General features: G+C 35.5%; 2 protein-coding genes across 2 annotated transcripts; both read right to left on the bottom strand.

Annotated features, from left to right (window-relative positions):
• Positions 1-45,524: 45,524 nt before the first annotated feature.
• LOC145693474 (uncharacterized) lies at positions 45,525-122,181 on the bottom strand. Its single transcript, XM_081769510.1, has 2 exons — positions 122,068-122,181; positions 45,525-47,310 (listed from the first exon to the last, which is right to left on the bottom strand). Exons 1-2 carry the CDS (start codon positions 122,086-122,088, stop codon positions 46,105-46,107), a joined length of 1,227 nt encoding a protein of 408 aa, XP_081625636.1. The 5' UTR covers positions 122,089-122,181; the 3' UTR covers positions 45,525-46,104.
• On the bottom strand, positions 65,223-84,506 carry LOC145693466 (uncharacterized). Its single transcript, XM_081769502.1, has 2 exons — positions 84,102-84,506; positions 65,223-69,675 (listed from the first exon to the last, which is right to left on the bottom strand). The coding sequence occupies exon 2, from the start codon at positions 69,156-69,158 to the stop codon at positions 65,376-65,378; it is 3,783 nt and encodes a 1,260-aa protein (XP_081625628.1). The 5' UTR covers positions 69,159-69,675; positions 84,102-84,506; the 3' UTR covers positions 65,223-65,375.
• Positions 122,182-144,179: the final 21,998 nt, after the last annotated feature.

Raw genomic sequence — 144,179 nt, 5'->3', positions numbered from 1 at the left:
CCGCACATTGCCAAACTTTCACTCACCCCCTCTCACCCTCAACGAGAAAGCAGACGATTCTCCACCTGCGCGAGAAGCACATGGCAACACCGCACTTCTCAGTCGTCCTCGCGAGCTGAGCTGTCAGAAATCATCGTTCGCCGGCCAGGGTATAGTAGATTCACAGAAAGTGATGGCCAATTGTTTCAATGAGTATTGGAAACTAGGTTCTCGTGATAATCGTGCTAAATACGTGAGTTCTTTAAACACTATCAAAGAGAAGAAAACAGAAAAAATGTCCGGTAGGTATAAAGAAGACACGTGAGTGTCACTGTACGTATAGTTTCATTGTGAAAAATGACAGACATCCAATTTGTAAGACATGCCTTCTAAAAACTCTTGTAGAAACTAAATCATTTTTGAGTGCGTTCTTCAAAGGAAAAAGCAGTCACACGCTGGAGTGGTTCCTGAAGACTAGAGAGGAAAAAGAAAACATCAAAAACAGTACCAGAAGAGAAAGTCCAAGATGCGAGGAATTACATATTGTCTTTTCCAAGCTACGAAAGTCACTATTGTCGCAAAAGAACACCCGAAAAGTTCTTAAGATGTACCGATTGCATACAGAAGGAAGAAACAACCCTATTTCACTCTCTCTATATTCTAAGCACTTTCATGTGTTGAAATTTGCATTCAAAAAACCAAAAAAGAAAAAATATTTGCCACAAATGTGATTTATTGGAAGCTAAAATTAGAGCTTCCGAAGAAGGTAACTTGGAAGAGGTTATTAGTGAACGTACCGAACATCACACACTCGCCGAAGAAGCGTACAGCGCTAAGCGAAGGGACAAGGAAATCTCTAAAGAAGATAACACAAAGATGACTTTTGCTTTTGACCTCCAGCAATGCCTCCCTATTCCTTATTTAACATCATCTGTGTCATTTTACAAACGGATACTGTGGACCTTTAATCTAACAATTCACAATCTCGCTTCAGATGAAGCTACGTGTTACATGTGGGATGAATCTGTGTCTGGAAGAGGAGGTAATCAAATAACATCATGTCTTTACCAACAAATACTGAATCATCTCATGTTCAAGAAGTGACTTTCTATTCTGATACTTGTGGAGGGCAAAATAAGAACATTCATGTAGCATTAATGTTTATGTATGCCCTTCACAAGAAAACAGAGTTGCAAGTAATAAACCACAAGTTTCTAGTAAGTGGCCATACCCATATGGAATGCGATACCGATCACTCAATAATAGAAAGAGAAAAGAAACGATCTGGCATGAAGATCCATCACCCTCATGACTGGATGCAGCTTGCACGCACAAGTAACAGGAAGTTACCTTTCAATGTGATTTCCATGAGAAAGAACTTTTTTTTTTATTTTAGCAATTTGTGTAAAGGTGACGGTCCCTTCGTATTGCGAAAGCTAAATGAAAACAGGGAAAATTTTCTCTGGCACCCTGTGCAGTGGCTTCAGTATGAGAAGCATTCCTTCCAGTTTAAATAGAAGCACTCATCAAAAGACGAAGATCCGTTCACGATGCTGAATTTGAGACGACGGCGAAAGGATTCAGAAATGCCATCATTGTCCTTGATCCATGAAGATCCCGTACCCATCAGTAAGGAAAAGAAGGGCCTTCTGGATTTGCTTCCATTGATAGATCCTGTATTCCATGACTTTTAAAGAAATTTACGAACATCTGATGAGATTTCCGAAATCAATCCAGACTTAGAAGAATTTGATCCGGATCCTTGAACTTATTGTATTCATTACAAGCACGTGTGTTCTTTTTGAATTCCAACAGTGTTTAACCATTACATTGTATTTTTTTTTAAATGAAAGTGGGAAGTTAAAAAAAAGTTTAAGTATTGTGTCTGAACAGTTCATGATTCAAAGGAATTATTATTCAGATAACTTCCACTGTTTTAAACTTAGTGAGCAGTATTGAAAGAACTGTCAATTTTAGGAGTAACTATTCAGTACGAAATATGTAATAAAACTGTTTTGGTAACATTTACTATTCGCATTTTTAATATTTTACAGGTTTTTACTATATAGCATACACGTGCATAACCAGGTAAGTAGGTCAATTTCGCAGTGCATAAGCAGGCAACTAAATAAAACAGTGTAAAATCACACTTCATTGTTGCATATTCTGGATGAGATTTTGCAACATAACACATCCTAATGACATAACTATATCGTCAAAAAATTGAGTTGATTTGGCTATATTCATACTCACAGGAACCAGTAGAACTTTCAAACTTCTCTCCTGTAAAATTAACAATTCCCGACTTGACCGGTTATTCACTAAGATTTCATTCGTGATACAACATTGTTTATATAATCCTGCATGTACAGATTATAAAAAGAAAACCGTAAACAAACATACCTTTGAAAAATGTTAGAATCTTCTTCACACATATAATAATATCTCCTGACTCGACTTCAATGGCCTCCTTACTGAAAGTTTACGTAGATGATTGGGGACGAGAGTAACCCCTGACAGTATTACCAATTCGCTGTCCTCATTTATTCCGGAGAAAAACAGGGGGTCCACTTTACCTTCCCGGGTCCACTATACCCGCACTCCCTCTCTCTCTCTCTATATATATATATATATATTGCGTGGTAATTCGCGAAACCAATTTAAATTTGTATCGAAATATTAGTATTAGCATTTCCAAACCCAATAAAAATGAAATTTATTTATTTATTTTACTGTTTCACGGTTGCATGAAATAATAAATATAAATCAACAATTTTTGTACATAACAAACACGTACGATAATGAAAACAAAAACAGCAAACGTAAACACATTTATTTATTTATTTTGTACTTACTTTCTCATTCTACAGATTGCCAGAAATGGTAGCTGGTTTTGAATGTCTACAGTATATCAAGCTTTTTGTTAAGTGCTGAATCTGTAAAGAAATTGGGAATTGGCAGCCTATATTTCTATCCAAAAACACACACATTTTATATCACATTCCGATCACTTTCAATCATTTCACACCTAGTGTCAACATTACTGACAAGAACAGTCGTGGATGGACGACTTTCAAGAAATTCATCATTTGGAATTGTGCTACCACTCTTTAATACGAAAAACCAATTGTGTATAATCCTATTGGATGGTGCTTCATCCCCAAAAACCGAATATAATGACTCGATGTATTGTTTGTGTGTTAAATTACATTTATAATAATAAAAAGTCATTGCCTGATAATTGTCAAGGGAAATTTTCAATTCTGACTCAAAACTATTTCTTCAAATTGCTGGAAAAAATAAACGAATGGGCTTAAGCAAACAATCCAAAATAGTTTAAATATAGAAAGCTCTATTCTTCCGAATTTTATACGCGTAACAGCGGTATACTAGCACCACTTTAATAGATTTTTGCAGAAAATTTCCCAGTAGCCCTCGTATCATATTCAGCGTCAGAAAGAACATAGAACTTTCTGTTCATGTTTCTTTGGGTTGTATTCTATATATCTATCCTTAAAAAAATGTGACTGAAAAGTGGACAAATCCCTTCATCAATAACATTTACCTAAAATACTATTTTAAAAATCGATATATTTTGTGGATAGGAACAAAATTTGTTCTTTCACAGAATCACTGACATATAGATATTTTCAAGCACTAGGGGATCAATCTATACAGGGCAAGTCAAAATAATGGACCCTATTTCAGAAATTTATTCTGTGAAATCTAATAAAACATATGTTATTGTGGGACATGTGTTGAGAAAGGTAAACTGTCAAAGCTTGCTTCAAACATATCACAAGTACTCTATGTGAGCATCTCACGTAATACAGCATACATTAACCCGATAGTATATCTCCTGACAAACCTTTTGTAGAAGTTGCCGTCAATATAAGGAATTCATTTTATGCTCGTTGCTGACTCCACTCGACAACAAATTTTAACTTGTTTCATGCTTCGGAAAAGAAAAGTATATTTTCCTGTGCAAACGAGTATGCTGAATACCAAAATGAAAGACAAAAATACTAAATTGGTTCGAGTTTTTTAAGTGTAATCTAAATATGTGTTATGTAGTGTTGACATTTTTATATTCTTAAATTTTCTATGTAGCCCTTCACTTAAGTAGCTATTGCTTCAATTTTGTACATCCGAGTATTGTGGTTCATATGTTATTCGCTTCAAAATAAACCAAAGCTTGCAAATGGTACTATGCGCAAGTGTACATGATGTATAAGAGGAGGAAGCTTTAAGGTAAAATTGGAAATTTCCCGTCCAAAAAATAGTTTTTTTTAAGGTAGTGCCCCCTGGTATGGCCTTGGCTACAGGTACCAAAATACAATATACCTTGAAACTATTGTAGCTTATACGCAATGCGTGTGCCAAGCTTCATTGTAATATCTACAATAATTATGAATTTTGAGAGAAAAATATTTCTCAATCATGCTTGACAATACCAAATTTTATATAGGGGAAAGTGAGATATAAAATAAAAATATATAAAGTGATGTTCGTACGTAAAAAGAGGAAAATACGTTTTGTTATTATAACGTTAGACCTCTACATATGAGACAAAAAAAAACACTTCACATATGGATTATAGGGTATGGTAATTGATTATGTGTGTGCTTGGCACAGCGTTCGTTCCAAAGAATATTACAGCGTCAATAAGACATTAAAACTATATAAAATGAAAGTGATAAAACATACCTTACATGGCTATTACAAATGGATTATCTTTGCCTGTCTCCTGTATTGTGGTTTTGGAACATCTCTAGCAATTGTCCAACAACAATCGGCAAGGGCACACTTGCCCCAGTGGCCCTGATATCGTTTCTCCATAATAGATATAACTTGGTAGAAATGTTTCGCATGTTCAACAATGACTGCTTTGCAATTTTCTGGGAAGAAATCTATGTGGGAGTGCAACATAAGCATTTTTAGTGAAATATTATGCCCCATTGCTCGGTAGAAGATATTAGGAGTTCCAGTACTTCTTTATAGTTCTAAGACCCCTCGTTTCCCAAAACATTTGCCACTACTTTTCGGAAAGAATCCCATGAAATCCTCTCCTTATCTTGATCTCCTTCTTGACTAAGCGGTTTGCGTACGTACCTTTGGCGTGGGAGACCCAGTTCGATTCCCGGCGGGAGCTCATATGGTTCGGATTCCACGTTAATAAGTAGGTTCCGTCTCATATAGCCTTGATGCTGCTGAAAGGGACGTTAAACTCAAAATCAACTCAACCTCTCCTTATCTTCTAACACAGCATTAAATTCAGGATCATTGAAGAGGTAGCGAATTTGAAGGCCAATACCCTTCCCTACCTGATTTTAGTTTCAGCAATTTGTGAAAATTTACGCAGAATATATTTGAGGAATAATTTTGATGCGTGTATGAATAGCCGGCATTCATCGGGGTTATCTTCTATGTTAAGTTTACTCATAAGACCAGTTACATTGTTACAACATGCTATGTCACTTTCCACTGAAAATACTGTTCCAGAGGATTCTGATGTGTCCAAAACACGGACACTTTTAGATCTTCAGAATAAGCTCCCCACTGTTTGAGTCTGGATGTCAGTAGTTCTGTGTCACTTTTTGACAATCCCACGTAATTTAATTCAGGTTAAGTATCATATGACGAATAGATAATATTGGTTTTGCGAAGTCAGTATCGGTGGAAGACGATGAATCTGCAGCAGAATTTGAGTCTGGATCGACTTTGTCTGCGTTTTGCTCTTCATCAAATGAAACACTGGAATAAGGTGCGGAAAGTTGTGGAACCTTTAGTTCTTCAGAATGTGGCACAGTGACGAACATCTCAAGGAATATTTGGATAAGTAGCAGTCTTTTTTGGGGGGGATAGACCTTTAATTGGAGAGACTATGCAAAAATAGCAGTTTGAAGTATGATCTGTCGGCTCTCTCCATATCATTGGAACTGCAAATGACATGCATGGTCTTTTTCCGTGTCGATAGTCCCAACGGCGCCGATTTCTGTGTAACTTTGGGAGGGGGGACATTCATAAAAAAAACACATATAACAAGAAAAAATACATATAAAGTACATATTTATGAAAATACAGGGGTACCCACATGAGCTTTGGTGGGGCTGGGTCCCCCGGCTCCCCTGGATCGGCGCCCTTGGCCAGTGACGCAAGTTTGTAAGCAAGTATTACAAGAAATATTTATTTTATTTATTTATTTTATTTATAATAGGTTTCGGATACAGCACTAGGCCATTTTGCACTGAAACATTTTAACAATTTGTAACATAACAATAGAATAACAATTTGAAATCAATATAGTACAGTACAATGGCAATATTACAAAGATAGTTTATTTATAGATGATCTGAAGGTATGCTCATTTGAAAAAATGTCTACAGTTTCTGGTAACTTATTTGCCAATATGTGATGCCCATTACAAGAAATATGTGATGAGGAACAAGGGAGGCAATACTGAGTCTACGGTTGATCATGGAACAGCACATCAGAATAAACAAACCAATTGTGATAGCATTTGTAGATATAGAGAAAGCTTTGGACAACGTAGATTGGAATATCATGTTCAGAGCGTTGAAGAGACTGAAAGTAGATTACAGGGACAGAAGAATAATATACTAACTTTATAGGAACCAGACAGTTGTTATAGGAAGAGATCAGAAGGAAGCAAGAATAAGTAAAGGAGTGAGGCAAGGAGTGGACTTTCAACTCTCCTATTCAACGTCTATATAGAAGAGGCTACGAAAGAATACTTTGATGAAAATGAGAAATGCGTAAAAGTAAATGGTCAGGTTTTCAGCACAATAGGGTTTGCTGATGACATAGCATTGATAGCGGAGAACGATGAGTACATGCAAGAAGCACTTTCAAACTTGAACGACCAACTGAAAAAAAAAAACGAAAGAAAGAATTATGCAAGATGAAGATAAATAAGAAGAAAACGAAAGTGATAAAGTGCACAAGACCAGGACAGGAAGGGACGAACGTATGGCTAGTTGGAGAGAAAATAGAAAACGTTAAGACGCTCCCCTATTTAGAAAGTCTAATACCCTCGGACGGAAGAAGTGAAATAGACGTTAAGTTTCAGAATAACAGGTTAAACAAGCATTCAATAGGAAAAGAGGACTACTAACATCAAGAAATGTTTCGCTGGTTGTTCGTAAATGATTTATTAAGACATTGGTATGGACCGTGGCGCTGTACGGATCAGAGACGTGGACATTGAGAAAAACTGAAATATCCAAGCTGGAAGCATTTGATGTGGTGTTGGCCCAGAATGCTGCGCATATCATGGACCGAAAGGAAACGGAATGAAGACGTACTAAAGGAAGCTAATGAAGGACGACAGATCATGAAGATAATAGGAAAAAGAAGAAACAGCATGCTTGGCCATCTTATTCGACACTCCGATTGGATCACTGTGCTTTTAGAGGGAAAGGCAGAAGGAAAACCAGGATGAGGAAGACCAAGTATAGAATATCTAGATACAGTTACGAGCAAGAGGCCTTATCAAAGTATAAAACAGCTCTCCCAAGCGAGAGAAAAGTTTTAAAATTTCCATGTTGCCCACCAATCTATGTTTGAGGTGAACAAGAAGAAGATCTTTTTAGATTATGTGGAACTTTCTGTGTGTTAGTTTAACTTTAAAATGTAGTTTGTCCTATATTCACGGAGGCAGAAATTGTCCTTTCAAGATTTTAAAGTTGAACTACTTATCTGATTTGACTTTAAAGGCACACTACTTGAACATTTTCCGCTACGTGGGACGAAGATTCACGCAGTTGAATTTTTCTCCACCAGGTTGCTCTTCTCTACTTGGTATTAACTACCATCTAGTGGCCATCTTTAGTACTAAGCTCTCGCAGGGAAAGTTTTTCCTTTTTCTGTGGATAGGGTTGGGGAAGTAATCTTCTAAATGCCATTTCATTCATTCTCAGCAGGGGAGTAAAATAATAGTAGAAAGCTATAAGATCATTTCCTGTAATATACAACACATGTAACTCAGTACAGAGTGTTTGTGAAGTTCTCCAACTGTATCAATTTCTGTACCGTAATTTCCCAATTTCTTCTTTCACTACAGACACACAGCCTCAATTTCCAGTTTTCTTTATACAGTTTTGGTTGGTTGAATTTAACGTCCTTTATAGCATCGAGATTATATAAGAAAAAGACCTACAGTTTAACAATCGAACCCGGGTCTCCAGCGCGAAACGGTTCCCTGTTGGCTTTATGATTAGCGTATGCGTCCTCTTCGCGGGAGACTCAGGTTCGATTCACGGTGGTAGCTCATGTGGTTCGGATACCACGTTAAGATGTAGGTTCACGTATCATATAGAGTATCGTAGGATTAAACTTCAATATAGTCAATCCAGCGCCAAAGGTGCGTACGGATTTTGAAATAGGAAAAAATTGAATTGCCCGCCCTACCTTTGCACCATCGGCTTAGTAACTCAACGTTGTCATAAAGAAATTGTGTTTTACTTGTTACGAAATATCAAGTTAATGAAAAACGAAAACTTAATCTGATTTGTTTTTCATTTAGACTTCCAAACTATGCTATGCATAAGTGTGAGAAATCTTTAAAAAACGGCTTGTCCGTCCATCTGTCGACAAGTATCAGAAGAAATACAGTAAGAAGTATTGAGATGTGGTTTTTTGCAATCAATTAAACGTCCGAAGAATAGATTCCATCTCCTCTGGCAATATTCTATTGTAACCGAAAGTGGTTGAAATTAGCCACTTCCTGTTTCAACGTTAAATGTCATAAAATAAAATGGTAACTGATAGTGAGAAGCATTTTTTGCAAACGATTCAGCACCTCAAGGCAACTTTCCATGACTATCCCGAACACCCTATCAAAACCGGAAGTTGTTCAAATTTAATACTATTTCGAGTTCCAAAACTGATTTCCACAGCAAAAACGGTAAGAGATATCGACAGGCGATTGTTTGCAATCGATTCGTCGGCTCAAGGTGAGTTCCATCTCCTCTGGTAACTTTCTATTCTAACCGGAAATGGTTTAAACAGTAAACTTTATTTTGTACAGATTAATCAATTTATCATTGCTCTACCGCATACTTTTAAATTCGTCATTTTTATCTACATATTAATAAATTATAATTTCTTCATTTGCATACATTTTTCCTTATGCAAATTGTGTTGGCCTTTAGCCGCCCTCTCATCTTTCTCCTCCCCCCTCCGTATTACATGCCGGTACCAGAAAATATATAATTTTCTTTACAAATATCGATAATTCATACTAACAAGGAAAGTACTTGGGTTTGAACGGGTGAATATACACAAAAAGGAAAGCATGTATAGTGTTACCAACCCGGAAGCAAACAGTGATATCCGTTTTTTCTGCAAGATGCTGTAAACGTCCGCAAGAGCAGGGCAAAGTAGAGCACGTGCCACAACTAAACGACATATATAGTGTGACCACCGGCCATTTTTGCAGAAAAGGGTTGGGCGGATGGAAAAATCGGAGAACACATATCCCATTCTTTTTAGAGGCATACATTTTGAATGAAAAAGATGTGTTCAAGGGTTCCATGGATGGTCCCAGACAGGGTCCAACCAAAATTTTCAAATGGTAAGGGGGGGTCAGGTTCTATATTGTTGGAAAAGTATTGTGAAAAGAAATGAGATGAAGCAAGTCTCGAGTCTCTACGGTCACCCTGTACAAAATGGTAGGCAGTCAAAATGTCAACACAGTTATCATGAAAGAGTCTGTGACCACCATTTTGCATAGGGTTCGCATTCAGACTTGGGACTTGTTGCAGCTTGTTTCCTTTCACAATACCTTTCAAATGATATACTACTTGATTCCCGTTTCCATTTGAAAATTGTGAGGTGGACCATGTGTGGGAGCCTCAGGGGGGTCCTGGGACAACTTTTTCATTCAAAACATGTGCCCCGATTTCCTTTTATCCACCCAACCCTTTTTCGCAAAAATGGATCCTGGTCAGACTTTATAGACGTCCTGTAGTTATGGCACGTGCTCTACTTTGGCCTGCTCTTGCGGAAGTTTACACCACCTTGCAGAAAAACGGACATCACTGTTTGCTACCGAAGTGCTAACATTACACATGCTTTCCTTGTTGTTTTCCTTTTTGTTCATATTCACTCGTTCGAGCCCAAGTACTGATACCGGTACCATCATTCTAATATCAATATTTGTAGACTGCACGCATTTATGTGTAGGAAGTGAAATATATATATAAATACCGAAGGGAAAACATTCCACAGAAACATTATATTTGTTTTTCTATGTTGTGCAAAGTATTCTCACATATGAGGTAATTAGCACCAAAGTTTATATCAATAACTATGGCCATACTGAATGTTCACTAATGCATTTGCATGAATATTTTCCTTATACGAGGGTGGGTTGATAAGTTTTGTCTCACCAAGAAAACAAATAGATAGAATGAGAAGCTTGGTGTTTTTATTCAACATATTCCCCTTGTAGTGCAATGCACTTTTCACATCGCTGCTGCAGTGCTTGCAGGCCAGATAAATAGAAGTCGGATGAATGCTCTGCAAACCAGGCTTCTTTTTGAGAAATGACGTCATCGGCGCCATTGAAATGCGTTCCCTTTAAAAACATTTTAATTTAGGAAAGAGATAAACTCTGATGGAGCCAAATCAGGCGAATAAAGAGGATGTTCCTGTATTTGCAACCGTAGGTTTTCCAATTTTTGCAATGTCAGACGTGCCTTGTGTGAGGGTGCATTGTTCTGGAGGAAGGTTACCCCCTTTGACAGCTTTCCACGTCTCTTCTCCTTCAGTGCTGCTTTCAGTTTGTCCAGAAGAGATGTATAATAAGTTGCATTGCTGGTTTCACCGATTTCAGATAATCCAGCAATAGAATTCCTTCACAATCCCAGAAGACCGAAGCAAGGACCTTAGCAGAGGAGCGTTGTGTCCTAGCCTTCTTCGGACGTGGAGAACCGCTGTGGCGCCATTCCGCCGATTGCTGTTTCGTCGTGGGATCGTAGAAATATAACCAGGTTTCGTCCACTGTTACCAGTCGTTGCAAAAAAAATGGTCTCATCTGCTTGAAATTGGGACAGTACGGCCTTACTTGCCTCCACCCGTTCACGCTTCTGATCTGCTTTCAAAAGTTTCGGAATCCATTTTGCTGCGACCTACCTCATACCCAAGTCTTCATGGATAACTTTCCACACACATTCATGACTGATGCCCAATGTGTCCTCTATCTGTTTGAGCGGGATTCCGCGATTGTCGAGAATCATCCGGTGAATAGCGTTAATCATCTCGGGAGAGGTCACTGAAATTGGTCTGCCACACTTTGGATCATCGTTCAGACCAAACTGCCCACATTTGAATTTCGCTGACCATTTCTTCACAGTGGCATACGATGGTGCCTTGTCCCCCAATGTCGTGACAAGGTCGTTGTGGATCTCCTTCGGCGAGAGTCTCTTTAGGAAGAGGTACTTGATGAATGCACGGTGTTCAAATTTACTAATTTTTGGACTTGGGCTGACATTCTCACTTCGGACCTCAAAAGAAATTAAAATTGATTTAGCCAAACCAGTTGCACAGTAGCTTCACAAATTATAAGTCTCATAAGCGTATATAGCTTTTATATCTAGCTTTGTTTGAACCTGGGTAGGCTGAGATCTTATCAACCTACCCTCGTATATCTAACTATTACACAGAGTGTCCCAAAAGTAGGTATACAGTACCGCACTGATCAGCTCATTGCATTTTATATCATTTTTTATTGTTATCCGTAAAGTAAATTTAGTTTCTTTATTATTTGTTCTTAATGTGTTTTACTTATATCTTAAGCTCGGAAGAGCCGAAGCAAATAAATCCGAATTGTGTTCATCTTTTTAACTCGTATGTTATACTTGATCAATACAGTGGTGTATACCTACTTTTGGGCCACCCTGTATGTTTAAAATATGGTGTTCTAAATCATTACGTTTGAAAGATTCATGGGATTTTCTTTAAAATTCCTTAAGTCTGGTGCAAAGTAGCTTCGTCTCACCGTACTCATTTAATAGCAATCAATATTAATTAATTAAAGGGCTAAGTGTTTTGTGTCACGTTCTTCTAAGTTTTTTGGTTGGTACTACAGAAATTAGCATGTATTGTATTATCATAATTGGAAGTAATAACATAGGACATCTATTCTACCTTTCCTAGCAGCACACTTGGCAGATTCTACTTGAGCTAATGGTTGTCATGTTTTGGAATTTGTGAGTCCAAAATAAAGTTGAAAAATAAGTTGGTTGAACGTTCTTATAATGTGCGTGTACGTTGGCCTGCTATCAATTTAAAATGATTTATCCAACTGTTTCAACCTCACACTCCCAATCTCAATTTTATTTCTTTCATAGCAGTGATGAAAAGGATCATGGGTCTCCAGGCCACTTGGGTCACTCGGATCTCGTTTCTTAGATCCGGTCTGACACGATAAACCAGACAGCCCCAGTGATTCAAACAGACCCGGAGACCCAGTAGATCCAGTGATCTGAACAGACTCGGAAGCAGCCAAAATAGATATCATCTCTACAATATTACTACGGAATCTTATAATTATGTGGAAATATAATATTAACAATTATTATTATTATTATTATTATTATTAGTAGTAGTAGTAGTAGTAGTAGTAGTAGTAGTAGTAGTAGTAGTAGTAGTAGTAGTAGTAGTAGTAGTAGTAGTAGTAGTAGTAGCGTTATATCCGTACAAGGTGAGATTTTTAAAATCTCTTTCTAGGGAATACCTATATAGAAGTTAAGGATGAAAATCCTCTCAAATCCCTAACAAAACAGTTGTTAGGCCCCACGTAGTTATATGGTCCGGATGATTGAGATTGAGAATTGGTAATTGTAAAAATAAAGTTGAAAAATACCCTTGCCTATGTTAAAGAGTATGTTGGGCAATCGATAGTTTGCTGTCATTTATCCAACAGTTTCGACTTTGACCTCGATCTCCCATGCAATTTTTCTTCTATCGTAGGGTCTATGTTGATAATTTGAATTGAATGTCAATTACCCAATTGCAACGTTGGCAGTTGGGTAGCCTACCATTTCCCACTGTTGAGTTCGCTGTCTGTCTTTTAGGTTTCGATGGGATTTAAATATCCGTCTCTCACGTGTGTCGCTTTCAAAAAGCTAAAAAGTAAAAACGGAAATTAAATATTTCAGTTTCACGTCCCACGTTATGCCCTATAGACTAAATGAAACGGTAATGAAAATTATTAAAAATTGTGGAATGAAAACAGTGAGACGAAATGGGAAAACCTGTATAAAACCCTCTTATATGGTGTTTGTCCACCACAAAGCCCACTTGTCGCTACCTGGGTTCAGGTAGAGACACTTAGTCGAGAAGTTGTAAAAGCTTTTCCAGGCAAGCCATCTTAGTAAGGTTTTCATGCATTTTTCTCATTCACACCAGGCAAGTGTCGGGATGGTACCTAACATAATGGCCCTAGGCTGCTTCCTTCCTTTCCCATTCCTTTCTTCTTCCACAATTCAACGGATAGTGTGATTGCCGAGGAACGTGATTCCTCATACATGACGGGTTTAATATGGACTTAGATGCCGAAAGCCTAAGAATGTAATTCCCAATCCTCGCTTAGATAGAGTCAGGACCCCATGCACCAGAGATAAGCGCTCTAACACTGAGCGCAGAACACCTCATTCACAAAAAGTGAATACCACAATACATGGTTTGTCAAAGTACCCACATATACTTACCGTCGCTTAACTAACGATTGGATTTCATGAGGAAAGAATTCTGGAGTATAAGATGCGAAGATCTCGACTGCACGTTGTCAGTAGTCAGTAGGTAACCTCTTCCTTGCCAAGAGGTGGTTGACATATCAGAAACGCCAGAACATTACGGTGGGTAAGGAAGAGCATCTTATTGCAACTCTTGAAAAATCTGCAGCCGTTCTTCAAGCAACATGTGGGTACGTATTATCATCCAACATCAGGACTCCATGTCTATTGACTATTGCAAAATGCTTGTAGATGAATTTGAGGAGTATTTCGTAGCTTAGTGATGGTCTTACCTAAACGGAGAAAGTCATGATAGATAGAGCATGATACCAGCAACAACTTCGCTACGGATATTTTGGGAATCGTCCTGAACGTTGATCACAATTTCATGGCAGTTTCCGATTCTCGTAGCCGAATCCACTTTTTATCAGAAGTGAAAATCCAAGTAAGTAAATTATTCCGCACACCATGAGTTTAACTTGTTCACCTTACTGACTGTGTAGAGAAACCGAACGACTTGGTAGGGTGTATGCCTAACTCGTCTGCAATTGTACGAACAGTTTTCCTAGGGTTCATTTCCACGTTGTTCCTGAAAAGTACATCAAGACAAGTTAGTCAGTGGAAAGAGAGATGATATTTCAGTGATTCATCACAAACATGAAATTTCATCAACCAATGGCTGGATTCAACGAAACGTCATAGTTAATACTGTTAACGTTACATGCTGCGCAGTAATTCGGTTGTATCTTTATCATGGGGCAGAGGGTTGCAATCAAATATTGTGTAAAGTTGGGAAAATTTGGCACATAAGGATGGTTTGTCACACAGTGATTATTTGCATTAGAAGAAGCACATTTCATTGACACAAATACTTTCGTGAAAGAAAGGAGTCTTCGGAGAATGACGAGAGGACAGGACGTCCATGCACATGAAGAGATAACTGTGGACTCCAAGATGAACCTTTTTGCTCACGATACTCATCGGGGCCTTCGAAAACTCAGCAGTGTCTTCGGCATCAGTAAGGAGACTATTAGGTATATGATCCATGAAGATTTGGGAGAAAGGAAAATATGGTTCCGTTTTGTATCATACACTACAAATGTCGAACAGAAGAGGCAGCGAGTGTCAAGCTGCAAATACAAGTAATCAGTGTAATCAAATACCGTCTGGATCAGTGGCGGATTCAGAAGGTGGTGTCCCTTCAAGCGAAGATATAGCTCTTTTTGTGTTATTTCAACGAGACTAGACAACATTTTAATATATAAAACCAATTATCTGCTCTCAATCTATTGTTAGTAAAAACTAGTTTATATTCCCAGGCGTTACAGGGGATAATATTTTGCAGCTCCTTCGAACCTTTCATCCTTTTGAGCATAACTGATGAAATATTAAATCTGTGACTCAGCAATGGACCCAGAAGGCATTGTGCTTCTTCTCCCTCTCAAGAGAAAATTTAATTCTTTTGTGTTATTTCAACAACATGATACAAAACAAGTATTTTTTTCTTACAATGTTCTACACCAATGATTTGTTCTCGGTCTATTGTTAGTACAAACTAACTAATATATCCAAGTATTGCAGTAGGTAATATTTTGCACTCCCCTCGAAAACTACCATGCTTTCGTGCAAGAATAATTAAATATAGATCTTCTGACGCCAAAGGTCTAACTTACTGGGGAAAATGCAATAATTAGGGCCTAATCAAGACGGATTTTGTGATGATCCGCCGTGTCATCCCTGGCACCAAAATGAACATAATTTTTCCAGACTGGCCAGAGATACATATCTAAATAATAAAAGATAGCAACTTCAAATTGAATTCTTCAGAGGCTTTTAGCAAGATGTACACGGAAGTAATACATAAGTCAGTACGATATGAATTAAATATTCAATACAATTTGCCTCCTTTCAAAATTTCTGGCGCATCTCTTGTTTCAGCAGGAACATACAACTAAAAACACTGCCTACAAGCAACTGAACGGACTTTCTTCCAGAAAATATTGTCAGGGGACAACAGGACTGCACTGGGACACTAGTATCCTGCAAAAGAATGACATGTATCTCACAGCTTAGTACATGTATGAAATATTTTGGTGTACATGCCTTCATTTTCTTAGTTATTGGGTTTCGAATCTGGGGTTCGATTTAGTGAAAGATTATTTTATGTGGTATACTATCGACGATACTAATCTGATCTTGACGAAATTTAGTATGATTGTAGATTTTACGCAACTCAGTACATACATGAAATATTCTTATATAAAAGTCATTGGTTCTCGAGTCATTGACCATCAAAATTGGGATTGGACTTAGTGAAATGGAAAATCTCTATTCTCTTAACTGTGGCTCCCTCAGGAAATTTCTACATACACTTCTGCGCCAGATTTCCTCATTGCCGTTGTTACCGGAGATGAAACGTGAAATTTCATGCACAATACTATATTACCAAACGAAGTCATCGACGTGTGTCATTCCACGGAAGTCAAGAACCAATCAAGGTTCGTATATAGAGTCCACGAGTCAAGTTTTCGCTGATTATCTCTTTTCTTACCAATGGTCTCATTTAATATGAATTTGTTCAAGAACACCAAACTGTCAATGGTAGCTTCCCTTTAGAGACCATGAAGAGACTCTACGAATGTCAAGTGTCAAGCCACAATTAATCAGCTCCTATAGTTTAAGTCTTCTCTGTAACAGATCCTCCTCACATAACAATAATATTTTCAGGCAGTTGTGGGCCAAAGAAATAGGTCGGTGTTACCAATCATCCATTGTACTCGCAATATTTGACTCCAGAGGGCTATTTGTTCTCAAAGTCGAAACTTTACTTCAAGGCCAATATGTTTGAAAATGTAGAGTCAAACAAGAAAGCTATGACATAAGAATTGAAGGATACCCAAGAAGATGACTTCTAAAACAGTTGTCATGGGTACCAACAAGCAAAGTTGAGCATCACGAGGACAGGTGACCATGTAGATAGTTACCTATAAATATCAGGATTATGCAAAAATGCTTAACGCAATGTTTATCTAAGATAAAATATTAACCGAGGAGAGCAAAGTTGTTTTGTTTCGTATCTTTCAGCCCACTCGTAGATGATATCCAGAGGTTGATTCAGTTATATTGAGACAAATTTGAATGGGCCTCTTACCTAGTAAATGCCATGTTACCGCCACCGGTTGTGTTCGATCTGCAGGCCATCTGTACTCACTATTTCTAGCCATCGAAGTTTCCATTGCAGCAGACTACCTTAAAGGTGTACTATGGATATTGCACTCCGCTCCTCTTTACGGGCCTTCGATAGGCCGGTGATGTGATGGTGTGTACTCGACGATGGAGCAGGTATCGATTGAGGAGTCCGAAAAATACAATAAATAGTCCATTGGGCTGGCATTCGGACTCTTAACAGGGAGGTCAGAGAAGCGAATTGTCTAAATTCCAATTTCCTGTTTCATACGACTATAAAATTTCAGAGATATTTTTGCCTTGTGACTGGATGCTCTGACTTGGTGTAGTTCAACCTGATTCACGTCTTGTCCATACAATACCGGGGTTTCATGCTGATACATTTCAGTCAGGATATGAGTCTGGCAGTACACAGTATTCATTTTGACGTTTTGCTCCACCTTTCGGAGACACAGTTTGTCCCTGTGCGAGACACGGCCACAATCATGAACTCTTTCGGAAACTCTCTCTGTATGTAATCGCACGAACTTTACATAGTCTGTAGGTAAATAAACACCTTATTAAGGGTAACAACAAACTTCTATCGATCACCAGCGAGATGACATTCATACAACCTCCTGCAGTTCTTTTTTCGCTCAGCCATATGACACGGTTTCAGGGCGTGCACGCTGCTCTTGCGAACAACCGTGAGGAGAAAATCCCTGTCAATGGCACGGTTCATTGTGTCCTGCGATGTGCGGCATTTCCTGGCAATCGCAGGGTATGTGTTTGTAGGGTCACCATACGCAGAAACTTGCATAATAGGAGCGGGATCCATTTCACGGGAGGCCGGTTTGTAGCTACTTGCGGCGGCGGTGTAGTGAATCCAGGCCTCTTCGTCTCATATTTCCGTATAATAGGATTCACAATGGCACTACCCACACTACATACTTGATACATTTGTACAATGTGCATCATCGTGAACTTAGCGTCGGAAAGGGACACAATGAATCCCTCCTAGAATCTGTTCAGTTTCGGCAGCATCAGACTACGCTCGACTACGCTGCTCTAACAAACGAGACACTGTTTGTTTCATAGTAATCTCACAGCAAAGTGTTGCGCATGCGCGGTACAGTTGCACATCGAATTCGCCTCAATATAACTAAATCTTCCGCTGTATTAGATTTGAACTAAGTTTCAAGTTATATAATCTCTCTGAAACAAGTGTAAATCATTCCACTTTTGAAAGTTTCCTGCATTTAAAAAGCCAGCTTTTTAAGGGTTAAAAGGAAATAATCTTCCTGCAGGTAGTATTTTTATCTTTCCGAAATAAGTCCGTGAAATTTATTTGCTGCACTGTATATGTACTAATGAATGAAGCAGTGAGAACGTCGCCGTTCGTTACCGATGCAAGCAAAATCTTTACAGCTGCGTTGCATGGTGTCGCTACTATCCATAGCGAACTTAAATGATCCAGAGTTACCGTTACCTTTTATTTCAACAGATATATTTTGAATTTGCTAACAATAATGGATAGTTGTGTATGAAGTATAGTAATTTAAACATATGAGCACGAATGAAATTCGTACTTTACTCAAAAGTTAAAATTAAGTACATATTTAAACTGCAGGATTTTAGCATTCCGTTCGTTGAAGGATTGGATTGGTGTAAGAGAAAACGAGCTTTATTGGTAATAGCCGTAATTTGAGTAAAAGAAGTCAAACAACAGATGGTTTCTCCTTCGGGATGACCAGAGAGGACTTTATTGTTCTCATTCCTATTGTAGTGGAAAATTAAATTGTTAATATATCCATGGCGTTATTGTACCCTTTAAGTCTATCAAAGCTTCTGTTAAAATAAGAGTGGAGAGTTGTGAGAATATATCCGACCACTAGGTAGCAAAGTCATTTACTCATCTTTAATACATGTTTCTACCATAAAGCATTTTGATTTGAGATCTTTTGTGTTTAGATAGAAATTTTAATATTGTGTTTTTAAGTATGTAAAGCAATTCGGCTTGTCTCTAGTTCCTTTTCATAACAATTCAAGTGTGAAGAATATACCAATTTCATACAGGCAATGTCTAATTTATGTTAGTGCCATCTAGATTGCAGTTTGTACTGTAACTATTGACACTTTTTCTGTAATTTAATACAACTGACTTTGATATAATTTAGAAACATTCGCTGTCGACACGGATTTATATCCGTGACATAAATACTTCTTTTGTAGGTCTTTATTCCTGTAAAATAGAGAATAGAAAGCTCATGTTTTTGTTTTCAAACTGATACTTGTCGATCAACTACACGTTTAACTCTTTTAGATTGTTATCGAAAGAGAACATCAAAGTATTTCATACATATCTCTTCCCAATCCGGCGTTGTTTCATCAGGTATTTCAGGCAGAGCCGGATTAAGGTTTGATGAGGCCCTAAGCTATTAAAGGTGATGGGGCCCTTTACGTGTCCATATGAACATGGGTACCCTATATACAGAAATGAAGAAACTAGTGATATTTTAGCAAGCGAACTGCATGTGGGGCCCCTTTACTTACAACATAAAACACTGCACAACACGAAGCAATTTTGCTATACATAGATTTTATTTGTTTTTTTTTTCTTACTTTGATAATTAACGTCCAGTTTTTTTCCTTTAGTTTTTTGGGGCCCCCAGGACAGTGGGGCCCTAAGATATAGATTATTTAGCTTATACGTAAATCCGGCATTGATTTCAGGTTGGGATTTTATGAATCAGAAACTAGTGAATTTCAAATGCCGTGTTCATTTCTGAATTAGATAGCCCTAGTCTGCTTTAAGTTTTATGAGGATTCTTACATGAATTAAAGTAATTACATGTGAATTTATGCTTCTTAATCTTTATTTTACTTTCCCCGTGAATGCTCTTTTGACGGACCATAGACAAACGTAACAATTGATATTAATGGTCCCGCAAATCTCAAACCATTGCGTACTCACGTTATTTAATAAAACACACACTCACACGTTGTGTTTCTGCAATAGTGTAGGTAGATTTTTCTTACAGATTCGTATTTTCTTATCACTGGTGCAAATCCCGGGGGGATGAGAGGGACATGTCCCCTTCAATCTTGGAACTGGGGGAACTGTCTCTCCCAATAATCCGATTTGAAATGTGTTTTTAGGGAGAAATGTGTTGATTTTTGTCCGATTGCCACAAAGAAGCGTGAGATGAAGTTGATGTCCCCCCAGAATAAGCCTCAAATCTAACCGCCTCCTAACGTTAAAAACAATTCTGCTCCCCTGATCCTTCACAACATTGTTTCTCAACTTCATAAATATTTTGGACATTGTTTAAAAAAAAAAAAAAAGGTTATAGGAACGGTCGTACCCGTTCCCCCCGCCAAACACACACACACAATGTTGAAGTCAGATTTATACGGATAGTTCTTTCTTATGGTATTGATTGTCTCGTTATTTCTTATATTTATTTATGTATGTATTTATTTATTTATTTTAGGTTCGAAACTTTCTCGACTGTAGTAATATAAAACTGCTAACTTTAATATGGTTTACTATGAATAATTTTAATATAACTTAGTAATACGAGTGTCACATTAATGATGTTAAATTCTTTTGTGTATTGCTCTTGTAATATTGCTATAAATATCGGCATTTGAGTCCTTCAAACATTGTAACATGCTGGTTAAATGGACATAGTTATATATTTGCTCTAATGACACGCAGAATAAATAGAAATTCTACCAGTAATGCGAATCCATTCTCTAATCAAAAATGGAATCGTCAATGAAGAAAGTTGAAACAGACGATTACACAATCAAGTTGTCCGAAACAATTCCCAGATACTCTCAGGGCTCTAGTTTTTGGTGCTCTACCAAATCATAGAATTTGCAGGAGGAATTGCTAAAACAATGTTTCGAAATTATCACATGACTTTTGGAAATCCAAACTCGAAATTTTTATGTTCATCAAATTCCACCAAAAAGAACCTTCTCCACCCAATGAAGAAATTCTTGTCAAATTTTAAGTCTTGATTCGTTATTCGCACATATTGTACGATGTGGTTTCATTTTTTTCTCATTCCTTACGAATATTAAAAGTGGATTTATTGTGTCGTTACATTATCTACAACAATGTACTGATTTTGTTTAAAATATGTCGCAACATAATAGAAAAAATATAGAAACGTAAGCTCAGGAATGCATGAGGTATAGAAATGAAGTTCCCGACTTCTCTTAGATTGCGGACATTCTATTGTAATAATTTTGATAAAATATATGACTTCCTTAGGAAACTCGATCCGTCAGAGGAACATTGTTAAAAGTACTTTCTTAAATTTGAGAAACTGTTTCTTATCTGTGCACCGAAACAATATTTTCTTAGAAATGAGATTTGCCAATTCTCATTCATAAGGAAAGTAACAGTATATTTTCTCGTTTCGCTTTATACAACCTCATCTACCTTTCTTCATTTCTCATTAATGAGAGTTTCGAACTCTTGTTTTTTAAGAAAAGATATTCTCGGTGCACAGATAAGAAGCGGTTTCTCAAATTTAAGAAAGTATTTTTAACAGTACAGAGTCCGTGAAATGGGCTCAGAAACTTATTGCTAAAGAAGACAATATTATGCATGATGTTCATGGTTTACAAAGTGTTTGTCGACTGCATAACAAAGTTGGAGATGGAATCACAATGCATTTCGAAGTAGAAACAGTGGAGTATACTGCAAGCTGCAAAGGATAGTCTGCAAAGATCAGCAAAATACAGTCTAGAAAATAAAGGGCTCAGAATCTTAGAAGTTGGAGATCCATCTAATGTAATAGACCTGGAGTTTGCTGTGGAAATAAAGTATACTCCCTTAGTTTCTTTAGATGTTGAACGTTACCGGTACTTCTCGCAATATAAAATACTCCTGCCAAACCTAGAGTCTTACATTTTCTAACATTCAGATTATGATGTAAAATTCAATTCATTTCTATTTCCCTCTTCCATGCCTAGAAATGTCAACAAATAGAAATTGATATTATGATATTCAGTTACATACTTCAAGGTTCAATTTTTCTAGTGACCCAATATCTAGAGGTATGTAGAATTTGGTGCAAAGATATTAAAATTGTGTTTGCGATGTAATATAATTACTAATTACGGTGTTTTTATTGCACCAAAAACAGTGTTTCACCTTTCCACTCACCAGAAATTCTAGCCCCACTCATTTACTCATATATATTTCCAGTTACTCGGCGACATGGAATTTAGTGTGTCGTCTAATGAGTGTATTCGAAATTACAGGATTTCACATATTAATGGTCATTATATGATTTGCTAAATGATTTGGTGTTCCAACACTACAAGAACTTCCTCGTGGTTATGTACTATCATGATATGTCACCTATTGGCATTGTGTTTTGTTAATGAGCTGTAAATACGAGTATTTCACAATGTACATAATGATATAGATAGCACTTTTTCGAAGAATATATAGGTTCACTCGAGCAGACGGTTCTACTAAATTGAAAATGTATAGATAAAATACATTATGTACTATGTGAAACACTTTTCGTGAAGAAATGAGAGTGTGAATATAAATAATTAGTCAGTGGGCAGCATATTGAAATGAATTTTGAGTGATAGTGAAAGTATTGTATGTGTAAATGTATTCTTCCACTACCCTCGTTTATGCGTACACCCCTCGTCGCTGACGTGTCTGCACCCTACAGATGCATCCCCTCGCTACCACTCGGGACTCCCTGCTGCGCTCCTGTCCTGACTCAGTTATATAGCATTCGTGCTTTTTAGTGGCCACTTAGTAGAAGTTGGTTGGTATCTTATGCACTGTAGTTTTTATGCCATATGTCCACACTGTATTTACTGAGTCCTCCTGAAGCCAATCTGCAAGTAGTAATGGAGCTCCTCAGTTAATACATACTCTGCTAAAATAAATACAAAGCTCTAACCTAGCCTGAAATGTAAGAAATGTGTCAAAATTTGGTAGAACCGCCTGCTCGAGCAATGCCGAAAATATAAAACATGTAAATTGTTATTTATGCCTATCCATGTTTGAAATGGTGATTTGTGGTGATAAAAATAGGCCTACGTAGTTGTTGGAGCCCTTGTGATGGATCCAACCAGATATCTTCCTTCATCTATAAGTTTCAGATAGACTTTACAGGTATTCATTTCAAGAAACTAGACCTGTATAAAGACAAGTCATTAACAATGTTATAGTAATTTGCATGCACATTTTAAATTCAAAACGTTGATGGTTCCGAAAATACCAATACATGTCACCATCTTTTGTCTGAATGTTCTTGTACTTGCTTTTATTGTCCTGATTCGTAGTTCAAACAATATGGTAACACTAATTATACACAAGTTGTTCTAGAACTGGGCGAAGAATTTCGTTTACCAGAAGATAAATGAAGACAGAGGACATACTATGCGCTCAGTGACATCATCCGGAAGGATGATTTCATTGAAAGTAAACCCGTTTTGTTTTTCAAGTAGGCATCAAAAATACATGTAAAGAGCAAAGAATAAAATAATTGTACGTTTATGTTTATTTATGTTGATGTTCTTAACACTTGATAAACACGAAAGTGCAACAGAGAATTATATGAAAGTAAATAGTGAATGTGTTACCCTTTCCTTTTTACGCTTACCAAACTCACGAGATTATTATCTTGTTTCTCTCTTTTGTGGCTTTTCTTTTCTTATTTCCCTTCTCACTTTTTCTTTCACCAGAAATAACATACATTCAAAGAAAAGAACACATATTTCATTGGCATCGGAAGATAAACCTCTTATTCTTACTTTACTATGTTAAGGGATATAACGATAAATTGACAATAAATATTTTTATATATGTCCGAAAATGCAAGGAACACAACAAATTTGGAAGAAAATTTTTGTTCAAATATCAAAATAACGTCTTGATAGATTGTATTGTTTGTTGCTATGAGCAAGACATGTTTATTTCTGTCAACGAACCCTGACAAAAATATTTACTGTTCGCAGAAAGAAAATAATCTTCAAACTGTGGTAAATAAATAAATAAATAAATAAATAAATAAATAAATAAATAAATAAATATAGATAGATAGATAGATAGATAGATAGATAGATAGATAGATAGATAGATAGATAGATAGATAGATAGATAGATAGATAGATAGATAGATAGATAGATAGATAGATAGATAGATAGATAGATAGATAGATAGATAGATAGATAGATAGATAGATAGATAATTTTTCCCAAACATGAGGTGCTTGGGTATCTACACACTCTTGTCTAAGATATGAACATTTGATAATTAGATGCTAAGCTATAACGTTGGATGCTGGATGTTGAGTTACGTTATGGGTAAAAACTTCTGAGTTATGTAATTTGTATAATTCAAATGCAGTGTGAATGACCTCAGTTGATAATTGTTGGAGTCGTTAAGTCAGTGGTGGCTTTTGAGGGAAACCATGTGGTTAAAAAAAATAAACTTTTATCGCTTCAAACAAAGAGAAGGAAACTTCCCTAATTCTTATATATTAGGTTGGTGCTATGAAATATCCTCTTTTGGTTGAAATTCAGCTAACCGGGATTGACTATGATCCTGCATGTAACGTTACAAACTCAGTACACGTCCAGAAAACAGGATGGGGTACCCATACAATCAAAAGCCAATGCGTTGCTGAACAGATTCGCATGAAAGTGTACAGACAATTGTAAGTTATTTTGTTTACGTAGTTAAACTAGGATATTCTGTACAGCAACCAAAAAAATTTTAAAAAATAAATTAATAATGAATTTGGACCAGGAATGGCAAATGAGCTCAATAATCACCATTGATGTGTTAAATTTCTTCCGGGTGAGAGCATTGCAAAAAGATCTCCTTGGCCACAGATTAACCTAATATTCGGATAAGCTCATCAGGAACACCGTGAAAAAAGATCCTCGAGAATGTACCCGTGGCATTGCAGACGAGTTAGGCATACACCATACCACTGTCGTTCGGCGGCAGCAAGCAATCAGTAAAGTAAAAAAGTTGGATCCATAAGTGCTACATGATTTAACACCAGCCAACAAGAATCGCTATCTGTAGGTGTGTAGAACTCTGAGTGTGAAGAATAACTGGAAAAGTTTCTTTGCATCGGAGAAATTGATCTTCTGTGATAATCGTTAATGTACAGAATAATGGTTAGGTCGTGATGAATGTCCAAGGTGGTTTTCTAAACCATCTCTCCACCTATAGAAGGTGATGTTGCTGGTAATGTGGTCTATGGTGAAAGCGATCTACCATGTCTTTCTCAGACGAGATAAAATAATCAACATAGATCATTACAATACTGAACACCACGAAATGCACTGCTAACATGACCGCAAACGTCCAGCTTTAGTCAACGGATCCTGGTGACCATGTTGCAAGACAATACAGTCACGCAAACAATGAGTTAAAACCCTTCCTCACCCACAAAACTCCTCTGATAACTCTTCAACTGACATCTCGATGCTTCTTGGGAGTAAAGACCTTCCCTGATGATTGCTTTGGTTTGATTTGATTTCAGTTTGGAGTCCTATCAGCAGGAAGGCTATATGACAATGCTATATACACTAACCACTTAGCCATGAGGGAGCTCTTCCTTGATGACTGGGTGATTTAGCATCTCACATTGCTGGAATCCATGGAATCCATTTGATTGAGCAATAGAAAGAGCGTGTAGTTTCAAACGGTGACTACTTTGATTAACCAGGTATTGTAATTTTCATTTCTTTGGCCTTTGGAACTGACGCACCTAGGAAGAGCAACCGTAGCAACCTAACATAAAAATTAGTTCATTAGGTAACTTTTCTTCCTTCCGCTTGAAGTGATAAAAGTTTGTTTTCTTTATCCTTAATAATCGCCACTGCACAAAGTGCTATTCTCAGACCCAGAGTGTACTTGTTTAGAAGTAACAAAGTTTATAATCCCCAGCTACCAGGTCGTTTGCCGCCAGAGGCTCGTGCTCGTATCACAAAATTTCAAGCTTTATAAATGTTTTCCAACTCAAAATATTATGAAGCATCAAATCTGTTGTAAAAATTAGTTCGTTAACTGTATACTCACATAACTTGATTTTTGTTTTTTATTTTATCTACAATTATAAATATGTAGTAGACTGATTTCTAGAGATACGAATTTTGACTGTTCCAGAACCCTGTTTGGCCTTCAAATCATTCGAGTTCCGAGACATTTTTTCCTTTAAAATAATAGGAACTGGATTAATCCTTCCTCGGTCCCCACGAACTCGAATTTTAAAAATAATTTTAACAGTAAATACACTGGATTTTAAGGTAAAATATTGATTAATACGTGTAATAAAGCAGGATAAAAATGAACTTTCTAGAGCCCATGATGGATATGTTAATTTGTTATATATATAGTATATAATACAAAACAGGTACAATAGATAAAGTTAGCAGCGAAAATCACACAGAGATACTTTCACTTCAGCTTCCGACAGCGAACTGAACGACAAAGCGTACAGGTTGCCCAAGAGAAGGAAAAACATGTTCACAAACACACACGAAGAACGTGCTGCATGTTGTGATTCCAAAACAGCATGCAAGTAGGCAGGAAATTATTTCTAGAAGGGTCCAAATACAATATGAACAAAAATTATATTAAAATTTGTAATATCACCCTTAAAATTAAACTAAATTTACAGAAATATAGGTATTTGAGAGGTCGAGACCTCCAGGACTTATCCCCTGCATACATTCCTGCAAAATAGCGTTCGTATTCTGCGTTAAAATTGTTGTTCGAGTTCTGAGGCATTTGAATTCCGTAGGCATTAATGTACTACAATCTATCTACGGTATATTAATTGACAGTAATAATACAACTCTATACTAGTATTACAAGACTAGTAAGTTACCTTTAGTGAAATAATTGCCAAATTCTGTCCTCTAGAGTAGCCTTAAGTGAGTGCTGTACCACACCAACCTTAATATAGTTAATGCATGGACTTAAAGTTATCATCTTCAGCAATTCAGAATATGACAATGTCAGCCCTATGTGTGTGGCTACTAATCTAATAGAAAGAGTAGAAAATGAGATTTAGGTTCTAACAGAAAAATGGTCATTCTCAGCATATGCTAAAACATTATTTTTAACATGGAACATTACGCTAAAAATTGTAATTTATCATGATATATATTCTGCTCAAACTACAATATACGAGTATAATGTTCTTCCTATTGCGCACTACTTATTACCTATTGAGTTGCTCAAACATTGTTCAAGACTGACAACCATCCCATCTGAATTATGTGAATCTTTCCTCTTATGCCATAGTTGAGGCATATTCATTCTTTCATTAACTGTAGGTATGTATGTCCGTACTTTCATTTTATTTTATATTTTTTGTTTTCATTTTATTTTATTTTTAAGTTATTTTTAGTGTAAACTTTTAAAACACTGCGTTGTGTGAGTACATACCATCCTTCTCTAGCAGCACAGACCATAGGTCCAACAGTTAGAAAGATAGACTAGCCAACCGCCAACGGGGCTCACCTACACTGCAATTGGCTGCTTTGCCGAACTTGAGCAACCAACTCAATTATGAACGTAGGCTAGGGCTGTGCGATATGTCGATATATCGATATCGTCGATATTGATATTATCTTATATCGATAATCGATATCGCAAAAATATCGACGTCGATATATCGATATCGTCGATATCCGATATTGTCGATATTTGATATCGATATCCGATATCGTCGATATCGATATCTGATATCGTCGATATTCGATATCGATATCCGATATCGTCAATATCGATATTCGATATTGGTGTTTCACACTTCCTCGAAAAAATTGCGGCGGGTTTTGCTTATATATATATATATATATATATATATATATATATATATATATATATATATATATAACGCTTTTTGGCTCGGGATAGTAGCTGCATTTGCATTTCTTAACCGAATGAAACCAAACTGCACGATACTCGTATGAGGCAGAAAAACGCCCCGTTTCATGAGTCAAATTAATGTAGGGCTTGGGGACTATGCTTCCCAACATTCCATGTTAATATTTAATTTTCTCTTTTGACTTCATTTCTTAACAGAATGAAGCCAAATTTACAGAGGATTAGTATGGGTTAAAAATTTGGTTCCTTTTGAAGATAGTCCAAATCGGCGGCGGTGGGGTAGGGATGTTTCTACGTCTACTTAATCCACCTAAATATTGTGTATTTAACTTATTATCGGCTACACTTCTTCAGCGAATCAAACCAAACTTTGTGCAAAAATTGTATTGGGCAGAAATGAGGTTCCTTTCGAAGATAAAGCCAAAACCAGTGCAGAGCCGGGGAGCTATGCCCTCCAAAATATTTCTCATCATTAACATGGCTGCATTCCTTAACCGAGTCAACTTGATATCCTCAATGCAATTAATGTTTGTGCTGTATTGCCATTGCGAGTGAAAAATCAAATGCCTATGCTAAAATTTGCTTAAATCTAAACAGACAGGGAAACAAGAATTTACTAGTTTTTTTGTGCAAAGTAGTAATTTTCCGTTTATTTGTATGTGGTTACTAGATGTAAGTTGAGCCACATAACTCAGCCCACTAAAACAAACAAACAGCCTCCATTCTGTCATTTCACTACACAGACCTACATATTCTGTTTAGGTAGTATTAACACTTCCCTATTTCTTTGGATTTGCTTAAGTATTAGAATATGTATTATTAGATGCACTGTTATTAGGAATGACTTAGAACCTTCCTAAATTGATTTCATAAGCAGAACTGAATAATGGTATAAGACGTAAGGTTTAGCCTAAATTTAATAAAAACATGAACACTTTTAGATATGAGTTTGCACAAAACCAATAACAAGAAACCTCTTAAGTTCATGTGGGAGATGTCACGTCTTTGCGTAAAGCTCTTTAATACAAAAAGATTATCAATTTAATAATAACATGAAAGAGATCTCGATTGATCGCGTGCTTTTTTTAATTGGATATTAAAATAGAGTCCAAGTGTTAAATTTGTAAAGCCAACGGATTAACTTAGAAAAACACAAACACACACTCACATATACAGAGAAAAATGAACAATAACTGTCTTGTTTAGAAATATGCCTATTAGCACTGAGTATTCAACTAGGAATGTATGATGCATTGAAGTTCATGACACTGCTATTTAGGAACGAGCTCTTTTGTTCATGGAAAGAAAATCAGTTTTTTCCATCTTCTGCACAAACTGTAAGTGAAGTATGAGCATCAGTTACGATATTGCATCCACAACTAAATACTCTTTCCTATAGAACGCTGGTACCTACACAAATACTTACGAGCCAGAAGAGCTAATTTTGGAAATTCACTGTCATGAGATTTCCTCCAGTGAAGGAGGTTTTCTTCCATATCTGTAGGCAGTGGTGCTATTCTAATTTTTGGTGACTGATGTTATATATATATATATATATATATATATATATATATATATATATATATATATATATGAGAGAGAGAGAGATAGTAGATGGATACATAGAAAGATAATTCTCTCCAGTGGTGTAACTAAGGGCTTGGTGGCCACCCCGCAGACAACGTGGAATGGGACCCCTTTTCTACGTCCTACATGGCAATTTGGGGGCCCCGTGATAGCCTGGACCCCCCGCAATGCGAGGTCTCCGGGCCCCTTATTTACGCCCCTGTCTCTCTCCCTCTCTCTTAGGAAGCAAATCATACAAGATAGACAAAGGCAAATTTTTCACTGGATGCCACAAGTGACAAGTAGAAATCTACACAGCAACCCAATATAAGGTGTTGTGACGAAATTAGGTAGCACTGCGAATATCTTGGAAACGAATTATCCAAAATAGATGTTTGTCAAGAAGTATTGGAAACACCTTAACCCAGCAATGGATCAACAATTATTGATAATGATATGTATGCGTTTCAAATGTAAATGACCCTCACCCCTGCACTCATGTGATCCCAGTTTTCATTCTTGATATCTAACCAGCCCATTTGAAATTAAGAAAAAATCGCTTATACCTTATTCTGAGAGATCATATATCTAACCCTGTAGTTGTAAGAATTTCTAAGAACAAAGCTAAACAAACTGAAACTTGCTCGTTCTTGGGTATAACTGAATAAAATTTACTGTTATGCCTCGGTATAACAAACGGTTTAGCAAACTCGAAATATATTAACAACCGGTTCTAGCGAACCGGTGCGAACCGGCTGAATAGCACCACTGTCTGTAGATGGCACTGAAACATAAGCATCGACTTCCTGTTGCAGTGAGACATCAAGTGATTAGCACAAAATAGAAACGGGGATTCCCCGATTTTGCTTTTGTTGATCGGGTACGTCATTCGTCCATATCTGAAATAAAATGAAATTTTTGAGTTTTACGTCCAACGATTATGCCGGTTAGGCTAAAGGAGACAGTGATAATGAGAAATGAATGAAAATGGTGAAATGAAGAAAGTGGGAGGAAACGGGAGAACGCCGAGGAAACCCACGCAACGGTGTTTGTCCACCACAAAGTTCACTTGGCAAGAGCAGAGTTTGAACCCGGGACCTCATGCACCAGAGGTGAACAATCTACCACTGAGCCACCACGGCCTCTATCGTCCATATCTGGATCAAGTATTGTTTGTGCGTGAGCTTAAAATACAATATACGCACGTGTTATGCTATAGAAAGAACTTCTCTCTCTCTCTCTCTCTCTCTCTCTCTCTCTCTCTCAAACGCATACCGCCACACGTGCACATTCACAAATGCATATACATGAAATAAACACCTACACACAAATAAAACACGCATATTCTATGTCACCGTGTTTCACTCTCATTATTTCCGCAATGATGACCAATATGATAACTGAGAAAGACAATTCAATGAATATTTTTATTAACTTTTTCGGAGAAAAGAGTGGTGGATTAGAAGGAACACAAGTCTGTTTTCTGTGACTAACAAGCATTCTTAGATATCCTCCATTGAAACGTTTTGAGACCAGATTATTTATATCAACATTAATGAAATGAAATGAAATCTTTGTTTTACGTCCCACGCTTATGCCGGGTAGGCTAAAAGAGACGGTGATTATGAGAAATGAATGAAATGGTGGAATGAAGAAAGTGGGAGGAAACGGGAGAACCCCGAGAAAACCCACGCACACGGTGTTTGTCCACCACAAAATTCACTTGGCGGGGGCTGGGATCGAACCCGGAACCCCTATCGCCAGAGGTAAACGCTCTACCACCGAGCCACCGCGGACCCCATGAACATAAATATTCAAGACCAATCAATATGTTGAATATCCATATTTGATGTTGTCGATATCAATATTGGATGTTATCGATATCGATATTTGATGTCGATATCGATATTCGATATAATCGATATTTGATATTGTCGATATTCGATATTGTCGATATCGATATTTAATATTGTCGATATCCGATATTGATATTGTCGATATCGATATCCGATATTGTCGATATCGATATATCTATTCGATATCGATATCAGAAAAATATCGATTGTCGATATCGAAATTTCGATATCGCACAGCCTTAACGTAGGCCCTACGAAACAATGGATTTAAGTTTAGCGTCCAGTTCAGCAGCGAGGCTATATGAGATGTGAACCTACAGAACCCGAACCACATAAGAGCTCCTAGATAATCGAACCAGGTGTCCCACGCCTAAGCCACAAGGGAGCTCACCCTTACGAAAGAAGTAATATAACATTTGTAGTGCAAGTTCGAGACCGTTGGAAAAATTATGAAAAGTCGTTCCTTGGTCAACATACACTTTAAAGTACGTTGGACCAATGTATTCTTCACCTTTGTTTTTACAATTATCAAATCCCAAACATGATGACCATAAGCCTTCGAAGTGTGCTGCTAGGATCGTCTCTCCTATCATATTTTAACACATGTCAACATAATTACTAAGTATATACGTTTACAGAACAACTTCAAAGCCTTTTATTGTTGTATACAGTATACATAGAAGAAATGCTTCCTATACTTCTTCAATTCTGTTTTCTTCTCTTCTTTCCTTTATGATCTTCTGTAGCAACTCCGGTGTGTGAGATACGGGAAATGTAACAATGGAGCAATTTATTGTTCAGCACTTATTATCTTTAACAGCAGTGTATTCTCAATAAGGGAAAGTAGAAGTGAGGTCTTCTTCCAGAAAATTTTGTCCAGGAGTGCAAAAAATGTATAAGGGGCTAAACTACCAGTAGGATAATATTTGCTAAAGGACGTGCTCTTCATAGGAGTAAAATGTAATTGCAATTTAATTTATTTTAGCTCCGGAAGTGTAATTGTCACTTTCCGAGCTGGCTTTGTCCTCCGGAGGCACACTTGGAAGAAACATTGGACGGAGTAAGTTAGCGTCGTAGGAAGACATGTCTACTTTACTTCCAGGGTTGAATTATCTAAATCAACTTGGTTTAAACCAATTTTTTAATAGACCAATTAGTTTTCTTTTATTTATTTCTTTTGAACACCTTTTGATTAATTTGTTCAAAGTTTTGATGATGCAGTAAGAAATAGAATATTCAGGTGAGACAGGTGCTCTTACCTATTACTGTTTAGCTCCTGCTCATTATTTGATAATGATGTGCAGTTATTGTCTCCTAATATAAAGGGACATACAATCAGTATTGTAAAACACTTCAGGTATAATAACTTTGTGAATGGGATACATAGAGAATACGGGGAGCCAAACTTGTTCTTCTAACAAAATACAGTGAAATGGGTATATAGATGATTGGAAATAGTATGTTAAAAGTTGATCAACAATTGTGAAACTGCAAAGAAAACCGACTAGTAATTGATTCAGCTATACAGTAGGTCCCCAAACTGACACTAAACTAAAAACTGAAGATATATTACGTGTTACATCTTCTTAAACCTGAGGCTACTGCACTTGATCGAATGTAGAAGCGTAAATTCGCTATAGATGATTTTATAAGAATATGGAAAATCTTGAATTTCAATTGTAGGAGATAAAAGACAAGCAAGATTTTTTACAATTATGAAATTGCTACTTTGTCTCTTTCTCAAGCTTATCTCCTGATACTTTTGTTGGATCTAAAAGAAAAAACTTGTAGAAATGCATTTATCAGATAAGGAAAAAGATTATGCTTTATAGCTTACAAGAACTCGATACTCCCAACTGTTTCTTTCTTTGATTCTCAAGTTTCAATGTAAAAGCGAATTATTTAACGTGTCATATTTTGATCGTAGAGTAACGAAATAGGTGTTAGTATCTAAATGGTGGAAAACCCAAAATTCTCATCAAGATAAAATAGAATGATTTATTTTCCGCTATTAAATAATTAATAGCTCAACCAGCACCAGCTGGCGTTGAAATAAGCTACTTTTTTTCTAGTTTGGTTTTGTTCCATCATCTCTAAGAAACAGTTGGGAACCGAAAAGGCAGCTAAGTTCGAATATTTGTGTAAAGATTTTAACAATAAATATGAAATTGGTAACTAGTTGCATGTATACAGTGAAGTCATTTGGGCCTTTGGGGAGGGAAAAGCAATTCCTTCCTGGGTTCTAGGTAAGTATATATTTTAATAGATAATACCAAGGTGCAGGGCTGTAACTTTTGGGGGGGGGTTCAGGAGCAAAAGCGGATTAACGCACAGGCACAGTAGGCACGTGCCTAGAGCACCAGCGTTGAAGGGGCGCCCAAGAAAAATACATTTAAAAGATCAGTTATCTAAAAATCGGTCTTTGTTTACAAAAAAAAAAACACTTGATATGCTTATTTTATAATTTTAGAATAAACACTAATCTAATGTTGCACTTGCACTTTAGTTTTTAAAAGCACTGTGCAGTTTTGGTGGCAATAAGGCACCGATTTCATTTGCTGAAGCGCCCACCTGTGTACGCACATCGTATTGGCTTCATTTCTGTTCTCTAGCAGCTTAAAAAAACTAAACAGAGGGCGAGTCGATTTGGATTGTTTAAAGGATTGTAGATGGAGCACTGCACTGCAATGTTTGTTTCAACACACCCGCATAACAAAGAAGGAGACGTTGTTATTATCCACACGTCGTGTCGATAATTGAATCAGTAGATCTATGAGTGGGTTAAGAAAGAATGAAGAATTCGGGGGAAAACAATGATAACCCTCATTTTAAAACCGTGTGAGTTAGTTACAGAAAAACAGTGATAACACTAGTGCAAGCTGAATTGTCGAAAGAGTTCAAGTGTGAAACAACAGCATGTTCAGTATGCCACTTTTTCTATCTTGAATTGTTTCCGCAATATTCAGCTCACATAAGTGTTACTATGGTTTTTCTGTAACCAACTCACACGGTTTTAAAATGAAGATTATCATTGTTTCATTCCGAACTCTTCAATTATCAGATCCAGAAAGACGCGAGTTAAACAGAGAGAAGATAAAAACGAAAGAGAGCAACTTTTTTTAAAAAAAAATCCTAAACTCGAAACGTTTTTTGATGGCAAGGAAAGTGATAAGACAACAAACACGTCAATACATGATACAGTACTGGAAAAATGTTTTAAGAAGAGTGGTTGCAGTTGTGAAATTTCTGGCATCCAGAGGTTTGCCATTTTGTGGACATGAAGAGACATTTGGATCATCACGTAATGGAAATTACATGGGGGTTTTATAAGTCATAGCAGAATTTGACCCTTTCTTAGTTGATCATATAACGCGGTTTGGTAATGCTGGGAGAGGAATTACTTCCTATTTGAGCTTGCCTATATGCGATGAATTCATCCAACTTTTGGGAGACAAATTAACTGAAGAAATTATGAAAGAATTGAAAGAAGTCAAGTATTACTCCACCATTGTTGATTCCACATCTGATATTGCACATAGAGGTGAGCTCACTTTCGTGATTCGCTATGTTCTTCCAGATGGCGAAAGAGCAGAAAGGTTTATTAGATTTATAGAGCACCCAGGACACAAATCTTAAAAGTTAACACAAGTCGTGCTGCCAGAAATTCTAAATCTTGGACTTAATATAAAACACTGTAGTGGACAAACCTACGATAATGCAAATAACATGTCAAGAGCTTACGCGGATTACAGGCAAGAACTAAAGAAGTCCTTTGGCAGAATGTTCTGTTTTGGGAATTCCCTAAATCTTGTAGGAACTTATGTCGCTGAGTCTTGTGACGCTATTTCATTTTTTGATTTACTGCAGACCCTATATAACTTCTCAGTCTCAGACAGAAGGTGGACAATTCTACTCAACTGTTCTGAAGTCATTTGAAACCAGGATCAACTGTTCACAAAAGCTTATCAGTAACTCGTTGGTCAGCAATTGCAGATGCGTGTAAAACACTTTTCACAAGCTACAGTGAAATTTATGTAGCTCTGGAGCAAATTTCAAGTGACAACAATGAAAAACCACAAACTCTTAGTGATGTTGATGTTTACTGCCGAACACTATAACAGGTTAAGACGGCATTGATGTGTACTATCTGGGCAAAGATCATGGAGTGATTCGATGCAACTAATAAAAAACTACAAGCAACAGATATTGATGTGAGTGAAACAAGAGAAGTAATTGCAGGATTGGAAGCATATTTGCAAATTGTTCGTAGGGAGCTCAATGCATAAGAAGAGGAAGAGAACATAATTGGATATCAGGAATATCTGAATGACAAGGGACGAAGAAAAGTAGGAAAACTGCTCCCGGTGAAACAAAAGAGGGAGAACAGGTGTTTAGAGGAAGAGAAAGAGACATTTAACACAATTGTGGATTCCATTATCTCTGAATTGTGCAGAAGGAAAAAGGCATACAACACGATAAATGAAATATTTAATTTCCTCGCAAAACTGGATAGTGTGGACTGTGAAACCATCCGAGCAAAAGCGAATGCATTGGTTCTCCATTACAAAGATGACAATGAATGTATGTATTCATTTCAAAGCTCATTTGAAAGCGTGCGGCGTAGCCATGAAAACTGCATCTGAAATATTGAAGTACATTCGGACAAAGAAACTCGAAACCACCTTTCCCTATGTAGGTATTTGCCTACGAATATTTGTATCTGTGCCAACTTCGAACTGTTCAGGGAAAGATCTTTTTTCTGTGTTAAAACGCGTTAACAATCATTTACGGTCCGGACTGCAGAACAAAAAAAAAAAAAAAAAAAAAAACTTTCAGCAGATAAATGTGTATTGAAACCGAACTGTTAAGAAAGGTTTCGAACCAGTTGTTAGTTTATTTGCAGTCGCTAAAGGCAGAAAGAAGAGTTTTACTCTGTAACAAACATCATACTATTTCCAATACTATTGACGTTTAAAGGTAAAAAGGTAGGGTTACGTCCATATTATGACATGTAAAGATGTAGCCTGTAACCACTGTAAGATTCAAAGCGTCATAAATGTTTGTTTTATGTAATGTGATGAACGCAGTTCTTGAATACTAGTATGTATATATTCTAAACATGAGTTGTGCTGATGTTTTATGAGAAGTGCGTAGGTGAATGTTGGGGAGGGAGCGCCTTATGTCAGAGTGTCTAGAGACGCCAGAAACCTTAATCCGCCCCTGGTCAGGAGAGGCAACCCCCCCCCCCCGAGAAGCTCCGCGCCGTTCGACGGGGCCGATTTTAAGACAAAATTTTCTTACTCCATATATGATACGAACATGAAATTATTAATGAAGCATAGGGATGCGCTCGAGTCGAGACATGTCTCGAATCTCGACTCGACTCGACTCGAATTCGAGTCGAGATTCGAGTCGAGACACACTTTGTAAAATTCGAGACGAGTCGAGACAAACGTATTTCTCGACTCGAATTTTCGAGTCGAGACACGAGTCGAGTCGAGACGGCTCTTAAAAATCTCGACTCGACTCGAATGTCTCGAAAATCTTTCTATAATTTTTAATATTATTTTGAAGAAAGTATTCACTCAGAAACAGCCTTGAAACCAATTCCAGCTTTTATTCCTTTAGAAAGGTACAGAACGCATAAAATTAGTAGTTAATCTTTAAAGATCCAGATTTAATTTTCAGCTCAATTCAGTTAATTAGAACTAATAGTTAATGTCGTTGTATTTGGTTGTACTGCAAATATAATGATAATAATAATAATAATTGATTATCTAGTTGGAAAAAACTATTATCCGTAGTCTAAATCTAGTTTGTATAAAACTATTGCGATAGAGTGAACTTCATAAATTCTCTGAATGAGCAGTTGGTAGTGTATAGTAATTTAGCATAGTTATAATTATTGTGTTTTCGTTCCCATGAACGCAACAGGGTTATGTAACTTCTGGATTATTCGCTTGCCCAACTATTCTGAGGCTTTAATATGTTGCAGCATATCACGAGCTACGGATAATATATAATGTAACATTTGTTGTACATCACATATTATGATACGAGACTATTTTACATAGTATATCTTATCTAATATAAATAAAATAAAGTGTTTGTTTGTGTGTTTGTCTGTCTGTCTGTGCGACCTGGGGACCAGACGAGTGGACCGAGAGTTCCCAAAATTTGGTCACGGGTACCTTAGTCCAGGCCCCAGATCAAGACGAAGCGTTTTTTTTTAAATTTCGAACCAGGGGGGTCTCGGGGGGGACGTTTACTGGGACCGACCTGGGGACCAGACAAGTTGACCGAGAGTTACCAAATTTTGGTCACGGATACCTTGGTCCAGGTCCCGGTCTAATGCGAAGCGTTTTTGTCAAAATTGGAACCAGGGGGTCTCAGGGGGGCGTTTAGCGAGACATGTAGTAAAAGTAATCCAAATTGATCGACATTAGTGTCAAATCCATAGTTTTCACGGTCGCTGAGATCAATGTGACACTTCCATCAGCGATGACTTGCAAATTCAGCTACTACTGTATGCGGGCCGGGTGTCAGCGGGTGAGGAATACCGAGACATGTATAAATAGCCCATATTGATTGATACTAGTGTCAAATCCATAGTTTTCGCGGTCACTGAAATGAATGGTGATACTTCCACAGGTGTTGACTTCCAAATACAGCCCCCATGCGAAGAATGGGTATATTAAGCTAGTATTACAATAAATGGACTGCTTGGATGCCAAGAACTAGTACAGATAAGTACCATCCACTTGTATGAATAGGTATTTTTTAAAAGGATTTTTGTAAACACCAAGTTATAAAACAATGAACTACATACAGTAGTTATGGTTTTGGTTCCCAACATAAAAGAAATATGGATTGTTCATGAGATATTGAACTTCAACTTTCACTCCTGGAAAATTTCAATTTTGGAGTTAGGCCACTTGGCATCAAAGCAGTTCACTGTAAGATAAATACATTCCGCACATTAGTAACATAGTTGTTCAGGGGCCTTCGATTTCCATCCTCTCAAATGAAAGCTGAACGATTGCTTGATACATGCTGACTATATAGGAGAAATAGTGTATTAAGTTTTCGAGCTTTGGTGCGTATCCGTATTTACACTCTGATATAACTAAGTTCACACTCAAATCGAGCTAATTGTTTAATGCATTTCGAAAGCTTTTGTTTTTATGCAGCTCATTAAGGAAAATCTATTTCATAATCGTAACATTTATGTACTAAGAAACTATGAACGTAAAGTGGACTCGACCTATCCCCGTGGCCGCTGTGACTCAGTTGCACAGCTCTCACCCTTGGTGTGTGAGGACTCTGATTCTGTGTGTGTGTGTGAACTCCGCGGTTAGTGTATGCGTCTTTTCCGTGGAAGACTCGGATTCAATTCCCGGCGCGAGCTCATGTAGTTCGGATTCCACGTTAATCAGAGGTCTACATTTCATATATCCTCGCTGCTGAAAGAGACGGTAAAGTCAAAATCAACTCAACAATATACAGGTATATGTGTGTGTGCTTATGTGAATTTCCTCGTGGCTGTATGGTTAACACATACGCCTTGATCGCGGGAGACTCTGGTTCGATTTACGGTGGAAGCTCATGAAGTTGTTACCGGTATCCCACTTTAAACTGTAGATCCCACTTTAAACTGTATAAATTCACCCTTTCTCCCTTCCCTTTTTCGAATACAATGAACCGACTCTTTTGCTGAAGAAAGATGCTAAAAGAAAATTGAAACATCTGTGTCTAAACTTTTTTTGAAGCGCAGTCTTTTGTATTTGTAAGGTTTTGCGAGTGTTTTCGAGATAGCCAAATCTTTTACCATGGACTCCTGCTGCGAACTGACCGTGAGTAAACACCCGATCTCGCTGTGCTCAATTTCTCTCGCACACGTGAAATGGGTTTGTTGTTTCCAAAACAAATAGGAAGTTACCTTGTGCTTTTGCATTTCTGCACGCACACAGTTACCATTGTTTGTTTAATGATCAGAAGAAATATCAAAACCATCCGATATATATGATACAAAACAGCTAACAGAGGGAGGCAAAGATAAAAGTAGGCCTATACCAAGTTTTCCGCTTGGTACCATTATGGAGAATAAATATTTGATAAAGTCACGTAGATGCGCTTAAACCTATTCCATCTGTCCTTATAATTTTTCTGGTCTCATCAATTTCTCAGGAGAATACGTACAACATATGTCCAAATTCCATATATACTCTTTCTAAACTAATGAGTAAACTCATTAAGAACACCAACTGATATCAATAAACAGGAAAGAAAACAATACTTTATACTTCTATCATTTGGTACACATCTCTACGAAGCACAGCTTGTTTCTTTTTGAAATAGCTCCTTCGTGTCACAGCTGTGGTTAGTTTTGTTTTGTGTTAGAATGAAAGAGAGAAATGCAACATTTGCTTCGCGGTGAAGTTATATATATTATTAAGATGAGCGGTGATAAGCGAGGTTTAACAAAGAGTGCCTTTCGGATGCACAATTTAATGGGTAGTTGCAGTCCGTGTTGAGAATCGAACCAAAGCTATGTAAGACATGTTAATATTGAGCTCTTTTGTGGTAAAAGTGAACTTCAGAAACACACAAAAGACTTGAAACACCAAGCTAATGTAAAGCAATTGAAAAATAGTCTACCTATCGCTGCATCTTTTCTGTGGCTAGGAACATGCAGTGTGTAGCAACAAGAATCGTGTTAAGGACTTTTTTTTCGAACATAACATTCCCTTCCACACCATAAAAGACAATATAATGTTTGTTAAAAGAAAGTGCACATAATATTTTTAAATTTTGTTTGTGATCCTATCATGCATAATTATAAATAATGCCTTTCATACTAGGAGAATGAGTTCAACTGTACGTCATGGCCCCTCTAAAGCGGGGCCGCGGTGGCTCAGTGGTAGATCGTTCAACTTTGATGCTTGGGGACCCTGGTTCGATCCCAGCTCGCACCAAGTGAACTTTGTGGTGGACAAACACCGTGTGCGTGGGTTTCCTCGGGGTTCTTCCGTTCCTCCCACTTTCTTCATTCCACGATTTCACTAATTTCTCATCATCACCCCTCTCCTTTAGCCTAACCGGCATAACCGTGGGACGTAAAACTCAAAGATTTCACTTCATTTTTTCCCTCGAAAGCGATATCTTCCAAATTATTTATTGTTAGATATTGTAAATTTACGGTATCTATTTTAGTGGACGGGAAATTTTGCATCTAATCGGATAATTTCATGGCTTCTAACAGGAATTCGCAGTTACGAAATTTGCATCACTGTCTTTTGAAAGGATGCCTAGAAAAAATACTACTAGAAAATAACTGAAAACACAAAATGGATTTGATAGCCAAATTCACATCATCTTGGTGCGTCATCATTTTTCTTTAAATATTTGTATTTAGTATTAGATTAGAGTTTAGTGTCCCTTTCAGCATCAAGGCTATATGAGACGTGAACTTACAAATTAACGTGGGTTCAGAACCACAGGAGTTCCCATCGGAAATCGAACCTAGGTCTCCCGCACCAAAGACGCGTACGCTAATCATATGGACAAGGGTGTTCAATATTTAGTAATGTGTACATAAAGTTGTGAAATTGCGCTTGTATAATGGAATGCAATTCCTTCTACTGACATAAACCTTCACAATACTTAGCTGGACAAAGTATCTTTAAAAAGAAAATGTCACTCTTTATGTTTCAGTTCCTGGTTCGACTGAAGGATGGAACAAATTGCAATGAGCGTTTTTGGATCCTACTTTGTGTAGTTGATTCTTCATAAACTTGGTATTTGATATGGATATGAACTATTACATTTATTTGGTGTTTATTTCTAAATAATAAGTCCTAATACAATTTCATAAAGTTGTAATTCTTCTTTAGTTTGTATCACTTTACACAATGACAAATCCAAAAGGTGTGTTGTATCGGTGCAGTACCAGTTTTTCACGTTCTTCAAAATGTTCCAAAACCCAAAGAATAATCTTTAATTTCTGATATTTTAGTCGTCACAAATTACAATTTTATAATGTAGTCAATGTTTATAATTACTGGGCAGTTGGGCGTTTCAACTAATGACATCATAATAAAGTCAAAACCCTAATTTTGAGTTGAATTGATTCTGAGTTTAACGTCCCGTTCAGCAGCGAGGCTATGTGAGACGTGGACCTACTGATTAACGTGGAATCCGAACCTCATGAACTCCCACCGGGAATCAAGCCCAGGTTTCCCACGTCAAAGGCAAGTATGCTAACCGTTAGCCACGAAGGAGCTCCACCATAATTTTAGTGGGCGATAAGAAATATCTCGCCAGTGCTTTTAAAATAAATAAAATTTTATAAGTATTAAAGAATAGTGGTAAGAGATTTTATAATAGCTCTTTTATTTATGAGATATGAGTATTTTGAAAAAAAAAAAAAAAACAACTAAAGAATAGGTTGGCGGAACCACAAAAGACTCGTAAAATAAACTTTCTTATAAATACATATGCACCTTACTCACCTTTTATAATTGCTATGCTTACGTTCTCCATAAAAACAGAAATTCTTTTTTAGTGATACTTTACACAAGATCATGAAGTGGGTTCAAATTTAATTAAAGGCAAAATACAATACAATAATCCACAAATATTGCCTGAAGTGAGTTTAAAGATTTCTAAACACTAGTGCGAAACCGGGCTCTGCCGTTGCGATCGATTTACAGGTCTTGAGACGAAAATAAGAAGGGACTTACGCACACAGTAAGTAAAAACAATTAATATGCCGGTAAATTTCCCCGAAATGGGTGTATCTTAAAACTAACCTCACCATTATTTTTCTAATTAAATTCTAGCCCGAAATTATGTATCATATTACCCTATTCCCATTTTGAAAACTTGACCTTAATTCAAAATGGCGGATTTCAAGATGGCTGCCATCAAGGTCATATCTACCATACGACTTCCCCCAGGACTTATATGTATCCACATGGTTTTTCTTCACTTTTCTTCATTAACGCTCCGTTTACAAATGGTAGTAAGGGACTTCTGTGGTAATTTCTAATAACCACATCACAACTCTTAAAAGTTATTAAAAAAATAGAAAACATGCACCATGGCAAAAATTTGTCATCACAAGTAATGATGCATACATGCCTTCTATCAGCAAAAAAAGTTTCATTGAAATTGGAGCCGGACATTTGAGTGATGTCCCTTGTGGGATGTGATTGAACGTGACGTCAGAACACATCGCCCCCCTTCCCGGAATTTACGGGAATTAGGTGACCTGAGTGAGCACATGTGGTGCCAGCTCTCTCCAGCGACCTATCAAGGATCATTGCGTGTATGCCAAGACGTCTCGCCGTTTTTATCCATGCCAAAAGTCGACATACTGACAATTAGGTAGGTAGTCATGATGGTCTGGCTGATGTGTGCGTATATTTTAACTCGTACATTTTGTCTCGACTCGAATTTCGAGACGTCTCGACTCGAATTCGAGTCGAGTCGAGACAGAGACTGTCGAGTCGAGACACGAGTCGAGACTGAAACATATTTTCGAGTCGAGACACGAGTCGAGACAACATTTTCTCGAGACAAGTCGAGACAGGCTTAAATCTCGACTCGACTCGACTCGAATGCATCCCTAATGAAGCATCAAACAGGTTCACTACATTACATTTACAAGACAGTACACAAAAGGTAAATAAAACAAAAATGAGTCGTGGGCCCATTTCAGTAAAAAAAAAAAAAAAAAAAAGTATACTATTAGGGGCTCTAGAGATAATATTTATTCTACAGCTTTGAGATTTGTCAATATTGTCCCGTTAATTAATTTGTCATGTATGGAACGAGCCCAGGGGCGTAACTAACGCCCCTCAGACCTTGCCGTACGGGAGGGTCCACAGGCTGCAGGATGTCCATAAAGAGTAAGAGAAAGATGGAAAGAGGGGGCCCAAGAATTAGAAAAACAACTTTTCTAAGGAGGTCCAAATATGTGTATTAATACTTGCCCCCCCCCCCCAGAAAAAATCTAAGTTACGGTGCTGCCTAGGTACAACAATGAAAACCAAGAAAATATACTTATTTTGGGAAGTCTTTCCCCCATCGCTACCACCAACAAGCAAAATGTGAAATGACGTTACTGCCTGTATGACATTCAACTGAAATGAAATATTAAGTTCCTTTAACAAGAAAGTTACAGAGTTACAAGTGTTTAGTCAAAAGGGTTTTAGGAAAGTATAACAATTATATAGTTCTATAAGTATCAGTGAGTAAGTTCAGTATTGTTTGATGTGTTGTAATAAAATGCTTATTATATTGCTCTCATATGGTTACAAAATATCATTATTAGACAGAATTTGATTTTAAATACGTTGATTTCTGTTATAACAAATTAATTATAACCTACATTTGTTGGTTAGTCAGATTGATATTTAGCGTCCCTTTCAGTAACTAGACTATATGAGACATGGACCCATAGCATAACGTGGAATCCGAACTACATGAGCTTCAATCTGGAATCGAACCCAGGTCTACCGTTCCAAACGCGCATACTCTAACCATATAGCTACGAGTAGCTCATTCTGAATGTTAAGTGTCATAACTCAGGAATCTTCAGGTTTAAAAAAAATATAATTTAAGAATTTATGTAGACTAAATTTGACATAGTATTGTTTTTATTCTTTAATAAAATTCACTTATTTCTGTAGAAATATATACGCATGTGATATTTGTTTTCATTACTTCCGTCCTCAAAATTTAGACATTAATTAGCAGATTGATTCAGTTTTCAATTTACGATACAAGAGGATTAGTAAAGAAATTAAACATGCCTGTGCCAACTATTCCTTTATATAGAAGATAGTCCGCGTCACCCGAATTGGCGTGTAGCATCAGCCAATAAGCTCGCAGTGCGCTGTTACTAAACCTTCAGGGAGGAATCTAATCATTCATAATTGATTTTGTTCGTATTTGTAGACCATTAAGAATGATTAAATTCATCATTGAAAGTTTAGTAACAGCGCACTGCGAGTTTAATGGCTTATGCCACATGCGAATTCGGGTGACGAGGATTATTGTATCCTTATATATATATACTCCAAAACAAGTTTTTAATATTAAAAAAAACTTATTTAAACCAAAAAAACGGTTTAAAGTATGGTTTTTTATTTTTAATTTTTTTTTAAAAAAAGACCTGGTTACTTCACAACTCTGCTTTACTTCAAATTAAAACATTACAAAATAGCACACCTCATTGAAACATTTCTACTGTCATTCTGAAATACATATTTTATTATTATGTAAAATAGAAGAAGAAGAAGAAAAAGTTGAATTGATGCCAAGTCAAATGGCTAGATTTCGTAGGATTCAGGATATCTAATAGCATAAACTTTAATATCATCATGAGAGAATTATCTACAAAAAATACAGTAACTTTAACATAATCATGACCAAAAGACTTGTTTGTACCGTCTCTCTTTTTTAATTCTACATATGCCCTATAGATCATTCAAGAAATTTAGAATTTTATTGTTCATTGTAAGTGCTATGGCCGTGACTCCCAATGTAGGAAGCTGGAAGAATTTTATTTTATTTTAACGGTGGCAATTCAGGAATTTAGGTACGTTAAACACATTTATATAAATGTATAGGGCATGTTGAAAACACTTTTAATTTATATTTTTATCAATTTAATTGGGATTTTTTTTACTTAGAAATGATTTTTATCATCAACACAATATAAATTGTAACAATAATTTTAAAATGCTGGAATATAATTAAACAACAAATGAAATGAAATCTTTATGTTTTAAGCCCCACGGTTATGCCGGTTCGGCTAAAGAAGACGGTGAGAGATGATGAGAAATGAATGAAAATGGTGGAATGATTCGAATCGGAAAAGCCCTATTCGATTGTAAAATCATAAATTAAAAGGGTCTTCACCACCTCTTCTATAGACACCTAATGACTAATGTGGTAATATTTCAGTTGTTTTGAAAATATACTTTGTCATAAACGTCACCAGATTTTCAAAAACTAAAATTTTGATTTGATTTTAATTATCATATTTATGCTTTAAATATTTCCGCGTTTGTTAATTTCTAGTTAAATTTTCTGTTTTCCTCACATTTATTTGCTTCAGTCACGACCTCTTTGAATCAATTGAGTAGCACGAGCAACCAAAACTTTACAACGGAGGACTTTATATGTAACAGTGGAGACATAATGATTGTAGAGATATTTATTTGGGGTATGGCCGAAAAACGGTTTGGGAAACATGTTCTAAGGTTTAATAAATTATAAAATTAGATTTTGTACAAAGTTTATTTACGAATATTATTCTGGCATACAATAATCTGAAATAATAACGTGAAGAAAAACAAATCATGTACTGCTTTTATTTCATACAAATTCACTTTGTAACATACCAAAGTAAAATTGTTTCTTTTTGTCTCATTTGCATTAACAACAGGTGTTGTGAACATAACATTTGCATACTTCAATATTACACGCAACAACTAACATATCCGCTGCCTAGGTCAATCATGGAATAATACCATAAAAACATCAGAAATCAATATTAAGTAATTGTTGTTACAAAAAAAAAGTAAGCAAACAATCTCTTATTTTTGTTTGAATATGCTATAAATAACATATGTACATGAAACGTATTAGATATGGCGTGGTGGGTATACAGTATTGGTTTTTAGCACTTAATGTGCAGCTGTGTTCAACACCCAAGGTTTGTAACAGTTCCTGCAGAGGTAATAATATAAATATACTGGTAATCTAACTGTTATTACTGTTTGTGTGTTTAGAGCAATGGCACTCATAAAGTTCTGCAGGATAACAATTATGATTTATTTTATTTCATTTTATTAAATCTTACTTACCAACTGGGCGCCTTGCGCGGTTCTTCACTACAGATTGTAAATCAATGGACGCACCATTGGGAAGAACATATTTATTGTTTTCATAATCCAAATAACCTTCTTCTTTTTCTTCTTCCTTTTCCTTGTCGCATGGGTTACCGCTGATGTAAGTGTATTCACGTCGAACACCATCTGGATCCACGTAACCATACTTACCACGTACTACACAGTCAACACCAATGGTCTCTTCCTTGTAGGTGCCGTCATCATTTTCAAATCCCCAAGTTATGCTTCCATCGTCATTGTCGTAGCGGTATCGCTTGATGATCTGTGCAACTGGCTTCTTTGATTTCTGAGGTTTGTCGTATACTGTATCATCAACAGGTCTAGCAACTGGCTGGCGAGCCTGTGCGCGCGTTTGGGAACGTTGAGGTTGTTGATTGAATCTGGGTGAGGAAGTGCCTCGAACATCATCATCATAACCTGCGGGGACTTTCTTTACTAAATTCTGTGGTCTTGAGGTACGGAAAGTTTGCTGAGCAGGACGAGAGTAGGTTTGTTGTGGAGGAGGAGGTGAAGGAGTAGGGGCTGGTTGAGGTTCAGGGGTGTATGCTGGTTGAGGTTGAGGTAATATAGCACCAATTGTTGTTTGTGGACGGAATGGAAGTGCTTGAGGTGCTGGTTCGTTTATGGGTACATTAGGAGTAACGAGCGCGTCTTGCTGAGGCGTATCTTCATCATCATATTCTTCTTCCTCTTCTACAACTGGCTTAATAGCCTGTGGTGAAGATCTCTGAGGAGCTCTTTCTGGAAGAGTCAACAGTCTATCTGTGGACTGGAGAGGAACTGCTCCAGGAATAGCGCCTGGAATTAAAGGTCTTCTGGGAAGGGCTCTACTGGGAGTAGGTGGACCTTGTGGAGGAGGAGCGGCTGCATTATTTTGGTTTGGACCGGAACCTTGTGGTCTTGGACGCAGAACTCGACGTCCGATTGGACGTCTCAATCGTTGCACTGGCGTTTGTTGCTCCTCTGGCTCAGAAGGACTAACATTCACATCCCTTGCGGCAGCAGTAGATCCTGCTCGAAAGCGGGGTCGGGAACGTTGGGCAGGGCCGACTCCTGCGAAGACAGCTCCTTGTGGAACTGATATTGCATCCTGATCAAAATATCTGTTCCCACTTTGAGCTGTGCTGATTCCAATTAAGGTAACGAATATTGCCTGCAAGAAATAAAAATTGATTCTTTTTAAAACATGTAATTGCAACAAATTTCAAATTAAATATGCGTGCATATGTGTCATATAAATTTTAGGTGCATGTGTATTTACGTTAGATTTAAATTACTATTTCTTATTAAATAATAATAGTAACATACTACAATTATCATCTGAAACGAAGCTACAAGATTTGTATATATAGAAAGCTAGAATTATATGTTCTAAATAGCTCTTTCCTCAGAATGTATAAACATTTAGCACTTCTGAACCCGACCTTAAAAGAAAGTATTTTCCAAAAGTTCTTTTTCCATTGTGTGAGTGGATCACTTGGTGTAATATTCAATTACTTTTTAATGTTACTATTTACTTTTTGCTTGTATTTATGTCACATAGTAAGAATATTTATTAAAATGAACATCAACAGATTTCTTGCAACTACATGTACAATATATACATATAGGCTAAATATTCCAAATAAAATGAAAATAAAATCTTTCAGTTTAATGCCCCACGATTATGCCATTTAGGCTGAGAGAGACAATGATTAAAGCAAGTAAATGATGGTGGTGGGAGAATTGATGGAATAAGAAAGTGGGAGAAAACGGAAGCACCCGAAGAAAATTCACGGACACAACGTTGTCCACCACAAACTCACTTGGCTGGGGATAATAATAATAATAATAATAATAATAATAATAATAATAATAATAATAATAATAATAAAACTCTTTATTGAGGGCAAAGTTCAGCCAAGGTTGCTCTACCACCTAGCCCTAAGCTATCGAACCAGAGGCCCAACGCACCAAAGGTAAGCGCTCAACCACTGAGCCAACGTAACACCCCCCTAAATATTCAAAAACTTTGTATTACGGTACTTATTTCAGATTTAATGATTTGTAATGCTGATATTAACGTTAAATTCTGATGACTTTATCGGCTATATTTTAGCTTCAATTTCACCTTAATAGGTGCCGTCTTCTCGTAAAGCATTAATGAAAGTGTTAACAAAAATTATTTTTTTGAATTTTCTCGAAATCTACGCATGAGGATTTCCCCCTCAACCATGTCATTTTGTTCAGCTCAATTACATCTAAATCTTTGGACTCTTTTCTTACATTATACGCTAATAAAAGTAGAACAAGTTACCTAATTACAAAACAAATTACCATATTTACTTTATATAAGTAAGCACCCCATTTGCTTTCAAAATGTAGGGCTGGAATTTTTCTAGGAACACTTCTAGGAACGTAATGCGTTTTTATAGGAACATAATGAGTTTTCAAAGAAGTGGTAGACGTAGCGGTAGATGCATATTGATTTTTTCTAAGTATTCTAAACAACAATGTTTTAGGAAACGTAAAGTTCTAATGTCGATTGTTTAATAATTCAGTTCCAAACAGCAGACGAAAGTTCAAGCATTTCTCAGAGTGCATAGGGGTACAGCGACGACGCTAGAGGGGCAAGGATGTAGGCACCCCTGCCCCTCCTGATATAATGTAGGTCGAGTAATATAAAACTATTATTTTCTATATTCAAAAACTTACCCCCACCGAAAAATGTCTCTGCTTTTTCACTCCCCCCCCCCCTAAGAAATTGCATACAGCTGGCTTTGTCACTGAAGAGGTACTACCGATAGCTATCTGGGAAGATACTAACAAGTCACTAGTTTTGCAGGCGATGATGAGCCAGTTTGGTAGCTGCATAAATTTTCTGTGGTAATCTTATAAGGAATAATTGTATCCGCACAATAAACGGATTCTAAATCTGACACAATATTAGGGGGGTGCTTAAATTTGAGTAAATACGGCAGTTGGTTGCGTGAAAATAAGTAAAAAAAAAATATATTAATAATTGTACTAATTTAAATATGCCCTTGGTAATCACTGTGTGCATATGACTATTAAACCTGAAGAATATGGTAATGCCTACATTTGATGCAGCTGACACAGAAAGTGCATTTTTATAATCCTCGCACTCATCGCGACCTCAAAACCTTAAACAATAAGGAAGGAAGGGTAAAAGCAATTAAGAGCTAATAAGTATCATAAAAGAGAAGCGCTGCTAATGTTTAAAACAAGTTTGGTGGGTTTAAGCTTAACTTTCTATTGTCAACATGACTCATAAGAAAAGAAAAGGATGTCTACGTATCATGGAAAACTGAAGAAGATGCAATGAAGAAAATGGATAACAACAGCGTTCCTTAAACGTTTTTTCAAGTAGGATTACTTTTTAGCATTTACAATGTTCAACAAACTACCCATCTCTTGTCTCTTGCGAAAATAAATTTATAATTTTGTTGTTCTGTTTATTTATTTATTTTGTTTCGAGCATATATCGCTGTTGAGTTGATTTTGAGTGCAACGTCCCTTTCAGCAGTCAGGCTATATGAGACACGACCTACTGATTAACGTGGAATCCGAACCATATGAGCTCCCGCCGGGAATCGAACCCGGGTCTCCCACGCCAAAGGAGTGTACGCTAATCGCTTAGCCACGAAGGAGCTCTCGAGCATATATCAATGTCCGTACATTTATATATATATTTTTTAATTTCCTTATTTTTATTTTGATATTAAACGAAAATATATAATATTTTTCTAAATATTTAAAAACAATCAAGAATATTTACAATACTACACCTACGATAAACTATTAGGATCTGTATAGTCTTTGCCTTATTAAAGGGAATAATCTAATATTTCCACAATCTATGCTTGGCTGAGATATTGAACTATAGTGTATGATATGGAATTCACTTGAATTTTATTTTATCTGTTTTTTGAATTAATATTCAATCTAAAAGGACCGCCAAGGATAGACTTCGAGGATCTACTTGTAGTTCGCAGACCACACTTTGAGAAAAGTTACATAAGAATATGGAAGTTTCTGGAATTTTATGTCATTCTTAAAATATAATATTTCATTACAAAAATGTGTCGATGGCTAAATGTGTGGAATGGTTCGCTTACAAACAAACAAGTCTTTGAAGTACTGCTTAATGCCAATAAAAGAAGTGGCCACGATTGGGTACATCTTTAATTGCACTTTTTATGCTAATTTTAGGACGTTGGACCCAAAGGAACTATTTTAAAATGTATTCGTCCATGGCATCACGAGAAAAAATATCTCAGTATTTGGAGTCTTTCAAGTACCGCTTATGTTGCGTGACTCCATGAACGAATACGTTTAAAAATAATTCCATTGGATTTAGCACCCTTGAATTAGTATGAAAGATACAATTGGAAACAGGCCCGCAACCAGAGGGGGGCTAGGGGGCCTGGGCCCCCTAAACTTTTCGTGGCCCTCCAGGCCTCAATACAAAATGCTATTATTAATACAAAAAACAATTTGTAGGAGAGTTTTGAATGACTTGGTCCCCACTAACATATCCATGCCCCCCCCCCAAACCTCTGTGGCTGGTTTCGGGCCTGATTGGAAATGTATCCAAGCTTTAGACGTAAGCTGCACTTCAAAAGACACCAACTGCGAGATCATTTTCCTCGTGAAATCATGGACGGATACGTCCTGAAATTAGCATAAAAGCGCAATTTGGAAATGCAATGTATCCAGACGTTGGCACTTTTTACTAGTACCATGATCAGATGTTCTTTATCCTTATATTTCATAAAATACATAAACCCATATATAGTACATTCTATAAAATTTGTTCATATTTTTCATCAAACATGTCAATTATATGTCTACATAATGCATTTTTGCTTAAATAAATTTTTGATGTACTTCTGCATAATAGAGTAGTTGTCTTCGGTAAGCTCATTCCAAATTTCTTTTATTTAGTAAGTAACTGAAAGCCAATGAAGAGTTTTAAAAATTTAGAAAGTGAGTCAGATATTATCTACAAAATTATTTCATGAACTAACACTGTTCACAAATCTTTTCCTATAGGTCAGAAATTTGGTTGACTTTACAATTGGTGAGAAACCAAATTTATATACAATACAAAAAATCCTAAGATACTGGAAGCAATTATTAGCTGAAGCAATAACATTCTGTAGTTATTATCTGGATCACTTTCTAAATTTTGTATATGCCTGATTATCTTTACATTATTTAATATTTTTAAATATAAAAGTAGGGGCTAAGCTTAGCTTAAACACTTGTAAAGTCAATTTGTAGATATATTTTACTGATTTCACGTTGAAATGTGTATACTGTAGTTAATTCCTTCCAACGAAGTGTTACGAGATATAATCTTATACAGAGTAAGTATTAAACGCAGCTGTATCTATAGCTCAATTCCCTTGAACTAGATAATATTCCCATTGCAAAAAAAGAAATGAAATGAAACTGCATTGAGACAGCTAAGCGTGATAATCCCGCTATTAGACAAGGTGAACCAGGTTTAACACACTACATGCTTACGTGTGCGAATGAACTTGATCGGAATCTCATAAAATAAAATAAAATAATGACCTTGGTTTCAAATATCACCAAGTAAGACATATCACCGATGACAACCCTTGTTATTTTCTTTCGATGAGAATTCTTATTACTTTAGAAAGTCGATCAGTTGCTTAGTTATGCTTCCGTTCTTCACAAGGTTAGGGCGTGACATTCTTTGAAATCTATGGTTTCTCAATTACTGTCATCTTCAGCTAGAAGGTATGTGATTCGTGGGGCACGATGTTGTCATGAATCTCGTCCTTAAATTATATCGAAAGTATGCATACGATATAGATCCACTAAGATTAATATAACCCTCACGATCTATTTTGGTATTGAAGTGTTACTGTAATTGTTAAGTAAATCAGACCTTGACTTCTTGTTTAGTTTTATTTTCATATAGAATCCTTTCCGGGAGGAATGCGTGACTTGTATCAACCATATGGCAAAGAATAATTATCGTATACTTAAATTCAACTCAATAGAATCGTATTCTGTAACTGATGGAATTTGCAAATATATATAATTATCACTATTATTCTATTATATGTCTATTATAAGTATCATTAACATATTTCCGAAATTACATGTATATTTTTTATAACTTCCTCTTAGATTTTTTTATGTAAACTACAGCAGAAACAGAAATAGTAAGATTTTCTTGCATTTCAAAGCAGGGTTACAAACAAATTCAATTTTACATGTCGCTTGAGAAAAAAGGAAATCTCATACATAACTTTAAAAAAAAAATAAGAGAGAACTTTCGATGCGTTTTCATTCCTGTGCCACATCATTTTTGGATAAAATAAACAAAACAGATAACTGAAACATTTGTAAATGTACCACTTCTGAAGTTTTAAAGTTACTTAGCAACTATGATTTTGGATAATTACTCAGGTAATATAATTGGAATTGTGGTAGATACTTGTATGCTTCATCTATGCTTACATCTCTATTTACTTTATGTTCAACAGATTATTGTGTGACTGAACTTAAAAGGCTGTAATGCAAACCTTAGTTATATCCACATTGAGTACTTTATTAATGCGAATTATGTTATTTTAGTAAATATATACATAGTAATCACCTATACCTTGATGTTTTCATTAACTAACATGATTGGACGCAAAAAGTCATCGTATTTATTGACATCCCTTGATTGATTGATTGAAGTTTAAGTTTCTTTTCCAGCACCGAAGTTATATGAGGTTACTTCTATTTTTTTAAAGTAAGTCCAACCCCTTCCCCTACCCTTGTGTTTGTATAAAGCAAGCACGCGTGTTACCTACCCAATTTACCTTAATATCTGTTTACCTTTTACGATTCGTAGGTAAACAAGAAGGGAGGAATGACTTTTCATGCTTCTGTGTGAGGTCCTCAGTTCGATTCTCGACAAAGATAATTCCCTCGGATACAAATCCAGAAGTGGTTAGGGATTTCATTTTTAACTGTAGGCTTCGTCTCATAAATACCATCATTGCTTAAAATGGACGAGAAATTCAAATTTAATCAATCCAATCCAAGAATACAAGAAAGCGATGCAGAATATGTCTCTGACAGACGGAAAATGTTAAATACGCCGATGAAATAGCAGTAGAGTGCCAAAAATATATGTAGAAGAGACATGTAGATAATGATTGATGTTTCACTCTCTAGTAGATTGGGCTATTCTAACCGGGCGCCATTTTCTCTATTTGTGTGTGTGTGTGTTTATGATCTTATGCTTACGTAATTTACATAGTTGTATATTGTACATGTGCTCGTATATAAAATTCGTAGTGGAACTCTTTTCATGAAACAGAATTTTTTATTTCTTAAAGTTTCATTATCTTTGCCTGGAAATTGGAATAATCTCCCTTAGAAAAAAAAAAATACTGAAAGTAGCCTTCGATAATGTGTAATGAATAGAACTGAAGGTTCTTTAATATTTCATGTAAGCCTGCCTATAAAATATCGAATTATCCATCTTATTTATGAATGAAAATACATTAGGCGAATATTAAGTTATATTTTAACATGATAGTGGTGTCTTGACTTCTCTCTCTCTTTTTTTTAATTTGTGTTCGTGGTCTATTGGAATATTTTCCTGCCTGCCCTTAAGTTATACTGTATGTCTCATTTTGTCCCTAGCTTAAATGCCTTTCTTTTTCATTGTAAATGGCAATAGTCATAGGATCATTTCAGAAGAAAACAGTCATTCGTACAATCTGAACAACTCTAAATTTATTTACTACCTATTAGCGGCCTATTTCATGTCACTTGAAGCATACATAATACAAAGATTTTTCCAAGAATGTACAATATTAGTGTAACTATGAAAACTTGAAATATTGCTCTCTCAATGTGTATCATTTCATTCTTTGTGTTTTCTTGCTTTATAAATTTTTTTTAATATAAAGATAGTACGAAAGCTTATTATTACACTTTATATTGGTATGATACGTATTTTTCTTGTTACAGAATATCATTAAATATAATATAAATATTTGTAGCTCCAAATTCCAGTATCCCAGTTGTAAAGAAAAATTATTATGTAATCATTACAAATTTTCTACTTTACTTCTGAAAGTTTTATGACGGAATCTAAACCTAAGTATGTTAGAAACTTAAATTTATTAGATGAACTTCTAAACAGTATAGAGTTAATTATTCAGTAGGCAATGCCTCTTTTAATATACAAATGTTGTACATTAACTCTATACTGTGTAGAAGTGCATTTATTGGTAGCTTGGTTTCTTGTGACCAACTGTAACCTCGCTTTATATTTTTTTACAGTGTTTTGCATGTGCGATGCCCTATTCTTTCTTCTATTGTTTTAGCCATGCATTATTAATATGAGTCTTACAAAATTTGTTAAATATCTTAAGCCATGGCATACTTTGAAATCGATTATTTATCAGTTACAATCATCTTCAGCTATAATGGAAATTTAGAGATATCAGAGATTTGTCATTACGAAATCTCCAATATAATAGTATTATGTATTATCTATCCTTTTTTCCATATTGTTATTGTAAAGTTAATATTTCATATCTAGTTTAAACATAGTTGTTTTTAACACATAATTAATAAAATATGTTGTTAAAGACCTTATGCCCACTTACAGTATTGATCTGACACTGAGCCGATTCATTTCAGTTTTCAGTACCAACACTTAGATTATCTATTTCATCCATACAAATGAATCTCAAAACTAAATATTCAACATATAACCTGATCCATCATATTCAATATCGCGTCTGTGGTATGCTTTCCTGGCGCCCTTTCAAATAAAATTTAACTGCTGACAATATTCGTATTTTAAGATGCAGTTTTCTTAATATATAAGTTATTTATTTTATTCATTTCTTAGATCAAGTAAATTTACAGGTATCCCCATATCTTTTCAAGTAGTAAAACAAAATCATCGGAAACATAAATTATTTCTGAAACAAATTCGTACTGATTTTTATACATTTAATTTAAAAGGAAATTCTCTCTTACATGCTATATATCTACAGGATGGTAAGAAACTATTTGGACAAACTTCGGAAGCTGATTCCCGACACCAAAACCAGCAAAAAAAGAAGTCCTCTGGAAGTTTGGTCAAAACTATCCTTCTGGAACTTGTGAGGGATAGTTTCGGCGACATAAGATGCCGAAAGCGTGGGAAAATGAACTTCAGAAGGCTATAATTCAAAAACTACGCAACGTTTGGAGAGTGCGGTTTAAAACATGATACTCAATGTTATGCCTGCTCAATTGAGAAATGCATGTTTGAAACCTCCGCAAATTGTGTGCCAGAGATTTCCTAAAGGAACTTAGAGTTCCCTACAACTTGGCAAGTAATCCCTAATATTTATATGTTTATATATATTCAATAATCATGTTAACGTCAGAAGTTGGAGGAAATAAGTTCATTACGTTAGTATTAATTACAGAAGTAGTAGTTGTTGCCGTTGCTATGGTAGTGGTGAAATAGTCAGATGGCTTCCGGATACTCATAGGCACCACTTAAGTGTGGTCGATCATAGAATATCGTTGAACAATACTGACCTAGACCGTAATACAGAATGCATCACTAATCAACATACACCAGCCACTAACATCAAACTCAGGACTTGTTAGTTACCTTGTAGTGTTTTTCAAAAGGAAATGCTACAGAAATTTATTGTTAGTTTATATTCTTTCCCTACTTCTTTTCTTTTCTTTTTGGTTTCTCTGAAAGAATAATGTTCTACTTTTTGTATATATAAATATTTTTTTCTGTTTATTTGGAGTTTTTCTTGTACTCATAAAACAAGGTCACACAAGACAAATAACAAACAAAGAAGTGGTTCCGCTCGTAAATCAAATTTCATCCACTAGAAAGGTTGCATCTCACAATTACTTTACTTCTTTCATGCACTTTATGAACAAAATGTTTGTTTTTATTATTTTGTTAACAAAAAGTGAAAAATGGAACAAGACTTGTAACTTTGAGTGTAACATAAAAATCTCTCTTTGTAACTTTATAACAAATCCATATTTCTCACTCAACAGAACGATGTACTGTATATAAAATACAGTGTCATTGAGCGGAAAACTTCCGACTATGTTCTTCCGGGAATTTCAGTATAATGAATGGTGCCTAATTACAAATTAATATTTACTAAATTTGCTGAGAAAAGTACTTTTTTTTTAATTACGAGTATTTCTCGCAAAGTGTAAGTGAAGCGAAATTAATGCTTTCCATTTATTGGAGAATTTTTTGTAAAAATTTTCTCACAAACAAGTAGTTCTTTTTTTAAAAAAAAATACGGAAATTATAATAATAAATGTCAAATCTCTCACAAAACAACGAACAATATTGTGTTATAGCTATTATGTGTGAAGTAGGTGTAAGCTTCTTTCTTTGATGATTTTTGTACAGAAATTTGTGAACATTTATTTTTTTAAGAATTTAGAATTCTCAGAAGGAAAGGATTATCCATTAGTTATAGTGGTAGAACATCTACGCAATAAATAGCCTACACCAACACGACTTTTATAAAAGGTAGATTTTGCTACATAGAATCGGAGTGAAATTTTTAATTTTGTCCCAAGGCTGGTACTAAGCAATTTGCCACCCCGTACAATAGCATCATTTGCCGGCCTCTTTCTCCAGAAAGAACAAATCTTAAAACCCACGATTTTAAGTATGCTACCCGTCATGAACAGCGAAAGGGATGGAAAGTGTACTTGCACTCAGAAAGGCCTAAACACTACAAGTACAAGATCCCTGTGTCTGTTGCTTTTCTCTTTAAATAATAAGCTATTATGTTAGTAAAAAGATAAAGTAAACACACCTGCAGAGGTAAGATGGTAGTCCTTTTTATGGAATTCAATATCGAGCTTCAATCTCAATTTTCCAGTATAACTAGCTCTTTTCTCTTTATTTCTGGAGTTTCCTTCTACATCTATTAAAAAAATAAAAAATCTTGTTTCCACCTTCAATGATAAGGAACTTGTTTGTAACAAAGACAAGACTAGTTCTAATATCAAATCTGTGATAACTAACTAGATGGAAGAGGTGTTCGAGACTTGAGATCTTGTATTTGACAACAATGAAGCAATTCATGCTGGGATTTGTTTGACCGTTTGCTTTAGCACTATCCATATGACCTTAAACTAATGGGACCTAAATATGATTTCCGAATATAGTATTCCAATAGAAGGTCAGCCTAGTAAATTTAACTACCATCATCATGAAGTCTGTTTCTAACAAGAAATGTTTATTTTAAAGAAGATAGTTACGACAGATTTTGCCGCCCCTCGGAACTTGTAGCCCCGTGCAAATACACATGTTGCACTTGTAGTATAGCCGGCCCTGGGTATACGCTTTAAATTAGAGTAAAAGATACGATGATTAATGAAAGTGAATGATTATGAAAGAACAGGTGGACTTAGAGAGGAAACTGGAGAATCTTCAGGAAACCCTTGGACACGGTGTTATTCACCGGAAACTCACATCGCCTGGGACTGAATCAGGGAAACCTCGCAATATAAGTAAGCACACTGCTACTAAATCATCGAGTATCCCAATCTACCAGTACATAAAATCAAAGCAAACGCAGCAAATACTCTGTATTAATTGAATTTAAAAAACGGTCATTGATCACTGTAATTCAGAATATGCTTTATTTATGGCCTTTCATAATTCAATGTTTCATATTTTGTTTTACGACCACCAATTTAGGCAGCATTATGCAAAAGAAGAGTCTGTAGTAAACGCCTACACGAATATGATGTAATCTTATTCTTTTTGTCGATTTTATTGTATGTGCATTATCATAACGCCTTTTACAAATTCGATTCGCTTCTGTTATGCATCTTAAACATGAAAAAGAAAATGAAATAAAAAAGGAAAGTGAGGATAGTAAGTGTTCCATTTTAAATACAATACAGTAAGAAACGCATCTTCAATGATGACGGGCGGTGGTTAAGACAGTATCTACAGTGTTTCTTTCGGGATAACATGGTACTCTTGATGTTAAAACAAAAAGATAATGTACTATACCATATATATATATATATATATATATATATATATATATATATATATGAATTAAGAAATTGTAAAATAAACTATTCGGACTCATCAGTGAGTAATCACGATTCATAAACTTAATACTCGTAAGACATTTCGTTTCTAAAAGAACGTGATGGGTGTTGCAACAGAAAATCTTATGCAGAAGGAAAGGAATTCGTGCAAAGATAATAGTGATTATGCAGAGCTTCTTTTTACACGCTTCTCTCTGTCGATTGCTTGCACTGATTTTTTTTCCCTAGCAAATTAAATTTTTCAGTTTAATATTCTTACGATTACGCCCTTTAGGCTAGAGAAGACGGATGATTATGGCAAGTGAATAACGATGAAATAACTGGTAAAATGAAAATGTGGGTCGAAACGGGAGCACCCCCAAGAAAAGCCATGAACACAATTTTAGCCTCCACAAACTTACTTGGACGGGGATCGAACCAGGAACACCACGTACTCGACATAAGCTTTGAAACTACCAATCAATTTGAATTAAACAACTCTCAAATTTTAACATAAGTCAATGGTACCAAATCTTGTTAACAAAAGAAATGGATCTAATTACTTAAATATCCCTGATTTAATAACAGGCCATAGATAAACAAGATTTTTACTTTTATATCTGACGGTTATGCTCTTTAGGCTGAAGTAGAGAAATGTTTAATTTGATACAGTGAATGACTATGAAGGAGTTGGTGGAATGACAATGTGAGAGCAAGAGGGAAAACCTCAAGAAAATCCACGGATCCGATATAGTCCACCATAAACTTCCTTGACCGAAGATGTGAGTTTGTGGTGGACTACATCGGATTCCCAAATGTTCTCGGAGTTTTTTTTTAATTTCTTTCTAGTTTCTTAGTCTATATTTATTCTTCTATAATCATTAATTTGTATTTATCTCAGATCTTGTTAGAGCCTGAAGAGAACAATCGTGAGGCATAGAATAAAGGTTTCATTTCCACGTACAAAATACAATTAATAATTTCGTCCGTTTTAAATTGTATTATGGGTAACGAGGTGAAAAACAGCAAAAAAAAAGAAAGAAAGAAAGAAAGAAAAGAAACAAAAGAAAAAAAGTAAAAGAAAGTACAGTTGATAATTGAATAGAAATATTTCGTCGTATGGAAACCAGAGAAACGTAACTCCACTTTCGTAGGTTTATAGGAGAGAGGAAAAACTTTTTTTTTTTTTTTTTTTTTACAAACAAAGGTTATTTTAATAAGATGATAAACACATTATTGCATAGCAGATAAGTTAATGACAAGGTCAACTTCAATAACACTCAAATAACATCAAGTTTCAAATTATGTTCATAATCCAAGCAAACAAAAATTCCATTCTTGGAGTTACGTTCCTTTGGTTCTTACGATGTGTTCACAACTCAATTATTATTTGAACTAAACTCAACTATCAATAAATTTATGCTTGTTTTAAGAATCTCATTTATAACTACAGCCTAGATTTATATGCAAAATGCATGTCTATAGTAACGTGCAGAAACGTATGGAAAGAATCCTTTTCTTTCCGACGGACTTGTAAGGATTCGTTTGAGACGCATATGATAGCGCATATAAGTGCATATTTTGAGTGAATTTTAATGTGCATGCATATTTCGTAAACTTTGTAGGATAAAGCATATTTCCCAATTTTATTGCTCCATACTAGCATATTTCAGAGTATATCCGAAAAAAAAATGAAATGAAATCTTTGAGTTTTACGTCCCACGGTTATGCCGGTTAGGCTAAAGGAGACGGTGATGATGAGTAATGGATGAAATGGTGGAATGAAGAAAGTGGGAGGAAACGGGAGAACCCCGAGAAAACCCACGCACACGGTGTTTGTCCACCACAAAGTTCACTTGGCGGGGGCTGGGATCGAACCCGGGACCCCAAGCACCAGAGGTGAACGCTCTACCACTGAGCCACCACGGCCCCCAATATATCCGAAAAAAGTTGGTTATATTCAAATGAACTGAATCACTTTGTAAACACAGATGTAGAATAAAACGTTGTATAGAATAACAGAATAAAATATTCTGTCACTACTAAATTAGGCCACCTGATTTGCCTTGTACACGGTCTTCATCACGTAGCAGAAACAATCAGATGCCAAGATCCAGAAGTAGACGCGCTTGTACCAAACGTGAAAGCTTCATCGAGCGCACGCATCTTTCGCGAATTTGCGAAAAATGTTCCGCTACCTCCGCAACCAGTTTTAACCCGATGAGGTTTGCGGCTATAAACTGTGTCGTATTATGCAGATAACTTAAATCAAGTGAATACTGTTGTAGACTCACTAAATCCCGGTGATGCACCCACTATTTATGTGTCACAAAAATGCAATACAACCACTTCTCCAGAATACCTGAAATTGTCAGACAGTTGAAATCCCATAACAATGCTTTGCAGCATTCACTCTCCTTGTTGGGTGAATTATCACCAGGGCCCGGATCTTGTTGACAAGTCAACTTTCTTCTGTTACGCATAGGAGAAGGCAAGTTCAAGTAAAAACGTTATCCATCAACTCTAGGTTCTAAAAATATAGTTTTTTAGGATCAACTTTTGGTCTCTTTTTGCTGTTTTGAAATTTCAGGTCATTTTTTAATATTTTAAGGTAACTTTTAGGTCACTTATGGTCTTTTTATTCTTTTTTTCTACATAAGGAAATCTTTAAATGAACACGGTTTACGGATGTGGAAAAGACGAAGTTAAATAATCTCTTTTCTTACTTCCTGACTACTGGAGTGGAAAAACTGCATTCTTAACAAGCTAATGAAAACTAAACTGTAGCTGGTTAACGAAAGACGGGAGTTGGTAGGTGGCCAAACAGATAGTTTTGGGTTATTGACCACAATGAATGTGATCACGTGAATAACTAAAAATGCATTAGAAGGCGTACAAGGGCTTTAAACGTATTTTTATCTATTATTTTCATGTAGTCTAAACTTGCTAAGTTTTATTGTTTAAGAGTGCTTCCTAGTTTCAACTCGGGAGAGAACTGACGCTTTCAATACTTACAATGCTGTACAATGGACTGATCAATGGACTGCAACTAACTGAATAAAAACTTTTTGAATATGAGTGAGAAATGTTAATTAAAAATCCAATGGATATTAAAAAATGTCAATGTTTAATGAAATAAAAGTTTGAGAAAACGTAAGTTTTAAGGTCAATTTTTGTGAATTTTAGGGTCATTTTACAGGAATTTTAGTGTCATTTTATAGGTCACTTTTTAAATTTTTTTAGGTCAACAAGATCCGGGCCCTGATTATCACTGACATTTTGTCTACTGAAACTCAACTCATGGTGTTGCGAAAATAGCGTCAGATAAACTTTGCCAAATATTAGGCAAAAATTAAGAATAAAAAATAATCTGTGACATTGCAAACGTACTTAATCTTGAAAACAAGGAATTGGAAGACGATCTAACACACGTAGACATTTGGTGTTTTTCACATGCACCAGTGACTTCTGCTGATGTAGGAAAGAACTTTTCAATATACAAAACGTTTCTTACTGATAAACACAGAGTGTTTACAGAAAAAAAAAAGTAAGAAAGGCGTTGATAGTTCATTGAAACAGGTAATTAAAGTAAAACATTTTTGGACGAAATTCAGATTTTATTTTCTTAGTGTATATTTCGGTGTATATATAAAATTTTTAAATGCATATTTTAGCGCATATTTTTTGATGTTTTTCGTGCATATTTGCATGCATATCTCGGGGTTGGTTTCTGCATGGAAATCCGGGCTCTATTTATAATCATAATTACAGTACTGTTCACTGACTAGTACCGTAAGTATAAAATAGCTATACCATTTAGTTGCAGTGATGCATCCTTGAAGCCAGAATCCATAGTCGGTAGTTCAATAATCCTTACATTGTTCTGTATTACTTAGGAAAAAATAAGAAATATTACATTTTGTCTTATGGAATATAGTGATTAATAAAATGGTAGAGAGAGTAAATAAATATTGTTTCATATCACAAATGAAATCAAATAAAAATTGTAAGTTTTACGTCCCACGACTATGCACGGAGGTTAAGGAAGATGTTTATAAGAATGAAGTGAAGGAAACGGAAGAACCCCGAGAAAACCTTTGTCCACCGGAAAGCCCAATCGTGCTGAGCTGCAATCAAACAAGAGAACGAGATACCAAAGTTGAGCGCTCTACCACAGAGGCTTCTATTCATATCATAAAAGTAAGGTGTTATTGTATTTCATTTATGTCTATATAAAACCTCTAAACCGAAATCTAGGTGCACGACAGCCAAGTCAAGTTCTCACCCAATCTTTTTTTCTTTCTTTTTTGGATAAATCAGAAAATGAAGAAGTACTTGAGATAACAATTATATCATATACCTTCATACTTTCAATCATACTTTCATACTTTCAATCATATCATATACCTTCAATCATACTTTCTGTGACTTCAATAGAAAGGGATTGTCCATTGAAATCAACGAAATCACTCGGTGTATGAGAGGAATCGTATTTTCGTTTCTCCAAACCGTTGCATCACAAAGTTAACTTCATAATTGTCGTTCCTATCTTGTCTTACCCAGAAAACACAGTGACAGAAGTACTATGAAGGTTCGAGCGAAGAGTATTCAAGATGAGGAAATGACATGAAATTTGATTTTAAAGAAGGAGTCCTCTGTAAGAGCTTGCTAATATTATTGAAGGAAATTCGAAACAAAAGCAAACAAAACGTTAGCTAAAAACGTTTATTATACGTTGCAAATATCTCAGGTATGATAAGTACGATAACTTGAAGTTTAATTAAAATTATATGTCTCGCTGACCTCTTCCCAATCTCTCGCGGGCCCCGGAGGTTACAGATTGGGATACACTGCATATAGGATACTTCTTATAGACATATAGACTTGAAATTTGGCATAAATGTGAGATTTGTGATGCGAGTAAAGAGGAAAATACGAATACTGGAATTTCCATCTCCAAGGAGGAAAATTTGAGACAAGGGCAAAATATAATCTAGTTACATCACAAAACCTATAAGGTATTAGTGTTAATGATAATATAAAGTAGTGTTTGAGGTACGGTAAACTTCAAACTGAATTTGTAAATATTAATTTTAAAAAATCTGATATGATGTCAAGTTCTACTGAAATCTGAAAATTGGAAAAATGAAATTTAAAACTTTGGTGCTGAGAACAAGTTCTATACAGTATAGCCCCGAAAGACTTTTGTGTCGCAAGTTGTTCTTAATACTAAAGTTGCTAATTTCATTTCCTGATTTTTGAATTTCAATAGACCTTGGCATCATTTCAGATCTCTATTCTTTTGCTGGTCGAACGAAGTGATACGTGTACGGGAACTTGGTTCAATTTTTCACATCTTGGTTTCTGGTGGGATTATTATTGATATCAAAGATACCAAAGTGTCGAAAACGAAATCGGACGCTCTATGACTTCTTAAGAATAAAGAATTCAATTCTACCTATAACGATCGCGAGAACTCGTGAAGCGTGACCTAGATTTACCAATTTCAGTACCAAATAGAACGCTAAAGTGTATCCCGGTCGTCAACCACCACCTATGAAATTTTACCACTGTCGTTTCTTGTGCTGTACAGAGGACATCTCCTGAGGCTACAGTGTTGTCGGATCGCCGCTCAGTTTCGTTGTTGTTAACGTTGTGGTCATTATTTTATATTTTTGCTATTATTATTGCAGGGCTCCTACTGATCTGGAGAAATCTTTCCCTGACTTCTCCCTGACCTTTGGCGGGAAATTCCCTTACTTTCGTGACAGTTGTCGGATGACGTTGACATATAAATAAGAAATAAATAACTGTGAATGTTTATATATGAGAACATTTATTCCACAGAGACAATTAATAATCAATTGCTCACACATACATTCCACTTACTATCCATAAAAACCTTAGCAACGTTCCATGCTGTGATCATTAATGGTTGGCTAAGCTGAAATTAGTGTACAATTAATGTTAGAAAAAAAAATACAAAATTTCCCTGACTTTCCCTGATTTCCAGTCTTTTTTCCCTAAATTTCCCTGATCTGCACCATTTTCACTGTGTTTTCCCTGACTTCCCTGACTAGTAGAAACCCTTTATTGTTACCATTTAATTCGAATAATTGTTATTGTTCTAGTGTTATAGTTCTTTAAGTGCTGTTTCTTGTCACTCGTTTGCCATATCTTCTAAGTTTGGCAAAATTGTTGGTGCACTTCTGCTGTTTCCCTTTTTCTCATGTGTGCGTTCGGAAAGAACTTCCACGAATCGTCCCGAATTCTTCCGATGCATCACTCGTGACGAAAAACAGTTCTATAATTTATGTAGAGCTCAGGCTTCACGAGTCGTTGCGGTCAATGTAGGTACACTACCACCAAACATGCATTCTTTGTGTTTAAGAAGCGCGTTTATGTTTCTTAATTACTATTCTTTCAAGTTATCACTACACATTCCCTCCGTCATTCCCACCAAAGTTGCAAGAGGGGTCGAGTCAAATGCTGATAAGTGGAGGAAATATTAAGGAAGGATGAAGGATTAAAGGATATTAAGGAAGGATAAGCTTACGGTTGTCAAGTGACTGCAACCATTTATCACCAATATAAGAAGATGGCAGTGGTATAGGTATAAATGCGCGTTCCCATCCAAGAGAATACTGTAGAAGTTCAGTGCCGTATAACCAACGTTACTATGTCCGGTTGCAGATTCATTCAACTGCGTGCGTAAACCATTTTCTCTCTATCCATTGTTAAATTGGAACTCTTGAAAAATGCATTAAAATTGCTTTCGGTTTATGACTAATGGTATTATTTTCCTTAAATAATGGTTTAAAATATTTTTGAGGTACAGTACTAAACGGCAGCACAACCATACAACCTAAATATTAACATTTTACTAGTACCATCATCATGAAGGCAAACACATGCAATGAAAAGACGTCTTATAGCAAACGTAATTATAGTTAACATGTTCATATTTATAAATATCTTTTTATTATTATAATTATTTTCCAATAAATGTACAGATCTTTAGCATATTTCTTCAACATACACACAAGAATTCTAAATCGACGCACAAAAGGTATTTTGTTTAGAAATTTACGAATTGGACTCCAAAAGACTATTGTTGATAGTTCTTCACCTATCAGCGCTGAGGCTTCGTTTTCTCTCATCAGTTTCTAGTAAACGGGAGGGACTGGCACTCCTGACTCTGTTCCCCCTATTGGTATTTTCTTCTGGCAACACTTTATGCAAAGAAAGTGACTTTTTCATTTCAGAGGATGTGGCATAACTAGAATCACAGATAAACCTTAGTTGGACTTCCACATTTTTATCTAGGATTGGAGAGTCACAGAGTTGCCGGAAACGAGTGTGATCCATGGATCGATTTCGGCGACTTCTAACATCACTACTACTACTGTTATCTTCGAATGTATGTAGAGGAATGCTAAACTTAATATGTACTGTAACAGTAGATCTTTCAGTGCCTTGAATTGTACATCCATAGATAAATAGACGATCATTAAAAGTGATTCTCTTATGAGAGAAAACGGTACTGTCGTTGATTTCACGAGAATGTTGTTCCGACAAAGCCACTTTCTTACGAAAATACTGGCGATTACTCAGACATACCAGCAAAGTTAATGCCTTTATAAGATACTTAAACTGCTGCATGGATCCTCTTGTTGTTACATGTTCCCTTCCTGTTACTAGCAAATAAACATCACGCAAAACAAACGTGTAACAAACCTCATAAGCTTCCTTTGTGTAATACAAATGTTTATTTTTGGTTGCGTTTAAGCAACAATACAAAATATCAACAGCATCTTTAGGGAAATTCCTTCTACTATCAATTTTACTGAGAGCCTTTTCAGAATGGAGAATTAGCTTTCGATTTATTGCATAAACTCGACCCAAAACACCAACATTAAGAGTTTTGCAGTTTCTTCTGCTGCTACGAAAGAGACGCAAAGTATCATGAAACTTCTCCAAAGCATTACTTGCAAAGAAAGAAGAGCACATATTATGTTCGACATACTTCCAAAAGAAGGCCTTCATCACTTCATATTCAGCACATAATGTATCCAAAAATTGTTGTTCTAGGCTGTAAAACTTTCCGTTTCTCTTACTGATTTCACTTATATAATTAATTCTGTTAAGTGAATTGTGCTCTCTTTGAAAACACGTCTGAAGTTCTCTAAAATTATGGTTGATAAAGTTTACAATGACCTGGTTAAGACGAGAACATACTTGTCGTACTGTGCCAAGTTCTTTGGAAGTCAAAAAACTGAAGATTTTTTCAAGAATCATGTCTGGAAGAGACAATATATTTATTCTCGGTACACCTTCCCATGAATCTAACCAAGATTGTTCTGTTGCTCTGCAGTTACTTAGTTTCCTTTGTCCCTTACAATAAGGTGTACTTAAATTATTGTCTAATCTCTTATGAAATGTACGTGTCATATATGCAGTTGTTTGGCGAGGTAGATATCGTGAACATTTCACTGCCGTTTCAGATGGAATTTCTCTATACCTATTGTGTTTCCCATACGATTTACCAACTTCACAGTTTCTACATGTATGTCTTTCTATACCATAAGACAAACCTTTACACCTATGACACGTATGATTTTCTGTATCGTAAGACTCGCTTCTTTCCTGTTTTCTATGTAGAGGACAAACACTCGCGCTCGTTGATGTCGCAAATTTAAATTGTGTGTCTTCCTCCATTGTATTGTGTGGACTTTCACTAGAACAAGAAGTACACCCAGATGGCAACGTTTTGTACGAGTGTCTTAAACTTTTCTGAAATGAAGTTTTTCGTAATTCCTCTGATCTTTGGGGATGAGAGGACACAGATTGTTCTGTATTAAAATATGTATTGTTATTCGTTTTACTAGCTTCATAAATTGGAATTTTTTTCGTTTCTAATATTCTATGCCCATCAGGTCTATGCTTGGAGTATGAGTTTGGTTCTGCGATTTTGTGAGAAGAATTCGCCTTTAACTTTTTAAGTGAACATCCTTTTATTTCATCCATTGTATATGCTGATCTGGCTGTTAGTTCTCCCGATCTACGAGGTGAAATCTCTCTCTGTTGATGAGGTGAATGTGTCTGCGATCTACGGAATGAACATCCTTTTATTTCTGCAGTTTCTGATAGACGAGGAGACAGACTTTTTCGTTCTTGTGGTTTTTGAAATGAATTAATCCTTGATCTATGATATGAATATCCTTTTATTTGCTTCGATTTATCAGGTGACATTTCTACATTTTTTTCTGATTGATATGGAGAAAGTCCTTCCTGTTCTTCTGTTTTATGAGCAGAATTTATTTTTGGCCTATATACTGAATATAGTCCAGTTTCTTGAGCTTTACAGAACTTATTTGCTCTAAATCTTCCTGATTTCAAATGAGAAACTATGTTTCGACCTTGTGTTTTGAAAGATGAAATATTCCTTAATTTATGGGATGAACGTCCTCGTATTTCTTCTTTTACCTGGGATGAACTCTCCTTCAATCGTTCTGATTTTTGAAAAGTGTGTTCACCCTGTTTCTGTTTTCCATTAGAGAAATCATTCCTCCATATGTAGTATACATTTTGTCCCGCGTTCTTCTGATTACCAGGAGAAACTTCTTTTAATTCTGATGTATTACGGGAAATGGGCATTCTTCGTTCAATTACATAAGATAAAACTCCTGTGGCACTTTTCATACTCTTTGTCTTATGAGATGGATTTTCTGACAATCCTTGTGCTCTGTTCAGGGACAATGGCTTTCCTTTATCTTTCTTAAGAGATTCATTTTTTGTTCTACAATATAAGTACAAACATGTAGTCCCATCATTTGTTCTCTTGGCTGATAGATCTCTAAATTCTTTTGGTGTGTGAACAGAACGCCCTCCTTGATCTTGTTTTTTATGGGGTAAATTATCCCATGACCTATGGAATGAACAATTCTCCACTTTCTCCATTTCATTGTGAGATTTTTGAATCAAACTTTCTGATTGCTGAGCTGAAAGTGATTTCTTTTCTCCTGTTACTAGGGATGAATTTCCTCCCACACCACGTAGTGACGGCATATTCATATCTTTCCCTTTGTGACGGAAATTGTCTATCACTCTTTCTGATATTCGGGGAGAAAATTCTTTGCGTGGTTTTATTTTACTAGGTGAATTTATCCTAGATCGATGAAATGAATATCTTTTGATTATATTCCTTTTGCGGGATGAAATTTCCTTCAATCTCTCTGGTATATTACAATATCGCTCTTCTGTTTTTTGAGATGAATTGTTTTTTGATCTATGAAATGAATACCCTCTTAAAACTTCGGACCTATTTGGAGAAAATTTTATTTTATCCTCTGTTTTATGCGACAAATTCTGTCTTGATTCATCATATTTATGAGACGACGATCCTACTTCTTGTGTTCTATTCTGAGTGATTTCTATATTTTCTTTTGGTTGATTGAAACTATATGATCTTCTCTGAATTCCCATTTGATTATTCTTTGTCCTGTTTTCTGTTCTTCCTTCTTTTGGTTTCCTAAAAGATTTGCTGTAATCCAATTTCCCTCCTCTAAAAGGTTTACTAGTGCTTCGTTTCTTGGCCCATTGCAGAAAATTTTGTCTTTCCTCAAGCTTTGGATGTTTCTCATTTTCACCAGCTGTTTTGGCTGTACGTTGTTCTCTTTGATTAAATGAACGTTCCTTGTGACGCGCTCTCTCACTAGGATTTGATGTTTGATACTCTTCTTTATGTTTCTTCTTACTCTCATTATTATCATCATTAGAGCATTCGCTGTTCTCTAGCATATGATGGTGATATTTCTGTGATTCAGAGATGGTTTTCTCTGCGGTTTCATCTGCTTGACATTTCAGTGAGGAACATACCTTCCAATTTGTCACTTCTGATTTCTCCATTCCGTAATAATCTTACATCAATAGCTTTTCTAAGATTTTACTGTACGTTTTCTAAAACTCCACTAGCTTGTTAAGTTGTGATTATTTTTTTAGAGCAGTACTCTTCTCACTTAGTACGTCGACCTGATTTATAATTTCGGTGTTGGCTCATTTCCTTCATAATCTTCAACTTAACTCATTTTGTACTATAATTTATATTGCCACACTAAAAGACGTTTAAGCATTGTACATTTATTGATTTTATATTGAAAGGAATATGTGTTATTTAGTCCCTCATAAACAACCGCCAATAATAATAATAATTCATTGCTCCTTTGTGGATAATGGTTCAATATTGTCAATCGGTGAAAGAGAAATTTAATTGTTTCATTAACACTAGTTTATATATCTTCTAAGCATTTAATTTTTTTTAGTACTTTGTGCATGATGTTCTAATTACTATCTATACGTGTACTTCTTATCATCTTGTTTGGATTTGGTGTGCAGTGCCGAGGTCATCACAATAATTTTCTTCTGCCTTCAAGAGAGAACAACTTTTAATTAATCCAATGCGATTTGTTCTAAGAAACTAAATCATCATTAGAAATTTTAACATATATAAATGGAGAAGTTACTTTCCGTTTCTTTGAACTTCATAATTCATTTATTGAGAAACCAGATTTTTATTTAAAAAAAAAAAACTCTCTTTCACTCTAGGCCACTAAAAATTGTGTTCAATACATATTTAACTAGGTAAAGCAAATTTTAGAGTAGGCTTCTTATGCCATTATTTCTATCTTACTAGGTCAAAATTCACTATACCTTAATTTAAGTACCTGCCTACAACGGAAATCGAACTTGGACCCATACCCACTAAAAAGGCGAACGCTAATCATTCTACTAGACTGGTACACAATAAACTTATTTCTTCATGTAATTTTTATTATATAATGAAAGTTAGTTTGAATACTAAATAAATGATTTACATCACGTCATAATGCAATTAATTATCTTACAAAAAAAAAAACATAAACATTGACTTATTCTGTTTGGACTACTTTCTCATATTTAATGTGAATTTAAATCAATGGTTAATATTTTATAGTGTAAATCACGAAAGTATAATAGAAAATGATCTGTAAGTGTTATTAATAGACCTATTTAATATTTATAATTTTCACCATTAAATTTATGCTGTCAAAAGCAATTAATTTGAATATTTTTTTATAATTACAAGCTTTTCAAAATTACCAATATTATAAGTTATAGTAATAATAATTTTTAAAAACGTAAGTTTTCATTGGAAACTTTAAAAATAACTATTCTACAACACTTTTACTCTAGATAATATACCCTATATAAAATGTCTTACAATGTAATGGAATAGCTGAAGTTAATGGCTCAATCTGACTTTAATGAAGGATATTAAACCATAAGAAAAAAATGTTTATACAAGGTTAACTATTGTTTTTATGACTGAAGAAAAACTGACATGGTTTATACGAAAAAAAAAGATTTTTCTCCGATTCTTTGAGAGTTTCTTACGAGAATACCTTTAAAAATGTCTTCTCACAAAAAAAAAAGTAGGAAATCAGCATTGACTCAGCGTTACCGATTTAGTACAACACATTTTGCCAAGCCCATCTACTAATTCAACAATCTCAGGAATAGTGCTTAAGTGTGTTTTCTTCTGGGCCTATTCTATTAGCTGTTCAAATAATCGCTTGAAATGCAAACATTATCTTACAAGTATGTTTGTAGTAAATTCAACTTACAGAACTACATACAAATACCATTAGAACTTACGACATGACCTACTTAAAGAATGAAATGAATTTATTTCTGAGTCTCTCTTACAAAAAGGCGTAAGCTATGAGTTGCAGAACATCAAGAGTTTGTATATTTGTATTTCCTTTCTTATTTCTCAGGCTGTTGTACAAGTACTTACCAGGTTATTCCATATAGGAAGAGAACAATATGAAAGGAACAAAAATATATGTGTACATCAGACATAATAGTGAATTGTCTGTTTGGAATCAAATCCTTTTATCATTGCTTGTACAATTAAATTTGCATTCAATGTGAAATGTGAATATTTAGTATAGAAATATATTATCTCTGCCCACTCTTGGTACTTTAATAGTCACTCACTCACTCACTCACTCACTCACTCTATGGCCTATGGAACCCGGAGGTTCAATGCCGCGTTCACAAAAGCTCTCCACTAACTTATATCCTTAGCCAACTGCATCCAGTTTCTACATTGTATTCCAATCTCTGCGAAATCCATCTTAATATTGTCCTCCCATCTGCGAGTAGGTCTTCCTAATGGTCGTTTTCCGATTGGTCTTCCAGCCAAGACTTTGAAAGCGTTTCTACTTTCTTCCATTCTAGCTACATGACCCGCCCACCTAAGCCTCCTAGACTTGACGACCCTAACAATGTTGGGTAAACCATATAAATTATGTAGTTCCTCGTTATGAAGTTTCCGCCATTCCTCATTCCCGTTCCTCTTGGGTCCGAATATTCGTCTCAGGATCTTGTTCTCAAATACTTTCAGTCTATGTTCTTCCCTCAGAGTAAGTGACCATGTTTCGCAGCCATACAGAACAACAGGCATGATTATCGTTTTGTATATTTTAAGCTTCAAATTCCTCGACAGAATTCGCGACAAGAGAATTTAGAGAATTTATTTTAATAGTCTAGTTAGAGTAATATGTTTTTCGCTCAATCATGAGCATATCCAGTATTTTCTACTCCAGATAAAAATTCTAACATGACGCTAAAATGAACAACCTTATTTAAAAAAAAAAAGTCTACTTCTCTTGAGAAGCCAAATTTTTATAATCACATTAGAAAAATATAATATTTTAGTTAGAAAAAAGGGGTAAACGTCCCCTGAACGGGACGTGTTATCATCTGCATGATCTTCAAATACACTCTCAATAATTAGTCAGGTTTCTAGCCTCAGCAAGCCATTATCGCACTTCACATCTCTCAACAACTGGTGTTTCATGGTTGAATGAATTTTCTCTTTTTCCTGAAATCAGCATTGCAACCTTCTGTCTTAAGATAAAAAAGTTTAACAGAATAAGGAGATATCACTAATAAATTTGATTTCGAGAGTATACTAAGTAATACGAAGTACATCGCACATAATCTTATTATTAACTTCATAGTAATGATAAGAGACAAGACTTGAAACTTAAGGCTTTTATAAGATTCAGGAGTAGTAGTTAACTCTTGCGAGTGACATCTTTCTAGACTATCTTCTCGAATGTGAATCAGTTTTATCAAAAACGACTCAGGTGATTCTGCTTATATTTCATAAATAAATATTTAAATCCAATAACCCAAGAATAATGTGTAAAACAAATTCTTATATAAAAATATGCAGGAAAGGTAATTTCCTGTTAGGGCTGTTTGTTTGTTTTTTTTTTTTTTTTTTTTTTTTTTTTTTTTTTTTTTTTTGGTGTGTGTGTCTCTAATACGGCATGCGATTTTATTGATACTTCCTTCAACTTGCAGAAATATAACTGTTTGGGATTGCAATACATCAAGTTTACGTGAGGTAAAAGGAGTAAATTCTACCCGATGTTGCACCTTTGAACATGCTCATGCAAAATAATTTTCCAGTGAAACCTACCGAATAAATTATTCGATTTTATTAAAATATGTGTACAGTTATCTTCTTTATCGCATTCAAACAATCCTCACTTTTTGCGATTGAAAATAGTAGGGTAAACGGGAACAAATACCCCAGACTTTGGGATTTCCATATTTTAAATAATATAATAAGAAAATAATTTTCTGTAAAGACGTTCGCCAAAATTGCTAGATTTTGTCATAATAAAGAGTATAGTTTGTTTATAGCTTAACAAACATCCCAATGCATGTAGTTAAAATAGATCAAGGCCCCCTTATTCTCCCGATATTCTGAAAGTTATTTCCGCGATAACTTTCGTGAAAAGTATTCGCTTTTGAACAACGTAGTATATATATTGCTTGCGATTTAAATTAGTGAAGAATGGGGATAATCCTAGGAAGGTCATTCCGCTGGTACTTGGAAGTCTCTTCAATGGTAACTTTCGTAAAGAAAATAAAATAAAATAAAATAAAAAATGGAATATGTGCATTGTAGTATATTATTTCGGATGCCTCAAATTTGCCACAATTTCCTTGAGTTTAAAATTTTCAAGCCATCTTTCAATTTTTTTTCCTTTTTCCGCAGCGCGGCTATATGAGACTTGGACGTACAGTTTAATGTCGAATCCGAACCACTATCATTCAATAATCTACCGGGAATCGGACCCGGGGCCTCGTCCACCTAAAGGGCGCGTGGTAGTCATAGACCAGCTGGGAGGGCTTTCCATCTATAGATGTAGCCAAAACTTTTCGTATGGGTATGCACAAAGGTAATTAATTCATATTCACCATCTTACTATAACGTTCTTAAGTGCTCATTTGATGTACCTTTAAGTGGATTTCGAAAACATAAAATGTTATTTTAAGGAATCACTCCCTCTCCTTTGGCCTAGGCGGCATAATGTGGGACGTTAAACTGAATGAATGATGACAAAGGGACCTATATTTCCCCTGCAATTTTTAACTTTTAAGTACGCCAATGTAGTGCTAATAATTTATACACTACCATTACACTGCCAGTCCTAAGCCTGGATAAAGTGTGAAGGGCAGTTGACATTGCGCCTCGAGGTTGTAGCCTACTTAGTACAACCTACTAGTAGACAGCATATAATTTATCGTGACATTTTATAAATGTCAATATCGCATGTTATAAATTCATGTGGATATTCTAACCAGCAGTATTTTGCCTAGGATGTGCTAACACACTGAATAATCTCTTGAAGAAACATCCAAATTTAAGGCGCCAACACCTGGAAATCTCCCCCCCCCTAAAAAAAGACTGTTTTAAAATGTTAAATTACACTCGAATATTAATCTAGCAAACAGTAGGAAATATTTTTCATACTACTACTACTATTATTATTATTATTATTATTATTATTATTATTATTATTATTATTATTATTATTATTATTATTATTATTATTATTATTATTATTATTAGCATCGCCGATTTCCTTCTGAATCGGTCTTATTGTTTTTAGTTTAATGTTCCATGATTATGCTTTGAGGCAGTGGTATAGAGAGGGAGGCTCACCCAGCTCGATCCCCCCCCTCCCCGTTAGTGCCGTAATATCGAATATGATTTTGTATTATTATTTGTGATTCCGATGTTTTGACTTTTTAAAAAATATAATTTATCATCACAAAATGTATTTGAAAGTCATGTTCAAAAGAATAACTTCTTCATTATTGATTGATTTTAAACTCAAGGAAACTGTGGCAAATTTGAGGCATCCGAAATAATATACTACAATGCACATATTCCATTTTTTTATTTTATTTTATTTTATTTTCTTTACGAAAGTTACCATTGAAGAGACTTTCAAGTGCCAGCGGAATGACCTTCCTAGGATTATCCCCATTCTTCACTAATTTAAATCGCAAGCAATATATATACTACGTTGTTCAAAAGCGAATACTTTTCACGAAAGTTATCGCAGAAATAACTTTCAGAATATCGGGAGAATAAGGGGGCCTTGATCTATTTTAACTACATGCATTGGGATGTTTGTTAAGCTATAAACAAACTATACTCTTTATTATGACAAAATCTAGCAATTTTGGCGAACGTCTTTACAGAAAATTATTTTCTTATTATATTATTTAAAATATGGAAATCCCAAAGTCTGGGGTATTTGTTCCCGTTTACCCTACTATTTTTCAATCGCAAAAAGTGAGGATTGTTTGAATGCGATAAAGAAGATAACTGTACACATATTTTAATAAAATCGAATAATTTATTCGGTAGGTTTCACTGGAAAATTATTTTGCATGAGCATGTTCAAAGGTGCAACATCGGGTAGAATTTACTCCTTTTACCTCACGTAAACTTGATGTATTGCAATCCCAAACAGTTATATTTCTGCAAGTTGAAGGAAGTATCAATAAAATCGCATGCCGTATTAGAGACACACACACCAAAAAAAAAAAAAAAAAAAAAAAAAAAAAAAAAAAAAAAAACAGCCCTAACAGGAAATTACCTTTCCTGCATATTTTTATATAAGAATTTGTTTTACACATTATTCTTATGTTATTGGATTTAAATATTTATTTATGAAATATAAGCAGAATCACCTGAGTCGTTTTTGATAAAACTGATTCACATTCGAGAAGATAGTCTAGAAAGATGTCACTCGCAAGAGTTAACTACTACTCCTGAATCTTATAAAAGCCTTAAGTTTCAAGTCTTGTCTCTTATCATTACTAGGAAGTTAATAATAAGATTATGTGCGATGTACTTCGTATTACTTAGTATACTCTCGAAATCAAATTTATTAGTGATATCTCCTTATTCTGTTAAACTTTTTTATCTTAAGACAGAAGGTTGCAATGCTGATTTCAGGAAAAAGAGAAAATTCATTCAACCATGAAACACCAGTTGTTGAGAGATGTGAAGTACGATAATGGCTTGCTGAGACTAGAAACCTGACTAAATATTGAGAGTGTATTTGAAGATCATGCAGATGATAACACGTCCCGTTCAGGGGACGTTTACCCGAAAAAAATCCTTTTTTAGTAACAAAAGAAGGTACGTATTATTTCATGTAGTTCCACATAGAGAGTACTGCAGAGTCTTTCCTTAAAACACAAGTGAGTCTCCAGGAATTAAAAAAAAAAAAAAAGATTGTACACGAAATACTCATTTCTAATCACTCTCCAATTTAGAACTAATTGCTCAGACGTGCAACGAGATTTCATACATTAATACACAGAAGTCCATATACATACATACAGGGCGGGATCCAGGATTGTCTGAGGGGGGATGCACGAATAACTATCAAAATAGCCAATCTCATTGAATTCTTCAAAGTGACATGTGACAATATTCTTTATCCCTGACAACGCTGGTGCATAGAAGGAAGCAAAGTATTTTAGAGAATGTCGCAAGTATTATACAGGACAAAATATTCTCTTATCCTGGCTTCTGTTTTCTTCCCTACTTGAAAAATGTTATATTGTTTTCCTTGGTGAATCCTTTTCCTTCAACCTTCAGAAAATCGACTTAAATTATTGCTTTTCCAGAACTCTGCTTTCTCTTAAGCCCTAAGCGGAAAAATAATGTCAGAAAGTTTCCAAAGAGGTTGCTATTTTCACTGCTAGTTTCTCATTTTAGATAGTGTATATTTACAACGAAGGGGGGTGCACGTGCACCGGTGCACACACCCCTAAATCCGGCCCTGCACACATACATATATATGCATAAAGCAATGTTACAAATATATAAAGCAATATTTCACTGTATATATTTGTTCTGTTTTCCATATACGAGGCTACTGAATTGTCTCTACAAATTATAGGGAGCATGTATAGACCAGTGCAACATCATGTATTTCGCAATCTAAGATAGAAGATTGTTTTCCAGCTACTGTTTCTTTTTCTTATACTATTTTATTGCCATTTACTAACTCTTCCTTCATTCCATAGAAAAACATGAGAACGAGGGGGTAAACCAAAAGTTGCATTTTATTTAAATTTAAGGACATATATTCATTTCTTTATGAGTTTCTAGAAAGCTTGTGGAATCGTTCTTACTACGTGTTGAGTAGAGATTTATATAGTAATAATAATAATAATAATAATAATAATAATAATAATAATAATAATAATAATAATAATAATAATAATAATAATAATAATAATAATAATAATAATAAGAAGAAGAAGAAGAAGAAGAATAGAAAAAGAGATGAACGTGTCAATTAGTGACACACATCATTAGGGTAGCTATGGTAATCACTACTGTAATATCCAGAATTAATGTCAGCGCTGAAAAATTTACCTTTCTTTATGCATTTCCTTTCTTTTTCCAAAGGATTAAGCACAATCTCTAGGATGATGTCTTTACCAAATGGGTCATAGTAAAAATGTTAGCGTGAAAAACGTTTACATTATATTTGCCAAAAAATAGTTCAGTAAGGTAAACAGACTAAGGTTTCGTGAGAACAGAAAGCAAGCCAGTCAAGCATATTATTAGTAGAAATAGAAAACTTCTGGAATCAAGGCAATTAATTCTTTATCTATGCTCGAATTTCTCACATGGAACAAATAACTCTATTTCTATATTTAAATCATCGTTATTACCATTCTATTTTCATTACCCCACTATCGTTCTAATCATGATTATTATTATTATGTAATTATTGACATTCTCCTGTTGCAAATAGGAATACTTCTATGCACTTTGGTCCTTATTGTTTGATTATGGTGTATCTTTAATTTTACCCACCAGTTTGCAATCTTCTTCTTCCCTTACCCATTTGATCTTCTATCATCTTTTTAAACTGCCTCCAGTGAAGCATTTTATTTTACACAATATAAAAACTTCCCTTTCAATTCTACATTTCTCTGTCATTTCTTCTATTCTACTTTATCCACTGTCTCATATGGACCTCTTGGATGCCAAAAGTGATGTAATTCAAAAATTGAATTTTTCCAGGAGAGAGTTTGTTGAAACTTAAAACACATCTCATGTAAATCGCATCAAAAGAATTCACTGTCAGCATTACAAAAAACAAACTTCATAATTATGTTTTTGATTACAACCATAAAAGAAATGTGAATTTTTCATGAGATATTGAACTTCAAAGTTTTCTCTTCTAACATTTCCTTTTTGGAGTTATATTATTTCCCATCCAAGCGGTCTGTCTTTTTTCTCTTTTTTCGTAATTTCCCTTCAGTATTGTTCTTCCCGTTCCAATTTTCAAATACTTATCCATTAGTTTCTAAAGCATCATTTAAATTCCTCCAATAGTGCCATTGTTTTGAATTTGATCCATCCTTTCAAAACTCACCCATTAGTTTGAGGGCTATGGTACCTCAATGGTAGAATGTGTGTCTGTTGTGAGGGTCATCTGGCCACGCAATTTTGTGAGGACGGCATCATGTCCGTGAGTTTCCCCTGGTTTATCCCGTTTTCTCCCATACTATGATTCCACCAATTATTACATATCCTTTCACTTTCATTAATTCATTCGTCTCCTTTAGCCTTAAGATCATAATTGTAAGACGTAAACCTAGAATTATAATTATAGGACCTAGAATAATAGTTATAATATTTTCTCCACGCTTCAACACTGTTTTCCAGTTCTCTCTAATTTTGATAACTATAGGTTCTTGATAACTCTTTGCAATAGCCACATTTCAAAGTCTCTGGTGTGATCCAAAGTCCTGTAAGTTTCGGGTACACAACAGTGTGTTCGTGGGTTTTCTCAGGGTTCTTCCACTTTTTCCTACATCATTCCGCCAAATTCTTTCACAATCATTCATTTTCATCAATCCTCCGTCTTCTATAGCTTACAGACCAAAATCGTGAAACGGAAAACAAAAATTTATTTGTAGTTTCCCTTGAAGAGTTTCCACTTAAAACTTCTATTTAGAGTTCCATAAATATACTTCTTCTTAAACACTTTTTTCATTACTCATATTTTTTAATCTGTCTCCCAGCAATCAAGAACAAAGACTTCAATTGTGAACAAACAGCTATGAATATGTCAGGATCAAATACAAATATTGAAAAGTAAGTAGAGGAATACGAACATTATTTTTATATATATATATAATCAACTTTTAAAAAGGGAACAAATTTTAATTCTTCTTGTATTAATTCAAAGATAGTTCAACTTTAGACAGCCATTTACAATGAACACTTATTTTAGCAATTTAACGGTCGGCGGTCCAACTACTTAGTTGCGTCAGACATATGAGATATAGTCCGTCTAGACAGATAGTGATTATGTTGTTAACCCTTTTCACAACCGATTGAATGAAATACATGCAGGTATACAAACACAAACACAAACGAACATAAGTGTTTATGAGTTAGAAAGGTAAAGTGCTCGTCATTCAGAGAAATAAAATATCAAAGGTACTCCTTGAAAATACGGAATTGAATACCACCAGTGAAGGTGAAATGCACAACGTGACCTTTCCAAATCCAAGACAGTTCTAGCAACAAGATGCAGGTACTTCCTGACCCTTTTGACATTTCTGGTGAGTCACTGTTAGGTAGTTTTATTATTATTATTATTATTATTATTATTATTATTATTATTATTATTATTATTATTATTATTATTAAAGGGCGACTTCAACATCAAAAAGATAATAATTTTTTGTCCTTTGCTAAACAGGACTTTGGTGTCTACTGTATTTTCATTTGAAAGAAAGTCATTCTTTTTCTCCCTTCGTACTGGGAATGATCAAGCATTTTTCGAAAGTTTCTGAGTTCTTGGTCAGTGTTCTTAAAAGGAATTGTTACAAAAATGTTAAAACTATAATGTAGAGTTAAACTATTTTCTATGGTTAACAACATACGTGTTACACTAGTATTATTTATTGCTTAAAACAAACTTAATGTATTGGTGTCACCGTTGCAAATTATTGCTTCAATTTCATCTTTTTAAGGCAGCCTAGAAGAGAAAATTTTCGGCAGTGGTAGTTACGCTCTTGAAACGTGAGGGATTAGTTTATTATTCTTGTTATTATTATTTAAACTTACTTTTATTGGTTATAGCTATTTTTTTTAAAAAAAAAACTATCTTCTGTTTTTTAAAAAAAATCAATTTCTCTGCTCGTTAAAGTCAAAAGATTCGCTTTTTCTCTTAATTTCATTATGATATGTTTGCAATGCATTACACTGCGTAACTGTTCACTTTAGAACAAAAAATAAAAGCATTACCATTCACCCTATTTTACTTCACATACAAAGAATTCCTTTTCTTACAACTATTTGAAGTACAAATATTAGCTGATAGCAAAGAAAAGAATGATTGTTCCATCTAAAGAACATTTCTTATACACACGAAGAATATATTTAGTAAGCAAACAACTGAAATCTTATACAATCTGTAGTGACGCATTCATGTGTATGTTGGAGGAACAGACAAACCCACTTCAATTTTATAATCCATTCTATAAACAACTTCGAAAACAACTGAACATGGTTGTTTAATTGAAACCAGAAAGTGATTTTGTCCCTACATTTTAATTTACCGATAAATTTAGAATAAATTAACCAATTGGAAAAATAGTTTTCTTGACAATAGTTCATAATTCTGTGTATATTGCCGAAAACTGTATTAAAATTGATTATTTTAGCTATTAGGAAAAAAAACAATGATGAGAAAGAATTTGTGCTTTTGACATTATACTTGCCACCAAAGATATTAATTCAACTCTACTTTTTTCTTTCAGTCAAAGGTTTGATATTCGTGAGTAAATTTGAATAAGTTTTGATTGACGTAGAAATAACACTAGAGTACATTACAGAAAACTACATTGAATATACTGTAGGTCTTTTACTGTTTGATATTATTGACAATTGAAAGTCTAGCAGTGGAAAAGAACTTTTGTTTTTCATTGTAATGGTTCATTATTTGAAGTTCAACGCTCTTTTGAGCACCAAGGCTACATAAGATGTGACAGTAGGGTGGAACTACCATTTGGGTTTGTATACAAGGCAAGTACCTCGCCGGGAGTTGAACCCTAAACCACGTGCTCAGAAAAGCACCTATCCACTTGGTTCATTGTGCAGATGTTTTAAGATGCAAAGGAATACGATTCATACAATGATCTCAGATCATTTGTGAATCTTCAATTTAAATTTAATTCTAATAGTCTATCATATTTGTATATTAGAGTATGGAAAGTAAGAACTCTCAGATTCTTAGAGATTAGGATAGCCATATCTGCGTAAATAATTAATAGAATTTTTTTGCAGTTGCATGTCATCGGCAAAAATATGAGCACTATTAAGCAACCCGACAAAGTAATGTTTAATTGCAAAAATAATTGAAGATTCTTCGTAAACTACCTAAATTACTTTGAATTCCTATTATAATAGAACAACGTCTCACTTTGTGTGTAACGCTAATTCCTAATTGTTTACAAATGTCGATACTTTTGCTCTGCCAGCCAGATGGCGCTATGTGTAGCAAGCCAAAAACTTGGGGTAACAACTAATTGATTCAATGATGCCAATATGTCAGAAAAATCCCATTTCGTGGGATTTTTTGACGTTAATATTTCGGAATGGGATAAAGGACAAAATATATGGGATTTTTCATATATGCTCACACACATATATATTAAAAAAATCTACATTAACAAATTTCTCTACGGGTGAAAAATAGACGTAACGAGTCATAAGATACGCGAAATCAATATTGAGTGTCAAATTCGCAGTCTTTGCACGAAATCTTTTCTTTGCTATTCGGATAGTGCATGCTAGTACGGAAGCTGTTTCTGAAGTGAGTTAATCATATGCAATACTTAAAATACAAGGGTCAAGGGACACAATTTGTGCTCGGGTACTTAATAAATGAAACAGGAAATAAAACAAATGAACAAATGAATGAAAGGAGAAAGTAGAATGCCAAACGAGAAACAATCAACTTTTAAGACGTTCCACACAATGTATGTTGAGAGCGAATTTTTTTTCCAGTATCGCTGCGGACAGTAGAAGCTGATGGCACAAAGTCATGGTATAGAAACCGCGCTTCTGCCAACAAAATATATGCGTTTTCGAATAAGGAAAGATTTATTCATTAACTAGTTTATAAAGAAAGAAGATCGATAGAAGATAATTCATATAGATCTTGTGAAAAGTGACTAATTCACAAAAGTTTAATTTTTCGTACTACATATCATATTTATAATAAGTATAACAGAGATAAAATGGGACTTCCCCCCCCCCTTCAAGATGGAATTTTATAATGTTTCACGTTGGCATCACTGAGTCGATTTAAAATGAATGTTTTGTTGTATAACATTTGCATTTGCTTTGCATCCCAGTAGCTCAAGAACCTAAATATTGTACAATGTTCAACTTTTGCACAGCGATACATTCTTTACAAGCTGGTTCCCAATCTTCTTTATACGGCGCCCCCTTCGCAAACTTTGCATACACACGCCCCCCTCTTTCTCGCTCGTTTATCATAATACGTTTTGACTATTTCCTTCAGAGATTTTCAGATGCAGCACTGAATTGAATTATCAAGTGTTCGAACATACTGTACGTAATAACAACATAATACGTAATAGTAAACATATTCTTACCAATTTATGTTAATTTCCAGCATAGTTAAGATATACTGGAAAATAATACTGCACATGCAGTACATATGTGGTGCATATTAATTTTTAACAGCTTTGTTCTTACTGAAACCACAATTCTTACTCGATATCATTTTGTTTTTTCATGGTATTTCATCTAACGCTTACTGGTGTAACATTCTTAATATTTGAAATTACCAATGTAGTTTATTTCTGCAAGTTGCTTACGCCCTCTCCCCTTTGTTTGCTATTCATGCCCCCTTACGAGGCGCACCTCCAGGTTGGGAACCACTGGTTTATAGTGATTAATCGATTTCCTGAAGCATAGTAACAAAAAAGATAAAAAAGGAAAGAAAAAACATATTTGCTTGAGACTGAAATTTACATTAAAACAACTGCATGTACGATTGTTTACATGTCGAACAGAATGTTCCATCTATTATTATTATTATTATTATTATTATTATTATTATTATTATTATTATTATTATTATTATTATTATTATTATTCAGTATTGAAACAGACAGAATTCAGTAAAATGAATGATATATTTTTTGTGTTCCATCATTTGCGGTGTGTTTTAATTACGAATGTGAGCTTTCATTACTAAACGAATGGTTTCTTCTTTCGAAAAACAAAAAAGTACCTAAAATTACCAAATCTTACGCATTATGTATTACATGTCAAAACGTAGGTGGTTCTCTTGCAAGAAAGCAAATACTAACAATAGTAACCAATATATATATAGAGAGAGAGAAAATGTTGACTAATTATCATTAGGATCTTCAGTAATTAACAAACAATTAGTTTCTCTAGGATTTTTTTTGGCAGTTCGAAATAAAATTACTCAAACAAACGCTCTGCTCAATTTTTAATTTTTCATATATCTCAAACGATATTCGAAATGTTGGCCTGTATGTTGATATTGGTATTCTAGGGTAAATTCTTAATGCTTATATATTTAGTCAGACACTTTATAAGTAGTTTTCTTAACGTTATAACCTTTGTCGTTATGATATTATGAGAATGTGTGGTCCCATGTAAACCCAATGGTATGCATGCCTTTGGTGTGTATGATTCCGTGTTCTATTCCATGTGGGTAACATAATTTTGGGTGTTCCGGCAGCATATAGGTCAATTTAAAAATATACTTAAATTGAAAGTAGCGAACTCTGCTGTAGACAGCCAAAAACAAAGATTATTTCCAAAAGACCATAAATTAGACGTTGAACGAACGAACATAGAAACTGCCATAATCTTTCTAGGTTGTAACACCAGAAACTTTATATTATGAATATTTTGGATTAAAAGAATAAAGACAAAATTGTGCACAATAAATCAACCATTTTCACTTAAATATTCTTCGAATTTTTTTTTATATCCAGATCAAAGATTTAATATACTTTCAACCAATCTCCTACCCAGGGCCGTACGCAGGTGGTGGGTCCTTGGGGTCCGGATCCACCCCCCGAAATTTCGAATTTTATGTAAATTTGGCCTAATTTTAGGGGCAATTTTAAGAATTTTAATATAAAATACCCTCATATTGAGTTTGGACCCCCGAAATAAATGTCTGCGTACGCTACTGCTCCTACCATTCAACTACAGTACAAAAGAGAGAGAGAACTAATGTTACAGAACGTTCTTTGAATATTTGTCTCTAAATATCCGAATTAATACTTATAATTTATGTAAGTTTATTTACATTAATTTATATATAGTTTTTCATTTCTGTTGCTTAGCTGCAAGTTAACAATACTTACAACTGAGTTGCAGTGTGCGTCGAATAGCAGACATCTTTAGTTCTATAAATGTCCTCTAACCCATCTCCAACTTCCAAATGAAAATAATATGTTAGTTATAATACTGTTATCTTTCTTTGTTGGAATGGCTTATTGTTTCTAAGAAACTTTCAAACTGCAAAAGGGCAACTGGCAAATTTATGTACACATTGTTTCCCAGCACTATCATTAGAAATCATCTTTCTTTAAATTAAAGTGGATAACAGCGTAACACGCTATTGGTTTTGTTTCATTAGTATTCAGATTCCTTCTTGCTTGGTCTCCAATGGTTTGTTCGCAACTACTGTCAAAATCTGATTAAATGCATTTTCTGAAAGTGCTTATTAAGATCTGTATTATTACCGTGTTACATCATTATGTAAGAACTGTTGTTGTAGCATGAACTTAAAGAGATTTTTACAAAGTTGCTAACCATCAGTAATAATCAGATTTTTTGCTGTCATTTAACCATGGATCCTATTTTCTTTTTCAGATTTCAATTTTCATTTTTTTAACGGTTTGGTTTTAGCCCTTGTCAACAGTTCAAATGATGCACAAATATAATGTTTCAGTTCCAAACTTATTTTGAAAACAGGCCCTTGGGTAGCCCACGAAGATGGAATTCTAATATATAGTCTTTTCCAATTGTTGATCCACGGGTCCATAGGAACACGTGGAACAAATTTATAGTGGCATTATTTACATCTCATACTTTATAAAATATAAAAATAATGCCATAATCTCTCTGTGTGTACATACTGTTGTATGCTGTATGCTGTATGCTTGTAACAAAGAGAAGTGTATCATTTAATACGAGGTTATTATTGTTAGCTCATGCGAGCTTATAGTTGAGAATATTGTCTCCGTGCTTTTCTTCATCCGTCTATCCTTTTTTCATTCCGTCATTTTATTCATAAGCATTCACTTGCATTTATAAATAAGATTGTCAACCGTCCGGTATTTTACCCGTTCGTAGGGTTGCCATATTTGAAAAATGAAAATCCGGGACGCTACTAAATTACGAGAATCTTTGAAATGCTTAAAATGAAAAGAAGTGTTATATACTAATTTACTCTCTTCCATAAGACACAGTTGTTCAAGTATTACGTAATCACATTTTCAGTAATTTTAGTCGACCTTCTCTTCCCCAGCTAAGCAAACATAAGCAGATGATCTACCTTCAAAACCAGACGTTAAAATGTCTGGTAACTTTTCCTCTTACTAGTCCTACTCTCTGTACTATTAAGATTATTTTGGAGTGAGGAAAGGAGTCCTTTGTCGATGAATGTGATTCAAGCAGACCTTAAAATTCGCTTTGATATCGACCTGTCGTGCACGGAAGTTGCTGAAGAGTTGAATGCAGGAAAATTTGCTGAACCTATTAAAACTGCTATAGGTCAACAAAAGTACATTTTCAAGAGCGCAGCTAGCACTGCTTCATTCTCAGCTACATCTTCCAATTAAATAATGCATACAGGTCCAGAAAAAGTATGTAGGGATTATGAAACATTACCAGCTCCAGTGAAGCTGCTAAGGTATTTTTTAAGTATATTTTGTGTATGCCATACTTATATTTGCTTTTTCTGTTTTAAATACGATCTATTATTGATGGTAGACTACAAAAATTACGTGTGCTGACTCAACCAAAACTGAAATAAGTATGTTTCATAAATGCTTCCAAAGTAACTAAATTCGAAATCCGAACCGTTCAATTTTATGTCAAGTAACTTTCAGATTGTTCACATTTTTGACGAGCGATGATGTCACAATCTTAAGAGTCTTCATCCCGCCGAAATTAAAATACCGCTAATTTTACAGTAATTATGTGATATCTTCAAATAGATAAAAGATAATCGAAATGTGGAACAAGAGCGCCCTAGACAATATTATTTTACATGAGAAACCGTTATCACGACTCAGTTATCTGCTTTCGATTTCGAGCCATTTTGAAAATCGGCATTTATTTTCGCGTTTCTAAACAGCTGAAAACGGAAAACCACTAGGAGACTTGTGATAACGGTACCTCACGCAAAATAATATTGTCTAGGGCGCTCTTGTTCCATATTTCAATTATCTTTTATCTATTTGAAGATATCACATAATTACTGTAAAATTAGCGGTATTTTAATTTCGCCGGGATGAAGACTCTTAAGAATATACGTACTCCAGGAAGGTGTCCGGTATTCAATTTTCAAAAGTTGGTAATGCTATTTATAAACCGCCTACACGGAACTTTAATCTAAAAACTTCATGTCTTTCTGCGGCAATGGATCTTTCGTTTTCTTAAGACATAAACAGAGAGAATAAAAACAAAACGGTAATAACTCGCTCCCAAATATTATTTCAAGAAGATACACGTGCTTCTCTCTCTACTACACATCGCAAACAAGCATCTCAGAATTGTTTAAGAATAACCTCCAGCATTGTTATTACTGTAATTAATATAAACGCATGGTGTCTTTTGTATTAATTAAACGTAATCTTGTCAACAATAGTAATGAAGAAAGTTCAAAGGAGTAAATATTGTGTTGAAAGAAATGTTATTTATTTTTCTTTCAGCCAGCGACTTTTTCTAAATGATTAGTCACGCAACGTTTTCTTCCAGGAAGCAAAGATAAACAGTATATATTCATTAAGTATCAAGATTCGTGTGCTAGCCGTCAGCCGACCAAAACAACAGAACAAAATCGAACGTGAAAGGAAAATAATTAACATATGTGGACCTCTTTTTTTTTATTTTTACATGCTTATACTTTCTTTCTTTCTTTCTTTCCTTGTGACTGTGAAAGGTATCATTTTCATTTGGTTGATCTATACGTTAAACATACTTGTTAAACTTATGTAGACACTCCTCATTTTCTCGCAAGAAATCTTTTCAGGGAAAGAAAAAGCAAGCTGTGCGTTTTGCAACTGTATTTATTGTTGTTATCAAAATGTAAGAAAGTTGATGTGCTTGTTTTCCTTTCTTCTCACATTTTTATGACTAAAAATCGTCACTCGCATCATAATTATTTTAAACGACTTTAGAAATATATATAACATTATATTTTTTTATTACATGAGAAAACATGGTATTTAAAAATATTTTACAAAAGACTTCTTTTTAATAAATACCTAGTAAGCTACAAATAAGGAAAATTTTCAAGAGACAAACAAAATTTACAAGTTATATATATATATATATATATATATATATATATATATATATATATATATATATATATATATATATATATATATATATATATAGGGTGATCGAAAACAACACCAAAAAGAAACTTCGGGAAATGAATACTAACACTAAAACATTATATATATGGTCGCATGAGAACCAGAGGAACTTAACTCCATTTTTGTAGGTTTACAGGAGAGAGGACAAAAATATTATTTTCTTAGAAATATGTGTTTTTAATAAGATGGTAATGGAGCTACATTACAACAGATGATCGACAAGGAGAACAGATGGCGTTACATTCCATTTATACCAAGTGGGGCTTTCAAAATTATGTCCAAACATGAAGAAAACGAAAGCCGCATTTTCGGGGTTACGTTTCTCTTACTCATGCGACGGTATAATATGTATAAGTTTGAGAGTACAGAAATGCGTCATTTCGGAGTAATGATCAGCTGATGAGCTGAAAAATCGGAACAGAATAAAAAGGATAGCAACTCTGAAAAAATGTCAGATAATGGTCGGATAAAAGAACATGGTGATTATAATGTGCTTATGTTCCACTAATGTACCAGTGCATATGAAATTGTGGCAATTTTCAGTTTCTGGTCTACCTCTTTTCGTTCTTAGAAGACCTCATAGATTTCCTAGTATCTTACGAGGCTAATCCTGTCGCTTTCCCTATTCCACATCTACTAGTACATTAATTACGTCTAGATTCGTGAGTTATGATCCTTTATTTTTTCGTACTGCCAATTTTTGAGTAGTTTATACAAATATCTCCGAAATAACAGATTAGTGCATGCACATTGCCCAGTAAGCAAGCACGCCTACAGTAAGTCTAATTTTGCCCTTAATTTTCCTTCATAGACTTAACCTTAGAAATCCTCTCTGTGTGTGACTTTCCCAAGTGTAGATTTCAAGTCATACTTCTAGTCCTGATAGCTTTGACGTATAAATCTGTGTATGCTTAGACCAGATAAAAGAATGAAGGCTGCGCAAGAATGCTTGCGTTTTGTAGACTTAGCCTTAAAGGTTCTCCCCTTGTATGGCTTTCCCAAGTGTAAATTTTAAGTCATGCTTGACAAGTGTTTCAATTTAAAGGAATTTTAAGGCTAACCTTATATTATGTATTATTGTCAAGTCTGAAACAAGCTTGCAATCGAGGACCTAGCAAGTTTACTGTAGCCTTTGTTAAGTTCGGGGCCATAAAAATGCAAACTTGTGCAAGCCTATAGACTTAGCCTTGAAGATTTGAGTAAGGCGATTAAAAGTCTAGAATTCTATTACGCTGGTCTGTAATTTTTTCATGGTTTTGTGTAAGGATTGATTTCCCGAAGATTTTGGTTTTGTTTTACTAAGCACCCTGTATATACTATTTTCGGGAGATGTTAGTGTGAGAAATTTCATTTAGGCCTACGGGGGACTTTGAGGCTGATGACTACATAAAGCCCTCTCCCTTCACGGAATGAACCTAAGTATATCTGATATTTCTTCACAAAAGCCGATGATATTAGATTGTGAATAAGAGAGATGGAGAAGAGAAAATGAAACAATTTAGAATTGTCGGGGAGAGAAATTCATAGCTCCAGGAAAGAATTATTCTCCGGTTACCCTCTAAAATCATCAATGATTGTGTAATTATTTTTATTTAAATTGAGCTTGTCTTTCCGCATCAATCATTTATTATATTTGTTCTAATTTAATAATTATTGTAAGATTAACTTTTAGAATCGACAGTTAACGGTGGTGGAGGGATTTGAATTATTATTACTTCTAAATCTATTTATATTAGTAGTACTAAAATTTTTAAATTATTTTATTCGGATATCCACGTTATGAATTAACACTCTCCACCTTATACATTTTTTTTTAATAATTATTGTTTTGGTAGATGTGAAGAAAATTCTTTTTTCTGTATGTTTGTGTAACAATTTTACTGTTGGTCTTAGATCTGCTCATGTCTGCCTTGAGTTTCCGTGAAAGTATATTCCCTTTAGGTAGTTATATGTATCAATATATGAAATAATGAATGGAATTGTTACTGTTTTTGTTTTCCATTTGTTCTTTCTTCTTTCATTCTAATTTTAACGATTAAATTTGAAAATTTGTGAAGCTTTTCATTGCATTCTTTTCATATGCATTCTGGTTTTCTTTATTCTGTATTCTTCTTGTTTACTGTACCGGTGTAATTTATGGTTCTTCTCGTTAGTTACCCAACTTATTAGCTCAAGCAAGTTTCCCATCATCCATTATTATTATTATTATTATTATTATTATTATTATTATTATTATTATTATTATTATTATTATTATTATTATTATTATTATTATTATTATTATTATTATTATTATTATTATTATTATTATTATTATTATTTACGAATTACTCGTTCAGGCTGCAAAAGTTTGTTATAGAGATCATTAGATTGCTGCTCAATAAACACAAACAAGAATTGTAAATACTTTCTCTTACAAAGAAGAAGTTAGCTTCAGAAAATTAAAATCAGTCTATAGTTCAGAAAAATATTCGTAGGTACTTAAAAAGTAACTGGCAGTATTTGTTGGGTTGCAACTTAGATAAAGTAATTTTCACTTGTTTCTATATGTGCTCTTCCGGTCAACTCGTAGTCATTCGTATGTTATCATTCACCACACAGCCAAGCTTCCAATCAAGGTCCATACGGTATGCGTATGCTTCTGTGAACACGGCTTCTTCAGCATTTTTCCTTATTTAGTTATCTTGAATCTATTAATTTCATTATTGTTCCCATTACTACTACTAGTCATTATTATTATTGCTAGTTGTTGCGCCCAAAGCTTTGGCCTGCTGTACATTATAGGTTGAAATAGTGATTAATTAAATGGTTTAATTATTTACATTCAAAAAATCTATTTCATTTACAATAATTACATAGGTATTACTATTTGAGTTTGACCACCACTTCCCCCAGACTCCACATTATATTTTTGATTTCAATTTTTCAAGGAAATCGTTACATACAAGGACCTCGTTCAGTAGGTAGCGGCTTCCATTAGCATTCGCCAGGCAAGTGATAGCCCATGTAGCAGTATCCATTAAATTCCGGCATGCAAGCACACGTAGCAGTATCTATTAGCGTCCGGCAAGGAAGAGATAGCGCATGTAGAGCATCCATTAGCATCCGGCAGGCAAGTGATAATGCATGTAGCAGCATCCATTAGCGTCCGGCATGCAAGTGATAACGCATGTAGCGGCATCCTTTAGTGTTCGGCAGGCAAGTGATAGTGCGCACGTAGTGACACATACTAACGTGATTGTTTACTACATTAGGAATTGATGCAACACATACCGAGACGGTTGCCGTTGATTATAAGAAAATATCATTGTACCCTTTGTCTTTCTACATTCAACCTACAAATCTCTTATGCAAGATTGTATAATATTGCAGAATAGCGCAACATACAGACTGATATATTTCCCTTTTATAATCAGGATTCTTATTCTTCTTATCTATTTTTGAAATAGGCAGAGAAGAGAAGTTTTCGCAAGTATGTACAAATACATAATGTTCGTATTTTCCATTAAAAAAACACAGCTAAATCTGTGATATAATCATAACAGCTCTTCAGTCACAAAATGAATTAAACTAGGATCTAGAAACATTATTACATTATTTTTAGAGTTTGTTCGTTCGATGGTCTTTTCAGGGCTAGCAAAGATCTAAACAATGTACTACGTCACTTAGTTGGAGAACGTTGAAATATTCTACTAATGATGTAGATCCCCATTACGGAATATAGAAAACAATAACGCTATATTATTTTCTTAAATAAATCATAATTGAATAGCATTTTTGTACACTGTAATTTTTCTTTACATTCAAAATCACAAAGTTACTTGACGTTAGCTGTAAAAAAAAAAAAAAAAAAATGTTGAATTTTTATATATGTGCCCTAGGATTTTACCTATGTATTACGCTCGTTGTGTTGAAAACTGAAAAAGCTTTAAAAACGTTAAACTACAGTTTTAAAAAAGGTGCCCTGCCCCCCCCCCCCCACACACACACACAAGGCAAGAAACAAAATAAACACTAGTGAAAAGAACGTGAGACAAGGAGCTAGCAAAGAAGAAAGTATGATAACCAGACTTATTACATTTCCTTAAATAACATGGAGAATGGCAATCTTATACGTATCTGCTAACAAGTCATCACTGGAACAATTCCAAATAAAAAATAAAAAGTAAATGGCCGACCACACATTTCTTTATAAAAGTAAGAGGCAAAGTGAAATGTAGCATCATCAAATAATGATGCCACACCCAGCTATCTTTAAATTAAAATGTAATCTTTTTTTGTTTGTTTATTGTGGATTTCATTACTTCTTTTTATTGATGGCATGAAAGAAATATCGAGTGGGCTTCGAATGCGTGACTCAAATATATATTGTCTGTGAAGTGAATATATATTTTACAAGGAACTCCCTTTATTCATCTAATCTGCATCTAACAAAACAAAGAAACGTGTAGTACATAGAGAAAAGGATAAACAATCAATAGTGGGTGATATTTTTTAAACAAATATTTACGTTTAATTATACACGGTGTCCATAAATTATCTTTACAATTTGAAAAGAAATCACTAAAAATGCACATCACCTGATATGTAATTGAAATTTGTTTTATTGTACTTAGTATTAAAGTTTGTACTAATGGTTAATTTGTGTGTTTGAAGTAACACTGTAAAAAAGAGATGGCCCAAATTTGAGAATGACTACTCTCAAAGAAATGGCACAATGTGTGGCCTAGTTCACTGTAATAAAATCGGACACAGATTGAGCGAAAATTCAGGGCTAAGTATGAAAAACAACCAACATTAGGTCAATCAATTCGTAAGTGGCACAAGAAATTCATGGTGACCGGCTCAGTTCAGGATAAAACAAGGAGTGAACGACAATGAGTATCACAAGAATTCATCGAACCTTGATTTTTTGACTGGATAGGTGACACCACAACTGGCTAAACTTCAATCAACCATTATTTATCAGCACTGTAGTGCACTACCACGTTGAAGCATACATGATCGTGAGTTCCTGGAGCAAACATTTTCCGATCGGTGGATTGGATGGGACAGCCCAATTCCCTGACCACCTCGTTCACTGGACATAACACCCTTAGCTTTCTTTCTGTGGGGCTATGTAAAAGACATTGTGTATTGAACAAAGGTAAGGGAAAAAATGAAATGAAATGAAATGAAATCTTTGAGTTTTACGTCCCATGGTTATGCTGGTTAGGCTAAAGGAGACGGTGATGATGAGGAATGAATGAAATGGTGGAATGAAGAAAGTGGGAGGAAACGGGAGAATCCCGAGAAAACCCACGCACACGGTGTTTGTCCACCACAAAGTTTACTTGGCGGGGGCTGGGATCGAAAAGGTAAGGGACATTATTGACCTCAACCAATGGACCACTGACACAATTGCCAGCATTGAGAAGGCTATGCTACTGCGGACATAGCAGGAAATCAAATTTTGCCTTGATGTCCTTCTTGCAACCAATTGTGTCCATATTGAGGTTTATTAATTGATGGAAAAATACTTCACTATATAATGCTGCTTTGTGACTAAGTTCCATATGCTTATGTCTTTATGTGTGCTTGAAATAAAATCTTAAAACTGTAAAGATAATTTAAGGGCACTCTGTATATGTATAAAATGTAAGTATTAGATTTATCTTCATCACTAATTTATATTTCGGCTTAAGCTGTAGAGATAAGCGGACCACAACTTAAGAATCGTTTATCTAGATTAATGATTAGCGTTCTATGTTAGCAATTGGGAAGTCCCGCATTCGAATCTTAAGTTCGCTATATTTGGCTTTCCCCTATTTTAACAGGATAATGGTACTTTAATATAGTATATAATTATGTCTTGGCAATCAAAATATGCCTTCCTTTCTGTCATTGTTAATATATCCAGTGTAAAATAGCCTTCCGGCTTCCTATATAACACTGTATATAAATAAATAACAAGAAAATAACGTATAGTTTAATGATGCGTAATCAAATGTTTTATTTATTTATTTATTATTATTTATTTAAGCTATAGGCCACATTAATTTTAACTAATTCCTTGGCTTAAGAAGCTCGAAGGTTCATCATCTCAGAAAAAAATCCAATTTAATCATATTATGTGTCAAGCAAAGATGGCTGCTTCTATTATCTTCTTCTGGATCTACGAAAAGATTTCACTTCCAAAAGCTTTCCGGTTAAATAGAAACTAATAAAATACAAGAATCTCCTTTTTTATTTTTATGTTTTGTATTACTAAGCAAACCTTCTTATATCATAGCCCACTTAGGGACAGGTAAAATCTTCTAAATTTATCAAGACATTAGTGATGCCCTATAATTTACATTTTCTTTTAGAGTGATAGAAATACTGAAATCTAAAATACAGCCGCAATATCTTAGTACTCTATTATTACTCTATTATACTATTACTCTATTAAGTACTCTATTATTAATCTGTTTCCCTGCAGTCTATCGGGTCTGCGTCAATGTGAATTTGTCATTGCAGATTTAAAATTACGTTTGGCCGACCTAGACTAGTAGTAAATTATAGAGGAACTATGACCATGATCTCTCCCACAGACGCATATTATTGTGAAACTGCCTATATCAATAGTAGCAGTAAATTAGATCCCGAACTGCAATTCTTGTTCTGCATGTCAAGCAACACACCGCTCGGTATTTGAACGACAATAAATTGCGAATTGAACTGACAAAAATCTTGCAACAACCTGCCAATTTTTGACGTGTAGAATGTAGAGCACTGTACTCATTCTTCTTTGATCAAATCACTCATTGTACACATACTAACGGATATACTACAACATGTACTGTAACTGAAGTTTGTGGCTTGCAACAAAACTGCGTTGTTACCATAATACTGTTTATACTTGGTAGTGTTTAGTTGGTACGGAAGTCGGTCAGTGTTGAGAAAGTGCTGCTGCTCTTAGACCAGCTACTCCACACCCTAAGCTATGAAAATGCTCCACTTTTTCCTCCTCTGGAATCTGGCGACCTTCCAAAAGTTCATATAGCAGCAATGATTTTGGTAACTGCAACATAACGATAGACCAAAAGGAAAGAAAAGACTATAAGCTTCCCGCTCCACGAGTATCTACAACAGGTAAAGTACTTCTTCTGGATTCATCTAAATTCCAAGTCATAGCCCCGTCTTGGAGGCATAATTGAAGCCTAAACGAACGAATCAGGATTTTTTCCTTGACGAATAACTCCATCAGCATCAGCAGACATACCAAGCAACAACTTTCACTTGTTTGCTCCGACTTCTCCGCCCTTTCTGCGCTACGATGATATGTTCTTTTAGACGGATCGTAACACGTTTATATTTATACATATGTATAACTCACGTTTGTTGCATGTGCGGGCTAAAAAGACAAAAGTTTTTCTGTTAGACCATCCTTACGTACATGATATATAATGTATGAAATATTTTTAAATGTAGGTTAGGGGAGATGTTTTCATGAGATGAACGTCTTTTTTTCCTTTATGTACAATATTATGAATATATACCATTGGATACTAGTTCTCGTTCACACACGTATATATATGTAACACACGCTTCTGTACTTGTGAGGCAGGAAGTTAGTCAAGAGAAAACACTTCCCCGAAATATATTTGATAATAATATGTGGAGCGTATAAAGAAGCTTAACCTTTCTCCTATTTTATCCATTACTGAATATGCCTTCCTGTTCCGATATCTGAATCAAGAACATTACTTAAAAAATGACGTTCTCTGACGAAATTCGTATTAGGTAAGTTTCGTTTATTTATATATATAGTGTATAGGAGTCAAACTGAATACAGACTTTGGCTGAGCTTCATGGAACAAATAACTAGAACTGGTTTTAAATAAGTAGCTACAATCTGAAGGTGCAGAGAGGTTCCTGTCTAAAAGTTTGACCTTGATAAAATCGATAAGGCTCAATTCTTCCTGAGACCTTACCGAGTTTTTGAAGTACTTTCCAGCATTTAAAGTTATACATATATTCAAGGACTATCAGTATCACATTTGTTGTTGTATTCAGAATAGTAAAAATAAAATATTTTCAAAAGTTCCACATCAATGAAAGGCGACAATGTTTTCAATAACATGAAAATAGCACTGAAAGTACTATATGTGTACGTATGTTGTAATTTACTGTTGTATTTTTTTTTTTTTTTTTACCAAGTCAATTAAAAGAAACAGAACTAGTTTTGAACTAGAGAAACTACTAAAAATATTTACTTAAAGGCTGTTTTCCTTACCCTTCATTTTTCTGTTAAGAATAAACCACTTTTCAATTTATCTTAAACTATATAGGCTAGTACTGCACAGAATTTTAAAAAATTACGTAATCTGTATCATGCGAAATAGTTTAGTTTAACGTACCACGATTGTGTCCGTTAGGCTAAGGAGGATAAATGATTAAGGCAAGTGAATGATGTTGGAAGAATTGGTGGAATGAAAAAGTGGGAGGAAACGGGAGTACCTCGAGAAAACCCATGATCACGATGTTGTCCACTACAAACTTACTTGACTGGAGGATCGAAGCAGAGACTCACACATCAGAGGTAAACGCTCTACTCGTGCCCCTGTATCATGCGAATTATATATGTAATGACTTAATAGTTATATAATAGTTTTTCTCAAGTTCTTCCTCCTAAAAAAATGAATGCCAAGATGACTTTTTAAAACGATATTTTGTCTATCATACGAGGTTCATGTCATTGCAATGCTATCATATTCTTCCTGAATATTACTAAAAATGTTATATTCATCCCTACTGTGTTGAAACAATGATCGTGCCATGCCTACTTTGTGATACGCGAATACCACATAAGTGGGTTTGTCTTGGGTAATTCGAGTTTATCATTTTATAAATAACTTTGTTATTATGCGTGTACATTCATCATATCTCCAATCCTTAAGCAAACAAACTTAAGATTCCTTTATTTGACATATTGCACAGGACTAATGAAAATGCATTTTGTTACACTGTTTCACTCGCGTCTGGTGCTAATTGATGTTGAGTGACATTTAGTTATGCATGAAGAAAATTCTAACAATGTAAAGCTTCTTACGCTTCAAATATTACATTCCTCGTCAATAAACAGCAAGCGCTTCTTGCCTTTAATATCAGAGAGGCAGATTTGATCACCATTCGGAATAAATGCGATTTGGAACTTAAGTTACAGATTTGTGTTTCATTGTAACCTTATTTTCACACTGTAGAGCTAGACTGTAGAACTAGACTAAAAACCAGCAACATTAAGGACAAGAAATGGGAAGGAATTTCCGGGAGAGTCTTCAGGAGTGTCAGCAGAGACTAGTGGCCTATGTGTTCATTTCTTAGATACGCAAGTGGACTTGAAAATACAGTGTGTATTAATACTCGCAATACTGGATCATCAACTAGCATTCTAATTATGTATGGAGGGAAATACGCTTCATCCAGCACACCGCTGTCTTCATTCAGGGGAGTTTGATTCGCGCATGCTACATTTGTAACGATGTCAATTCTTCCTTCGATCTTATCTAGACTTTTCGGAACCCTATCTTACAAGAAGGATAACGGACCCACGTACCTCCAGGACAATCCAGCATGTTTTCCTCGGTATAAGTTTTCTACCTTGGCTTGCTAGGTCTCTGAACCTAAGCATTACCGAGTGCGAGTAGAGCATATTGAGAAGGCAACTGATCACTAGATCCTATAACGACTATCGCCCAACTACGCACAGCCAAATGTACAGCAACGGTACGATCGGGGTTTCTCACTAGTGTACAGCTAGTCGCACGTTGACCAGAGGCAGGACAGCCAAGACGAAGCAGATTGAAGGAAAAGAGAATGTGGAAAGAGAGGGATGAATGTATTGGCAGTGTGTCACAATGTTAAGAAGCCTTTGTGTAGCACGTGTTCAAATGAATATGCATTACGATGCTTTCTTGCATTGCTCACAGAACTGTACCTCAGCGCGGCTGTCCTGTTCTCTAATCAATGTGAGACCGGCTTAAGTTGGACACTTCTGTGAAGATAAAGGTATCCAATGTGAATAAGCTGCATAGTACAGAATGACCATCCTTGATATAATGTACAAAACTTGCAAAACAAATCTAGAACTGATGCCACTGTTTGTTCCGCCAAATATATATCCGCCAGAAGCTAAGTCAAACTTCTTCATTGTTACTTACTTCATTGTTATAACATATTATCAAAATCACCGCTTCTGTTTAGAGAAAAATCTAAACTGCCAATTCAGTGCTTTCTCCGAAGAAAATGTCTTATGGAATATTATGGGATATTTATTTATATATTTTTTTCTATGACTTGTAAACAGAATCGTGTACACTGTTTCTGAGATGATCGCCCCGTAGTACGAACTATCAAAAGAGAGAAGGTTTTCAATCAGGATTCCCGTTCTGCCCGGCGAATTCTGAGATGATAGCTGAAACTTCACACACACTTTTCATTAATAAGAGAAACCAAGAGTGTATACAGCTAGTATGAATATAAAGGTTCGATGTAACATTGGTCATAAAAAATACTCTTCATTATATATCATGGGTCTATGAAAGTTTTTTTTTTTTTTTTAATATGAAAAGCGGGTTCAATAGTTCATATAAATGACCGATGACGTTAATGAAATTGTTCAGATAGAAATTCATATCGAAAACTCAGTAAAGAAATATACTATTAATATAACAAGTAGTGGCGTCACGTGTACACAACGTGAAGGAGTTTGGTTTGTATGGCGTCATATTTTCTCAATTAATATTAAACCGGAAATGGTAGTATATTTCTACCACTTGCACTTTTAGTAGAGAGTTAAAGATGGAGATGAAATATATTCTTAGAACGCTTAATTGATTGGGCAGAAAATTACTTCTCGCTATATATTACTGTTTTTTTTTGCTTTAAACTGATCAACGTTAAAACTGGATATGGTTAATATTTGGCACTTCTGGTTTGAATATAGCATTAAGAGAAAATATGATACCCTGTTCTTAGAATCCTAAATTGATTTTAAAAACTTTTAGCTATCGCTTATCGTTTTCGCTCTTTGTCGATTACTATTGAAACCGGAAGTTGTAGTGGATTTTTGTCAGTTCCGGTTTTAGTAGTGTTAAGGATATAGATTAACTATATTCTTGGGACATTTAATCGATTGCCGGAAACCGCTTCTCGCTCTCTCTTACCGATTTTGGTCTGTAGTAATCAACGTTAAAACCGGAAATGGTTGATTTCTACCACTTCTGGATTGAATATTACCTCTACGAACGAAGTCGATCTTTAACTTTTGGCTCTCTCTACCCTGACCAAAGATAATCATGAGCCATCAAGTAGTTCTTGAGATTTTTGTCTCCCGGACAGACAGGTAAATATATATAAAGAAAATATAGTAAACAAAACTGCTTAATAAATGACAGCTTAAATATGGCCGTAAAGCTTTCATTTGTAAAGTTGCATCACTCGTTTACATTAAACCGGCCTATCTTCTTCTTTTCCTTCAGGAAAGCATCATAGGCCCGAGACACATCACGCATTCAGTGCACAATGGAATCAGGTTAACTATTTGATCATTTTCAACGTATTTCATCTTTAATATCTCTCTGAAACTCCTTTCAGATTTTAAAAGACGCATGTCCAGATATTGAAAATAACTCTTATAATGTGAAAGAACAGTGTTAAATTTCCTATATATCGTTCAAATGTAATGTCTCTTATCATCTTAGGGACACGGTGACTCAGTGGTAGAGCGCTTACCTCTGGTGCGTGAGGTCTCTGGTTCGATCTCCACCAAGTGAATTTGTGCTCGACAATATTGTGTCCTTGGATTTTCTCGGGGCACTCTAGTTTTCTAGCACTTTCTCATTCCACCAATTCTTCCATCATCATTCACTTGCTTTAATCATCGTCTTCCTTTGCCTAAACAGCATAATCGTGGCACGTTAAACTGAAATGTTTTACGTATTTCATTTTTTCTTGTCCTCAACTTTGAAAACTGGACTAGATTCTCTTGTGCTCTGAACGCCCCATATAACGAAAAGTGTTTATGATTCATTTTAAACCAAAACCTTTTAATCTACTATTTCTATCCACTATATCTCCTCATACTGTTCTGAAAGTTAGTTAATAAATAATAAATTATTACATCACTACTTCTCTTTGTCAGCAATATCACTACTGGGAAACTTGTTTGTTTCAAGTAATCCGAATTACAGTTGTAGTTAGAATTTTGTGTTACAGCTAGAAGAACGTTGTTAGTGAATCTTTTTTGTCTTGTCACTGCAGAAAGACGTGAAAAGGTCAACTGATTCTTTCCGCATTTCTATGTCAAAGCTCTAAGTGAAAGTTTCCGCGCGAGGTCCATTGTTTTACTGCTAGGAGGAGTAAAAAATAATGTCTGCAAAATATACAGTACTTGCTAAACCTAGTGCTGTGTTTGATACGCAAAGAGACTGGGTATCGCGTCATCTGATAAAACAAAAAATGAAATAGAACACTGTTAATATTTTCTTCAGTGCGTGTTTTGTGATTTTAACAGTCGGAGCAGAAAGTAACCTCCACAACCGTGGACAATGACGTTGTAAAAATTCTGAAAAGACCTTCCTTTTTTTTTGGATTTATTGAGGGAACCATCTCCGCTAGGCTCTTATTTTAACGTGGTTTCTTATATTTTGTCACTCAGTTATTGACTTACAGTGACAACCAACTGCACAACAAAAAGAGATAATCCTGTCGATAGCCCGTAAAAGCTGTAACTGTGTTCATCGACTTTGCGTTAAAAGGGAGCAAAAGTGGATGTAGTTAGCATTGATTAAGAGTTTCAATACAATATGGGCCATAAATACATTTTATTATATATCACGGATCTATGAGGTTTTTTTTTTTTTTTTTTAATGGCTCAATGTAAAGAACAGAAACATTAATGCAGCTCTACTGATTGAAAGTTGTAATTTCTCTACTTATAATCAGGGCCGTACCTTGTGGGGGCAGGGGGCAACTGCCCCCCAGGGAAGCTCCTCACCGTTCGAAGGAGGTCCACTTTAAGAGGGAGAAGGAGTGCGCCACAGCGGCCGGAATATTGGTGTTCAATTTAACATGGGATCTCAACCATTTTTTAGGCAAATCACGGTTTCATTTCGTTCTTTCGCAAAAATGTCTCAGTAGCGCACTAAATATGATGCATCTCATTTTAAAGGTGCAATTTGAACGCTATGCGTGATATTTTCTTCTTATAAATACAGATAATTATAATCCAAATTCCCATAAGAAAATGATCAAAATCAGACGGAAAAGTCTTCTGTTTTTTTACAGTAAGGAAAAGAGCTAAAAACTCCGGACTTTTTTGAGAATGGAGTACAATCTTTGTATTTGTGCGCTACTGTACTATTTTTTCGCTGTTTCCAAAGACATCCATTTCACAATCGATGAGAAATTATATCCTTCATAATTGAATCTACAGAAATCAGAAATCAGATTTTTTCGTGTTCACGTACTTGGCCGTCTAACTGCTAGATGTCACTATAGTCATTCCTCATCCCACTTTCCTTCTCAGCGGGAGCCAGTCCTTTTGAAAATCTACTTTGAAATTCTTAACAGGGGCGGGAGGAAGGAAATCATTGTGAAGAACGGAACTTCAAACACGAGGAATGGCAAAATTTATGACCTCTTTGGTTGATGGTTTCTGTTTCAGCAGTACAGTGTGTTTGTAGATGGTTTCTGTGAGAAGAAGTAATTTGTGTTTGTAGCGATAAAGTCAACCTTTCGACAAAAATTTGTGAAGGAGAAGCCGTACCAAAGTTTTCGTTTATCTATTCCAAGAAAGAAATGAAAACTTCCTGCAGGCTAAGAATATACATGCAAGAGAAAAAATAAGATACATTATTATAATCTTTAGGATAGATTAATTCCCGAAGTATTGTTTGTTTACCTGTCAAAAAATCAAGAATAATATGGTATAAAGCTCTTTCATCAGCTTCCATCGTACAACATATTAGACACACACATTTATATACATACATACATGTACATATATATATATATATATATATATATATATATATATATATATATATATAGTGGCGGATCCAGGATATGATCAAGGGAGGAGGTAAACCATAGTTTGCCTCTTTATCCAGAGTAAACAGGATTGAAGCCCATTTTATCCAGTGTATACCTGAGCGTCAAGGGGGGGGGGCTATAGCCTCTATAGCCACCCTTGGATCCGCGCCTGTATATGTATACTATTTACAGTGCCGGAGTTACGTGTAAGCGAAACGAGCTATAGCTTAGGGCCCCGCTCTCTTGGGGGCCCCAAAATCTAAAGAAAAATTGGATTTCTAAAATATAAGAAAATTTAAAAAAATAAAGTAAAATTTATATATACGTAGCAACAGTGCTTCCTGCTGTGTAGCCTACGTTCATGTAATTAATAGGGCTCCTTCTACCAGTCTGCTTCCTAAATTATCTCTAGTTTCTTCATTGCTGTATGTAGGGTGCGTATGTTCATCTGGACACATAAAGGACTCCATTACCTTCAACAGCTTGGGGCCCCACTAAACCTAAATCCGACTCTGACTATTTATGCATGTTTGCTCCCTCTTTTTTCGAAGCAGTGCTTCTTTGATATTGCTTCCAATTTCGGCAGGTTTTACCAAGGGGGGAAGAGTCCTTACTCATTCCAGGCATTCAAACTAGGGACTGGACTACTTACTTCCAACATTCTGTCCCCCATGTTTCCCGGTCTGAATCAATTGTCTAAAGCCCATAAAACATTCAAATTCATATGTAGATGTTGCTCATCAGTGTCGACACCTAAATATTTCTCAATCAACGGTAGGGGTGTTTGGTATCCTCAATCTGTCTCCCTCTTATTAGCGGAGCGGTAGTAATATTCGGTAGTAATTCTTTAAAAAAATGTTTTTTAATGTATGTAGTAACGCATAGGAAACTAAATTTTAATATACCCTAGTAGTATAGAAACGTACTTTACGGTACCTTACCAAAATAAACACCCTATGCCAAGGACGCAAACATTAACAATAATAAAAAAAGATAATAATAAACATTTTAAGGATATTCTTTCATTAATCAAGTCGCACTTAAAAGTTTAAAAAAAATGTTTATGCGTGACTAAAAAAAAGGGATGCGCTCTCATATAGGCTTACAGTTACTTTATAAATTCTTAAAATGACACACTCCATTCTTTTTATTTAGTCTTGCATAAACAAAATTATTTTTAACTTTTTAGTGGGAATTTATTAACAAAAGAATGTCTTTAAAAGGTGTCTTATCATTTTTTTTTAATTCATGACAAAATGTTCTTACTCAATATACGATACGAAGCATCAAACAGGTTCACTACATTACGTAAACAAAACAGCACAAAAGGTAAATAAAATAAAAACTTAATTGTGGGCCATTTCAGTAAAAAAGATGTCTACCATTAGGGGCCCTAGAAATAATATTTATTCGTATGGCTTTGAGATTTGTCAATATTGTCCCCTTAATTACTTTGTCATGTATGGAACGGGCCCAGGGGCGTAACTAACGGCGACGCAGACCTTGCCATTCGGGAGGGCCCACGGGCTATGGGGGGGCCATAAAGAATAAGAGAAAGATGGAAAGAGAGGACCTAAGAATTAGAAAAACAACTTTTCTAGGGGGCCCAAATACGCGTATTAATGTTTGCCTCTCCAGAAAAAAATCTAAGTTACGGCGCTGCTTATAATACAAAATCATATCAGTCTGTGAGTAATGATAATTCCTAATAGATAACAATCGCCGCTCTGTTACGCTAGCTACCTCTCTGTCTGCTTGCATTTATTATAAAATGGATAGAGATGGTGCCGAACATGAACGTGTTCTGCTGTTTATTATTTAGGGATTTAGAAATTAGGTTTTTAGGCTTTCGGCATCTATGGCCATGTTAGCCCGTCACGTAGGAAGAATGATGTCCCTCAACGATCACATTATCCGAGAAAAGGGAAGGAAGTAACGATTGGGGAAGGAAAGAAGCGAGTTGGGACCTATGTTAAGTACCATCCCAGTATTTGCCTGAGTTAATTTGGGAAACCCAGGTAAACCTCATTCAGGATGGCTGTCCTGAAAGAGCTTTTACACTTTTTCGACCGTGTGTCACCACTAGGAATCAAACCTGGGACCGCTGGCACCAAAGACAAGAGCGTTAGCGACTATGCTACGCGGGCGACACTGTTTATTACTAAAACAATGATCGTATTAAATGCAAGTAAGGTTGTAATTACGTGTATAAAATCCACAAGTGTTTATTCCATGTCAAACACAATAGAACACTAAGCAATATGAACACAATATATATTAACTACAGACAGTTGTTACCGTTTATCTTTAGTACAGTGCAATATTAAGCAAGCTTTAGCACCAACCCACATGAAACATACTACCACTAACAGCTCGTAACCGTATTTAGAGTTGATTATTAATATTGTGTAATCGCAAAGTTAGTTAAACAACTTTTAAAAAATGTGTAAACAATTATAACTTTTAACCAATCACAATTTAACCTAGAGTATACAGCAAGTCAATGGTTCCGAAGGAACACCTGGTTATATTAATCGAAAACTCCATAAAGAAATGTATATTTAAAAATAATAATAATAATGAAATTATATATATATATATATATATATATATATATATATATATATATATATATATATATATATATATATATATATATATATATATATATATATATATATATATATATGCGTGTGTGTGTGTGTGTGTGTGCCTTTCATCAGCTCCTAGAGCCACCAAATTTTGTATTAATAAAATCTTCACCAGATCTAATCGTGCACAAAGACTTTCAGCTCATGAAGATTTGTGAGGGGCCAAAATATATCTTACAATGTACGTACAATACTTTTCTTGCTCTTCCGAAGAATTCAACCAGTATTACCCAATGGTTGTGCAGGTTTACATAACAGCAGAGGGTAAATACCTAGATATGGAATGGTTGTGGGAAAATTCTTTAAGAACATTCTTTTTCCTCTATTTTTATTCAGATTCTGAATTAAGACCGGGAATGCCGGGTGCTTACAGCTAGTTATTAATATAATAAATAACAAACTTAACACGCGCATAAAGCTTTCATTAGTACGGCTGGTTTAATGTATCTCTCTTTTACATTGAGTTATTATGCCCTCTCCATACACATACACACAGAAAATACTTTACAAAGCTGGAGTAAATAATGAATAGTATCCATGCTCCATATCAAACAGAAACTCTTAATCCATACTACCTCTATCCACTCTTGCTTACCCTTAACTCAATCCCGAGTTAACTTCTGCTGTGAATTCAAAATATTGAATGCCATACTTACAGTGTAATCGAGTCGATTCGCACAAGCAGAGATGAAGCAAAAGCTTTTCAATTTCTGTGTACATAATTTAGAACCTAAACATTTATAACAAATTATAACAAATCGAAATTACTATACAAGAAAATATTTTTTCAGTTACCATTTTTTATGTTTCAATTTATTTAGAAAATTTACAACTAACAAGGCTTTTTGTGTACTTTTCCCCTTCCAACGCTTCACATTGTATCACTAGAAATAGTGTCCCCGATGAGAAACGAGAAATAAGAAAGTTTTCTCGCGTCGTTTTGTAAATTTATGTCCTGAATTTTTTCCTGGGCTGACAATGCAAGACTCAGTGACTGTTTGTTAAGTACTCCCTTTAAGAATTGCGTCAGCTGTAGTTCAAGGTTAGAAGACAGGCAAATTCAAAGAAGCAAACGCGGAGTATATATATATATATATATATATATATATATATATATATATATATATATATATGTGTGTGTGTGTGTGTGTGAAACTTTTAATGATTAAGAATAAAATGATTATAACAAAACTATAAACGCTAACATTTCTCTCTCTCTTTACACTAAAAATACGTGTACTAACATACTTCATATTACATAGAAATTGACTAGTTATTAAAGATATTTGTTTTTAAAGTATATATTCACTAGTTACAATGTAGCACTGAAAATATTGTCTTTCTTCTTTAATCTTAATGCGTACATATAATTAATACAAATTCCTATAACTAAGTGAATGTATAATACATAATTAACGTAAATTGTTAAAAGATTAAAATTTCTATAATGTTAGTTAAGTATAACAAGAAAAAAAATAAAAAAATGAGACATATACCAATCGATAGTTCTTATTGAGGTTAACAAAGTTATGTAAATGTTAATTTTCCTCATGAATAGTTTTTGACAAACCCGGGGCACCTGTTCTATTTTTTTTTTTCGTAAATATTAAAATGTATGCTGTTCGATAACCACGTCTCCTATTAAGCTTTAACTGCTACTGAACTATGCCCTCATCAAGCTTTTCATTATGACATTAGGAAGATAATACACAGTGTAGTTAATGAGTTATAGCTCAATATCATGCTTGAATTAACCATTATATTTTAACAAAGATGACACATATGTCAATCATAGATAATATCAATATGAACAGAATGATATACTTGATGGTAAATTCTCGTACGTATTTTGTTGAGAAAATTGGGAGAAAACGAATTTTTGTGGCGCTAGAAAGTATCCCGTTCAACGCCAATAACAAATGATAGTTCGTATTCTGATGAGACAGATTCTGTATTTATTTATGCACTGTATATGTGAAAATAAATGCCAACGCCCAAGCCACACTGGAATACCCGTTTTCCTTGAGATTAGCAAAAGTCAAGTAGTATGGTCAAAGGAAAGGTAGGTGCCCGTTGCTGCTCACTACATAGTGTTGGGATTGCAGCGTCCACCCAGCGTCGTAAAGACAGTTGGAGAACTGTTTCTAAAGAAAGAAGAATGAGTCAAACGCGTGAATTGAGTTCCACAAGCCAGTTGATAGACGCTGGCCATCTAAGAGTTGTTGTGCCAGGAGTTTAGTTTTATATGTAAAAAGAGCACACTGTTAACTAGAAGATTGTGCTGTATCTATCGTTGTTAGTCTTCTCATAACGGTGACGGAGCCGCGGTGGCTCAGTGGTAGAGCGTTCACTTGTGATGCGTGGGGTCTTTGGTTCGATCCCAGCTCGCGCCAAGTGAACTTTGTGGAGGACAAACACAGCGTGCGTGGGTTTCCTCGGGGTTATATCGTTTCCTCCCACTTTCTTCATTCCACCATAGTCATTCATTTCCCTTCATCACTATCTCCTTTAGCCCAGCCGGCATAATCGTGGCACGTAAAACTCAAAGATTTCATTTCATTTCATAACGGTGATACACACTTCTGGTACTTACTGTATACTTCGATTGGGAGCTCCTCAGGGGCGCTTATATGCGCGTTCTAGAACGCAGGTCGCGCCTAATGCCATAATGATGCTTTAAGAACGGCAGAAAGTTCCGAAACTGAATAAAATTTAGTCTACAAACCGCGAGTTAATCTTGGTTTTATCATAACCAACACCGGTTTCGCCTGTACATTTCTTTTCAGGAAGGGAATTGCGCCCAAATACTTCGCGGAATAGGCACCTCTGAAGCTCCGTCGTGCCGAAATAACGTTTTCGAAGTCGTTTATTGAAGAAATTTTAAAGTTAGAAATCTGACAATGGATTTTTTTTCTTTTTTTTTTTTTTTACTTATGTTCATCAGTAGCTTAATCTTGCAGAAATGAAATTGTCACGAAAACAAAGTGTGTTTGCTTTTAGAAAATTTTCCAGTCAATTGGAGAGTTAAACGATGTGGTTGGTTTCCAGTGGATTCAATAAAACAATAGATCGTCTCGTGTCAATGATCTTGCCAACAACGTCCTTGAGCCTTAAAAAGTAGATCATATTAAATGCACAGATAACTATCTAATAACAATGTAAACAATACTGCAAAAGTAAATAATATGTCTAAGGACTAATAAGTAATTTTATCGAAAATGTATTCTAAAAGAAATATTTTTCCTTTTTTTTTTTTTTTTTTTTTTTGCTTTTTGTTTGTTACTACTTCAGCAGATAGATTCATAACATTTAAAAATAATGGCAGGGCGAAAAAAAAAACTAGATCTTTTAAAAAATCACGTACACAAAGATTGAACGTATTATAGGAAACTTTCACCCAAGAAAACAACCGTTTGCTCTGACTTGCCTTTTGTTTCTTGGTATTGCCCAAGTACACTTTCACGCAAAGCATGCATAAGTTATTTTGCGGTTGACAAGATGTCAGAGACGGCGTTCCGTGATATTTCCTCATCTAAGCTCTCATAAGCGACATTCATAAGAAACAAGTAGGTGGACTTTTCGCAGGCACTGCTCGGTTCATGTTGCTGATACAATAATGAAATCATTGTCGACACACATAAACAAAAATATTTAGTAATTATCGATCAAACCTTTTAAGAATGTTATCACAGTCATCATACATAGACCTAATTTATCGCGAGAGTACTCATTGAATAAATATGTAATTTATTTACTTTGTCCTTCATTGCTGAATCATAAAATAATGATTTCTTCGTGAATAATTTTAGAGTCTTTAAGAAAAGAGAAAATCAACTTTAAATAGAGAAATTCGCTCAAAATTGTTCTTCAGAATTATCAGTATGGTGATGGAATTTTTAAAAAAAAATAAAGCCGAATATGTTCCCATTTTTTTTACAGAACATCATAGTTATAGCTGCCCAGATGGTTTTTAATTTGATGAAGAGTCAGGGGTAAAAGTGGTTCTTAAAAGATAGGGGGATGCATGACATTGTGCCATCCCCTATGTCTATTATTGCCCATTGCAACTTCCTAGAAAGTGGAGGGACGCCATAGTTATTTTCTGAAAGTGGTGGAATAACGTCCTCGCGTTTCCCCTCAGTTTTACCCTTGTGAAGATTGATCAGTACATTGGCACCCATTTCCGTAATTTCCAACTTTCTGGATCGGACTCAGAAATAAGCAGCCAATTCTAGCTCATATTGATGAATCAATATGAAAAATTACATGCCCTCTGCAAGAAATGAATCTGGGACCATGTACTCAAAAGATGTATGTTAACGATTTGACTAACGTTTCGTTCAAAAATAGTCCTTCTCGCTGGTCTAGTAGCTAGCACGTGTGCGTTTCGTGCAGTGGTCCCGGGTTCGATTCTCCGTGGGAGAGCACGAGAATTTAATTTCACAACCATTCACTTCCATTAATCGGCGATATCCTTTAACCTAAAGGGCATAACCAGGGGACATTAAACAAAAGACTCATCTTTTTTATTTAAAAATGGGGTGTTACTGGAGGGAAGAAGAAACTAAATATCAGTAAATTAATTTCTATGTACAGCAATCTCTTGATAATTAACCAGAAAAGATCAACCATCTTAAAACACTTCTAAATCTGCCATCACAACTAATTCTTACAGTTCTAATCATTGTAATGATTTTATTGGAAGGACGTGGCTACATAGTTAGCACACATGCCTTTGGGGGCATCACATCCTCCTTTGCTTCCTGCTGGGAGCTCGTAACTGGAATTCTCCGTTAAACTCTAAGTGTATGTCTCATGCAGACTCGGTGCTCAAAAAGAGGTGCTGAATTCTGAAACAAATAACTAAAGTTATGTTGAAGTGCTGGACTGACAGGTTTAAATGACATCATAGCACTTATACCTTGTAGGATGACGAAGAAAGGTAATAAATGAATATGAATAATGATTGCAATATTTATGAAATAAAGTAGCGAAGAAAACCGGAGAAAACCTACAGTTACAATGTACCCTTGGATAAACTTTAAAGAATTTGTAAATATTTGGAAACCGACGAATGTGTTGTTTATCGTACAGTAGCTTCATGTCTCTGTTCTAAAGTTACTTGCATTTTTAATCTTAAATAAAAATAATAAACAAGAAATTAATAACTTGTAGTTCGCATCGTTCGTAACTATAAATAAAAATGAAAGTGATATTCTTTGTGATCTCACAGCGAAAAAACGGTAGAACCGTTTGAAATGATTTTTTTGAATATGACTATCACTTATGTTGGATTGATATTTGATTATGTCATTTTGATTAAAGTGAGTTTCCTAAGGAGAGAAGTTCAAAACTTAGATAGAGTACCAAAAAAATAGAGTATCTCACGAGCTCCTCATGTTAAAAACATGAAACTCGGAATGTACTTGCATAAACTCCTTATTAAAAATAAACGGAGCATACCCCGACGTTTTCAAAAACTCCGCTTTTAAGAGAGAAAGAAAGCATTTCCTATTACTTTTTCCATCACATTAAAATTGACGGTGTCTGTTGTTTGTGATCCCGTCAAGAGAAAACGACTGAATGTTTGGAAATTAATTTTAGAACACAGTTAGTACTTACTCCTAGTTGAGTGTCTATGTGTCTATCATCTCATCCCATTAACAAATATGTATCCTAAAAGGGAAGGTCATCATCATCATCATAGGTATTCTGCCATATGGGCAGGACACTCGCCGCAACTGAGAAGCTTCCATGCTCCATGGTCTTCCGCTAACCTTTTCGTTTTCACTTACGATTTTTCAGTTTTTATATCGTCCATTAATTGTAGTCTCCTTCACCTCTCCCTCTCTTTCCTGCTACCATACCCTGTAGCACGTCCCTCTAATATAGTTCAATTTTAGCCAATGTCCCAACCACTTTCTCTTCCTCCTCTTAATAATATCTAAAATTGTTCTTTTCTCTTCCACCATTTCCAAGATTCTCTCATTCGTTTTCCGCTCGATCCAGCTAATTTTTCTCATTATTTTCCACACCCACATTTCAAAAACTTCCAGTCGTTTTTTGTTATTTTTGCGTAATGTTCATGTTTCTGGCCTATACAGTACAATATTCCACATGAAACATTTTATGAGTCAAGAGGGAAAAAGAGGGTTCAAAATCTTAGCCAAAAATAGAAAAAATGAAATCTTTAAGTTTTACGTCCTACGATTATGCCGGCTAGACTCGGAAAGAAAGTGGGAGGAAACGAGAGAATCCACAGAAGACTCCCACACACAGTATTTGTCCACCATAAAGCTCACTTCGCGCGAACTGGGATCGAACGAAGGATCCCATGCACTAAAGGTGAACGCTCTACCACTGAGCTACCGTGGCTGCCTAGACAAAAATAGAATATCAGAATATAATCAGAATATAAAATTCTTATTAAAGGTTCCAATTATAAAGGGAAAGAGAGCAATCTATCTTATAATATTTTAATTTTTCACTTTGCATGCATAAAGTGGTGAAAGTGGGGGAACGATTCAACGGTTAAAAATGATTCTTTGAACATAGTTGACATCTGGATTGACTAGTTTCTCAACATCAATTTTGATTAAATGTATCTTCGAAGAGAGGGAAAATTGTTCAAATACGATGTAATTCAAATATTTTGCATAAACCTACTCTACCCGTGCAAAGAACGGGTATTTCAGCTAGTTATATACTGTATGTACATACAGTATTTTAAACAAACAGTATTCTCTTAACTTAATTTAGTTTGTGTCAAACGTACAATTGCATTTCTTTCATTTTTTCTGTTGGCATTGAAAGATGATATACATTGTTCCCACGCAAGGAAGGTTGTTGCACTTGTAACATCTGTACAATTGTCACACATGAAACTAGCAACAAGAAGACAGATAGTAAAAGCTCGTATGTGGCTGACATATTAATAAATACTGAAACATTCCTATGTGAGAAAAGGTGCCAAACACTACATATTTTTTTCACTCTGCATCTTCAATGTCTAAGAACAGCCAAAAAACTAAATCTATTTTTCATGATATTCTAATAAATGGTTTAGAGACAGTTTAAATGATTTTATCAGTTATATTATTTTACATAAATAATAATGCAGTGGAATGATAATTGCTGCTAATATTACAACATAGGTTGATCGATATGTTCTGGGAAGCTTTTGTTCTCTTTATCGGTAGATGAAAAGGAGTTCTCCAAAGTTAACTTAGTAAATGTTGGACTGCTGTTCTTATATTGTATCTTCTTGGGGGATACAATAGCTGAGTGGTATAAGGCTCAACTTATGGTAAGAAGGATCATCAGTTCCGTCAAAGGTCATGCAAGTTTGTGATGTCTGTACATTTCTTGAGTACTCCCACTGGCTCCCACTTTATCTTTGTACTGATTCTTCCATTGTTACTCACTTGCGTTTGTCATCTGCCCACTTTCGTATTTCTAAGTATAACAAAGGGACAATATAAACTAAAAGATTTCCTTTACCTTTTGTATCTATACAATGTATCTACGACAACAGCATCATTTTCAATTTTTTAAGAGGGAGCAAGATTATTGACTCATAAGAATTTCATGTTTTCTCTTACATGTTAGTATATTACTATACAATTCGTTTAAACATATAGGCCTATATGTCTCAAATTCATGGAGGGGCAATTGCCCCCTTCTGCCCTTCCGAAATGACGCCCTTGATCTAGATTTTCTTTCTACTCATTAAATCACTATTTGGCCTGGAATTTTAATCGTTATATTTAATGTTAATTCTAATTATAACAAACAGATCCACACGTACCCATGTAATAAAAAAAAAAGTGATCTTGTGGGCAGCTGAATCACGAAAAATCAGCTAAACCACTTGAAAGGGATTTTTCGGTGTAGTTATCAATTACCTCGTACTGAATTTTATCCTCTTACTTTGGTTAAAACTCGTATCCTAAAACAAGACCCGAAAAATCATAGTTTATGCCAAAAATTTAGTATCTCACGAACCCGTTAAGTTAGGAAAGCGAAAATTAGTGTATAAATTCAACATTAAGTAAAACATCTTTTTTTTTTATAGCATCACAGGAAAATGGCTGAACAGTTTGAAATGAATTTTGCAACATAGTTAGGGGTATTATCTACCTTAAACTGGCCGTTTTTTTTTTTTTTTATCATGTCACTCTAATTAAAAGTTGCATCCTTAAAAAAACAGAGCTCAAAATTTATCCCTAAAATAGAACATTTTATGGGTTTCATCATTAACTTTTTATTGAAATGCGTATCCAAAACGGTGAAAAGGGTTTTAAGTAAATTTTCATAAACTTATTTTTACCGTGCAAAGAATGGACATTTCAGGTAGTCTATTACAAGAGCGTACCCTGTGTTCCATTATCTGAAATATTATTTAAGTTTCAACTTATGAGTGTAAATCATCACAGTAAGTTGTTTCTATCAACAATGCATGTTGTGTATATCTTTAATAACTTATGTTTCGATCATGTCTCGATGACAGGCAAAAGAATTTACAGTTTTATATATTCTATACCAGCCTCGAGTTTACTTAATGTAATGTGTCATTTTCCGTTTATCATAATGCACTTCTCAAGTTTTGTTGACTGCTAATTGTTTGGTAGCGTACACTAGAATAGACGCAAAGTAAGTACAGGTTTCTTTAGAATTAAAAGTTACTCCTACTTTATATTGACATTAAAATACCGTTATTATTTTAATAACGTAACTGCGCGTTTTCTTTACTAAGCCTTTTTTCCTCTGTAGACACAAAGTTATATAAATTATAACAAAATACTTTGGTTTGAGTAATATTTACCTGTACCTTGGGCAGAAAGTACTCATACATGTGCACTATACTTAGTAGTATGTTAATTTCATATTAACAAAAGAAGAATGTTTTTAATATATGTAAGATTATTATTATGGGATAGTTGTTGCTATGGACATGTTTTATGGTTACCTAGTCAGTGAGTTTGTGTACTTAACAGTTTTAAGAAAAGGATATTATAAGTTATATCAAATAATAAACCAGTTTAGCACCGTTTATAGACGTTGTCATTTTTATTAAAAAGGTGAGATTAATGGTATTTAAATATCGAAGCTAATATTTTAATGCCAAAGAAATACTACCACTTCGAATTTTTACCTCAGCAAACGAACCAGGTTTACGACTATCTTTTTGATAAGTCGTTATAAAATAATATAATTCTATACATTATATTGAAAGAGCAAATCCAGAATGCAAATAAACCTGTGTACATAACCTTTCCAAGGTCATCATGTCCACTCCACCAACTACGACCGTTCACTGCATTTTTATCTTGTGACACAACTACTACTACAAGGTCACATAACGCTGGACAAAATTCGAGGGTAGTGCGAAAACAATCGACTCGGCTTATTGATAAATAATTTGGAATATTAGCTTTGATAAATTGAGAACAAGAAATAGTTTTAGGAAATAGTGAGCGTTTTTAAGCAGATTATAGTTCAATAATATGTAGTTTAACCGCAGTCTTACGAGGAAGTAGTGAAATCGAAATCTTAAAGAAGTGAAATCGAAATCTTATTATTGTATTTGTTTCATTATGCTAATCTTTATATCTCATTAGTATGTTAATAAGGTTTGCTCTCTTTTTCTTTGTGGACACAAATAAAACCAACAAAATACATTGATAATTGGTGTATTCTACAACGCGGTTCCCGGTTCTTGTTGTATAGAATTTATAGATTTGATTTGATTTGATTTTGAGTTTAACGTCCCTTTCTGCAGCGGGGCTATACGAGACGTGGACCTACAACTTAACGAACCACATGAGCTTCCTCCTGGAATCGAATCCTGTTTTCCCAATCCAAAGGCGCGTACACTAACCGCTCAGTCACGAGTGAGTTATATAAAGTTCTTAGAAATAGACAACCCAGCAAAGAAGGATGTTATGTGTGTTTTATATCTATCAGGAGAGTTTGCTTCTAGATTATATGTGTATATCGTTTCTGATATACGATCAGATAAAATATTTGTATATATATTAGATATAATCACGCTCCCATTAAAATCAGATTCGCAGTCGAAGTTGGAGACTCTGTCTCTAATTTTTTTTTTTTTTTTTTTTTGCTTCTCTGGAAATACCTACAATACATGAATAATTATTTTCCAAATCCTTCATATTACCCCCGCACCCCACCATCCTCTCCATATACTATTACACATTAGCTATTATATATCTGTCTTTTCTTTGCAACATGACTAGAAAATAAATCTTCAAATATTTCAGAAACTTCGCGATTGATTATTCGGAAAATTCAGTCAATGCTTTTAAACTATAACTGAATTCCGCCTTAGAAACTTTTTTTATTTTTAAATTTTAGAAAATATTACGAGTGTTTGTGTTATTGAGTTGAGTTTCATATATTAATCCAACATCGAGGTTATGAAGAATATAACTTACTATTAACAAACTCCTCGAACCAGGATCGAACACTGAATCCAACTTCACAACAGCAACTTCACAACAGGCGTATAGAACAGCAACTTCACAACAGGCGTATAGGTCATTTTCCACTACACTATCTCGTCTCTAAGAGACTTGGATTATAGAACCGCCCTCCTGATCCCAGGGGTTTGCGTTGCTTCCATGTCTTGGATGTTTCAGTATTTTAGATGTAAAAATTAGACAATGCCAATAACAAGTAGTTAGCAAATAAAATCACAAATCATCGGGAACTCCCTCGTGGCTAAGCGGTTAGCGTATGTGCCTTTGGCGTGGGAAATTCGGGTTCGATTCCCAGCTGAATCTCATGTGGTTTGAATCCTACGTTAAGCTGTAAGCCCACGTCTCATATGGTATCGCTGCTGAAAGATACATCAATCTCAAATCAAATCATCGGTTTGTTCAAACCAGTGGTTCCCAACTTGGAGGGCGTGAGGAACTGGCAAGATGATCTTAAGCTACTGTCAGAAACAAGGTACATTCGTAAATACAAATAGAGCGAATGTTGTAACGAAGAGACGGTGATTACTAAATACCGTTCAAACACAAAATTCTACTATATTATTCGCGTTTAATGGAAAGAAAATCTCCAAAGTTCAGACTAATAGCAATCGCTAGACATTATTTTGCTAAACACAATATATGTGAGACAGGCACACACTCAGAAATTTTTGTTGGGAGGAGTCCAAAGTTTTAGGTGTGGTTGAATACTACAAGACACTACTAGTACATATTACTACGTAGTATTGAACCTGTATTATTCTGCACTCGGAAAGACTATAATTGTTAAGTGCTGCTCTCTATATTCTTAGAAAAAATATAAAATTAGAAGGTTTTTATAAGAAAAGAATGAGTATAGATGTAGTGTACTCACAAATTTTTAGGCTATATCAGTCATGCCTCTACTACACAAGTATAGTTTTATTAAGAAATTCTATAGATGTATATCAAGTTATGAAGTTATGAAGTTTTGGGGGTGGAATCCGAACCCGGTAGACCCCATGCGAGTGCACAGTTGGTGTGAGCATAAAAGATCATTGAAAACCTTTTAGAAAATAGAGAGAAATCAATGAATTTGGGAAACTAGAAAAGAATGCTGTACGAAAACCATGCCACTTATTGAGGTAAGAGTGCTACACTGAAATATACACTCATTAAACTCTTTATTACGTTACTACAAGGTGACAGTACATAGTATAATGACATATACCCTAAATCGCAATTTACTCTTAAATCTTAATTTTCTTGTCTTCCAAAATACTGCCCAAATGTAAAACACATATCTATGGATAGATCACATTAAGCTGAACAACATGATATTCTTGAAGGTAAATTCTCATGTCTAGTTTTTGAGAACATCGTACAAGTAACTACCGTGACTTTTGTGGTACTAGAAAGTTATGTCCTTTGTTTCCAATAATAATTGAGAATTTTTAATTAGTTGGAAAAAAAACTGTTAGAGTCCCAAAAACCCTGCACTTGATAATCCGGATAACTCGGCCACACCCTGGCAGGGCGGAAAAAAACGCGCGCAGTCCCGTTCAAGGTCAAGTAACTAGTTTTTGCAAAGTCGAAGGAATCTTTATGCCTTCATATAAAGTATTTTTTATGTCTTTTTTTTTATCAGATAAATTACTGTACAGTGTGTATTCATTAATTTTCATTTTTATGTTAGTAAAGGCTCTATGACTTCATAAAGTAAGTACTTTCCCTTTGTTTAAAAGTAGTTGGTAGGGATGCGCACGAGACAAAATTTGAGGCTGTCTCGTCTCGAAAATGTGCTGTAAAAGCGATGTCTCGACTCGAAAAATGTATGTTTCTCTATTGGAAGAGCTGTGTCTCGACTCGTTTCATGCTCATCCCTAATAGTTGGGCAGTTTATTCTCTGTTATATTCTCAAGCAACCAACACATGCAAGTACAGTACTGTATTTTCTGAGGAAACACTCGTACTTAATATTCTTTTTCAACCCCATTCCCAATAACCCGGCATTTTCACAAACTCTATCACCCTTCGATCCATATTATGCCGAGTTTTCGGGACTCTACTGAACTGGAAAAAGCTGTTATGTACTGTAAATGTAGGAAAATACATTATTAAGTACAAGATTCTTGTTTTGTCTTTCCCTAACGTTTACACACCTACTCTTTACACATATAAGTATACCACCTGTAACTATTTAGCAAAGATTGTGGCTCGATTACAAACAAAGCTGGAAAAATATAAATCTGTGCGTATTATTATTATTATTATTATTATTATTAATAATAATAATAATAATAATAATAATAATAATAATAATAATAATAATAATAATAATAATAATAATAATAATGAATATTTGAGTAGTCAATAAAGGGGTTAGACCAACGAGCGCCAAAGATAGAGGGAGTCGTGAAGTATGCAAGCTTCACGAAAGGGAGCACCAGGTGGGCAATAGGGATGGCCACAAAGTTCCGGTTCCCGCGGAACCGGTTCCGCAAGGAACCGGTTCTTGGAGATCCGATTTTCAGAACCGGTTCTGGAACCGGTTCCGGGCCTGGATCCGAAAACCCGGTTCCAGAACCGGATCTTAGGAAACGGTTCCATACCTGGATCCGAAAACCCGGTTCCAGAACCGGATCTTAGGAACCGGTTCCAGATCTGGATCTGAAAACCCGGTTCCAGAACCAGATCTTAGGAACCGGTTCCAGATCTGGATCTGAAAACCCGGTTCCAGAACCGGATCTTAGGAACCGGTTCCAGACCTGGATCCGAAAGCCCCCAAAGACCCGTAAATGAGGCATAAAGATCACCTTCAAAAATAATGCAAAGAGGACCATGCGCTTGTGCCTTCCTCGCCCAGACACGCTTGTGCCCCCAGAAAAAAAACTTTGCTCCACCAGTGGGTGTTTAGCCAAATGAGTTGGCCAGTTTGCCTGTTTAACCAATGAGTTTGCCAGTTACCCAGTTTATTTAGCCAAATGAGACAAGCTGCCGCCGCCTGGGCGCCTGCCTGTCGCTTCCACCATTTCATCTAGCATACTGTTCACAGCTTGCCAGCAGCTTGGGTTTAGCGAAGGGATGGTCACAAAGTTTCGGTTCCAGCGGAACCGGTTCCGCGAGGAACCGGTTCTGTTTCAGAACCGGTTCTAGACCTGGATCCGAAGAACCGGTTCTAGACCTGGATCCGAAAAACCGGTTCCATACCTGGATCCGAAAAACCGGATCTTCTAGAACCGGATCCGTTCAGACCCGAAAACCGGTTCCACTAGGAACCGGTTCTGGCCATCCCTAGTGGGCAAGGTTGGAAACCACTGGTTTAAACTTAACTATAAATCAATGAAATTTTGTTGCGAGACTATGTATAACACAAATACTTTATACAATATTGACTTACTAATCTAAGTGATTAAAAATATGATATTGTTATCATTAAAAAGAATCGAAAACTAACATCATAGACACGTGTTTTTTTTTTATCTAAATTATTATTAACTTAGTTAAATTCTTCGGATGGCTGCACAGGTAAGTTCTCTATATTAAAACTCCTGAACATATACAAGTATACTCTTATCTTGTTCATCAAGTGAAAATATTTATCGCAGATAATGAAGCGACGCGTGAAGGCTTTCGCTCAACGAAAAAGCGAAAGTATTAGTTAATATATCGAAACACATCTCTATAGAGAAAGATAAATCAAAATGAAAGGACTTAGTTACAAGAAGACCAAGAAATATTGTACATCATTTAAACTAGTACACGTGTGAGTGAGCATCATTAAACACATCATAAATGAGTGAAGCGCTAACGTACTTTTCTTTTTAAGTATACGATAGTTAATAATAGTTGTATTTCTATTTAACCTAATTATAGAACGATACTTTCTGTAAAAGGCTTTCTCCTTGTAGAATATAGTAAGTAGACCTTATCACACAAAAGGTGGAGAGAAAAAATGTTTGTCTTTCAATATTTTCCCCTGTTTGCACATTAGTAATTTCTATTCACTGGCAAATGATATAATTTATTGCAGGAGTTGAACGGTAATAAAATGAAACCATGTGCAGTGAAGGTTGGTGTGATGTGATTCAGAATAATCATAGGTTTAGAGCATAATTATTATGCTTTCCTCGTAATCTGAGATCATGAATCGAAATAAAAATAAATATTCTGACTATGATTATTTTTTCTTAATATTTGTTTCGTAGTTCAACCAAGCAAATATATTTAATTCTCGTCGGAAAAAAAATCATCTTTCGGATATGAAATACTTCCTGCAACCTTGCATATAGTCAAAAAATCTGCAGTTAAATACCTTAACGATGCTGAGTACCCGCTCCATCTTAACCCTTAGATTTATTTTTATGTTCATTTTCAATAAACTTGAATTATAATTATATAATTTTTACCTCATTTTTCCTTCAAGTTTAGTTAATTACTAGTATACCTCGCTTTTTTTCTTTCAAGGGGGATCTGCATTACGTGTAACTTTAATATTACTTAAATTTGATTATTAAATATTTATAAGAATACTTAATTTTCATGAAGTACGGAACATTTAAATGTATTTGAAAAAGAAATCAGTGGAAAAATAATAGTTCCACATATAAATCATTGGGCGAAACAAAAATAACAAAGATGGCGCCGGTATTGGACATTGTTAATCAGAAAATATAAATCAACTCTAGTAGAATGATGTGTAGCGTTTTCACTTATGGAATATGAAATATTGAGAAATATTGGGTTTCTGATTCCCAATAAAAGTGTGAAGGCTTCAGTGTCTTGAGATCGGACTAGCTGGTCATTGTATGTAAGTCTGGTAAAAGGGTTATCTTTAGATCTTCATTTTAACTCAATACCTTCAGCATATCCCATAGTAAAAGTCAGTAGTACGTTTCCTTTCCTTCAGTAGTACGTTTGCTTCATATTATTATTATTCAACAAATGTAATTCGAAAGCAAATTCAAGATTTAAGAGGTTCTTATTAGCTGCGAGAAAGAATCAACATTTATGTTTAACTTGCGAGTCTGGCTGATCACAGCTTCTCATGGACTGTAAAAGCAGTTTTACTTTCTTTCCTTCTTTCTTTCTTTGAACAATCAAACTGACATAATTGAATTCTATAATTTTTTATTATTTCTGAACAGAGAACGTCTTCGGAATCCTACGTCCAAATGATCCATAAATATCTTCTAATCAGTGACTGCTCCTCATTGAAACTGATCCACATAGCACTTTTAAGAAAAGGTTCTGCGGAAGGGGGACAAAATCCAGTTTCACCGCCATTGTTTTTAATGTACGCTAATATAATTAATTATGACATTAAATATGAGTGCACTGAGTGTATATATATATATCGGTATCTAATGTTGCTAGGTCCTGTAAAAAATAGAGAGTTCATAGCTAAATGTTTAAGGGATATTGCTGGGAAGTTTAATTTCGCATTATACTGTTCTTATTTTGGTTAGAAAAATCAGTGTTTACTTCATTTTAGAAAATTACTTATTTCTCCATTATAGACCGCGTACAACAATTTATTTCTTTATAATGTTAATATTTCAATTTTCTAGTGGGGGAGACATGGTTGTGACTCGATAGTAGAGCGCTCAAGTCTGGTATGAATATTATCTGGCTTGATCTAAGGATATATAATGTAACTCAGCATTGTGTCTGTGGATTATCTTGATGTTTTCCAGTTTCTGCTCACTTCCTTCGTCTATTAAGTTTCCCATAAACATTCACTTACTGCTTATAATATGCAATCTTTTAGCCTGAAGGACATAAGTCTGGAACGTAAAACCAAAAATTTCACTTTATTTTTATAATATATTCTTTCTTGCTATCAGATAGAGTAATAACTGTTTCAAAACCTTTTCCTGTAGACCAGAAATTAGGGTACATACATTATGACGCCATAATTCTTGGGCACCCATATTTATAATATGCTACTATAAACACCCATCATTACCAGGTCTTAATTCAAAACCTGGATGAAATGAGAGGAAATACATTAACTGAGTATTTATCCTCTACTCTTATGTAAACCTGCATGTGTAACATGTGATGCGGGTTGCATATAGGCAAGGCATTCTTACAAACCGTAAGAAACTTCCACATATGCGTTTTCACCCCTAGAGCCGAAAATCGAAACAAAAGCTTTGTACGCGGTTAGAACTGGTTAAGTTGTATCCGTGTACAGAATTTGGTGACTGGGTGACTTCTTTGTATTCGAAATGCTGATGACAGACACACGCACATATTGTTTTTATTATTTTTAAAGACGAAAGTAATTGTAAGAATCAATAGCTCATGTAACAGCAATTTGTAGATTTTATTTGGGTCACTTTCTAAATTGTTAATGTTCTTCACTGACTTTAAGATATTTACTAAGTTTTTTTTAAAAAAAAATGGAGTAAGCTTAGTGAAAAGGCATATGTTCTAACGATTACTTCGTTAAGTAACCATACTTATTGTAAAAAAAAAAAAAAATAAGAAGAAAAAGAAGAAACTCGTTTAGATTTTACACCGAAGTCTCCTAAGGATACTTTCTTTAGTCTCAACAAAGTACCTTTCCCAAAGGAAAAATTATGCACTTGAGATTATTTAACTCAGAAAATATATAGTTTAGTTGGCAATCTTTCCAAAAATTTTGCATTAACAATTTTGGCTAATGTTTTTAACAAACAAAAACAAATAATAGGAAGCACTTCAGCATTTTAAGAAAGATTCCCTAAAGATCATATACGTAGTCTGTTAAACATGGAAATCTTCCGCAAGTTTGATAAGTTCTAGTAAGTTTTCAAATTTGACAAAATCAATGGGATTTTGTAATAGTTTAGATTTTATGAAAAATTCCAGCTGAGTACCGCAGGATTTCTTGAAATAGAGTTTTTTTTTTTAGTTTAACATCCCACGATTATGCACAGAGGCTAAGGAAGACGGTGCTAATGAGAGGAATGATAATGGTGAAATGAAGAAAATAGGAGGAAACGAAGGAACCCCGAAACAACACAGTGTTTGTCCATCACAAAATCAACTTGGCGGGAGTTTGGATAGAACCAGGGACCCTACGCACCAGAAGTAAGCGCTTTACCACTGATTCACTGCGGCTCAATTTCTTGTTCCATTTACTTTCCAGGCAATTCACTCAGAAAGGAACATCTCGCAAGTCTTTACTGGCCAAGTATATTATAAATGCAAATTAAATTAAGAAAATTGCAACACTGAAAAAAAAAAAAAAAAGAAACATGCAGAAGTAGTTCCAGATACACCTTGATCCAGTTGCACTAAAATCGTGCATTGACTGTCTCGCACGCAGGAAAAACCTGTTTCCCTCCCACTTGGAAAACTTCTCAACGCACCACGACCAACACGTGAATCTAATAATATTCTTTCGTGCTTTTTTACAATGTGAACAGTAGTGGTATTTTTTTACGCTTTGCAAAATTTTTATTCTTCGTACACGCACACTTGCAGGTAACGGGTAACAAAAAAAAAAGTACTCACTGAGGGGTAAAAAGCAAACACACTCACCAGTAAAGTAATCGTTCCCATGTTTTTTTTTTGTCACGTTAGGCTTAAGTTGAGCGAGCCTCTCTCTTTACAACACGCTGCAGCGATTCACAGACTACAAGTGGTACCCCTTCAGGCTTGGCTTTGGCTTTTATACCGGCGTCTTCTTTTTCGTTTTTGCTTCTTAATCAAGGAGAAAGTAAAGCAATACGAATGAATATTAGCATGTGGTTTTCGAGCTTCTTCTAATATAACAGAGTAGCAAAGCTTCCAATATGCAAGAAATGCATATGTAGATTTTATTTCATTGAAAATTTATCAAAATTAAGTACTACTTTGAAAGTATAATGAGTTGCAGTAAATATTAAATGTCGGATTCCTTTACTGGTTCGTGACAATGTTATTGATTAAGTGTTTATATTGTTTCTTTTGTTTTTGTTGTGTACATCATACCAGATTAATCTATTGGCACGTGGTAATTAATTTTATGAAGACATACGAATTAAAGAAATCTCACAATTTTAACGTACAAATCTTGAAGCAAACGTTTCTAATACAAGTGCGAATTCTTTGGAAAGATCTTCACTGAACACGAAGTGTATTTTAATGGGAAATGATGGATAGTTTTTATGACAAGAATTACATATTGCAAGTTAAACATCTTTAGAAATACATTTGTCAGCAATTTACGAAAGATAAATATTCTCCTAAAATGTACGCAATCAATTCGTGAAAAAGATACTCTAAAACGTAATAAATCAAGTCCGGGGTGTCTTATTACATAGCCAGTGACTCGAAGAAAGAAATTATCACTTTGTTACATCTAACTTCTAGAATTCTGTCAGATTATCGTTAGTTCTTAGATAGATAGTTTATCTATCAGTTTGATTATGCCTGTAGGCTAAATGAAATAGCTCATTAATGGAAATGGATTATTGTAAAATAATTGGAAAATAATAATGTAGGAGAACCCAGAGGAAGCCTACGAATATGATGTTGTCCACCACAAACTTACATAATCTTGGATCGAATCAGAAAACTCTTTAAAAAAAATGAGTGGTGCAGTACTGAACCACAGTCCCCTCATCTCGATGTAATTAAGGCTAGTAGCAATTTGAATTCATTTTCATTTGAGAAAGATCCATTCGGATAGACATCAAGAAATCTTCCAAATATGAGAACATACTATATTGAAGCACTATTCGACATTCTAAATATGCGTATATTGAGTGGTGCTAATTATGACAAGGTAGGTACATATATTTATCTCAAAAGCAATAATGTTTAAAGCATAGCTAAGGGACATGGTCATTCAGTGATAGAGCCCTCATCTCTGTCGCGATGGGTCCCTAGTTCGATCCCAAGGCATATAGGTTTGTGGTAGACAACATTCATGAGTTTTCTCAAAGTTCTCTCGCTTTTTCCCCACATTATCATTCCATCATTCTTTCATAATCATTCACTTTCATCAATCACTCTCTCTTTTAGCCTACAAAGCATAATTGCGAGACATAAAAATAGAAATTTAATTTCAGTTCTATTTAAAGTGTAAGACTTTCGATGCTATAACATCATCAGATACAAATACATCCTTGGGCGTTGAATTTACCGTGAGGAAACTGATAGTTTTTAAGCAAAAATGTCACAGATGACGAAACATAGGTGGCTTACGTTACACCGGAATCGAAACAAAAATTCATAGAGTGACGGCATTCAACATCACCTAAGAAAATAAGGATCAAGCATAGAACTTCAGTCCAGCAAAATTATATATACTGTGTTTTGGAACAAAAAGGGGGTGTTGCTTGTAGATTGCCTCGTGGTGAAACAATAAATTCTACAATGTATTGTGAGATCTTAGAAAACTGCACCGTGCAATTCAAAACAAAGGGCGTGACATGTAGAGTAAGGGGGGTCGTTTTGCTTCATGACAATGCCCGTCCATACGTGGTAACTTATACACGAAATCTCCTAGCAGCATTTGACTGGGAACAACTTGATCACCCTCCGTACAGTCCCGATCAACGCCCAGTGACCACCACTACATTTGAAGAAGAATCTGGGTGGTCAGTGCTACGACGACGATGATGTCAAAACGGCCATGTTGCAGTGGTTGTCAAATCAGGCAGCAGATTTCTATGTGGAGTATTTAAAAGCTTGTTGGTACGATCGGGAAGCCTCAAAGAAAATGTATGACAAATTACACAATGATCAAACATTTAGAGACGAAAATTATCGTGGAACATATTTTTGAAATTAAAGGGGTAGTTTATTCACAATTTCATTCTTAGCAAATTTAACCTTAGGCTGGGAGGATATTCAAAATGTCAAAGAAAATATACGTCAAGTTTTATTATATTTAAGAAATTTGTACGTGGTTTGTGTTGGATTGATTGATTGACTAGTATTAATGAGGACAGCAACATCGAGGCTATTGGTCTCTACCACGATCACACGGACTGCCTGAAATAAAATTTAAGAAACGAACATAGTAAAATTTAAAAAAACAAAAAAGTACTGCAAAATACAGATAAAAATCTGAAAGAAGATGTAAAACAAAAAATATATAAAATAAAAAATTAAGACATAGATAAAATTATAACCATAAATTATATAGAAACAATAAAAAGTGAGAGCAATAGATAAAATTACAACAGCTATAAATAAAAGAGCAAAAGACTAAAAAACTCACAGAACTTGAGCAATGTCCAAAGAATGCATAAACTCAGGTACACTCATGTCCAAAATTATTGTCGCATGTCTATAAATATGTTGTTGTAGGAATATAATTTGATAACGAATTCGCCCGGTATTTCTTACAATGTTAGTACGCATATAATCGGCAAAAACATGTATGTGCGAAATTTCATGTCAAAAGAGCAGTAAATAAGAACAATAAAACGAAAATAAAACTTTCTTCAGCATTTAGCAACATTTTGTTTTATTCATTCTAATTTTCGTATTTATAATTCTTTTCCTACGAAATTTACCAGAAAAAAAAATACATTTCCCGATTATACACATAGTATCAGTGTTACAAGTACCCTGCAAAATCATTATCAAATTATATTCTTATAAGAAGACACTTATAGATATGCGACAATCATTTTGGACATGAGGGTACATGCTAAACAAAATCAAGATCATTCCCCCCAATGCACGGTTAAGTGTAAGTGGCAGTCCGTGCCGAACGCTGACATCTGAGTATTCAGGATATTCAACAACACTGTGCCGAATACTCAGTGGACAATACATTCCTCTTAATACGGGTAGTTTAAACCAAGCAGCAAGTAACTACGTATGCCTCAGATAAGAGTGTCTGAGATGCAAACCGACAGGAGCCTTCAACTCCTGGCGACAAGGGCGAGAGGATGTTTGTTAGTGGCTTCACTGCGTGAAGTTTTCATTTCATTTCCATTCCACTAATCCCAATCTGTTTGCCAACGAGAGCACATCAAGATATGAAAACAGCTACAGAGATCGGAGTGAGGAAAACCATGTTTCAACACAACCCTGGCCAAGGTGCGTTCTTGATGAATATATCAGTACGTTCGTTTCCCCAAATACTGACATAACCCAGAACCCAGCAGACAACGACGACACATCCCTGTTGCTCATGGGATCTCAAAAGAATATCCTTAACGAGGGCGTGCTTACTGGAAACATTTTGTAGGCACACAACGACACCCTGAGAGTCAATGCAAATCAACACACTACGTAACGAAAGCTCGAGCGCATGGTCGAGGACAAACTTAGTTGCACTTAATTCAGCAGTAAGTACTGAACACAGGCGATAAAAACTGAATTCTGTCTGAGCTGTCCTCGTCGGTCACAAAGGCACAGCATACAGTTCCCATCTTTAGAACCGTCCGTATAGAACAGAGTAAAAACGGGTTACTACTCTAACAATGTTGCGAACTTTTGCTGCTATACCTGAAAACTGGGATGTTGTTTCGAATGGAATGATAAGTGTAAATCGAGTCATGAGAGACAAAGCAGCCATGAGGATGCAGCACAAAAATGAAACAACCAGAGAGAGAGGGACACACAAAGTTGGCAGTGAGAAAACTAAACTCTCACACACGGATGTACTATGGGCGTCGAACACCCAACGCGAGGACGTGCAACATAGCGCTAGTAAACTTGCTCACCATGTAGAGAAAATCTACGGGGGGGGGGTCAGGAATACAGCATTTGCGCCGAATTGAGGAGAAGTCTTCCACAATGATATGCTAATGAAGGTTCTTTAACCTTAATATAAAGGCTGGCAACGGGACTCGTACGAAAGGCGTTCGTAGGAAGGTAGGTAGTCGAATACCCAGGTGATGGACTGTGTCAAATTGTCTCAGCAGAGAAGAGCAAGCAGACGCATAAGCAATACAGTCGTAGTCAAATTTGAACCGGATTATACTGCAGTATAAGCGCAGCAGAACAGTACAATTAGCACCCTACATGGGAAAGGACACGGAAATTCAGAGCGCGGAGACAATACTTAAGATAACGAATGTGTGCTGCTTACGTCAAACAACAGTCAAACATCAGACCCAGAAAACAGACCGTATCAACGAGCAATCCAAGTTTGATCCTGAATGAATGAGTTCTTTGTATAGATTTTTGTTTTCGAAATATTGACCCAAAATTTGACTGCTCACAGCAAGGAACCCAAAGCCTGCACAATATAATATTTTACACACTTATATAGCATGTCAAGGGCTACCACCATACCAACTTTGATCCCCATCAGATAAGTTCAGCTGAATTCGTAAGAAATACATGTCCTTGATTTTTTTTAGGGAACAATCAAATTAAAGATGAAAATCTTGCAGAATTTTCAGAAATTCCACTCAGCATTACCAAAAGGGAAAGGAGCATTGTTATTATATACAAGGTGTTTCAAAACAACAACGACAACCTTTGGGAGGTGATTCTTGACACCAAGATAAGACAAAACGTATAGACCAACCTGGGTGCATAAATGTTTCCTTGTGGAGTTATAATCTGCCGAAAACATGAAAAAATTAACTTTAAAGGTCCATAGTAACAAAACTATGGGACCTACCGTAGTCGGACTAGTATATGCCCTACACACACAGTTCCTATAGTTCACATAGGAACTAGTATATGCCCTATCCGAATATCCATGTTTCAGAATCCTGTGGTACTTCCGCAACAATTTTTATGTGTAGTTGGTGAGTATTTCAAATTATATCTCCGTAGCCGAACTCTCTCTACAAAAATTGTTGCGTGAGTACCTTAGAATTCTGAAACATGTATTTTTGGATAGCGCACGTATTGGTTCCTAAGTGAAGTCTTGACCCGAATACGATAGGTTCCATAGTTTTGAAGCTATGGATTTTTAAACTTTAATTTTTTTCATGTTTTCAGCAGCCTATAACTCTGAAAGGAAGCATTTGTGCGCCTAGGTTGGTCTATTGTTTTTGTCTTATCTTGGTGTCAGGAATCACCTCCCAAACGTTGTCGGTGTTGTTTTGAAACACCCTGTATAATAACATTAGATGCGGATGTTGGACCCAAACAAGAAGTCGGGGTTAATGTATTGGAAGAGGTTTTACTTTAGACTACACAATCGATATAGTATACTTTACCAAAAACTTCTGTTTGGCAAATACAAATTGAATGTGGTTGTTTAATTGGGAAAAACGAGCTTCAATTTCTAGTCACGTTTAATGATGAATCGATTAGTGTATTGTATTTGTACATCTCTGTATGTGTGTGACTCAAGCATAGTGAATAGACAGATTTAATCACACTGGCCTTTCAAATAGTAGACTAGCAATATTTCACAATATGGTTGCTTGAAGTTGGGTAGTCTTGGTTCAATCTGAGTAACTTCCCAGTCTTTGTGATGATAGACAGAGTTCACAGAAGTCCACCGTCCAGTCGATGTTGATAATGATAATTCTTACGCTGATTCACGAAGATAGAACTTATAGATCCATTCTCGATGCACCTTGAATCAAAACTTACAATTTTCGTCGTGAAGCTTGTCGCGCCAGTATATGGTCGTAAATTCTGGCGCTACAACTTTCTAACTACCTCTAATCTTTTTTTTACTTCTGATCTCTATTTTGAAATTTTGGAACGTTTTACACAAAGATTTTGCTGAATGTCAGTCAAAATAGAGCAACGCTTTCTTCGTGTCGCAAATATTTAAAAAAAAAAAATCTCTGAAAAAGATTTTGTGCAGAATTTGTCTTGTGAAGAAAATCTGTTTAAGCATCTGCTAGTAATGAGTTCGAGTGTTTTAAGAAAGACTGAAGTTAGTACAGGTAATGAATGCACAAACCATTGTTACAACAAATATTTCAAATACTTTTATAGATTCCTTTACCATACAAATAGAAATTTCCACACTCGTTTTATCTAAGAGAAAACAAGGATTTTAGGAATGATAAACAAATCGATCAAAAGCTTGGGATCTTGGCGAATAATTAGTTTTTGGATCAGGGGCCACAAAATTTTGAGCAGCCCCCCCCTTTTTTTTTTTTTTTTTTTTTTTTACGGAATAAGCACATTATATTGAGTTAAGTGGTAGATTGGGTTTGGCTACACTATTGGCAGCTGTCCAGATATAAAGCCTACAAGAAAATTTTTGCCTGAAATACATTGGATCTTTTGATCCAAAAACATTAAAATAACGACAAACTTAAGAACAAAACTATTTCCCAAATTCAATATGAATGGTGGCTCTACCGTAATAATATTAATATTTTCCTATTTTGTCAGAAAGTTCTGGATGTATGGTTAATTTAGGTTGGAGGTGTTAAATGAGATATATAAACTCATAATTAAAAATAAGGGCGTATGTCTTTCAGCGTTTCCAGAAATTTCGTTTCTGGGGAGGGAAATCGAATCTATAATATACAAATTTCCCTTTTCTTTATTCACCAAATGTGAGGATTCGCTTAGGTTGGAGTTACGAAATTCGGTATGTAAACTGTTAATTAAGAATAAGAGAATGTGTTTTTGACGTTAAAAAAAAAATCTAATCCTAAAAGGGAAAATGAGGGGGAATTCCCATAATATTCAAATTTTCGATTATTTATTCAGAAATTACTAAATATGAGGATTTGTTTAAGTTGGAAGTATGATACTCCGTATATAAACTTTTAAATACTAACAAGGAAGTACATGTATTCCTGGTATTCGAAAATTACCCTGCTAAGGGAAAAGAGAGAAATTTCTCTTCTTCTTCTTCTCCTTCTATAACGTTTTCCCAATTACCTGGGGTCGGTTTTACGGATCGCTGCCCTCGCGTCATATTCACTGAGACACTGAGACACTACGTGATCAATCCACTCCTTCTTGGGTCGACCTCACGCTTGTTTTCCATTCAGTTCTGTAGCTTCTACCCGGAGAGTTATATATTCCAAAGGGTTTCTTCTTACATGCCCAAACTATCAAAATCTACTTTATTTCAGATTTTTCTCTGCTGGTCTTATCTTCACTATTCCTCATAATCACTTCATTCTTACTTTCGTCCTTCCGTATCACTCCACATGTTCATTTCAGCACCACGCAATTTCTGTTTTTCCCTCTTCGTCGTCCAACGTTCCGCTCCGTATAATATGGCAGGTCTCACTACTGTTTTGTAAACTTTTCCTTTAGGGCGTATTGGTACCCTACGGTCACACAATACTCCTGCTGCTTCTCTCCATTTTGTCCAATAGCAAAACAACAACACAAGGTACTTACAACAAGAATTTAATTAAGGTATTAGAATTCGTTAATTATTTACAGTAGAACGTCGATTATCCGAACGTCGGTCAACCACGGGATGATCTACCTTTTCTCGGCACAATTTTTTTTATATTGGACCTTATGGGGAAAACATGGCTACCGAATTTCCTCAGTTTCTGAGGAACTAGGTATCTCTAATGGGAAAGAAAAATTTTGCAGCATTCTACAGAAGTTTATTAACGGGTTGAAATACTTAAATTGTATATTTGTCTGCTAGTTTAGCAGAAATAAATTATTAAAAAATAAATAAATTAGTTTCTTTTTATACAAATTAAAATATGTCTAACTTTGGAACCAATTATGGTAGAAAGATCAACTTTTTTTTGTTTTATTCCTTGAGAAGAAACGACTCGAATAGTTTTAATCACAACCATATCTGATACGCCAATTAAAAAATAGTATTTTAATATAAGTATTAAAGTCCACCTGTCAAGAAGTTTGACGAGGGTAAGGCATCCGCGACCACCCTTTTCTTTTGTTTTCGTCCCGAGAGAGAGAGGGAAGGGTCTTCACAAATCTCTTTCAGCTATGTACACAGACCGTTTTCACAGCAGGTGTCAATGCGAATGTAAACATCCTGTCCTCGCGTTCAATAGCCCAAGTTCGGCCACTTTCTCTCTCTTTTTTTTCTCTCTCTCTCTCTCTTCCGAGGAGGTTTTTCTACCCTGTAAGAAAATTATAGATATGTAGAGAAAATGGTGATCAATTATTTCTGATAGCCAGATGATAGACAAGCATTCTAAAATGCCTTCGAATTCCAAAAATGTATCGACCATAATTTTACCATCTGGTTATTTTCAGGAGGCAAAAGTTATATTATTATTATTATTATTATTATTATTATTATTATTATTATTATTATTATTATTATTATTATTATTATTATTATTATTATTATTTGGAGTTAGAGTGCAAAGCCACGAAGATACAAATGGCTCCATTGGCTAAACATACACATAGCTGCCCCCATTCAGAACATCCCTTTGTGCGTTAGAAAATATGCTATAACAATGCGCCCCTCGAAAAAATCTAATTCAACTCTTATTGACCTCAGTAGCGCTTACTAATAGCGTAAATGCTATAAATCAGGCATTTGCAAGTAGGAACAGGGATTGGCCGTATCACAGAAATCTTACTGTCGTCACGGGCTGTAAAAGGTAATATATGACATTTTCACAATATCGGACCTACCGTAGTCGGGTCAAGACTCCACTTAGGAATAAACAAGTGCGCTATCCAAAAATACATGTTTCAGAATCCTAAGGTACTCACGCAACAATTTTTTATGGAGGGGCTTTAGCTACGGGCATATAATTTGAAGTAGTCACCAACTACCTCTATAAAAATCATTGCGGAAGTATATCGCAGGATTCTGAAATTTCGAGTTGGTCTATACTTTTTGTCACGACTAGCTATATACCGTATATATGTTAGTCAGTGGCGGATCCAGGGGGCGATCGCCCCCTTCCCCAGAAGAGGAAACTTTCTTATTTTATATATATAAATAAAACCCATCCCAGAGTTTGGAGCTCTTAAAAGTACCTCTAAGTAGCAGTATTACAACCCACCGCCCTCCCAGAAGTCCGTCCTGGATCCGCCCCTGATGCTAGTTTAATACTCTACGTTGAAATGTATCATAACTCTGTCATTTGAAGGAAAAAAGGAAGGAGAGCTGTTGTGCAACATAACATGGTGTTGACATACTCAACCAAAACGACCAGAATGCTTCATTCGGGTAGGTTCAAGACGATTCTTAGTGCTAGTACGGATACAACAGCTGTAAATTCCTGGACATTGTAGAGAGTTGTCACAGGAAAACATAAGAGTAGAAGAACCTCTATTTTGAATTTGGTGGAGAAGATAATTGAGCAGAAACCTAGAGCTGCAGGTCTTTCAAGAAACTCAAGAATGTAAAAGAGAAGAGACCCTAAAAGAGGCGTTTGTTTAAATGAGAAACCTCAAACTAATTTCGTGATCAAAGGTTTGCAGTGCTATCCTAGAAATGTTGGATATTACAAGTGTCAATAATTGAGTAATTGTGTTAGAATCATGTACAATAGTCTATTACAGAAAAAAGTCGATAGAAGCTATTCAAAGATTTCTTGTAATTTGTCAACATTATTTTCAGAGACGTAGCCTTCAATGTGAATGCATTACTAAAAAATAAAGATTATACGGGGGGACAGTCAAAAAGTTCCTGGAATATTATTGTAGCTATTTATTACCACGTACAATAGTCTATTACAGAAAAAAGTCGATAGAACATATTCAAAGAATTCTTGTAATTTGTCAACATTATTTTCAAAGACGTAGCCTTCAATGTGAATGCATTACTAGAAAATAAAGATTATACGGGGGGACAGTCAAAAAGTTCCTGGAATATTATTGTAGCTATTTATTACCACGTACAATAGTCTATTATAGTCTGCATATATATATATATATATATATATATATATATATATATATATATATATATATATATATATGTTTGTATGTATGTATATGTGTGTCGTGGATGAATAGTTACGCTCATCCCTTATAATCAAGAAGTCCCTTGCAGGGGTGCCCACAAGGGGGGGCTATGACGCAAACTGCGTCATTGAAATATTTGGGGGGGGTTAAAATCTATATAAGTATGTTTGATGAGGGGGGGTAAATTAATCGAAAAGAAGATTTTTTTTTCATGGAAGAACACCTACGCATAGACAATTGGGGGGGTGCGTCATAGACATAAGGGGGGGTGGGCACCACTGCCTTGTTTGATTACCGATGGAGACACAAGTGGTTCGGATCCTACGTTAAGCTGTAGGTCCCACCCATAGGACGTCATCATTCTGAAAGTATGTTCTTTTCTGCGTATCCTGCTTCTTGTTTCAACTCTTTAGGATAAATTGAGACTAACTGACAGTGCGTAGTCTTAGCGGGGTAAGCGCGGAAAACGAAAAAGTCAAAGAAAACAGGGCTTTGGTCCCTTGTCCCCATATAACAATGCACAGTATGGACACCGTTCCAAATGGGTCTTATAGGAGCTATCATGGCAACATTTTTGTATAAGACAATTGGTGTGTGTCGTCTGCATGGTTGTCTGGGGACAAAAAAGGGCAAACATGTTTTTCAATAAATAAATAAATAAATAAAAGAAAACGTGCATTTTTCAATTCCCATATCCTCGTCCTAAGAAGGCGCTTAGCGCAACGATCCTAAACTTTAAATGCTTTGAAAGTTTGTTCTTTTTTGCGTATCCTGCTTCTTGTTTCAACTCCCTAGGACAGTGATGATTTCAGGGGTGATTCTGGGGGGAAATTCTCCCAAGAGCTACGAAATTCACCCTCGGGTGCTTGAGATCTTCGCAGAAATTTCTGTGGAGCACGCAATTTTTAGTCGCTCTCCCCCTCTGTGCGTGGTGCCTCCGGAGGAAATGATCCGAAATTAACACTGCTATAGGATAATTAGAGATTGGCTTACAGTGCTTAGTCTTAGCGAAGTAAGCACGAGAAACCAGAAATATCACAAAAAACAGGGCTTTTGCTCCGCTGTTCCCCCGTAAAAATGCACGGTTTACACACAATACAGATTGGATCTAAGAGGGCTATTTAGAGAACGTCTTATAGAGCATTTGGTGTGCAGTGTTGTCTGCGGACAAGGAGGCAAAACCGTGTTTTTCATTAAAAAATGGAGTATTTTAAATTTCCCCTGCCCCCTCAGGAGACGCTTCTTCAATGAGACCGTATCCTGCCTCTTTCTCCCATTCTCTAGGCTCTAGACCAATTAGGACTGACAGGCATTTGAATAAGTCCATTACTTGGTTGCCTAGTAATTAGCCATCATATTGGCTGCCATATTGGATTTAGACAAATGTTCTCTCATGTTACCATGTAAAATATGTCTTGTCGTGATGAAAGCTACCAGAAAAAGTAGGTTTCGCTTAGTCCTGAGGAAGTACGCTACATCCTAGAGTAATGCGTGCATATACGCATTTGTAACTTTGTACAGTTAATCGTTAGACAACAGTGTTGCCAGGTTGTAAGGTTTCTCAAATTTGAAATATATTCCCAAGACGTTATAAAAAAAACTTAGGAGACATTTTTTTTACGGACACCTACATATGGGGGCCAGGACTTTACATTGTCGGAATCCTGTGGGGGCACCCCTCTGCTCCCCTTCACTTCGCCACTACTGTATGCTATAATATTTGTCCGGAAAGGGAAAAATCCCAAAATAACAGTGTTTTCTGATACAGTATATACTGTTCTTCCCGCGCACCCTAGAATGCATCTTGATGAACTTCCAGAGGTAACGGGGAACTTCACACAACATCGTCCAGTCTCTTAGTGAGGGAGACAAACTCCATAAAGCTAACAGTATTTGGCAGCTGACAGGTAATCTCAGAAACTGGTCGAGAACCTGTTTCATTCAGACATCCACCCCTTCCCCCTCCATTTCACCAACCCCCGCCCTTTCCGCGGCCAAGCTTAGAGTGGGGCGTGACTTACCCTCGTCAAACTTTGACAGGTGGACTTTAATACTTATATTAAAATACTATTTTTTAATTGGCGTATCAGATATGGTTGTGATTAAAACTATTCGAGTCGTTTCTTCTCAAGGAATAAAACAAAAAAAGTTGATCTTTCTACCATAATTGGTTCCAAAGTTAGACATATTTTAATTTGTATAAAAAGAAACTAATTTATTTATTTTTTAATAATTTATTTCTGCTAAACTAGCAGACAAATATACAATTTAAGTATTTCAACCCGTTAATAAACTTCTGTAGAATTCTGCAAAATTTTTCTTTCCCATTAGAGATACCTAGTTCCTTACAAACTGAGGAAATTCGGTAGCCATGTTCTCCCCATAAGGTCCAATATAAAAAATTTTGTGCCGAGAAAAGGTAGATCATCCCGTTAACCGAACTGTGTACTCGCTCGCACCTGTTACTCTCCCACCCTACCGTCCATCATCCCCCTCACTCCCAAACCAAGTTTCCCACAGTAGTCGCCGCACTGAGCCACCGCTGGCGGAACATTGCTTCTAATGGGGCCTTCATAAGGCGCTGCTGACCGGCCAAGCCGCCAGTCGCTGTGTTTCAACAATCAGCACACTTCTGTCGGTTTGGCACTGGCTGTAGAAGTAGCGGCAGTATCAAAGCTGTTCACAGCAACAGCTGCGCCAGCTTAGAGTTGAAGCGTGCCGCTCTGCGCATGGCAAATAAACATGTACAGTTCGATTATCCGAACAAACAAGTTTTCCGAACACCCATGTCCCCCAATTACTTCGGATAATCGACGCTCTACTGTATATTCTTACTTTGCATGCAGTAATAATTTCAGAACATTTCCTTAGGAGAGAGGGGATATTTCAATACACTGAGGGTGAAAAGTACTTTTACGGAAATATGGAAATCTACATTGAGCACGATAGGATATATCGTCCTGGGGGTAAGTTTATGGGGGAAATCCCTCTGACCATCCTCTTGAAAGCATTACTGTCTGAATGTATTTATATACATAGTGTGAAAGTCAGTGCATAGGCTACATCCTACTTTAGTTCATGCCTATTCAATTTAAATTGACTCACATTTCTTTTATCAAATCTGATTTGTTCTTCACTAGGAAGGCTTATTACAGCAAAAGTATCACTGATATGTTTCTCCACCTTCTCCCTCATTAGCTGCATGAAGTGTCCTACATTTTAATTTGGAAATGTGGTAAACCTACTGCCGACTGGAATTTTCATTTTTCTCTGCGTAATAATAATAATATGTTTGATAATTGACACAAATAAATGAGCAAATATGTTATTTTTATGTAATTTGTAATAAAAACTGTAATTTTCGTGGATGTCCCTCCTTTTCATCCGTGTCTCGAATTCTCTGCCTAAGGCTGTCCGCACCTTGACCAGAGGACAGGACAATTAAGCCCAGGCAACACAGCCTCATATCACATATTCATTGGATTACGTGCTAGATAAAGGCCTCTCCAGTGTTATGATTGTGATACATGGTTCATGCACTCATGCCTCTCTCTCTCTCTCTCTCTCTCTCTCCGCATCCTCTTCTACCTACCTCTGCCTCAGCTTGGCTGCCATGCCTCTGGTCAATGTACAGTCGGCCTAACACGGCGCCCAAAACTTGCGTCTCTTCTATTTCTCCCCTTAGCTGCGGTTCTTACACAGAATAGCTCTAATTTACATATACGAGTTGTAGATACGACTTCTATAACTGGTTATGTAATTTACAAAGAATCTTAATTTTAGTAACAATAATTGATGTTGCCATACCTTGCAGAATGATGCGTTCCTTGTGCATTCCCCATAAACAGGATTTCAAGAATTCAAGTCAGAGGACTTGTCTAGGCAAACTCCAACGCGTACAAAATGTTTCGTACAAGCATCTTTCAACCAGAAGAGCGAAAGGAGTTTGTATATTGTCATTTGAAAATATTCAATTCATAAAACAAACTTGTTGGAAGGTTATCTGTCATAAAATTCCCAAACATATTCAATAACTATTTGAGGCATAGTTGTTTCATCGTGAGATTACCCTTGAATATCAAATTGTAATGGTAAACCCTCTAGGTTCTGAAACTACCGTTTATTTTAAGCAAAGGTGATATATTTTACAAGTTGTTTGGATAACTCCTACTCTTCACTTTGTGTTAGGCAAGATTTTGATGCTTTTTAATAGTGTTTTTGAAGTATACTTGTATACTTGAAAGATCAAGATAATCCCTCATATCTAGTCTCGGTACCAGCGGATTTGCCGTAACTGCATTTCCTGATCTATTATGCTTTCCGCTAGCTATCTACTGCATTATTTTGAATTATCTCAATGTTTAACATTTTTATATTATATTACGTTCTTTTAAATTTAATTGAATCGAATTAAACTAATAGTAATGAAATGATTTTTTTTTTATCATAGTAAAATCCGAACTTGATTGTTTCATCCAAAAATGTGAATTAAGCAGAAAGAAACGTTCTAAAACTGAATTCACATATAAGTTTACATGATAATGCCTTGGTCTTGTTCATATAAGTGCTAATATTTGGTTCTTCTATAACGCACTGCGCCAAAGGTAAACATTATGACTTATTTTTGCAATTGAACACGTCGGTGCAAAAAGGGGACAGCTCGAATTTTACATTTGGTTCAGGATTGAAACAAAATATTATTAGAAATCTATTTACTCTACTTTGGCCTCCAAACTTATAACAAAGAAATGTTTTACCCCTATATCACATTTCTTTACAAAAAGTTTGGAGGCTAAATGCAAATAAATTGCGTTTTAAGATGTTTTTTTTTTTTTAATTGTGAATGAAACCCTCAATTGGAGCTATCCCCTTCTTGCACGGAGTTCTTCAATTAAGAAGAGTTAAAAGAAAGCATTTCCTTGGAAAATCAGGATATTTACTCAAACTTTTGTCAATCTAAAATGGTATTTATTGAATAAATATATCCTATTTATGAAATAAATAAATAAATAAATGTTATGTTGAAGAAATTAAGAGGATATCCTGATCCTGAACAACATGGCACTGAAATCTTATTTCTTGCCTTTTATAAGTGTGCAAAAAAGTGAGTCGTATTATTTTTTTAAAATGATTTTAGTAAGTTAAACATTAGTAAGTTCTTAAATGAAAATACTTTTGAAAGAGGTCTTTACCGGTACACAATACAATAGTTGCAAATTTGATTCAATAAAAGTAATATTTAGCTTTGGCAATTCTCTCATTCTGATATATTAATTTCAAACCAGATCATATTCCTTGTGAGTGAAAGTAAGGTCAAGGTAGAGTAAACGCTATTAATATTTATTTAAAACTTAATGAAATACCATACCCTGACTCAATATTATTTCCATATTACACAAAGGGGGAAAACAAGACAATATAATAACCTTTTGTATTAACCTTGTGATCATTATGGAATCTCGTTAATATATTTCACTTTCTTTACAAGTATTTCGATAAATCCTATTTTAAAAGTCTTATTTGAATTCTTGAAGAACATAAAGGAACTTAAGTAGTAATTATATGCGTATTTTATACTTTTGTCTATGTTACGTGAGAAAAGAGAAATTAGTTGGTCAGGGTAGTGTTTATGAAATATGCTCTTGCGGTAATATATATCATAATCCATCATTTTCTTAAAAATTACTATACTATATAAAAAAAACTCAGTGGTATAGTATAGGTGACTGGGACTTCAGTCTGCATTATTCCTCAAACCGGCATCTTTCAATCTATAACAGCTGTTCTTTCGTACTTGGTAATAACTAAAAATTTGCTGCGTGTTCTATGCCTTTAACGTTGAAATTATAATATCAGAATAGCCATTTCCAAACGGTTTCACTCTTTCGTTTCTTGCAAAATGTAAAGACTCCCTTTCCTAAATGAGTGCATACCGTTCAGACTTCACATTAATCTCTATGCAAACAAGCAAAATAATAGAAATGTTTCATTACTTTGTTCTTCAATGAAATATTTACTGGAGTACTTCTTATTCAGATATATTGATCTTCTAGGAGGAAGAGGTTGAAATAAAAGAAAACAACAGTAATGACCTTCTGACAGAATCCTCACGACAAACCTCATGGTCACCAGCTTTGCAGTCATCACCAAAGCTGCTGGGTACGAAGAATGTAAAGACCTCTAATAATGTCTCGATTACAACTGCGTCTTGTAAGTATTCGACTTCTTTAACTAAAAAGATTCCAGTAACTCACGCCAAATGATTTTAACTCCATGTCACCTAAATCCTTGTTCCCATTTCAATTTCATCTGTGTCTACAAACAAAAAATTGAATTTGTTTTTATGTTTATACTAAACGTTAAGATTTGTTTCCTTCTATTGCTACGAACTCATCCCACAACAACTATAAATTTACTTCTGCCAAACTGTTGTTATTCATGCAAAAATGCAAACGAAAATGTTTCCAACGAGAAAGATTACAATACCCTACGTCCCCATTGGCGTAGCCATAATTTCTTTGGGGTGGGCATAGGGAGAAGACATTGTCTTTATTGAACTTTATTTCTTTGCTATCCTAAAGAGGTCACAACGGAGGAAAACAAAGAATTGAAAATATAATAAGAAGTGGGCATAGCGTAGTTCCTAACCCTCTTGCCTTTGGTGTGAGAGGTCCCGGGTTCGATTCTCGGTGGGGACATTCAGTCGAGAAAGTGTAACAGCTTTTCCAGACCAGCCATCTTGAGTGAGGTTTTTCCTGGGTTTCCCTCATTCACACCAGGCAAGTGCCGGGATAGTACCTAACATAACAGTCCCAGGCCGCTTCCTTCCTTCTCCAATCCTTTCTTCCTTCCCTTTCAGCGGTCAATTTGCTCGCCGACGTACGTCATCTCTCATATACATGACAGGCTAAATAGCCTTAGATGTCGACAGCCCAGAAATCTAATTCCTAATTCTAAGAAGTGGGGAAAGGTGTTCGATGGCGACATCAGAAAAAACTTAGATATGAAATGGGTAAAAGGAGTGTTTATGTAGGAAAACTTCATTATAAGCTGCGACCTCGAAATGCAAATTGAAGAATGCTGATAGAACAAAACAAAAGTCCCATAGTAACTTTACAGGTCTTGGGAGGCATTCACAAGACTATTCAACACGCTAGCAATGAGTATTCTAGTCAAGAATCAACATGAACACCAGAAAAAACAAGGGAGAAAATTTCATAGTTATTTAGCAAAAGCCCCCGGAAACACATTTCCATCCATCCCATTTCTATTAAATGTGTTGTGTTTATCCATGAAAGAATACAGTCGAAGTACTGTTTTGAAGAAAAAGACAGAAGTAGTAGAGAATTAAAATTTAATAATTAATTTAATAATTTCCATTATTGTCTTAACTATGTAGTCGAATTGATAATAGTTTCACAGATCTAGTCGTAACAACCAAATATTTTAAAACTTGATTGATGACTATTTACATTGTCATCAGCACTGTATATAAAATGAGACTTACCGTTTAAATAGGAGTTTTGAACTGCTAGGAAAGACAACGAATTTTTAAAGATAAGGTCAATCAAAGTAAATTATATCAATAGACTCCATTTACTTCAATGCATTTTTTTCTTTTCTTAATATTCACTACTCAAACTAATTTTTTATAAGGGATCGATGAATTCATTTTGGTTTCGTTCTTTGGAGCTATATCATAAGAATGAAAAGTCTTATAATCGCGAAAAAAATTGAATTCGATACCTCGATAGCACGTTTCATAAACCTACACTATGTGATCAAAAGTATCCGGACACCCCCCAAAACATACGTTTTTCACATTAGGTGCATTGTGCTGCCACATACTGCCAGGTACTCATTATCAGCGACCTCAGTAGTCATTAGACATCGTGAGAAAGCAGAATGGGGCGCTCCGCGGTACTCGTAGACTTCGAACGTGGTCAGGTAATTGAGTGTCATTTGTGTCAGAAATCTGTACGCGATATTTCCACACTCCTAAACATCCCTAGGTCCACTGTATCTGATGTGATAGTGAAGTGGAAACGTGAAGGGACACGTACAGCACAAAAGCGTACAGGCCTACCTCATCTGTTGACTGACAGAGGCCACCGACTGTTGAAGAGGGTCGTAAACTGTAATAGGCAGACATCTATCCAAACCATCGCACAGGAATTCCAAACTGCATCAGGATCCACTCCAAGTACTATGACAGTTAGGCATCAGGTGAGAAAAATTGGATTTCACTGTCGAGCGGCTGCTCATAAGCCACACTTCACGCAGGTAAATGCCAAACGACGTTTCGCTTGGTGTAAGGAGCGTAAACATTGGACGATTGAACAGTGGAAAAACGTTGTATGTGGCGATCCGATGGCAGGGTGTGGGTATGGCGAATTCCCGGTGAACGTTATCTGTCAGCGTGTGTAGTGCCAACAATAAAATTCGGAAGTGTTGGTGTTATGCTGTAGTCTTGTTTTTCTTGGAGGGGGCTTGCACCTCTTGTTGTTTTGCGGTGCACTCTCACAGCACAGGCCTACATTGATGTTTTAAGCAACTTCTTGCTTGCCATTGTTGAAGAGCAATTCGGGGATAGCGATTGCATCTTTCAACACAATCGAGCACCTGTTCATACTGCACGGCCTATGGCGGAATGGTTACACGATAATAACATCCCTGTAATGGACTGGCTTGCACAGAGTCCTGATTTGAATCCTATAGAGCACCTTTGGGATGTTTTGGAACGCCGACTTCGTGCCAGACCTCACTGACTTACATCGATACCTCTCCTCAGTTCAGCACTCCGTGAAAAATTGACTTCCATTCCCCAAGAAACCTTCCAGCACCTGATTGAAAGTATGCCTGCGAGAGTAGAAGCTGTAATCAAAGCTAAGGGTGGGCCAACACCATATTGAATTCCAGCAGTACCAATGGAGAGCGCCACGAACTTGTAAGTGATTTTCAGCCAGGTGTCCGGATACTTTTGATCACATAATGTATGTGTAAGATTTAAAAAAAAATTTAAATACAGGGTGTTTCAAAATAACACTGACAACGTTTGGGGGGTGATTCCTGACACCAACATAAGACAAAAAGTATAGACCATCCTGGGTTCACAAATGCTTCCTTTCGGAGTTATAGGCTGCCGAAAACGTGAAAAAATTAAATTTAAAAGTTCATAGCTCCAAAACTGTGAGGCCTACCGTAGTCGGATCAAGACTCCACTTAGGAACTAGTATGTGCCCTATCCAAATATCCAAGTTTCAGAATCCTGCGGTACTTCCGCAACAATTTTTATAGAGGTAGTTGGTGAGTACTTCAAGTTGCATGCCCGTAGTCAAACTCCCAATATAAAAGTTGCTTCGTGAGTGCCTTAGGATTCAGAAACATGTATTGTTGGACAGCGCACATATTAGTTCCTAAGTGAAGTCTTGACCCGACTACGATAGGTCCCATAGTTTTGGAGCTATGGACTTTTAAAATTCATTTTTTCATGTTTTCGGCAGCCTATAACTTCGAAAGGAAGCATTTGTGCACCCAGGATAGTCTATACTTTTTGTCTTATCCTGGTGTCAGGAATCACCTCCCAGACGTTGTCGGTGTTGTTTCGAAACACCCTGTATGTGTAGAAAAAAAATACAGTGGAATCTTTTAATAACGAACATAAATATTTGTCCGTAAATGATAGGCGTCCGTTACAGAAAAATTACTTGCTAGTGGCTCGGTGGTAGAGCATTCACCTCTGGTGCACGGGATCCCTGTCTCAAGCCCAGATCCCCCATGTGGTGAACAAACAACGTGTGAATGCTTTTTCTCTCGGTTCTCCCGTTTCTTTCCACTTCATTCATTGGACCATTCCATTTATTTCTCATCATCATCATCTTCTTCAACGTAGCCTGCATAGCCGAGGGATGTAAAACTGAAAGATTACATTTCACTTTTTGTAGACTCTCATTGACTTCAGCAGCACAAAAACTTTGAGGGGACAGATTACTAGGAGCTGTGGTATATAGAATACCCGCCGGGAATGCGAAGTCCGAGGGCCCTGCCCGGAAAATTTTGAAGAAAATAGTCTTCGTATATTGCATTTTAAAGTATTTATTCAAACAGTCAAATTCAACCTTGTTTTACAACTTTATTTAAACTTAAATACCAAGAGTAATAATACCATGATAAATGATACCAAGAGCATATCAAAAACAAAATAATGCTAAAAGGTGTGTGAAGTGAATTTTCAGACACAATAAAGTTTTGAAAACAGGTTTTAAACCAACAAGCCTACAACTAATGTAAATGAGACTCAACAATATATAGTTTAAAAAATTAGTTCAAAATTATGTGTTTTTTAGCTAAACTAAGCTCGCTTTACTGCTCGTTATCTAAACAAACACAGTTTGTTACTGTACAGTTCACTTCACTTTCAGCTTATACAGTAGGGCCAAAAACTGTCTGTCTTTTTTTCACAATTGGAAAGAAACTTTTGTACTACTTTTATTCATATTCATTTTGTCTAACATTGGTTTGTGAATGTAGCAAACTGCTACATGGGAGGCTCTTTTGGTCATAGTTGACCTAAGTTACTTGAAATATTGGAGGAACGAAAACCGTTTTACCAATATTGGAATCGAGACGGGTCCAGGGTGGGATTGATGCCTGTGTAGACTACGAAATATGAACAAATTCGCCTCAGTGTTTTTTTAGAAAATTGTCTTGGGAAAACACACACCAAAAAATAAATTACACCTTGTGAACTTCTTAAGGACAGACAAGCTACGTCATATTAACAGGTACTTAATAAAATATTTATTTATGAAATATAAAAAATTCCTTGACTCCTTTTCGAGAAAATTATCTGGAAAAACTCACTCCAAGATTTAAACTACTCGTACCTCTTGCGGATTCTTTCAGGATGAGTTTGTCATATTGTCAGATTATTAATTTATATTTACAAAGGTAACCAAGAAAGTTCTGTCGCTTTTTTACCCACCACCTTCCAATATCGATATGTCACCTAGGACGTACCTGGAAGATGAAAAATAGTCCCCATCAGCATCGACGGCCTTTTGCCAACGTTCTGGAAGGCCATGGATTCCATCGCGGTAGAATTTGGTGAGCCGTGAAGTGAAGAGACTATCAAGTACATTTTGAACCTCAACTAGGGATTTAAACTGCCGTCCTATAAGGTGATTGTCCAAGAAATGTAACAGATGATAATCGGACGGTGTATGGACGGTCCGGAGAGTATGGAGGATGCAATAGGGTTTCCCATCCAAGGCGTAGAATGGTGTCCCGGGTCATCCTAGCCACGTGAGGTTTAGCGTTGTCCTGTAACAAGAGGATCCCTTTTCGACTCAGAAGTGCTGTTTACAGAGTTTTGAGTTTTTCTTGAACACGGCTCAACTGCTGATAGTATACAGTTTCATTGATGCTCTGACCAGCTGGTAGCAGTTACCGATGCACGATGCCACCAGCAGTCCACTAAACACATAGGAAGACCTTCTTCTGGTGCAGTGCTGTTTCGGAACTGGTTTATGGGATGCTAACCAATGATGACGGCGCCTTGGAGCTTCGTACAGAACTCACTTCTCATTATATGTCAACTTAATGTTCACAAATAACTCCTTCCTCAGACAAGACAGCAAAGAAATACAGGTGTCTGCTCGCATTGCCTTCTGGACCGAAGTCGAAGATTATGTGGGACCAATCAACCCAACTTGTAGTGCTTCTCAAGTTGACAAGGTGTTGACTACATTCACACTTAATTGTAGTCAAAGTTCCTCACATGTCTGGCTACTGTTCGCCTCAATTGCTGCCTGAACATTTTCATTTTGTACATGCGTTGTGGCACGGGATACGTCTTCGAGTGTTTCGTCACCGTTCTTAAACTATTAAAGCACCGT

The sequence above is a fragment of the Thermobia domestica genome, chromosome 1, assembly GCF_964235325.1.
Source record: "Thermobia domestica chromosome 1, izTheDome1.hap1.1, whole genome shotgun sequence".
NCBI classification, from domain to species: Eukaryota; Metazoa; Arthropoda; class Insecta; order Zygentoma; family Lepismatidae; genus Thermobia; species Thermobia domestica.
The sequence above is the reverse complement of the archived record's forward strand: the minus strand, read 5'-3'. Positions and strand labels throughout refer to the sequence as shown.

What these genes read in the sequence shown, in the direction of transcription:
- LOC145693474 (XM_081769510.1), bottom strand. Translation starts at nt 122,088, where the DNA reads ATGGGAACGATTACTTTACTG. An exon ending in TGGGAACGATTACTTTACTG is followed by an intron (nt 47,311 to 122,067) that starts GTGAGTGTGTTT and finishes TATTTCTTGCAG; the next exon opens with GCAATATTCGTTACCTTAAT.
- LOC145693466 (XM_081769502.1), bottom strand. Translation starts at nt 69,158, where the DNA reads ATGGAGAAATCAGAAGTGACAAATTGGAAGGTATGTTCCTCACTGAAA.